The 140,955-nt window shown below is 47.4% G+C and overlaps 12 protein-coding genes across 13 annotated transcripts; 3 read left to right on the top strand and 9 right to left on the bottom strand.

Moving 5' to 3' along the window:
* Positions 1-18,868: 18,868 nt before the first annotated feature.
* LOC136504552 (FAD-linked sulfhydryl oxidase ERV1-like) lies at positions 18,869-21,617 on the bottom strand. 2 transcript variants are annotated; one of them, XM_066499498.1, is made up of 7 exons: positions 21,305-21,617; positions 21,116-21,202; positions 20,808-20,855; positions 20,144-20,208; positions 19,470-19,547; positions 19,305-19,379; positions 19,035-19,172 (listed from the first exon to the last, which is right to left on the bottom strand). In XM_066499498.1, the coding sequence occupies exons 1-6, from the start codon at positions 21,476-21,478 to the stop codon at positions 19,334-19,336; spliced, it is 498 nt and encodes a 165-aa protein (XP_066355595.1). In that variant the 5' UTR covers positions 21,479-21,617; the 3' UTR covers positions 19,035-19,172; positions 19,305-19,333. The 2 variants fall into 2 exon arrangements, with proteins under 2 accessions (XP_066355587.1, XP_066355595.1); XM_066499490.1 differs by lacking the exon at positions 19,305-19,379 and having other exon boundaries at positions 18,869-19,172; positions 21,305-21,611.
* A 297-nt stretch (positions 21,618-21,914) lies between these two features.
* Positions 21,915-22,886, bottom strand: LOC136467944 (uncharacterized). The gene is made up of 2 exons (XM_066466779.1): positions 22,429-22,886; positions 21,915-22,062 (listed from the first exon to the last, which is right to left on the bottom strand). The coding sequence occupies exons 1-2, from the start codon at positions 22,884-22,886 to the stop codon at positions 21,915-21,917; spliced, it is 606 nt and encodes a 201-aa protein (XP_066322876.1).
* Positions 22,887-31,641: 8,755 nt separating this feature from the next.
* LOC136504545 (uncharacterized) lies at positions 31,642-32,377 on the bottom strand. Its single transcript, XM_066499484.1, has 2 exons — positions 32,140-32,377; positions 31,642-32,027 (listed from the first exon to the last, which is right to left on the bottom strand). Exons 1-2 carry the CDS (start codon positions 32,222-32,224, stop codon positions 31,855-31,857), a joined length of 258 nt encoding a protein of 85 aa, XP_066355581.1. The 5' UTR covers positions 32,225-32,377; the 3' UTR covers positions 31,642-31,854.
* Positions 32,378-36,304: 3,927 nt separating this feature from the next.
* LOC136504536 (BTB/POZ domain-containing protein SR1IP1-like) lies at positions 36,305-39,391 on the bottom strand. The gene is made up of 5 exons (XM_066499476.1): positions 39,122-39,391; positions 38,669-38,738; positions 37,930-38,535; positions 37,292-37,837; positions 36,305-37,181 (listed from the first exon to the last, which is right to left on the bottom strand). The coding sequence occupies exons 1-5, from the start codon at positions 39,169-39,171 to the stop codon at positions 36,612-36,614; spliced, it is 1,842 nt and encodes a 613-aa protein (XP_066355573.1). The 5' UTR covers positions 39,172-39,391; the 3' UTR covers positions 36,305-36,611.
* A 27,622-nt stretch (positions 39,392-67,013) lies between these two features.
* LOC136467941 (uncharacterized) lies at positions 67,014-67,987 on the bottom strand. Its single transcript, XM_066466764.1, has 2 exons — positions 67,770-67,987; positions 67,014-67,569 (listed from the first exon to the last, which is right to left on the bottom strand). The coding sequence occupies exons 1-2, from the start codon at positions 67,985-67,987 to the stop codon at positions 67,014-67,016; spliced, it is 774 nt and encodes a 257-aa protein (XP_066322861.1).
* A 7,972-nt stretch (positions 67,988-75,959) lies between these two features.
* On the top strand, positions 75,960-78,172 carry LOC136550470 (probable E3 ubiquitin-protein ligase RHY1A). Its single transcript, XM_066542053.1, has 2 exons — positions 75,960-76,480; positions 77,448-78,172. Exons 1-2 carry the CDS (start codon positions 76,247-76,249, stop codon positions 78,030-78,032), a joined length of 819 nt encoding a protein of 272 aa, XP_066398150.1. The 5' UTR covers positions 75,960-76,246; the 3' UTR covers positions 78,033-78,172.
* A 1,078-nt stretch (positions 78,173-79,250) lies between these two features.
* On the bottom strand, positions 79,251-84,044 carry LOC136550460 (uncharacterized). The gene is made up of 5 exons (XM_066542045.1): positions 82,242-84,044; positions 81,989-82,124; positions 80,828-81,481; positions 80,540-80,723; positions 79,251-80,057 (listed from the first exon to the last, which is right to left on the bottom strand). Exons 1-5 carry the CDS (start codon positions 82,316-82,318, stop codon positions 80,029-80,031), a joined length of 1,080 nt encoding a protein of 359 aa, XP_066398142.1. The 5' UTR covers positions 82,319-84,044; the 3' UTR covers positions 79,251-80,028.
* A 756-nt stretch (positions 84,045-84,800) lies between these two features.
* LOC136504527 (large ribosomal subunit protein mL43-like) lies at positions 84,801-87,511 on the bottom strand. The gene is made up of 4 exons (XM_066499468.1): positions 87,338-87,511; positions 87,031-87,111; positions 86,330-86,436; positions 84,801-85,292 (listed from the first exon to the last, which is right to left on the bottom strand). The coding sequence occupies exons 2-4, from the start codon at positions 87,108-87,110 to the stop codon at positions 85,120-85,122; spliced, it is 360 nt and encodes a 119-aa protein (XP_066355565.1). The 5' UTR covers position 87,111; positions 87,338-87,511; the 3' UTR covers positions 84,801-85,119.
* Positions 87,512-91,001: 3,490 nt separating this feature from the next.
* Positions 91,002-92,612, top strand: LOC136504518 (probable protein phosphatase 2C 29). Its single transcript, XM_066499456.1, has 2 exons — positions 91,002-91,464; positions 91,559-92,612. Exons 1-2 carry the CDS (start codon positions 91,170-91,172, stop codon positions 92,437-92,439), a joined length of 1,176 nt encoding a protein of 391 aa, XP_066355553.1. The 5' UTR covers positions 91,002-91,169; the 3' UTR covers positions 92,440-92,612.
* Positions 92,613-100,793: 8,181 nt separating this feature from the next.
* LOC136467932 (uncharacterized) lies at positions 100,794-102,754 on the bottom strand. Its single transcript, XM_066466751.1, has 4 exons — positions 102,471-102,754; positions 102,218-102,353; positions 101,057-101,710; positions 100,794-100,952 (listed from the first exon to the last, which is right to left on the bottom strand). The coding sequence occupies exons 1-4, from the start codon at positions 102,545-102,547 to the stop codon at positions 100,794-100,796; spliced, it is 1,026 nt and encodes a 341-aa protein (XP_066322848.1). The 5' UTR covers positions 102,548-102,754.
* Positions 102,755-103,677: 923 nt separating this feature from the next.
* LOC136504509 (large ribosomal subunit protein mL43-like) lies at positions 103,678-110,066 on the bottom strand. The gene is made up of 4 exons (XM_066499448.1): positions 109,942-110,066; positions 109,638-109,718; positions 108,937-109,043; positions 103,678-104,146 (listed from the first exon to the last, which is right to left on the bottom strand). The coding sequence occupies exons 2-4, from the start codon at positions 109,715-109,717 to the stop codon at positions 103,974-103,976; spliced, it is 360 nt and encodes a 119-aa protein (XP_066355545.1). The 5' UTR covers position 109,718; positions 109,942-110,066; the 3' UTR covers positions 103,678-103,973.
* Positions 110,067-112,765: 2,699 nt separating this feature from the next.
* LOC136504498 (probable protein phosphatase 2C 29) lies at positions 112,766-114,373 on the top strand. Its single transcript, XM_066499440.1, has 2 exons — positions 112,766-113,225; positions 113,320-114,373. The coding sequence occupies exons 1-2, from the start codon at positions 112,931-112,933 to the stop codon at positions 114,198-114,200; spliced, it is 1,176 nt and encodes a 391-aa protein (XP_066355537.1). The 5' UTR covers positions 112,766-112,930; the 3' UTR covers positions 114,201-114,373.
* The last annotated feature ends 26,582 nt before the right edge of the window (positions 114,374-140,955 follow it).

Genomic DNA, 140,955 nt, shown 5'->3' with positions numbered 1-140,955 from the left:
ATTTTATAAGATAGCAAGACCAACACATGTATTATTAAATGTTATCTTACATTTGCCATTTCCAAAATGGCAATCATATCCATCATTGTCCAAGCATAAAACACTAATTAAGTTTCTCTGTAAAGAGGGAACACAAAGTACATCTCTAAGTAAAAGTGTGAAGCCATCAACAAGCTCTAGAGAAAGATCGCCAACGGCTTCAACATCTGCTCAGACTCCATTTGCAACTTTAACGTGTCTTTCTCTTCTTTGTGTAGTCCTCGTCGAACGGAATCCCTGTAAGGAATTAGCAACATGAACAGTTGGACCTGAGTCAATCCACCAAGTAGATTTCGAATACTGTACATATAGGGATTCATTTATGAACGTAATAATATTCTCACATTTCTTTGCCATGATCATCTTTAAGTAATCGGGACAATCTTTCTTATAATGTCCCGTCTTCTTGCAATAGAGATATTTGTCTTTCTCTACTGTGAACTTGTTCTGCTAAGGCTGATGCAGCATGGGGCCCTTTCCCTTTGACTTTGAGGAGGAGTTAGCATTATTATTCTTTTTCTTATTGTCTTACACATAATTGATAGTGCCACCATTGGCAACTTTCATTCTCTCCTCCTCTTACACACACATAGCCATGAGCCTCTCTAAGTCCCACTTCTCGGGTTGTATGTTGTAGTTGACAACAAAAGTGTCAAATTCCTTTGGCAAGGAAGCAAAAATCAGATGGATAAGGAACTCTTCCTTGAGAGCCAGATCCATTGGTTTTAGCTTGGATGCCAAATTGCTCATCCTTAGTATGTGCTCTCTTATGCCACCATTTCTAGAGTATCTCTCTGTCACCAGCTGCTTTATCAGCTGGGTAGCATATGTCTTTGAAGAGCTAGTTAACTGACTCTTTATTCTATCGAGGTACTCGGTGATCGTGTCACACTCTGGGATTAAGCCCACAATTGCAGGCTTAGTCATGTTCTTTATCACAGCCAAACATTTCTTGTTGGCAGTGACCCACTTCCTATGCTCAAGGTCATAGGACACCTTTTGAGATTCAAAATCCCTCTCTCTAGTTGCCCAAGTGGCATCAGCCTCATTTGTCTCCCTCACCGGTGCCACAGGCTCAGTGGGACACGGTGAGGTGACTACCCAGTCCACCTCAGCCAAGATGAAGGCCAGGTCAATCTTTTTCTTCCACTCCGTGTAGTTGTCACCTTTGAGAGTGGGGATCTCTTTGATACAACCCATCAAGTTGTATCCGCCTAAAAACACAATTCATATAGAGTGAGAACATAAATAATAACAACAATTGCATGCCTTGATTCTAACGTTGGTCAAAATTAAAATATACAACTGTTTATACATTAAATCTACATCACCGTTGGGCAGAAATAGAAATAATGCATAAAATCATTAAAATTACGACATTGTTATTAACAACGTTGGTCAGAAAATAACAACATCATAATCATGTCAAAATCTCTTTTTTCTCCAATTAAATATCACGTTGGTTCAAAATAACTGGAGAATAAACTATGTCTTTAGCAGCGGAAACATGAAAAAAATTCATTATCTATTTTTCAGAAGCATTAAACTTTTCTCAACTATTCTCTAAAAAATTATCCCATTGGTTCAAATCTTAACAAAGATATTAAACTAGACAAATATCATCAAAAAATTGCTTCTGAAAAAATAAAACTTAAACTCGTATGAACATTGTTCATTTGGCCCAAACCAGCTGAAACAGTGAATTCTAGCCCGACCTGTTTCTGTTCTCGCGCGCGCTGTGCTTCCCAGGCCACAACCTGGGCCTGGGCAGCAAAGTCGCCCACCACGCGGGCCCGCCTAGGCCGAAATGCGGTCCAGTCGCTGTCAGCCGTTCATTTTAAATGGACAGTCGCGAGCGCGGTTCGGTCGAACAAAACCCCCCGCGTGGTATCCTCCCCTGAACCCTAACACATTCAGCTGCCTCCCTTCCTCTCTCTTCGACGCACTCCTTCCCTCTCAGCGCAGCAACAGCGAGCGACCGAGAGCGAGACGCGAGACGCAGTGAAGCATGGCACCGTCGGCGGCCCCTTCGCCGGCGCGCTCGCTCCCCATGCGGATGAGCGCTCCACCGTCGAGCGGACTAGCGACGGTGCCCTTTGCTAGAGCTCACACGGCTCAACCGTCTTCCCACGCGCCGGCGAGGCGGCAACGCGGTGAATGGCGAGGTAGGCCCCTTCCCCTTTTCCCCTTTCTCCTTTTCTTCATCTATTTTTGGATCTTCTTCTTTGTTCTTCTCAGATTTCATCCGATTGGGGATTAGGGTTAGGGTTAAGTCAAGTTAGGGTTAGGGTTTGACTCACTGGAGTCACTATTCATCTTCCCCAGCGAGTGCTTCATGGGTTAGGGTTCGGCTTCGCGTGCCAAGACCCCTTTCTCTTCTCTTCTCAGATCCGAATGGATCTAATCTGTTTCTTACCCCTAACATGATCTACATCTAGACAGAGGGTTCCGATAGGCTAGATCTATACCCAGTGAGGCTCTGGTACAATTGTTAGACCTAAAGCAGGATATCTAGGCATAGAACTAGCGAGTCTACTTGCACTTAGATAAACCATGAGTCCTAGAACACCTACTAGTGTAGTAACAGTAGATAGAATGAGAGAAAGAGAAGAATAGAAGAAGAACGTGACGAACCTGACACCGCAAAGGGAGATGGTCCAGAAGCCACCATCACGTTCGTCGATGAAGTCTGCGCACGGGCAGCGACATTCGAGGAAGAGGTCAATGAAGTCGTCGACGTCGGTGGAGCGGGGCGGGGCGGCTGGTGGCTTCCCATCACTAGCTACGCCCCTCTCTGATCAGAATTAGGGTTTAGGTTTAGGTGGGGAGCTCGGCTCAGGCGAACCTCGTACTCAGAGCCATTGGCCCCTACCTCTATATATAGTGCAGTGTGATAGGGGCCCTCCAGCCATAGTGGGCTGGGCGTTCCCGATCAGGGCACGGATCAAAGGCCCAACTGGGCCATTGGGCCCAGTTTGAGATTAGAGATCAGTCTAACAATCTCTCCCTTGATCTCCTACCATCTTTCAATATCCCCAACCGGGCCATTGGGCTAGTACCTGATGTGCCACCGGTGGCCTCCTACGTTGAATGTTGAGGACGAGAGGAACCCCCCCTGCTCCGACGGGTGCGGCGGCGTAGAGGGTACTGGCATCGATCTGGAGCTCATGGCGCCCACACTCCTTGTCCACGATGATGGCGGAGGCGGAACACGACGACTTGCGGTGGTCGGAGGCGGACTTCATGGCGACGATCGGCTTGATCGTGGGCTGCAGGTGCTGCTAGCTAGCCCTTGATGAGGGTTTAGCGAGGAGAGAAGCAGAGTGGAGTGGGGGAACTTGGGGTTTTGGTGGAGGGGAAAGGAACGGGAGAGTGTTCGACTCGAACGCTCGGTTGCTTACAGCTGAGTCCTTTCCATTTTCGGTAAGGTTCATCCGTTCACGCGGACGCGGGTCAGGTCAAGTCATGGGCCCGCAGCCTGGCTTTGATCTGGATGGAACGCGGCGGCATTCACATGTGCCATGCTTGGCCTGGGCCTTTCAGTTTTTGCTGCTCACAATGTCTGGAAATCCTCGAAGGGGGGAGCATTTGGAAGTTGAAACCGAAGGACGCAGCGTAGCCCGAGCAAATAGCGCAGCGTAGCCTATTGCTTGTGAAAATTTTCATTTTTATATATCACCGTCTAATAAATATTTTAGAGTTAAATACATGGTAGGTCCATTAACTTTTGGTCATGTGTTATCTAGGTCCATCAACTTTCAAACTGCATTTTTGGATCCATTAACTTTTGGTGGTGTGTCGTCCAGGTCCATCAACTTTCAAACTGTATTTTTGGGTCATTAACTTTTGGTGGTGTGTCATCCAGATCCATCAACTTTTAAATTGTATTTTTAGGTCCCTAAACTTTTTCACTGGTTCACTGTAGGTGCATACCCCTTTATTTAGCGAATAGATCTGACATGGCACGTCAAAAAAGTAGCCACCGTGGAGTACATGACGAGATAATCTTCAATATGAGGAACCTGATGGGATCACCATCTAGGGTTTCTCGAGCGGTGGCTCGACGGGGAATAAACTCCACAATAAAATCCAGCCTAATCTACTCGGTACAAGGCCGAATGCCATATGTATAGGCACGCAGGCCACCTGACCCAAACAAAACTCGGACTCCACCAGCCCAACTAGGACCAATTGACCCTGAGTCCTTGATTCGGCTAACATGCACGGCACGTCCAAACGCAGCCACTAATTTGACTCACGTATGCACTAAAAGCTAGATGCTAGATAAAAGATCGCGTGTCACAACTGGATAGGAAAGTAATGCATGGAAATAATAAAATACTACGACAAGGATACTAATCATGTTGGAAAAATTTCATTGATGATCTCCACCTCTTTAGAATTAGTATTGATGTATTTTGTTGGCTTCATTTTCTCCTCCTTTCCACGCAATAATAAGGCACCTCTATAAAATATCTTTGATGACAGTCCAATAGTTGTAAATTTCTTCATGTCCACAATATATTTAACCTTAAAAATAATAGTCCTCAATATAAGACCAGAGGATATTAACGAATTACCAGATGCTACATTTGAATTATTGCTAGACAAGTCTCCATGAACATCTTGAGGAGCTATGGACTCATCACCTACCCCACGGTGGCTGCTTATTTGGTGTGCCATGTCCGATCTATTCACTAAACGAAGAGTATGGACCTACGGTGAACCAGTTAAAAAGTTTATGGACAAAAAAATACAATTTGAAAGTTGATGGACCTGGATGACACACCACTAAAAATTAATGGACCCAAAAATATAGTTTGAAAGTTGATGGACCTAGACGACGCATCACCAAAAGTTAATGGATCTATGGTGCATTTAATTCAATATTTTAAATACCATTCTTCTTCTTTTAAAAGATTATATATTCAACAGGAAAAGAAGATAAATTGAAACATGGTGACGAGCTGCAACGTCACTGTTAGGAAGACAAACACATACCAGCAGTCTGCGAGCAATCCAAATTACACTGGATGACGAGACGTAGTCTCTTTAGACCTTGTTCGTCTCATCCCAAATCATAAACCATGGTTTCGGAATGAAACAAATAAGGCCTCAGGAGGGCAGGAACAGGGGTACACGTGGATTCTACCTTACATAAGACAACGACAGAAAGAAAAGAAAAACAGCTCACAAGTTCCGTGAGCTCACATGTACTTAACCAAAACAAACAGACCGACATAAGTAAACCTGACATGAAATAAATGGAAATTCAACAAGAATCTAAGCCGCGTTAATATGCACGAGACATGATACACAAAGGCCCCGTTCGCTAGTCTGAAACTTGGCTGAAACTGACTGAAAAACATTGTTCCGTCTGAATTGTTGTGAGAGAAAAACATCGTTCCGGCTGAAAAAAAGAAGCCGAACAAGCCGAATTTGGGGTAAGCCGAATAGGGCCAAAAAACTAATGTATGTTGTTGAAAAAGAACAACACAACTAATCTGCATCGTAAACAAGCTAAGTATAAAAGTTTGAGGTTAAGCATACCACTTCTGTGAAGTTGATGAATATGAATCTAACTTTGTAGTTTATATCTAGAGGACTAGCAGAAGAAAGAAAAAGACGGACTCAAAATAATGGATTTATTGAGATAAATTCTACCCATATAAGGAACACGGCATCAATATCTCACTATTTATAACCCATAAAGGAAGTAGGAACATAGCAAAGTCACAATCCAGATTTAAAGCACTTCGATCAGGTAGCAAAACCACAACATTGAGTTTCAATTAAACTGCCCATATCACTACAGAATCGCCATCTGGCAGCATCATTACAATATAGAAAGAAACTAAGTTCACAGCGTACACATGTTTAACCACAGCGATCATCATGTTCTAAGCTGCCAAAAGTGTCAGCCCCAACTCCTGCAATAATTAAAATGTAGAGTAAATAACATACCAAAACTTTGATAGTCGATACATAAGAAAGTACACTCAAGGCTTGTTTGGAATGCAGGAATTTACATGAATTGCACAGAAACTTTATGGGAATTAGTTCATTTTCACAGGAAAAAAGCAGAAACATGGAAAAATTCCCATGTTCCAAACAGGAGCTAAATCATGATAATGAGAAACATTAGTACACTACATCGTACCAAGAATTCCCTGAGGAATCCGAAATCACCATGTGGGGCGCCTTTGGACGATGAACGCCGAACTCTAAAAGGAAACCAAGTTGGGGAGGGTACCGGAGCGGCATTTCGTGTAATGCAATGACGGCCTGCCTCAGGCTCTTGGCCTCATCGAGAAGGGTGAGAAGATGCGGGCGAGCGATGAGGGAGGCACGGTTGTCGAAGAGGCAACGCGGACTCGCAGAGACAAGTAACGACAAGTTTTGCCATCCCGAACACAAGTGCAGAAGAGGCTTCATGGCCTCGACACGGAGGCGGCAGCGGGCCGAGAGGCGCGAGCTGGCAACAAGGCTCCTCGCCACGTCTGCTCGTGGCCCCGCGCACTCTCGTCGTGCGGACGCCTGTGCGGTTCTATAAGGCGCAGCTTCGGTGACGTCTGTGTGAAGCCGAGGGCCCGAGGCAGGCCACCTTGTCCAACCAGAATACCACCGGGTTGAACACAACATCAGTCCATGAGATCAGAAAATTTGATATCCCTTCCTATATATAGTCACACAATAACTCAATACCACTTACCATGCATCTAAAACTCAATACCATTAACAGTACATCTAACTCTGCTATAGTTTATGTTTAGAGGAAGAAGAAAATGGACGAAATGGCTTTAACCAGATAATATACATTCCACTTTCAAAGGCACTTCAATTTGGCTAGCAAACACAACATCAATATCTCTCTATTCATATAGCCCAAAAAGGAACACATGAGCATAGAATCAATCAAAATTCACAATATCCTCACCCAAGGGACTTGGCAACCAAACACAGAGCTCGAGTTTCAATTGAACTACTAGTGAGCACTACAAACTGACATACTGCATCATCAATACAATAAAAAGAAGCTAGAGAGATCCACTTGTAGCAGGCTCAACTAAACATCCTCAAATTTTGATGAAAGGACCATTTTTCATTAAGCCCCTTCCTCCTACGAATGGCAGTAACCATCTCCGCCTCAGCAACATTGCAGTAAACTTGGGCGCAAGGTAGAGCAGGGACACCCCCCTAACTCCATCCAACATGAGGAAGGCGAAGAAAGTTAAATATACCTCTAAGGGCATATGCTCCCATCTGGGATGGGTGCACTACAGGAGTGAGAATTTCCAATGCGTGTCCAATGGCATTGGGGATGGGGGCATATGCCCTTGCGGGCAAAAAAATTGCGGCTAAGGAAGGTGAGCAACAGCGGGCTGAGTTTGCCGCTCTTTTTAGCATTGCACGGCTCGAGGGAGCTGCCGGCCACGATTGTAGGCGGGGCTGGGTTGGTGCTGGGGCGCGGAACCACGATTACGATTGTCGTGTTGGAGTTGGAGACGAGCTGCGCCAGCGATGCGGGCAGCGGCGGGTCCGGTGCCTCCCGCAACGCTAGGGCGGTGTCGGGGCATGGCACCATCATCACGTTGCTGACGAGCTCCGTAGCCGCCAGCGCGTCGGGCGGCGGCGGGGCTGCCAGTGCCTCCCCCGACGCTAGGGCTGTCGGAAGCACCAAGAGAAGCATGGTCACCAGGAACTCAAATGCTATGATGGTTTCTGACAGACTCTTTGGGATTGCAGCTCCGAAATCCACTCTAAACCATGGTTGTCTACATTGACGATCTTTTGGGCGCAGCCATTGGTGGCATACTGCTGGCGGATGCCAGCCCACTGTACATGGGTGCGCTCTAGCTTCAAGTGGCAATCGGCCTGAAGGCGACACATCCTCTCCCGGAGCTCGAGATTCTTAATACCGTCGCACCGGTGCTCCGACAAGGCGGCATGCATCTTGGGAGTCCATGGCATCGCCATGAGCTTATTGCGGCCACAACGATGGCAAGTCGCGCTCGCGCCCCAGCGAGGACGTTCGGGCTCCTGGTGACTGTAGGGTCGAGATGGCGGACTAAAGGGGGGTGAACAGTCCTTTCTTAAATTATTCACGCTGGCTAACCGAAACAAATACAGAATTAAAACTATCGGTCTAGCCATGACTACACCCCTCTATCTATGTTCTCAAGCACCTTATAAAAAATTCTAATTAAGCAACTAAGACACCGATCAAGCAAGAGCTCACCTAATCAATTATAGAAGCAAGGTCACACAAACCTATGCAACTAGTACTTCAAGCAACGGGGGAGCTCCTACACAAACTAGTATGCAAAAGCACCAAACCTAAGCTCACTAGCAATGCTCAATAACAAGGCTACTCAAGCCAAATTAAAAAGCTCAAATTACTTAGCTACTCAAATTAAGCAATGTGACTAACAAGGCTACTCAAGCCAATTGGTCACACAAGAGAGCTACTTCTATGCTACACAAGCAAGAAGGTAACTAGCAAGCTACACAAGCTAACTAAATACAAGAGCGACTACACAAGCACAACATATAAATAAGTAAATACAAGCTTATGTATGTAGGGTTATGAGGATGCTACGCTAGCCGGAAAACAAAAATTTCAACCTCATAAAACAAGATCTACTGCTAGTTATAGATCACGGGATTACCACTAGACGCGCAGGTGCAGCGGAAGTGACTCGATGTAGTCGAACGCGTCGTAGCAGTGCCATGCAGTTGCGAGGTCGTCCGTCCGTCCGTCCCCTTCGTGCGGTTCATCCTTGTGCTCCAGATGCAGCACCTCCGAGGTATCCACACGTACAGGGAGGAAGCGTTGCGCCTCCGGACTGCTAGGTCCACGAGGAGCAGCAGGTGCGGGCGTAGGATGGGCGGCGGTGGCTGCCAAAAGGCGTGGATTTATTTGCCCCGTTGCCCACCCCACATATTTATAGGCGTCCCTAATGAGCTCCTGAGTTGGAGGCCCATTAGTAACCCTAAGCCTTGTCTAATTCGGATCCAATCCGAACTAGGCTTCCAGCCCCTTAAGCGTGCGACCCTATGGGTTCACGCACACATAGACATGGCCCGAGTACTCCTACTCGGCTATTAGTTGATAGCGGCCTCTAGCAAGGCATGTCAACTCCTATGCGTACGCAAAGATCATATCAGACGAACCACCACAAAACCACATACTTGTTATTCCCTTGCCTCACGATATTTGGTCCAACTCATAGGTTAACACTTAACCCAAGCACGGCCATGCATTTCTTGATCTAATCATTAGAGTGATCCAGTGATATCTCTCTCATATATAGAGAGGGGCAAATTCCATCTTGATTGTCTATGTCTCATAGCATGTTTCCCGACAAACCCGAAAACCACATTTATAACTACCCTGTTACGGAGTAGCGTTTGATAGTCCCTGAGTAGGTCGTTTCACATCTTGAATACATACAACAATCTCAGGTCTAAGGACATAACGTACATGATGTGAATAGAGATAATAACGACATCCCATGTTGGGTCAGTCCAACTCCATGTCATACATGTGCCCACATTATTAGTTTGACATCTCCATGTCTATGACTTGTAAAACATAGTCATCAACTAATAATGTGCTGATCCATTATTCATGTGTGTCCTCACACGAACTCTGACCAGGGACAACATTAGAATAACCATTCAAGTAAAAGAGTTTCACAAACAATTCACATAATTGCTAATCGATACAGGTTGTCTTTAATGGAAATTCAATGAACTCATAATATATCAAGGATACAAGGCAATATAATCATCTCTATGATTATCTCTAGGGCATACTCCTAACAATGTAAGGGGATTGCAAACCAACGGGATGAATAAGGTTGATACAATGACATTTATCCCGAGGTTCACTTATTTGCCAACAAGCTAGTCCCCGTTGAGACAAGCTCAAAGGTTGCCGCCGGTCCTCTTGCTAGTGGTGACTGTTGACATTTCTTAGCATCACTCTTAACTAAGTTGTCATCCCTAGCATGATGCTAGAAATGTGTTGTTGGTAATTATAAGAACACTTGTAAACTATATATATAAGGTATCCGCAAGCGCACAGATAATATACCATTATAGCATTTAACCCGGGAGTATACCGAGTATCGTTATTTATATTTTATCCACGAGGAGAAGCCATGGGGTTGTGTTAGCATATTACTAGAGCAAACTATGAATATAATAAATAGCAACATAATATTTAAGTAGCACAAAGTCATAAATAAAGAGATACAATGGCTATACCAGTCTCCAGACGGCAGATCCGAAATCCTGAGCGATAGCCTAAACTCTACTTGAACCTTGCTAGCTAGCCTATACTAGAAACTTGAAGAATTGGAGTTCTATTCTCTTCTCTCTAGAAACCCTAATTTCCGGTCTACTCTTGACTTAGACAGTGTGTCCTGGAGGGGGGCAGGGGCTGGTTATATAGGCCGGAGCATCCAACGTGAGGCCTGGGATCAAACCAACTTAAAGGACGGCGTAGATGCATCCTAGGAGGCAGTGGGAAACCGACATATGAAGGAGGCTGATAGGTGGGTCCCCCAGGGGCCGAGCGGCCTCTTAGTGGGGCCGGCCGACCCCACCTGGCAGCGGCTTGGCCCTCGCTTCAGTGTGGAATCCTCTCGAGTCTTCTAGAACCTTCTGGAGTTGATTTCGCTGCGGATAAGCGTGATTTTATTTGACTATTTGATCCTCCTTGATGATTTTCTAAAATAACCCTGCTAAAAACATAGATTACCAAAACTCATGGAAATTGTCAGTTTAAACCCCTAAGTCTATGTTGGTGATCCTATTTATGCATGATTTTAAGTTATATTGACAATTCATGATGGATGGTAACTACCGTCAATAGTGACCCGCAAAGTCACACTCTCCTACATGGAGTGCTTACCACAAGCTCTAGCACTTGACCCGGCTGGACCACTTGTCGCTCTACGTGTCTCGCTCTACGTGTCTCGAGTTGCTCTTTGTGGCACCCATGGGGTGAGCATAATACCCCTCACAATCTCTTATCCGAAGTACCGCACAATCTTCTTTGCATGCTTTGATGGAGACCACCACCAAGCCATCTAGGAGGTGGCAACCTCCAAGAGTAATGAGCACCACTGGCTTGTAACTCGATCACCTTGTGCCAACACTTGCAAAATCTCATGTACCGCACTAGAATCGCTCTCTCACTTAGCGGATATGATTAGCACTAATCACAAGTAAGTTGGAGGGCTCCCAAGCACTCTCACACAAGGACACTAAGTTCCCAAGGTGCCAAGCACCTCCAATGGTCGGCCACCCCCTTTATTTATAGGGGGGCCTCAAACTAGCCGTTAGGACGCGTGCTGGAATTTAAACTACGGACAGTCTGCCCCCAGGGCTTGGATAGTCTGCCCTTATGCTGAAACGAGCCATTAGGTGCTGCACCGGTCACCCTAGATAGTCCGCCCCTTGGGTCCCAGATAGACCGTCGTTCACCTAAAACTAGCCGTTGGAGTTTAAACGGTTACCGCGGTCAGTCCAGGAATTATAGGGGGACAGTCTGCCATTCAAACTCGACAACGTGTCGAGAACCTATCTAGAACCTTTGTTCCTCACAAATTAGCTGGCGAACAGTCTGCCCTTATAGGCCCAGACAGTACGTTGTTCACCTATCAGCCCGTGAACGGTGCAAGCATCGCGTCCGATATCCCCGAATCGACAGCGTTTGAGGACTGCGGACAATACGCCACCAAAGGGCAGACAGTCCGTAGTTGTTCAGAAAGCAACCCAAGCTCCCTGCGAACTCCATAGGTTTTCACAAACATTTTTCCAAAGGATTAGCACTCTTCTTGCCACACCACTCGATTTTAGCCACGATGCAAAGTTAGATCACTCGAGTGGCACTAGATGACCGATATGCAAATAAGTTTGCCCCTCTTGATAGTACGACCATCTATCCTAAGCCCGGTCATAAACTTCTCTATACACCTATGACCGGTGAAATAAAATGCCCTATAAGTTATATCTTTGCCTTGCGCATTCCATTCCATCTCCTCCAATATCGATGCAACGCGTGCACCAACAATATCACAAATAAAGATGGCAACGGGTAAAATCTGCGCGGATACTAGTATCACAATCCTGCACCCACGACAAATTTTTTGTGCCCGTCCCCGCACCCGTTACCCGGCATGGGCAACACTATGCACCCACGCCCGCTATCCGCGAGCAAAACATGCCCGCATACCTGCCAGGAGCCACGACGCCACGAGTGGATGAGTGGAGGAGCGAGCGGGGACGACGACAGGGAGGCGGGGTCATGGGGTCACCGGGGTGCCGGTGTCCTAGCGTCGCCGCTCGTGGTGCTAGGGTAGTGGGGACGCGGGGAGGCCGGCAGCCAACATCGAAGAGCCGCGAGTGGGGGCGTCGGGGAGGCAGCGTCTGGGAGCCACGAGTTGGGGCATCAGGGAGGCACGAGTGGAGCCGTGGAGGATCCACGCCGCGCTTGCCGTGAGTGGAGGAGGCTGGACCATTGAAGGCGGGGCGCCGGCCTCAACCGTGAAGTGGGGAGGCGCCGAGGCGGGGTCACGTGGGTGAGGGTGACCGACGCCGTGAGTTGGGGAGGAGTCAGGGTCACAAGATGGGGAGGAGTCGACGTCTCGTCTTGCACTCGCGTGGGTGATGGCGGCGCTGGTGGGGATTTGGTTGGGAAAGGATTGAAACCCTAGACTCTTCTGCAGTGGCCCCACTTGTCAGTGCGGGTTTGGTGGGTTTGCGGATGCGGGCATGCTATTTTCTTGCCCGTTGGGCACAACTCTACACCCGCGCCCGCGCCAATGGGCATAGATTCGCTCCCGTATCTGCGCCCACCTGGTCGGGTGCCCGCGGGTACGCGGGTTTTTTCTACCCGTTCCCATCTTTAATCACAAATTATATGATCCACTTCATATCATCACGTGACCTTATTGGTTCATCAATCTTGACCTCACTTGCTCTTCATCGTTGCCTTCGTTCATCGGCGCCAAGTCTTGCTCAAGCTTCACCGCCACGCGGTCCTTCGCTTCAAAGCCTCCAACTTGCCCTTCACGCTTACAACCGGTCAATCAAGCCAAGTCTTGTGTCTTGATCTTCTCCACCTTAGTCACATGACTCAATGTTATGTCTCATATGCAGTGAGCTCCTTCATCACATGTGTGAGCCTTGTAACAAATCCAAGCCATCTTCACCGTCATGGCATGAGTTGCTCACACAAGTGTACATGTGGACTAATCACCTATGTATCTCATATTTAAACACATTAGTCCACCTAGGTGTCACTCAATTACCAAAACCAAACAAGGACTTTTCAGTGACCATGCTTCTCCTGGTGCTTACGACAGCCCTAGCGTCGGGAGAGGCACCGATGGCCCCGCCGCCGCTCGAAACGTCGGTGGCTATGGAGCTCGTCGGCAACATGACCATGGTGCCCGCCCTGGCGCTGCCTGAGCGTCGGGGGAGGCACCGGCCCCGCCGCCGCCCGTATCGGCGCTGGCGCAGCTAGTCTCTAAGGCGACCGTCGTGATCGTGGTTCCGCGCCCCGGCACCGACCCAGTCCCGCCTACGATGGTGGCTGGCAGCCCCTTTAGCCATGCAATGCTGAAAAGAGAGGCAAGCTCAGCTTGCTGTTGCTCGCCTTCCTCGGACGTAGTTTTTTTTGTCCTCAAGGGAATATGCTCCCATCCTCAATGCCGTTGGATACACATTGTGATGGATGATGGGGGCATATGCCCTTAGAGTTTAGTCGAGGAATCCATTGTGACCTATCGTCACTATGGAATTGTTTAAGGTGACTTAGAAAAGGTTCCGACATCCTACCTACAAGTAGGACAGTGGATTCTTCCTATATGAGTGCCGCATCGTTCAATAAACTGTATAGCAAGTCAAACACATCTATGGCTAAGTAGAGCTCTGATGTCACCGAGTAAAAAATCTGTGAGCTTCTAGTTGACCCAATTACAAGTGGTAATTTAGACAAGAAGAATCATGAGGTCACTTATATATTTATCATAATGACATGCATAGTTTGGATGTAAATTTATGAGATTATTCTGCATTATATTTTGTAACGGTATAGGTAAGTAATTTAGATACAGATCTAAGGGTTACTTTATGTTTTTTGTTTCCATAAAGATAGAGGTGGGTAATTTCTACCAAGGCATGGATGTGTTAGTGTACCTTAAGCCTTGTCTATATCAACTTAACATGGGTGCTCACATTTTTCTAGATTTATTTCAGGATTTACGATGCTATTCTTTCAACGGTAGCCAATGTGTCCGTCAACGAGGCATCTATGACGACATTGTAAATCTTGAGATCAATCGACCGAGACAGTCTTTTGGAGGTACTTATAGGGCCAGGGTGTGTGCACGTGTATTCATAGGAGCGTGTGTACACCTATTTAAGTGTATGTGTATGTAAGGGCCAAGCTACATAGGAATTAAATGCGCCTATAAAGAAAGTGAAAACGGTGATTAAGACTATTTTCACCATATATGCCAATGCTATGCATCCATGAGCCAAATGCACCCCTTTCCAATTTGCTCTAGTTTCACCACTGTACATTTATACTGTGTTTCGCAAAGAAATAGAAACATCTACTCAAGATTTGAGCGCTCAGCTCATTCACCGTTGAAACAGAATAAAGCATGCAGCACTCAAGCAATATGGTAACACACTTACATTTGAGACATGGTACACTGGTAAACCTTAATAAAAGCATGGCACAACTGATTTTGACCATATAGGGGTGTAGCAGTCCTGGTATCGGATTTGGACAATTTCAGGTGTACCTAAGTGCAAGGGAATTCAGGGATTCAACAGGAGGCAGGCGGAGGCGGTGGGTACCGCGGTACATAAGGAAGAACCGGAGTCCCGTGCTCAATCGGACCTGGCCTGATTGTGGCTTGGGAGCTTGGGCTCGGATCAGCAGGTTGGTAGTCGTCCGTCCTAATATTTTGCAGGCCCCTTGTCTTTCGGATGGTAAAAGTATGTGGTTCCTGAAAAATGATACATGGAAAGTCACTTTTAAGAACTATCGTTGATGGAAATAGCCGTGTCTAGCTAAAAAGATACTATAAAAAAGAATTACTGGTAAGGCAACACTAGCCACTGAGAGAATATATTCCAGCTATGTATTATCTTCTGGCCGTGTATATGCTTGTGCCGATGTGTGCGATATATGTTGTTCGAGAGCACACAGTTTCCTGCCGTTTAGCTCAATGCTTCCATGTCCTGGATCTACAATGAATTCAACTAAATGTCAGCAATAGGCCGATATATATAGTACTCGCTAAATATAATCTCACTAATTGCTCAATAAAAAGGTGCTGATAGAAAAACAGATTAATCAATCAGAAATACCATGCCCACAACTGTCAGAAGTACGTGGATAGTGAAACGGGTGTACCAGGTAGAGTACTCTTTCAATAGGATGTGCACGTATTTCTAGGATTAAAATTCCTTAATCGTTGATCAATAGGTAGCCAAATAATTCATAAATTACACTATACAGATTTAGTGCGATTGGATTTGATTTGACGTCAATTTCGTGGTCATGACAACATAATACATGAGGTATTAATGGTTAAGGTGTACTAGGATTGAAAACTGCACTGGGCCAAATCGCATCCTACTTTTTGAAAAGACGGGCAGTCGGGCACCAAGTCTTTTATTTCGTGCATATATACATGGAAGTTTGATGTTCACAAAAAAAAACATGGAAGTTTGCTACATATTGTTTGCTCAGTTAATAGAAATTGATAAGTGAATTCTTGAGGCAATTAAATTACTACGTAGTACATGTATATGGGCGTGTACTATGATTTGTATAAAAAAAATACTACAGGGTTCATGGAGGTAACTTTTGGTGACCTTTTCCAGTGGTGGTATTCTTGCTTGAAGAGAAAACCACTCAAAAGAGAAGGAAAGAACTAGCCTTCACATTATCTTGCCGAGCTATCAATATCAGCCGATGATTGGTCATCGTCTTCTTCTTTTCTTTTTAGTTCTGAGTACAATATCGGATCTCATTTAAAATTTCAGCATGATATCGTGAACGCAGGGACGAGATAATTGCTCAAGCTACAAGCCTAGCTAGAACTGTCACTCCTTTTTTTTTTTGAACCATAGAACTGCCACTCTTGGCTCCAGAGAACTGATGAGAAGAAGAAAGAGAACAGGAGGCGCACGAACAAACTGATAAGGGGGGGAAACAGGAAAATTGCCTGACCGGAGACAGATGATCTGTTGCATGTACGTGTACCTGTGGAGTTCTTGGCGCTTCTTGCGTTATAGGCGATGCCCATGAGAAGATTTCCTCCAACAAATGAGAATATCAGCAAAATCAGCACAGAGGGACGCTTCATCTCCTACCGCTGCTCAACTGCTCAAGCACAATCCTTGCAGAGCTTGAAATGCTTCCTTTGGCTTCCAGCAGCTCCTCTTCTTAAGATAGGGACATGTCCATGCGTGATGCAACTCCATTCGCATTACTGCTAGATGTCAGCATGCGGGTTTAAAAAATGTCATCGTCAACGACGAGGAGCTGCAGAAAAATGGCCGGGGAAAGCGAAGAAGGTGGCCTCGATGCATTCCACCCTCGCCCGGCACTTGCTCGCATTGATGGCCATGCTTGCAGCTGCAGCCTGCAGGTGTTGTTGGTCCTCACTTTCTGATTTCGGCTGTCGCTTTCCTTTTTTTACCTATTACCAATTACTAATTTCGCCAGTAGCAAAAGTGTCCTCAGCATCCTATTTTCCAGAAATTTCTGTAGAATGGACTACACTTCTGACTCATGGGATAGAGTAAAATGCACTATTAGTTCATTAACTTGTTCGTCGTGTCACTTTGGTCCATTAACTTTGAAAGTATATTTTTGAATCCAAAATCTTATTAAGTGTTACATAAATAGTCCATACCCCTTCGTTTCGCGAATAGATCTGACGTGGCAGGCGATGTCATCACCAGTGTGGCGCCTGTGTCACGTGAGGGCACCATATCCGATCCCCACCCTCGGAGGAAGCGAGGACGATGCCTACGCGGTGGTGAAGACGGCGGACGCCCTGCGCTCACGCATCGAGCCAGCAAGGAGCGCAGCAGATAGGGCGACCGTGTCGTGGGCTTCGGCTGGACTAGGTTGTGGCCGTCTATGGCCTAGCAGTCGCCAGCCTAGGTTATCTCGAGCACGCCGGCGCGCCGCGTGGCCCGCCGGCAATGGCAAGCGGTGGAAGGCCGACGACTTCGAGGCCACGTTCCGGGAGTCTCCGAGGAGGACGTGGAGATGACAAAGGCAGGGGAGGAGGAGGTGGACAGCACACCCGCCTTCGTCTTCCACGCCTCGTCCTCGGCGAAGGAGACGAAGCCCCGGGCGCGCCAGGAGCAGCAACAGGCCGTGTCGAGCCGGCGTCGGATGCCCGCGCAGGCGCAGGGCCGTCCAAAGCCGCCCGTGGGGCAAGGGCAAGTAGGCCGGCCGAGATCCATGACCCAGTCAAGGGCGTCTGCGTCTGCCTCGGCACCTTCACCTCCGCCGAGGCCGCTGCGCTCGCCTACGACACCGCGCGCGACATCCGCATGGCCCAGGGCACGAGGCGGTGGCGTTGAAGCACGAGGCTGCCGAAGAAGCAACTGGCGAGAGCTCGGGCTCTGGTGCTTTCCTGGCGTGTCGGCGTACGACGAGGCCCCCGCTCGTCGCTGCATGCACCACAATCCATTGTAGGCTCTGCTCGGCGCTCACCACCTGCCAGCGACCCGCCTCGCCCCGCGGCTGCGGCCCCCTCGCTGCCGCCACGCCGGCCGACGGATCCCGCGCCAACCGGCGACCGCCTCTTTTACCGGGCGGTGCTCTGCTCCAGACCGAGACGCGCCACCGACGCAAATCCGCCGCTGCTGCGCCGGTTCCCGGCTGTCCCGAGCCAGACTGAGCAGCGCAACAGCTTCCTCTTCCCCCTCCGCCCCTCCTTGCACAGTTTCCTGGCCGGATCCGCCCAGAATCGCCGCCCGGCTGTCTCCTTTGGCTCTGGCGAGCTTCCCGCCGTCCGCTGCTTCCCGCCGTCGCCCAAGAGCTCTGTAAGCACCGCCTTCTCCCGGTGAAGCTTATGCGCACGCTAGCCCGAGACCTCTGTCCGCTGCTTCCCCGATGCAACGCACGCTGCGCTCGCGCTGCCCACATCACGTGCTACCGCCGAGCGCGTCGTCTCCCCGTGTCCTCGTGTCGCCTCCCCGTGTCTTCGCGCACCATCGCCGCGCCTTGCGCGTGCACCCTCGCCGCTAACCTACGCTGCCGTTCCGCTCGCCGCAGCCCCACGCACTGCCGCGGCACCCAGACGTGACCTCCTGTCCACTTCAGCAGCCAGGTGTCCACTTCAGCGGCCAGGTGTATGCAGCCACGTGTCCACTTCAGCGGCCAGGTGTATTGTCCACGTTAGATCTATTCGCGAAACAAAGGGGTATGGACTATTTATGCACCACTTAACAAGCTTTTGGATCCAAAAATGCACTTTTAAAGTTGATGGACCAAAGTGATATAGACGAACAAGTTGATAGACTAATGGTGCATTTTACTCCCTGGGATATTATACAGAAATTCATGTAGAAAGGAGGACACTTCTTGCCCTCAAAAGGGGGACACACTTCTTACTCCTTGTTGTGATATTATATATTATATAAAAACTGCTCAGACATAAGACGGCTGCACAAAAATGAAAATCTGCACGGACTGGTACGGGGTATGGTTTGGTAGATAGAGAAAGCATCAGACATCAGACTAGGGCATAGACAGAGTACAAATATCAAGAGACATGTTCATATCTTTTACTACCAACGGTCCAACGCCAAAGGATACAGAAGCATATGGACGCCCTGCTATGTCAGCACGGAGTCCTGAATTCTCTTTCTTATCTCCCTGGTATTGCTCGTGTGCTCATCAATTAGTGGTATAGAAATCATCTATGGGGTAGAAAGTTCAAGCGATTTCTTGGCCATGTCATAGGTTTGGCATGATGTCGATGTTGCCTTCTAGATCACACGAGCGCTCAGGGCAATCGAGCTTACCCCATCGTGCAGTTACTCTTTGGCAGGGAAATATTGGCTTCCCTAGGCTGCAAGAAAAAACACAGACCAATCAGATAGGAAACACATAAGAACAGATTCATCAGGGGATTCCAGAAGCTCAAGATTCTGCAAATCATGGTATCAAGATGGAAACATCTACACTTAAAACATAGACATACCCCTTATTGCAGCAGTAAAAGGGCGTGCCTCAGTTTTCCTCTTTTTGGCCCTGAGACCTTAATTTTCCTATGATTCTATAGAAACAGGTACAACGCTACAATGCCTTGGATGATTTCAAAGGCAACAATAAGCAACTGCACAAAGCTGAGTATATATGGACTCACCTTCGATTAACCACGTTGTGCACATAACATAACCACTGGGAGAATTCAGCCTGAGATCCTGCCTGCACAGGATTTGCCCTACAAAAATACAACACAGTCAAGTCAGTTTAGTGTTCGGCAATTATTTCTATCACTGAACTGTAATATATTTAGCTTGATGAATGAGATGGCTGTCCTCTACATAAACCTTCAGATAACCAAAAATAAGATAAAATAACACACAACTCAGCCATGTTTTCATATCAGATATTCACAACATGGACCTTCATATCATAAATATAAACACCAATGGTCACTGTGATTCATTGTTATATTCAAGTCATTTATAGATATAAGAGCACGTAAGAATGTAATCATCATGTGCATCATATGGACAAAAACTGTGTAAACACAGAATGAATAGGTGTATTGTGTACAAGCCAAATCCATGACTTTAGAGCACCAGAACTAAGATTGAGGCACAGATTTCATATTCCAGAAAGTAGCAAGAGTTTGCCGCTATTATGTGATATTTTTAGATCATATTATAAAGCAGCAAACTGTCAAGGGTACCATGTGACCACTTCATAGAAAGAATAAACTTGTAAGTTGTAACACAAAGAAATATCAAGGAATCAAGCTATTAAAATGGATATTACTAGCATTTATCCAAGTTGTTGGTGAGCAATGCTTACTTCAAAACTTCTTTGAAGTGATCAGCACATTCTTTGCAAGGATATAGTCTCGAGATTATATGCATCTGAGCATGTGACCAGCAGTAATGTTATTTTTCCTGTGCATATCAAGCAATCAAAGAACAAAAACACTGCGACATAGAGAAGGTACAAACTTTCTGGGGGGGGGGGGGGGGGGGGGGGGGGGCGGGGTACATGTTTCCATTTGTTTTGTGAACATGCTAATGTCTAATTACTCTGGTGATCCTGTCCCTCCTAAAACATGTTTTCAGTTTACTATTCCTGACGGATTTAGTGGTCATCTGCTAATATATAGCTTATGATCTTTTATTTCTAAATGTGCCATCAGAATCATGCTAAACCATGTGTGCCCCACGCTAATCTGCCTAAGTTGGGAATGAAGAAAGAGATCATAAAGGATTAGAGTCTCACCCTTGGAGGATTTTATAAATGTACTCAGATCATGAAACCTATTATCTGTAATTTTCAGGATGTAGCTAGCAGCATTTCCAAATTTACAAATTGTGATATCTAGTACTTGACCATTACAGTAAATTACAGTTGCAGCAAGTCTTTAAACCTCTTCACAACAGCGGCTTTGGTTTCCCAAGTCCCAAGTACTCACATTCTAAACAAAGTTAATAGGGTTGTCTCTCGTGCTTACCAATTCCTTCGCATCCCGTTTTTGCTGCCTAGTGGGTTCGTCAGGGAACTGAAAGCAAGTCACATAGTTGATCATTCTAAGTAATTCAAATACAAAAAATAAAATAAAATAAATCTCATTCCCCACCCACAAGTGTACTAATCAATCTAAGTAAATGTGCTATGATACATGGATAACATTTTTGCTCTCCATCTAGGCTTGCATTTTGATCATTCTATAACGTGAGCTAGTATAATAGCATTGGCAGATTAGGCAAATGCTAAGCTAGTTTTGTGCTTCGGTGTGCTACTCAGCAATAGATCGAGCACCTGCGCTGCGATGGTGTGAAGCAGCATCCACGTGGCCCGGCCGACCTCCTCCTTCGTCAGGGGCGCCTCCTTGGCATCCTTATCCTTCTGCGCATTCACTCGAAACCCTCACGAATCACCTCCCCATCAAACCAAACCAAACCAAACAGAAGGCGACATCGGCGCGAGTACGGAGAAAACACGACTTGCCTTCAGGACCTCCGGCCGCGGTGGTGCCGGCGAAGGCGGGGAGAGGGAGAGCGCTAGGAGGGGGCGGAGGCGGTGGTCGTCGGGGCCGGCGTCGGGGGCGATGAGGATGTGGCGGGAGAAAGCGGCGACGGTCTGAAGGACGGGTGCCAGCGGGTTCCAGCCCAGCAGTGGCATCGAGGTGATAGCCCGCCGGCTCGCGTGCGTGTGGCGACCCGCGGTTGCAAGCGCAATCGTGCGAAAAGGCGGTGGATGGATGGATGGGGTGGGGTGCACGAGGCGACGCCGGCCGAGGCGGGGTGCCAAGCAGGGGAGGGGAGCAAGGAAGCACGGTAAATTCGATGGGAAAAAAATTCGTGAGTACCGTACTAATCTTGGGCCTGATTAGCTTGCGATTAAAATTTGCCGAGCTAAAGCTATGTAAAAAAATTACCATAGATTTGGTAAGTTAGAACGTGAGAGGTTGACAAGTTTTGTTAGCTAACTAAGAGCATCTCCAAGAGTTTTCTACATTTTTCTCCTAAAAACTTATAGTTTGGCGACTCCTAAAAAGATTTGGGGAGAAAAAAAGAAGGTCATCTCCGAGAGTTCCTAATAAATGACATCTAAAACATTAATTTTGGGGCTTGCGGCTTGAGAGGAGGAGCTCGCGCACGTCGTCGGCAGCTTGCGCTTGAGATCCAGCAGACGAAGATGCACCAGCAGCTGCAGCTTGAGATCCAGCAGCCAAAGATGTACCAGGAGTAGACATTTTCCCCTTTCTTGAAAGAAAAACACCAATACTCAGTATTCACATACAGTCACAGTGACACACAGAACGCAAAGCTTCTCAACACAGACGTGTAGGCAGGCGTGTAGCCGGCCAAGAGCATTACTTGAATATACACATATACACAGGAGCAAATGGTACTTGAATACCAGTACGACTCGTCGCTGTGGGTGTACGATCCCGATTCCCGCCAACGCGGCCACCACGCTGGACGCGCGTGAGCTCATCGACTACCTCTACGTCCGGGCGATCATCTCGTCGGACCCATCGGACGGCGACTGCGTCGTCGTGCTCGTGTGCTGGCCAGATTACCAGCTGTGCTTCGCGAGGTCGGGAGACGCGCACTGGACATGGATACGGCCTCCGACGGAGAACACCCAGTACAACTGCGTCCGCGTCCGCGGGGCCGTCGCCGTTGCTGCTGCAGTTCACCCACACGAGGTCGCTGCCGGTGTCGGCGATGGCAAGCAACTGCGTCGGCGGCGTACCGACGTTCACGGACATCAGGTACTCGAACGACCTGGTGATGATCTTGGACTCGACGCAGCCGTCGGCCGTGGACACGGGCGCGGCCGGGGGAGACGAGCCGCTGTAAGAGCGCCCGAGCACCTCGCCCTGGAGCGAGCGGTGCGCGGCCGCGAGCGCGTGGGCATGCGGGGACAACGCGGGGAGGCGGAACGGCGACCTGGCGGAGTCGTGGTGGATGAAGTCCACGCTGAACCCGCCTTCACCGGCAACAACAGAGGCCGTGCAGGTGCAGCCTCGTTGCCCGGTGAGGAGGAGGGTGAACAGAAGAAGCATAGTCCTCGCTTCCATGCGAGGTGGCGCCGCCGGCTGGCTTCAGGTGTGGAGGAGGAAGCCGTATCCGCGCGAGTCGCGTCCGCGTAAAGTTACGCGAAACGGGGAAAGATTTACCAAGTGCGTAAATTTTAGAAAGAAGTATTAGGAGTTGTTGGAGAGGGATTTTTTCTAATCTTTCTAAAAACTTAGGATTAGAAAGGGGTTTAGGGAACTCTCGGAGATGCTCTAAGGAATAGTTAAAACCATGGCTTGCTAAATCTTTGGTTTAGTAAAATTTGGAGTCTAACCCATTAGACTTTTTTTTTTCCAAATCGTTGGACGTGGTCACGTGCATCTCATGCGAAAGGCAGTGGATGGGTTGCGCGGCAAAATCCAGTGGGCTGCACCGCTGCACGGCAAAATCGGTGGATTGCAGGCGAAGTCCAGTGGACTAGATTCTAAGGGGGGTTTGCGGTGGGCCGTGCCGGGGGCTTGGTCTCGTCAGTTCCAGATTTCGGTGATCGGATTATGTGCACGGTCTAGAGTTCACATGACGGCCTACCGCGACGCCCATCAAAAGTCATGAGCAGATCCAAAGTCTCCTCACGCAAATAACATCCAAATTAATTTAGGCAAGACTATATGCAAGGAGGTTCTTAAAACAACTCTACAGTCTGCAATTTTGTATCTCTATCTAAAGTTAAGTATTTCTTACATCTTCAATAAGGCTCTATAAATGACAAATATGTGTGTGGGTTTTGGTTTGCTACCTGTTCGTCGGATGCTACCGTGGTTTTCACCAGTTTTTTTTTCAGTTTTATGCCTCGTTCGGTTATCTAGAATTGATTCCCAGCCAAACATTTTCCTTCACTAATTTATACTAGAGAGGAATAGTTCCAGACCCAGAATGGCCCGTTCCACAACAACCAAACGAGGCCTTAGAAACTATTTGACAAATGTAAAAATAAGTCTCTCCCTGTTCATTTTATTCAATTAGCATAATTATTGATTTACCAAGAACTTCGAAAATGATTCTAAAAAAAACTTCAAAAATACTTTTGAAGAGGCATTGAGTTGAGGTAGAAATACCCAGAGACTTCCTGGAGGATTATTCTAATCTCCTCCAGATCAAACATTATGAGCAGCAGCAACCTTAAACTTTCTGTTCAATGGACTAATGTAGGCATCTTGCTCTCGTAAAGTGGCAAACGTTGTTCCATCCTTCCCTTCCATGGTGTAAACACTAGTACTATCTCTCTATCTTTCTCATCTTCTTTGCGCGCGGTGAGTTCGTGACAACTCGTCGCATGATACGATAATGCAGTCTGACAGCGAGGCGCGGGCCAATGCGGAGCCGGGGCCCGGGGACCATGCGGCCGTGCCCATGTCCAGCGACCCGGGAGCGAGGGCCGCGTGGCATGAGAGATTGATGAGGGCGTGGGCGCTTGTGCGGAAACCGGAAAGCGGCGTGGCCGGCCTCCGTGGCAGAGATACTTGGTGAGAGACCATTACGGGAAGTGGGCTTCGACGGAACGCCATCCCGTAACGGGGCTTCGCCAGGATGCTATTATCAAATGCGACACAACCGCTAGGATACCATCCGAGGGAATTTAGAGCCTTTTATTCCCCTTCTACCCCTCCCTTCTCTCTTTTCCTTTCACGGTCGCGATTGGGACCGGACAGAACGGTAGCCACGAACGGATCGAGCTCTCGGGCTCTTCTCCTCCGTCGCCGAGGTACTCCACGGCCGCCCGCTCGATCCGCCTTCCCACGCCCGGCCAACCCCCCGCAACCGCGCGCTCCCCCACGCCCGCCCGCGCTCCGCGAGCTCCCCCACGCCCGCCCGCTCCGCGCGCTCCCCCACGCCCGCCCGGCCAAGCTTCTCCAAGCTCTGATGCAGTGCCAGTGACCTTCCCCATGGAATGCAGATGGAGTAACCTCGTTCTGTAAGATTTCTCTTTCCTCTTGTATTTCTCTAACTCAGTTTGGGAAGCCAATACAGTCACCTCGTCCAATAGGTTTCTAACACGGTATAATTTTTACAATTTGTCCAGGCTCGATCCGGAGCCTGACGATAGTGTAGATGCAGTAGAAGAAACTCCAGATATTGGTAGCAATGATCCGCCTCAGCTTGTAGATGAAACTCCAGATGTTGGCAATTCACAGGAATCATGTGATTTTCTTGGTAGTTCACGGGCTGCAGGGCATTCTGGAGCTGTTAATTGGGAGGAACTACAGATTGAAAACACATTTGATAGAGAGGGTGAGGGTATGCTAGATATAATTGATGAGGATCAGTTGTTTCGTCTTTTGGGTTTGAGAGACGAGGGTGATGAGCATGATAAGCCTAGTGAGGCTGATGCTGAAGTTGCCGCTGAGAGGGACAGTATAGCTGAAAATAGAACTACTGACATTGATATTGACACAACTGGTGCTGCAATTCCAGTTGATGATCATGTGCCTAGGGAAGGACTCTATGCTTATGATCCTAACAACCCTTCTATGGATATTGGCACCGTGTATTCAAACATGCAGGAGTTTAGACTGGCCATGAAACAATTTGCAATAAATAAGGAGTTTGAATACCGCATAGTTAAAACAGATCCGACGAGGTACATTGCCAATTGCATAGATGATGCTTGCTCATGGCATATTAATGGGCGTAGACAACCTGATGGGTCCACCGTGAAGGTGTATAACTATTTACTATTTCCTAACTATATGTCACCATTTTTTGTTTGTATATATCTTATATTTTTGCTATTTGCTTGTTGCAGGTTACAGCTTTGATTGCATAGAGAATGCTTTAGGCATCTAATGCAGAATTTTATTAAAAGATTTGGGGGAGATACATATTCAAAGATGTATCCTGCAGCAAGAACATATAGACCTAGAGTTTTCAAATATTTTTTCAACCAAGTTGTTTCAGCTAACCCTCAAATATTGGAATGGCTTGAAAACCATCACAAATTGTTATGGATGAGAAGTGCCTTCAACCCTGAGATCAAGTGTGATTATGTTACCAACAACCTTGCAGAGAGCTTCAATAATTGGATCAGAGATTGGAAAGACCTACCTATAGTTGAGCTTGCTGACAAGATTAGAGAGATGATAATGACACTGTTTCATAAGAGACGTGCAATTTCAGAGAGGCTTCATGGTAGGATCCTACCAGCAGTACTTCGACAATTGAGAGCAAGGACTAGGGGTTTAGGACACCTAACAGTTGTGAAGGCAGGTCTTTTTGCTGCAGAGATACATGACACAACCAGCACACATAATAGGCATGTTGTGAAGTCACATTTGCATGAATGTACATGTCTTCGGTGGCAGGTGCCATTGTATGTTGCAAATTGTCACCTTCACTGTCAATTTTTCAGTCTTACATTTTTCCATCTTAAGGTGCCATTGTATGTTGCTTGGACATGGATTGTTTTGCTTGCAACATGCTGTAAAACCTGCATTACTGTAAATTATTTCTCCTTGGTGGACTCCAAGTAAGACAGGAACTATATTTCCATGTCACTACACACTACTCCCTCTGTCCATCAATGTAGGATATATTTTGATGAAGTCTTCAAAAGGAGGTTACCACCTTTAACTGTTTTCAATAGATTATCAGTTGCTACAAAATACACAAGATCCTTGCCTAATACAACCCAAACAACTAGAGACCCAGACTTGGAGTCCAAATACAACTCCATAGCCCTGGCCAACCTCTATACAGAGATCAGGCTGGCTATACATAACATTGCAGCAACAGAGAAAATAATTTGTCACTTGAGAACATAACATTTCATTGATTCATTGGCACCGCTGATACATTTTGGTACCAAGTACACAAGATTCATCCACTCCTCACAATTGCATACAAATTGCTAACTAACACTAGTCCACAGACAAGAATCAAATACTTCAGCAACATTGCTATCTCCCTAAGCTGCTTTACTTGTTCATCATAGTTTGATTCTCCAGAATTTGGCTTGTCTTCGACAATTGGCCGTAACTTAGTAGACTCGAAAATAGGTTGATAATCTGGAGGCACCAATTTTTGGTCAACCAAGTATTGCTCATATCCCTCTTCCCACTCCCAAAATGGACAGCCAGCACCTTCTCTCTGTCGCCACATGAATGGAAATCAATCAAATTGATTCAGTCATCAAATCACACAGCAAGGACTACATAAAGAATTTGCAGCTAACCATTCTCACCGTTCGAGTTGGACAAACATAGAACTGGCGATCGTAGTTCTTCTCTGTCTTCGATGTACAGACCTTCAGAAACCGACACATACAGTCTGGGCAATGAATAAGAGGGATTTCATTGTTTGAAATCCTTCGGCTTCGCGGTATTGTGTACTTGTTCGTCCTTGTGGGCGTCGTTGCCGTGGTGTGGTCCATGGCCGGCGTGGAGGCGCTGCTGCCGCGCCATGGAGAGCTGGAGCCGGCCATGGCGTGCAGGCCGCGCAGGCGAAGCTTGGCCAGGCGGGCGTGGGGGAGCTCGCGGAGCGCGGGCGGGCGTGGGGGAGCGTGCGGTTGCGGGGGATTGGCCGGGCGTGGGAGAGATCTCGGCGTGGGAAGGCGGATCGAGCGGGCGGCCGTGGGGTACCTCGGCGATGGAGGAGAAGAGCCCGAGAGCTCGATCCGTTCGTGGCTCCCGTTCCGTCCGTCCCAATCGCGACCGTGAAAGGAAAAGAGAGAAGGGAGGAGTAGAAGGGGAATAAAAGGCTCTAAATTCCCTCGGATGGCATCCTAGCGGTTGTGTCGCACTTGATAATGGCATCCTGGCAAAGCCCCGTTGCGGGATGGCGTTCCGTCGAAGCCCACTTCCCATAATGGTCTCTCACCAAATATCACTCCGTCGCAAGGCCGAAACAGCAAGGTCCCGGTCGGTGGATTCGGCGCGGCTGCCGGGGCTACGCACCCGTAGCACGATACTCCTCGTGTCGAGCAGGCACACTCGCACACTCACCGATCGATTGGGCGACATGTCTGCGATTGGGCACGCGGCAGGCAGGAACTGAGGATGAAGAGCGAACGTCGGGGGGGGGGGGGGGGGGGGGGGGGGGGGGGGGGGGGGGGGCGGACGCTGAGATGGACGATGCCTAACGCTTAAAAACCGGCCGTCTGCCGGTGCAAACCTGACGCACAGAACGGTGAACACTTCACTCCTGTGAAACGGACTCGATCGTCGGTCGCGACAATCCAGTTTTCTCTCTCTTACAAGTCGCCCATATACAAAGAGCATACATCCGTGGAGCTGCGAGATAGGCTATACGGCCGCCTCATCTTTGTCATTTTATCTATAGGAGCTAGCATAACTAACCTGGATTTTTTACATTAAATAAGCTGCCGACACACAACGAGCAAAAGCATGTAAGGCATATGTGCCACTGGAAATGCAAGATGCCTGAACAGGGCCGCACCCCGCACGCCAAAAAGACGGTAGCCGCGACGTACGTGAAGAACCGTTGTTGCGTCCCCATCAGCCTCGCCCGGCCGCATCCTAGCTTGACGCCACTGGCATTGCACAGCGCCCGTTCGGCCATTGATTGGAATGTTCGAATTGTTTCGCGTATATATATTCATTCACGAGTATACAATCAGCTACATACCTACTCGCATTTAGCTAGAATCTTAGGCAACGATAGACCTAATCTAACGCGAGGAGAACGGCCTTGACGACCGTCCGGCGTCTGCAGGCATTAACAATCTTTCAAAGAATAATCAGACAAAATAAATAAACACCATGTCCATTAAGCATGCATGTATATGTCATGCAGGATAATGTTTCGTCGAGTATCAATTTAGAATACTAGTACTATCAATCTATCATGATATCGTCCTAGCGACCTACTAGCTCCTCCGGGTAAAAGCTTGACAAGTCCAAGGACCACTCAATCATCACAAGCCCGGCGGCTTTATTGCTTTCAATTCATACACGAGGCGAGAGAGTGCGGTGCGGCAGGCATCAAGCATCGATCATCAACGGTACGTAGTGTGCCGAATCAATTGAGCTCGGTCGGTCGGTTCTCCAGTTGCGGAAGCCGGCGGTCGGGCGTTCGAGCGCTGCTCGGCGCTTGATTCTCACCGGGGATTTTTCCCTAATTTCTCCAGCCTCACATTTGAATGTACCACAATGATCAGGGTGACGTGGTGAGTTGGTAGTGAGTTCAGATACTAGTTTGTACTTGAAAAGTTGAGAAAAAAAAAGCAGACCTAATCATAGCGCCCATTTTATTGGAGAAAGGACCCATCAGCCAGAAAGATGTTGCGCCTTGATGACATTCAGTCAGTTCACTTGTTGGTTTTAGCCAGAGCTTATCAATCATGATATAGTTTTTTTTCTCACAACAAACTAACACCAGCCAAACTTATTAGCCCAGAAATCAATCGGCGCTCATTGTGTAATTTCTATCCCAGTTTTATAGGTTATGACTTGCTAATCATGACACCGACAGGCTAGCTACTGGCAAAATTCGCATCAGCTGCGCTCTACCTCTACTCTACTACTAGTGTTTCTGTACCTACAGTTTTCACGATACAGGAGCTCCGCACGGTACACTGACAGGGCGAGAGCAGTCGCTACTCGCTACAGTAGTCGGTGTATAGGTGTCAGTTTCCCTGTGATCTGAATATCCGATCCCTGGCCGGTGAACTGAAACCGCACTGTACATGTGCCCAACTATCACGTAACAGAGCACCAGGAAACTGCTTGCACAAAAGGACTTCACTAGTTCACTTAATCTAAGTTTGTGGGTGCTAAGTGACAGGAACCCGTGCGGCCGAGCGGATTTCCGCGGGAGACAGCAGCATCCGAGCAGAATCGGAAGAACCCGCAGGAAACTGTCGTGGCCGCCCGTCGGATAGGGTGGTTTGGCTTGGTTTGGAGATTGAGCAATTAAAAATCAGGACGGCTTGCCCCCGCTCCTCGTCTTTTGCCAAGAACCAAGAGATGCTAAAGCCGAAAAGTCAGTCCAACGACAACGACCGAAAGCTCTCTGTCTCTGCGCATACATCTTTCTTTAATTTTCTTTTGGAGAATACTGGTGGGAGAAGGGAAGGAACAGGTGTGGTTGTGGTTGCGCTGCTGCTGCAGCTGATAGTGTTCAGTAGCCTGTAGGTATCAGCTATTCAGCTGAGGCTAGATGAAGTGCGCCTGAAGGGACACACCGTTCACGGGTCCTTAAATTCGGCTTGATCCGCTTCTTTTTTTTTATCTGAAACAGTGTTTTCCTCTCACAAATTTCTCCAGATTTTTCCCAGCGAACGGGACCAGCTTGGAGGAATTCTGGAGGAATCTGGATAAATCTGAAAGAATTTATGAGAGAAAAATACTATTTCGGATGAAAAAAGAAGCGGATCGAGCTGGCTTTAAGGGCACGGTAACAGGGCCATTGGTTGGGTAAAGGAACACATCACACGGTGATGGTTTGCGATACTGATCGATCGGCTGCAGTGAGCACCGAAAACTACTGCACACAGCTGCATCAAGGCGGGTCATCAAAGCGAGCGAGACGTCGATTCTTAGCGACTGCTGAACGATGATGATGGAACTAGAACTCGGATTATATATCATCAATCGGCGGTCAATATGGGAATATTCGTTTTTTCGAGCCTACTCTCCCTTCTTCCCAACACCATTATAATTTTCGTGGTCGGGAGAAACGTCATTCCCAACACCATTATAATTTTCGTGGTTGGGAGAAACGTCATTATTATTCGTCTATTTTAAAACATGCCATTATAATTCTTCGTTTCCCACAAAAATGCCAATGAATACGTATGAACACAGCCTGAGCCCAGCTGCAGGCGTATACAAAGACGTATACTTCATCTCCCCTGTCACTGACACGCGGGCCCCACATGTCATCTTCTTCCTCCTCTCATCTCTCTTCGGCTCGGGACACAGTGGCCGCTCGGGACCGAACGGGAACTTGCTGGCGCGGGCATGCTCGGCACCGACGATGAGGGCAAGCCCTACTCGCGCTGTACGCGCACGCAAGGCCTTGGTAGAGGCGAGCATGACCTCTACTTGAGCTCCAGCCATGGGGGAGGGGCGAGCTCGGACCTGGCGGCCACGACGAGCGCAGCACGGCCGCGGGCGAGCTCGGCCCCGGCGGCCATGGCGAGCTCAGCGCCGACGCAGACGGCCCCAGCGAGTTCGGCCCCGACTGCCCCGGTGAGCTCGGCGCCAATGGCCATGGAGAGCTTGCCCCGGCCATGGCGAGATCGTCCCCAACGCAGGTTGCTCGCCCGTGGCGTGCTGCTGGACGTGCAGCTGCTGCTGCTGCTCGTCGGGATGGAGAGAGAGGAGGAGAAGAGAAAGAAGAAGATGACATGTAGGGCCCGTGTGTCAGTGACAGGAGAGATAAAGTATATGTCTTCGTATACGTCTGCAGCTGTTGTCTAGGCTGTGTCCTTGCGTAGCATTTTGTGGAAAATGAATAATTATAATGACATACTTCAAAATAGATGAATAGTAATGACGTTTCTCCGAGCCGTGAAAATTATAATGGTGTTTCTCCAATTAACCTTTTTTTTTTGTAAAACTAAAGATGCCCTGGGCCCTCCTCAGATTGAATTGGTTTGCCTGAAATTAACCTGAATAAACAGGCTGCATAAAGTAAGATCTACTTATTGAGTCTTGAGATCATACCCTAATACTCTACACCTTTTTTTTACAGATAAATTCATCATCAAGAAAGGATCGAAAGGGGGGAAAAGGGCATGATTTTGCAACACAGAGATGGAGAACTAGGTGGTTTAGTAGTAGAAACAAGACACAATAATAACCCGACCGAAATATCTCTGTTCATTCACATACCCCGGTATCATCATCTGCAGGCGGCGGATCGAGACGGATACACGAGGAGGAATGGAAGTACATCTCAGAGCCCGGAGGGATCGACGATACATAGATACAAGAAAAGTCAAAAGAAAGCGGAATCACTACCGTCCCGCAGCAACAGCAGCGGAGCTGACGCGGCGGCGGCCTTGATCTACTAGAAGCCCCGGCAGAGGCGGAACCTGTCGCCCCACGGCCGCGGGTGCGGCCGGAACCGGCTGGGCCGCCTGGGCGCGGGCGGCGGCGCCGTGGTGCGGCTCAGCATCTCCCACATCACGTGCACGTCCTCGTACTCGCACGTGCTCACCTCCTGCCGCAGCCTCCACAGCCCTGCAAGCAACCAGCGACGGGGTCAGTCAGGCCAGCGCAGCGCAGCCGAGGGATCGTACGAGAGCCGCCGCCGACGTCGAGCCGCCTCGCGCCGCCGCTGTGCCGTACATACCGGTTTGGCGAACACCGAAGCGGGACGCGACGCCGAGCCAGGCCCGCCGCACCGGCAGCACGACGCGGTCCCACCAGTAGCCCATGGATTCGCCGACGCAAGGCAGTCAGTCGCCGGTGGGACTTGCGCCGCAGGAGACAGTACGGGACTACCCTAGGCCTCCTTGGCCGCCTCCCTCTCGCTTCCTTCCCCTCGCTAATCAGTAATTAGACCGGGGTCCGGTCGGTCGTCTCCTCTCTCTCCCTTTGCCCCTATTTGTACGCGCGGGAGAGAAGGAGAACCGCGAGGCACCGATGCTCACAGTCAACCGACACTGACGCGCGGGCCCGAGTCACGAGTGGTGCGTGGGGGCATCGGCGTCAGTCGGGCTGGTGGGTAGGGTAGTTGCGGGCAGTTAGTTAACGGGGGGCGGCGGGCACGTGCCAGGAGGCGGTAGGCGGCGTCTCACACGTCGGCGCGAACCCCTGATAAAGCGGGGCCCAGATGGGATTCATGGGCGCGGCGGGTAAAGTGGCGGAAGCGGTTGAGTGGTGGTTGCGGCCTTGCGGGGGTCTGTCAGTGGAAGGAGTTAGGTCATCCGCGCGAGCTGTTGTGTTGGGCTGGGCCCAGAAGCCTGACGCTGCTTAAATTCTCGACTCTGTTTCCAAATTCCTCCATGTTTTTTACGAATATATAATCTAAGTCCGTTGGGTCCACTAAAAAAAATCTACTCCCTCTGTCCCAGATTAAATGGACGTCTGGAGTTCAAATTTTTTCCCAATTTAATCGATCACATAGGCGTGAAGTCCAATGTATGTAGCAGTAGAAGACAAAAGTTTATGGAACGGCGTGGGACCAACGGAGGGAACTGACGGAGTGCGGGTGCTCCCATCCACTCGTTTTTGCACTGCGGCACCAATCGTCTGTCCTTATCCCCTCACACAGTAGCGTTGCAGCTTTTGCATTCATGTCACCTCATACCAGTATAGGGGCAAAAACGTAATTTTCCAGCAGCACTAATTTGCAGCTTCGTATCCCAGACGTGTGATTATTACGGGACGGAGGGAGTAAGTCCGTTGGTTTGGCGACTAGATGCGGATGGACTTGTCATTCCTAGTAGGAGAAAAAAGGGATACCACGAGCCTACGACTACGAGTATGTTTAGCTCTCAAGCAATGCTCACGAGGTCTTTTTCTATGGAGTGAGAGAGTTCTAAGGATACCATGTCTTTGTAAGAGTCTTTGGTTTCACACGGTACCTTATCTAGTATTGCTTTAATTTGAAGCGATGGAAACAAAGCAACAAATATGATAGGTTGTTCTGTCTATCAATAAGCATGCCTTTATTGGAAAGGATACTATGTCCTTGTAAGAGTCTTTGGTTTCAAGTAGTACCTTATCTAGTATTGCTTTAATGTGAAGCGATAGAAACAAAGCAACGAATATGCATGATATGTTGTTCTGTATATCAATAAGCATATCTTTATGCAACTATAAAAGACAGAGTTGGAGTAGCCGTAGGTCGTAGTGCATTCATATTGAAGGATTTGCTATATAAAAAAACTCGACCTATAGGGGTATGACGGCCCCGGGCATTTTATAAGAAGGATAATCTTCTCACACGGATCGAGAAAACCCCCAAACCCCGCCCCCATCCTGACGTAGCGGAATTCGTTGCCCTGTAAGAATCGGGCCGGGCCGTTCTACGCTTTGGCTTATGGGGACAGGCGAGGGGATTTTTTTTACCACGAAATTCGCTCCCACGGGGAGTCAAACTCAGGACCTGAGGAGTGCCGTCGGAATTCCCTAACCACTTGGGCTAGAGTCCTTTGGCAAGGATTTGCAATATTAGTTGTATACGCACACTATTATATATATAATAGAGAATGCTTTGTATATGAACGATGAAATGACATAATTCTATGTATTTGGGTTAAATAAGATTAATCTATACATGTAAGCACGATGCTTTGGACTTCCTTTATTCCCGTATACCTATGACAAAGAGTCTGGTTATCTCTTTCTAAGGAAAGTGGACCCTTAGTCTATTTAGTTTGAATTTTAGTGTTTGATGATCAACACAACTAAATTGGACTAACATATTTGCAAGTGCTTATTTTGTAGTCTAATAGGTTGCAAGACGGACATGGACAGAGATTTGAACACAAAGATATGATAAACACTCAAGGAAGACATTAGAGGAAGTGTTAGACAACCTAAAAGCAAATTAAGAAGTCCAAGGCGGGGCGCGTGAGGCGTTGGGTGGCGTGAGGCCAGCGCCCGAGATCCGCCCCTTCTTCCCCATTGTTGGCGCCTCCTTTTCGCCCATTGTGAGGCCAGCGCCAAGGCCAGGGTCGAGCTCCCCCATGGCTGGGTCGAGCTTCCCAGCATTTCAATTCCATGTTTTTGCATCCAAATAGGAAACATATTTGAGTTACCTGATAGGGTTCCAAAAGCCAATTCAATGGTCATCCAAACAACAATATTCAAATTGTGGCCATTTCAGTACCATGGCTACTTTGGTATTGAACCAAATTCAATTCTTGCTCCCCCAATAGATCGGAACCAGGAGGTGGTCGGCGCCGAACCAGAGTGATTAGAGCCGATTCCGCGAGGGAGAGGCAGTCGACGAGCTTCTGGCCGACTTGATCGATGGATGCGATCAGATCGTCGTTGCCGACCTGCTTCCTCGAGTAGCGGGGCAGTAGGCGGCGAGTTGTTGGTGAAGACGACCTCGGAGGCGGTTCTGAGATCGGATCTGCTGTTGCAGGTGTTGGTGTGGTTGGCGTAGAATCGATCTGCACCGGCTTGATGATCTCTCCGTCTCCGTCAGCATTGATGACCCAGGAGATCGATCCGACCGTAAAGATCTGGCCGGGCTTTGGAGAGGACGAAGAGCCTGAAAAGTGTACCATCTTGTTCGTCATGGAAACAACATTCACACCCCTACCTGGCGCGCCAACTATCGACAGAATATCGTCGACAGTCATTCGAGGGGTATCCCACGAAGGTAGATTGATCGGCAGAGGTGCGCGTAATCAAGATCAAGAAGACAACAGAGACACAAGAGTTAGACAGGTTCGGGTCGTCTGCACGACGTAATACCCTACTCCTGTGATGTGTTAGTTTGTATTGGCTATCGTATGATATTACGTGTATTTTGAGGGGTCCCCTACCCGCCTTATATAGCCGGAGGGTAGGGTTACAAGTCGGTTAGATTTAGGAGATAACCGGTAAGTAATAACAGATTACAAGAATCACGGGATCGAGCATATCCTAACATATTTCGTAGCATCTTCAGGATATCGCCCTAGATATCTTGCGGTACACGCAGTGTAATACCGTGCCCCGTAGGTCTTCGTCTTGTGGGTTGGACCGTCCCTGACAGCGCAGCCCATATAGTCTGTCGTGCATATCTGGGGTCCTACCCCCACGGACAGTACGAGACTATGGCTCATCATTTCTAGTTTAACCTGTGAAAAGGAAATAGGGAACGGCCTGTTTGGCAGATGCATTGCTCTGAAACGTTGCTGTTGTATGCGGTACTACTATTTACGTGCCCTGTAAAATGCTTGGAACTGAGTTTTAACGTGTCCTGACTCCTGAACCATGTATATTGCAAGTGAAGAGGAGGGGTAATGGTGCTGAAGAATGCGTAGCAGTTCATTCTTCATTGGCAGGACTCACTTTCATATTCTGTTGCAGTTGACCTGATCTTTGTGAAGAAGTATCTAAATTCTCGAATGCTTCATCTCGTGATTCAAGGCTACTCGTGATCGCCCTCCACAGCTCCTGTTAGAGACTTAGAGTGACAATGTGAAGCCTTGTTGCTACCTTCTGTTCCTATCAATATTTGTTCTGACCTGTGGATGCCCACATTTTACAGGAGCAAAAGGGCAAAAGGCCATGACACAATCTAGGTGTCATCTGTCACTTGTCAGTTGTCACCTGTCACGAGCCGGGGATGCACTTGTAGCCAGGAATACACCACCATAATCTTCCGATAATAGAGGATATAATGCCGCGCTTGCAAGGCCGCCGTTGCCTGACAGGCGCCATCCACATATGCTGGGGCATCTATGTATACAGTGGAAACTGGAAACCACATTTTTGTGCCCATGCACGAGCTTTTTGTACAGCGAAAATGATACCGCTTACCCTTGTGCAGTTTTACCACAGCGACATCGTACTTACAGAGCTACCAGCTTCGTTTTGCACTGAAGTTAAGTCCAAAATTTACATAAAAAGTTCCCTTGCTTGCACTAGGATTTAGGTACAATGCAGATTTACAGCCCAGTACAGCCATGCTACTAACATAGCATAACGCTTATTTATGTCCAAGTGAGATTGCTACCTATATTTACTCACAACTCAAGCCATTCAATCCGTGACCGCGAGTCATTTTTTTGTTCATCAAGTGAAATAGCCGTCAAGAAGATTTCAAGACGAAAGAAGCCTGCCACATGAGCATGGCCGCATGGGCAACTTCACCAATCACCATTCGATGGAGCGCCTCCGCCTCCGATCCTTGGGCGGCTCCGTGCCCACGGCATCAAGCCGCAGGAACGGGTTCAGCCGCCCGAGTTTCTTGGACACGTTGTTCATGAACCCTCCGCTGCCGCCTGCGGCCTTCTTCGGCGGCGGGCGGCGCCCCGACGGTGGAGCGCCGCTGGGCTGCGGGAGCGCCGCGGGCGGGTCCCTCAGGTGCATCTTCAGCCGCAGCAGCTCCATCTTGAGCTCCTCGTTCTCCCGCTGTAGCCGCGACACCTCGTCCGGTACGCTCCGGGCGTGCTGGCCCAGGAGGCTCGGCGTCGGCGCCGGCCTGTGTGGCGGCGACGGGGCCAGGGAGTCGCCGCCGTAGAACGACGACACGCCGCTCGGCGGCGGCGCGTGCTTAGGGGCCTCGCGCAGGCGCCGCTGCTCGTGGTAGAGAACCTGCACCACCGTCTGCACTGGCAGCCGATCGTTCTGCGCCGCGTGCGCGCACGCCTCGCGCGACAGCTTTTGGCAGTCCATCACCCGGCACACCTTCTTCCGCTCGGCCTCGCTCAGATGCGGATGCGCCTGCATGCAGGAATCCATAGTCCACAGTGAACGATCATCTAGTTGAGGAAAAACCCATAACCAATATGGCAGTAAAAAAACAATTAAGATCTCTGTGTTTAATTTCTCACCTTCAAGTAGATGTCGATGGCACGGTACATGCCGTCCTCGTTAAACCTGGCGCGTTCCGGGATCATCTCGGCGAGGTCGGTGAACTTGTCAATGGGCAAGTTCACGTCCGACGCGATCTCGGCCAGGTACGACTCCATGAGCTTGCCGACCATTCCGACGTCGTTGGGCGGCGACGCCGTCGAGATGAAGTCGTCGTCGGTGTTGTAGTCCAGCCGGGCCGCCTCGGCCTCGTGCTCCAGGTACCCGACCAGGATCCTCTGGACCGCGTCGACGTCGAACGTGGTGCCGGCCTCGGGCGAGGAGGACGGGATCAGGAGGTCGTCCAGCACGGCCTGCCCGAGCTGCGCGGCCATCCGCTTCTCGAGGTCGAGCCGGCACGCCAGGGTCGTGTCCAGGTACAGCGCTGACCGAAGCAGCATCGAGAGGAAGCTCACGGACATGGAGTTCTTCTCCTTGGGCAGCAGAGTCACGATGGTCTCAAGCACCACACGCTTCTCGTGTTCCTGCTTCGGGTCCATCTTTTTCTTCTCCCTTCCGTGTGTGTCCTGCAACACACAAGCTCAGAAATTTGTCAGGTGGTGATCATGTACCAGATCTTCCTGTACTTGTAGATACATTGCGCAGGAGTTGAGCTCACCAGTCTTCGCAGCGACTTCTGAGCATAGAGCATGATGAGCGTGCCCAGAGCAATGCCCTTGAACCCCCTCGCCTTCATGGCAATGAGGACTCTCTGGAACGTGTCAATCCGCAGCGACGTCAGCTCGTCAGCCAACCAGTCATCGACGGCCTTGGACGACGACACGGCCATGCCGTTACCGTTGGTGGTGTTGCCCACGGACATGTTGAACTGGCTGTCGCTGCAGGTGATGTACGCGATGGCGTCGACGCACCTGCCGACGAGGTCCACATCCTCGGACACCGGGAGGAGATCCTCCGACCTCCGGAGCACGGTGACCGCGCCCGCGAGGCTCATCAGCGCCACGCCCTCCAGGTAGGCCTCCGTCCTGGCGGCCAGGTTCCCGCCCATGCTGTTGTCGGTCATCTCCAAGTGCTCGGCGGCGCACCGCAGCATGGCGACGTTGCCCTCCGTGATCTCGAAGTCCTCGCCGTAGCAGAACTTGGTGACGAGCTCGAACGCCGCGGCGCCGCCCGGCATGCCCGTAAGGTCGATGTGGGTGACCCTGGAGCCATTGATCCCCGACACCTGCTTCCTTATGTAGCCGCACCTCGATGCCAACGGGAGCTGCGGCAGCGTTCGAACCGCTAGTCAGAACTCAGAACCCAAGCTTTCTATACGATCGATGATCCCAAGAACACGCATGGAAAGCTATGATATGGAAGCGCTGTGATTCATATGTACTAGGAGTATTATTTACCTTGTGTAAGTTGAAGGTCGCCTCCCCAACCTGGATGGTTATATCGCTTGGGAATTCTTGTGACATTATCCTGCAACAAGCAAAGCGAAACAAAGAGCTTCAAACTCGGCAAAACTTTCCTTTTGATAAATTCCATTTGCAGGGTTTGGCTTCGCGAACGATTCAGTGAGTACGATGTGAGATCTGAAAGCACAGTCACGTGTTGCTAGCTTGATGGCAGTTGCTGTTTGTTTTCGAGTGTGTCTAGCCAACGACCGGTTGTTTTAGCCCCTCCCATTAACCAAATTTTCAGTTCAAAATCGATCCGAACAAGCTGTCAGCGATGGTTAGGGAGTGTTGATACCAACAATCGAACACGAACTCGTCGAATCAAATGCGATACAGCAACAACAACATGCCAATGGAAAGTAAAGCAAGGATAAGCGGCAGGGGAGGAGGAGAAGGAACGTATACCAGTCACTGATTCTCCTCATCGCCGGCGTGTCGAGCCGGCTCTCCTCCATCTGGCGGCCCTCACAAAAGTCACCGAGCAGCCTGTTCACCTCTCCCGCTCCACCCCTTCCCTCTGTGTCATCCCGGGCGACGTCGACGTCAGAGGAGATCGCGGCAGTGCGGGAGAGCGAGTGACGCAGGTGCGCCGGCTTCTGGATCGCGCTCGCGCCGCGGCTGCCTTCCGCCCTTCCACAGTGGCCTCGGTGGCCGGAAGCCACACAGTGGCGCCATCGCACGCGTGCCGTCGATGATGGATAAAATGAAGCGGATAGACCGATAGAGGAGCCCGATCAATCCGGGGGATTGTTCCTTTGGCGTGTAGTAGCTGAAAATCGCATACCTTTTCTGCCGTCGCTTTCCAGCGACTTGTCTTGCGCTGCATGGGGCCACTGAGGCACTGAGCCGTGCGTCACTTCGCTTCGTACTGTACTACGCTGTATGCATGCCTGACAGGCGGTCTGACTAAGGTAAGGTAGTGTTTGGTTGTCGCTCCTAAATTTTAGTCGATGTCCCGAGCAGTGGCGGATGCATGATGCAGGACAAGGGAGGCTAAAACAAAGGAGATGTTGATTTGCATGAAGATTTAATGGTGAAATCAATCTTTTACTACAGTAATTAGGCTTGAAATCAAGAAATTAGGGGGGGCTGGAGCCCCCCAGCCCCCCCTTTGGATCCGCCGCAGGTCCCGAGCGAATGTTTGGACATATATAGAGTATTAAATATAGACTAATTACGAAACTAATTGCATAGTTTACGACTAATTTACGAAACGAATCTTTTAAACCTAATTAGTCCATGATTTGATAATGTGGTGCTACAGTAAATAAGCGCTAATGACAGATTAATTAGGTTTAAAAAATTTATCTCGTGAAGTACTGACGGATTATGTAATTTATTTTTTTATTAGTATTCGAATACCCTATGCAACATCCTCCCAACACACCTCCTAATTTTTAGTCGTTAGATCCAAACACCACCTAAATAGCGAACGTTGGTTCGTCAAATTAAATTTGACGAACCAATTTCCAACATGCATTTGTTTCCTCTTTTAAGAAAAAATAGTTTTATCTTTTTCTGTTTTGGATGGCGAGGCGTGCACTGTCTCTAGGGATGAAAACGGATCCGATACGGACGGATATCACCGATATTACATTTGTTTTCATATTTCTGTCCGGATTCGGATTTGAATACGGATAGTGTCAGCTATGTCGGATATGATACGATTGGATATCGACATCATAAATATACGATTTGAGTATTCGGATACGGATACGGTATCGGATGTTAGATATCCGGACTCGGATACAGACAGATCTCAACCCCTCTAAACGGATTCGGTTTCGAATACGGTCGGAAAATATCCGTACCGTTTTTATCCCTAACTGTCTCCAACAAAGAACCTATATGGGCACCCAAACTCAAAATGGATAGCAAAAGATCTAAAATCAGCTTCTAACAGAGTACCTATACGAGAGACCTATTTTAGATTACTTGAGAGGCACAACCCAAATATGAGCATCCTCTCTCCTAGAAACCCATTTACAGAAAGAATTCTCTTTCGGGTCTTGTTGTTGGAGAAGATGTCGAATAGTTATTGAACCTTTTGCCTGTAGCGCTATCCAAAGGACGAATGTGTCTTATATTTTAGGTGTTATTGTTGGAGATAGCCTTAGTCATTCTCTTTTGACGTATCGGCTGCGCGCTCACCCTAGGCATACTTATGTCAGCGTTGACATAGTAAAAAAAAGAAAACATTTTATTTAAAATTGCTATAATTTATAAACTTTGTATCCGTTTTTAATTCTGTTTGCACTAGTGTGTTCGACTCGATGAGACAAATAAAACTAGACCCCACTTACATATGTGTCGGGTACCATAAAAGAGGGTCCTCTAAGTAAAAACCGAAAAATCGCTTAGACCCTGTAAAAATCGAAGCTAAGAGACAACTACTGGCTAACCCCCACCTTGTCCGAGACCCGGCTGGACCGCCTGGCCCACCTCGAACAGATTCTCCGCCTCGCTCGAGGCCCCGCACGTAAGGCCTCGGGCGAGGTACCGATTCTCCGTCTCGCTCGAGGCCCCGCACGTAAGGCCTCGGATGGGGTACCGATTCTCCGTCTCACTCGAGACCCCTCACGTAAGGCCTCGAACGGGGTACCGATTCTCCGTCTCGCTCGAGACCCTGCACGTAAGGCCTTAGACAGGGTACCGATTCTCCGTCTTGCTCGAGGCCCCGCACGTAAGGCCTCAAATGAGGTACCGATTCTCCACCTCGCTCAAGGCCGGCTTAGCGACAACCCCGTCGCCTCCGCCTCGACCGATTTCCCTGACAGAACGTCACGTCCAACTAATGTGACCAACCACTCCCGCGATGTCAGCCGAACGACAGCTCGACATAGTGGAGTGACCGACGAGATGGGAGTCGCATCAACACCATGCTGTTCGGGACAGGACGGGGCAGGGGTTACCGGCCGCTGTGCTCGGCACTGTGCCCATGACTGACACTAGTATTGCACTGTGCTACCTAACCCCTGCTCCGAGGATAGCGCGGCGTGGGGAGTCAAGTCCGGGTACCTATAGCCTCGGAATCAGTGTATAGGACCAACTGCTCCCTCCGAGCCTCGGCAATCCACTTCGGGGTCTCGATAGCCTCGGGATTCACGCCCGCCGAGCCTCCCACGATGGTTCGACCTCTGCACCGACTGAGCCTCGGCTCTCTACGCTATCAACATACAGCGACCGACATGTCGTCCATAGCATATGACATGCCCTATGTCAAGCTATCACTGGAGCTCCCACGTCGCACAAGATCGGGCGTGACCGGTGCGTCGCTCCAGTGCATCAAGGACAAGACCGCTCCGTCGACCATGCCGCCACAGTGACAAGCCATAGGGATGGGCATACCGCCTCCGCTCATGAACCGCCACGTAGCGAACACATGTATCGCCCCTATCCCCCCTTCAACTATAAAAGAGAGTGATCGGGGCCGTTTCTAGGGGGACGAAGGCAGATAGACGCTCAGATGCACGCACAGACGAAGACATCACACGCTGTTGACACCATTTTTTGCACGTGTCAAAATGATCAGAGTGGGCTAATCGGCAGAGGAAAGTTATTGTGTACGCTGACAGCCGATGAAAATCAGTTTGTAAAGATGGTTGCTGATGAATGGTGGTGATCGATGAAAAGGTTGATTTAGACTCGGGCGTTGCCGATAAGGTTGGAGATGTTATTGTCGATGCCGATGAAGGAAGGCTTGAAGACTACTGCCGATGAAACAGGGAGTATGTCGATGGAAAGGAGGACGGTGAGATTTCCATCGTAATTGAGGCGGACAGGGAAATAGATAGGAGTTGATTTCCTTTTCTATATTTGTTAGAGTATGATTCATGTAAGAGTCACGTGTTTCCTTAGATATGGGCTTGGTGTCCTAGTTGTGTTTGGTTGTGTCTCTTTAGATCAGAGTATAAATATGGAGTGAGGGGCAATGTAATAAAAACATCAATCAATATCAAAACCAATTTTTACTCCTATTTGCATCTACTTACTTTTCGGCGACTTCGTCAATTTGCATATTTTTCCTTTTTACGAGTTCTCATTGATTCGGCGAGTTGCATAGCTTCAGTGCGACCTTTGGCGATCCTCGAGTTCCGTGTGAGTACCTCTTGGCCGTGACTTCTGGGCGTATTGCTGTTGTCAGGACCAAAGTGCTCGTATTTTCATCCTTGTCGATTAACAGGTCAAATCGACTGGCACGCTTTGGATATCGATTCGGGTATTAGCCCTTTGTGTTTGCAGATCCACTTTTGCATCAACACATCTTTTGGCACGCCCGGTGGGACCAATCAGTCCGATCAATATGTTCAATTCCGAGATCAATTTAGAGAACATTATCGCGGTATCAGAAGAAGATCTTAAAGAAGAGCAGAGGCAGGCTATGGAAAAGGCTGTAGAAGAATATAGGCAGATTTGTCTGAAATCATTTAGCCTGAACAAGAGTGGACAAGTCATCTAGAAGCAAGATTTGCCATTGCCCCGGCAGGTTACCTTTGACTCCAATCCTGGTAAACTTCAAGAGATGGTTAATTCTGCAGTAAATCATGCTTTGATTAATCATTCCAATGTGCTGTCCAATACTGTTCATAATGCTGTGGTTCGAACTCTCAAAGAAGGACAAGCGTCACCGCATTACGTTGGGCCTACCTATCACCAACCAGAGCCGGCGTCTGTCAATACTCCATCGGCTCCCTCGGCCGTTGTGGGTACAGAAGTTACTCCCCCTTCAGTATTGGCAGGCTTACCTAATATTCAATCTACACCGATACGATTAGATCAGGTACTACCAGGAGGACGAATTCAGCTTAATACAGATCTATCGGCATCAGCTATGTCAGGCCCTGTGTCTCAGAATAGTTAGATTTCTGCTAATTGGTGGGGATATGGTATGCCTCCGGAGTCATCTACTTTCAATCCTAGGTTACCTCAGGTGTTTGATGCAGTAGGAAAAGTTCCCATACCATCGGCTATTTCGCCGATAGCTCAAGTGCCTCAATATGCCACAGCAACTACTATGCAACCAACTCCAGGAGGATTCCAGATGCCTTTGGTTCAAACACCCAACTCAAGTCCATCGGCAAGCTTAATGCCGATGCAGTAGAAAGCCCCTGCTATGAGTCAAACTGGGGTTCAGTTCATGCCTCAAGCTGGTTATAATTATCCAACAATATCAGCAAATTACCAACCATCGGTAAGTTTTGTACCGATGAGTTCTAATAATGGTTGGTCAGGACAGTTACCTGTTCAACATACAGTTCAACAAAATCAGTAGGTTGCAGGGATTCAACAAGGTAATATGCAAGCTGGTTTCTAGAATCAAGCATCGGCAGCTCAGCCGATGAATCCTTTCCAATAGGTTAATGGACCACAAGTAACGGCAAATATGCCGATTGCTGGAGATCATGGGCCACAAAGATATGTGGAGGGATATCAGCAGCCACCTCCTGTAGAAATTCAGCCAGTTCGTCAGCAGGAGGCTGATGCTTTTTGGGCCGATAAGATAGCAGAAGTTATGAAGGATCAGTTTGGGATAAAACCTAAGGTCAATACTTATTCTTATCGGACTCCATACCCTTCTGCATATGATTTAATTCCTCTCCCCAATCAGTACAAGGTACCAGATTTCACTAAATTTTCTAGGCAAGATGATACATCAACAATGGAACACGTCAATCGCTTCATTATTCAATGTGGAGAGGCAGCTGGCAGAGATGAATTAAGAGTTCGATTATTTTCATCATCTTTGTCTAGATCGGCATTTACATGGTTCATTTCATTACCACCAAATTCTATTATTACTTGGGCTGATCTAGAAAAACAATTTCATAAGTATTTCTTTGCTGGAATCCATGAAAAGAAGCTTACTGATTTAGTAAAATTAAGACAGCGTAATGATGAATCGGTAGAAAGCTTTGTGCAAAGGCTAAGAGATGTAAAGAATAAGTGCTACAGTCTGGTGCTGGATGATCGGTAGCTTGCCGATCTAGCTTTCCAAGGGTTATTGCCACATCTTAAAGACAGATATGCTTCTCAGGAGTTTGAAAGTCTTAGTCATCTCGTGCAAAGGATTTCTGATCAAGACACTAGGGTTTTTGAACCTAAAAAGAATTGGAGTAAAAAAGTATCATTTGTTGAAGAAGTAGGAGATTCTGATTCTGATGAAGAACCAGTTATCGGTTTAGCTGAGTGGGTTAAGAATAAAAAGCTGATATCTTGTCCCTTTGGCCAAAAAGGGCCAGAAAAGTTTACCTTTGATATCACCAAGGCTGACAAAATATTTGATCTTCTGCTTCAAGAGGGCCAAATTAAGCTGTCACCTAATCATGTGATCCCATCGGTAGAAGAGTTGAAGAAGATCTTGTACTGCAAATGGCATAATGCAACTTCACACAGTACAAATGAGTGCAAGGTGTTCAGGCAACAGTTATAATCGGCTATTGAATCTGGGAGAATTAAGTTTGGTATTTCCAAGGCCCAGAAGCCGATGAAAATTGATCAACACCCTTTTCCAGCAAATATATTGAAGGCCAAAGGGAAGACCAAGGTATTAACGTCAGAGGCTGCTGAGAAAAACACATCAGTGGATCCCCAACATCGGATAACTACCGATGATGCAAAAAGTAAGGGTTTGCTGGGAGAAAGCAGTAGTTCCAAAAATCATCCTCGACCTGGCATTGTGATTACTCATCGAAGGCAGCAGGAGAGTTGGCGTCAGTGAAATGACCGATATCGACAACAGCAAGAAGAGAGACGTCAGGAAGAATGGCATCGGCATAAAGATCATTGGAGGTGCCCGTTTTTCATCCATTGCTGGGAAGAAGGTATTAAATTGCCAACTGTTGAAAATTACCCTGAGTGCAATGGTTATTATGGGGTCAATCGGTCAGAAAGGAGGTTTCAACCTGGTAATCAGGGTTTGTTTATCAATGAGCCGATTAGAGGCAGAACATCAGTGCATGATCGGCTGGGGGGCAGACTTAGTGTACATGAAAAGCTTGGTAAACACGCTGGATATTTTCCAAGGAATCAAGAGGAGCTTGAGGAAATGGCAAATGCAAGAGTTCCCGATGAGGAAATATTCTATAGGGACCCTAATATACGCCGTGTAGAGTCAACTAGGACCTGTTATCAGCCGGTTTGTGAAACCAAGTTTCCTCGATGGTGCCCAAAGGGTCTGACAAAGACGCAGAGAAGGAGGATGCAACGTGAGCGTCAGGAGGATTTATACCAAGAGGAAAATTCCTCCAATGAGAGGTCCGGTCATCAGCAGTAGCAGGTAAAATACAAAAATAAGGGTCCATCAGTAGATGTTAATATGGTATTCATGTTGCCAATGGAGTTTTTGGCACTATCTGATAATGAGGAAGAAGTTGTTCTCTCTGATCAAGTAGCTCAGTTGACACTAGATCCAATGATGGCTATTTTTGAGAAACCTACCGATGACGAGAGACAGCATCTTAAGGCTTTGTTTGTGAAAGGCAGAGTTGATGGGCAGCCTGTATCTAAGATACTTATCGATAGAGGGGCTACGATTAATATTATGCCTTATGTGATGTATCGGAAACTTGGTAAGGGAGATCAAGACTTGACCAAAACCGATATGATGCTGAAGGATTTTGAAGGCAATGTGTCACCGGCTAAAGGGGCAGTATGCGTTGAATTGACCATCGGCAGTAAAACCTTGCCGACGACGGTCTTTGTTATTAATGGCAAGGGTGCATATAGTTTGCTTCTAGGGAGGGATTGGATTCATGCTAATTGTTGTGTTCCTTCTACAATGCATCAATGCCTCGTACAGTGGATTGGGGATAAGATTGAGATTGTCCCTGGTGATTCTTCTTATATCATCGCATCGGCAGATTCAGATACTTATGAGCGAACTAAATGCATATCAGGAGAAATTTGGGAAAAAGAGTTTCTTAGAGTTGCTGATTATCAAATTCCACCGATCCAAGCAGTCGGTTCTGAAGAAGAGTTTTAATGGATAGGTTTGCCAATGATGGGAAGTTAGGTCAAGGGTTTACGTCGGCAGATGATTTAGTAGAAGCAGATATTGGTGATGGCGATAGGCCAAGACCTACTTTTATTAGTGCTAAGTTAGATTCCAAGTGTAAGCAGCAAATAATTGATTTGTTAAAAGAGTATAAAGATTGTTTTACTTGGGATTATAATGAGATGCCTAGATTAGACCGATCGGTAGTTGAACATCGGTTACCTATCAAATCTGGATTTCGGCCACATCAGCAGTCAGCGCGCCGATGCAACCCTAATATACTTCCTGATATTAAGGCCGAAATAACTAAATTAATTGAGGCAAAGTTTATTCGGTAGTGTCGATATGCAGAGTGGATCTCTAATGTGGTTCCTGTTTATAAGAAAAATGGAAAACTTCGTGTTTGTATTGATTTCAGGAATCTCAACAAAGCCACACCGATGGATGGCTATCCAATGCCGATTGCTGATTTGTTGATTGATGTTGCAGCCGGACATCAAGTTATCAGCTTCATGGATGGTAATGCAGGTTACAATCAAATATTCATGGCTGAAGAAGATATTCCCAAGACTACTTTCAGATGTCCAGGTCATGTGGGGTTGTTTGAGTGGATAGTCATGACGTTTGGTTTGAAAAATGCCGGTGCTACTTATCAAAGAGCTATGAACTTTATTTTTCATGAATACATCGACACATTAGTGGAGATCTACATTGATGATGTAGTGATTAAGTCTAGAGATGTCACAAAACATTTAGCCGATCTACGAAAGATACTGGAGTGCACAAGGAAGCATGGATTGAAGATGAATCCTAATAAATGTGCATTTGGTGTATCGGTAGGTCAATTCTTGGGTTTTATGGTGCATCAACGGGGCATCGAAATCAGTAGAAAGTCTATTGATGCAATTAACAAGGTGGTTGCTCCTGCCAATAAGACTGAATTGCAATCTTTGATCGGTAAGATTAATTTCATTAGAAGATTCATATCTAATCTATCGGGTAAGATCAAGGCTTTCAGTCCACTACTTAAATTGAAAGCCGATCAGGAATTTGTATGGGGAGCTGAGCAGCAGTTAGCCCTCGATGAAATTAAGAAATATTTAACAAATCCTCCAGTGCTAGTTCCACCTCAACACGGGAAGCCTTTCAGGTTGTATTTGTCAACTGATGATACCGTTATCGGTTCAGCTCTTATTCAAGAATTTGAGGGGAAAGAACGTGTTATTTATTATTTGAGCAGAAGATTAGTGGATGCTGAGACAAGGTATTCGGCCATCGAAAAATTATGTCTGTGTTTATACTTTTCTTGTGTCAAATTGAGACATTATTTGTTATCTGCCGAATGTACGGTCATATGCAAAGACGATGTAGTCAAGTATATGCTGTCAATACCGATATTAAGTGGTAGAATCGGCAAGTGGATTTTAGCATTATCAGAATTTGAACTATGTTACGAATCAACTAAGGCAGTTAAGGGGCAAGTTATGGCTGATTTTGTCACTCAGCATTGTAATACAGTGGACTCTCTGGAGGTTGCTCCCTGGACACTTTTCTTCGATGGATCCACATGTGGTGAAGGAGCAGGTATCGGCATTGTGTTAATTTCACCTCAAGGAAGGAAATATGAGTTTTCATTGCCGATTGTTGCTACGTCGACAAACAATCAGGCTGAATACCAAGCCTTGATAAAAGGGTTAGAATTACTGAAGGAGATACGTGCTGATGCTGTTGAAATCTTTGGTGATTCTATGCTAGTTATAAATCAATTGGCTGGAATTTATGAATGCCGAAGTGAAGTTTTGATTTCGTATTATGAAAGATGTTTGCAATTGTTGAAAGGATTTAGAGATTTTCGTCTTGAACATATTTCTCGACTGCATAATGAGGAGGCTAATCGACTAGCTCAGCATGCTTCAGGGTATCAGCCTATTCAGGAAGTGCTAACATCGGTAGTCGATACTGATGACTGGAGAAAGGAGATTGTCGATTATTTAAAGGATCCATATAAAAAGGTTGAAAGACGTGTAAGGTTCCAAGCTACCAAGTATGTGCTCCTCGATGATGAATTATATTATCGAACTATAGATGGAGTTTTACTCATATGTGTTAGCAGTGATGAATCAAAAAGCTTGATGGGTGAAATTCATGAAGGAGTGTGTGGGGCGCATCAATCGGCTTTCAAAATAAAGTGGATGATCAGAAGGAATGGATACTATTGGCCGACTATTCTTGAAGATTGTTTTAAATATTTTAAAGGATGTCAGAAGTGTCAAAAGTTTGGTAATATTCAAAGAGCGCCTGCATCGGCTATGAACCCTATAATCAAACCTTGGCCGTTCCGGGGATGGGCTATCGATCTCATCGGTCAGATTTATCCGCCATCGAGCAAAGGACATAAATTTATTCTGGTTGCTACCGATTATTTCACAAAATGGGTTGAGGCAATTCCTTTAAAAAAGGTGACATCGGTTAATATGATTGATTTTGTGAAAGAGCATATTGTTTACCGATTTGGTATTCCTCAGACTATTACTACCGATCAGGGCACTATGTTTACATCAGGAGAATTTGATGAGTTTGCTGTAGGTATGGGAATTAAAGTTTTAAATTCTTCTCCATATTATGCTCAAGCTAATGGTCAAGCTGAGGCTTCTAACAAAGGGATCATCAAACTCATTAAGCGCAAAATTGAAGAAAATCCTAGGAGGTGGCATACAGTATTAAATGAAGCCTTGTGGTCATACCGGATGTCATGTCATGGTGCAACCAAAGTAACGCCTTATCAGTTAGTATATGGACACGATGCAGTATTGCCTTGGGAAATTAAAGTTGGCTCTAGGCGAATACGTTCTCAAAATCAGCTGACAGCCGATGATTATGATACTCTTATGAAAGATGAGTTGGAAGATGTGGCGGGTCATCGGTTAAGGGCTTCAGTTAGCATCGAAGAAAATAAGAAAAGAGTAGCCAGATGGTATGACAAGTAGGTGAAGGTAAAGGAGTTTGCCGATGGAGATCTGGTCTGGAAATTGATTTTACCGATTGAGACTAAAAGTTCAAAGTTTGGGAAGTGGTCTCCTAATTGGGAAGGTCCATATCGGGTAAATCAGTCTGTTCCTGGTAACGCATATATTCTAGAAACCCTCGAGGGGGTTGTGTTTCCCAGAGCATTAAATGGAAAATATTTAAAGAAGTATTACCCTAGTATCTGGATGGATGCATAAAAGTATAAGTGCCGATAACAGTCCTATCGGCTAGAATTATACAAGGATGTCAATGTCCCATAAAGTGCCGATGCAATAGACAAGATTTACAAGTTTAACAAGGATTGGATAGCCAATATCGCACGCAGGCGAATCTGGTCGGCTTCCTTCATTTCTTTGATGTCTTCATCGGCAGCACCCTCCACAGGCTTGAGTTTTTTCTTCATGGCCAGGGCTTTGCGAGCCTGGATGTCTCTTTCTTGCTAAAGGGCCTTGATGGCATCGGGTAGCTGGCTTTCTTCTTGTTGGGCATGAGTTAGAGCTGCCTCAACTTCTTTCAATTCAGCCAATAAAGCCATTTTCTTTGCTGATAAATCTAAGATTTTCTGCTTAAGTTCAGCGCCCGAAGTCTACAAGTTGCCGATGCCCTTGTGCTTCTCATCGGCAATCTGTTTCAGTTGTAGCATCTCTTCTTTGAGTTGAGCCTGAGCTGCTCTATCGGCAATGCGTTGAGCAACCCGTTGATATTGCAATTGGCGGCTTTCTAAATGGGCTGCTGGGAAGAGTACTTCTTCGACATCGGTAGGGACCTGGCCACAGATTGTTTTGAAAATTGCCTTTGCGGGGTCCGAGTCCTCTATCAGTTGGGCGGTATCCTGCTGTAATAAGTCTAGGAGAGCTTCCAACTTAGACTTAATTTCTGCCGATATTGTTCCCAGTGCAAGGGAAGAACTTGTTTCCTCTCCATCATCATCGGAAACGTCAATGGCAAAGGAAAATAGACTGTTTGGGGAGTCTTGTTCCTGAGAAAAGGAAAAAGAGGTCAGTTAAGGGCAAGTATGAATATTATAAATCGACTAGGTCAATCGGCTTACCTGTTTCAAGGCGATTTCCTGTACTTGGCTGGAGGAGGCAGCCTGGAGTATGTCGTGTGGAGGATCGGCTGAGCTTGTCGATGGGATATCTTCTGTGGCCTCATCGGTGGTTGGCCCTTGGGGTATGATGACCGATGGTATGTCCTGTACAGGAGGATTAACTGCTTGCTCAGTTGCATTGATTGATTCTGGCCAGCTTGCAGACGTTGGGGCAGATGGGGGGATCGGCATGGACTTCTATCGTTTTGGCTGTGCCTCGGCATCTGTTAAGGCTTTGTGCTTTGCTTGGACCTCAGCAGCGGTTGGCTGGGGGGCATCGGCACTTGTTGATTGCAGAGCTTGAACGTCTGGTACGCTTGCCGATGTACCCATTTGTTGCTGCAAAACAAGTGTAAGGTATGATATTTAACAGATAAAATGTAAAATCGAAGGAATACCTCTGAAGGTTTGTCAGAAGTAGTGGTGCTTGATGTCGGAGGAATTGCCGATGACGATCCAGCAGAGGCTCTTACACCCTGATGATTAATGTTAATACAGTATGTGATCGGCATGAGTAGAAATAAACAGGGTTGTTACCTTGAATGCCTTGATCAGGGTTGTAGCAGCAGCCGATGGAGTGGCCCTAGCTGTAGCCAACTTGGACTTGGAGGTGATGGTCTTGGCGCGGGTCTTCTGGTGAGTCAAAGCATCTAAGGTGGGGGCATTGTAGCCGATCGGTGATATCGGGGAAATAGGCTGAAGATTGAAGGGTTTCCCACTTATGCTCATAGATGGTGCTGGGTTGTTAACCTATCACGAGAAAGTTAGTTACCGATATACGAAAGGAAAAAGCAGAAGAGAGTTAAAAGAAACTTACTGCGTCATCAGGAATGGCATATTCATGGTCGATCATGTGCCGATATGAGTGAGCAGATGTTGCAAACAATTGTTCCTTCCACTCTCGCCACCATTGCTTATATGATTCGGTAATGAAAGATACTGGCGTCTAGTTGGATATATCGACATCTGTAGTATCGGCATCGGGGGAAAGTTGCACTACCCTGCTCCAATCTGTTCCACAGGTGATTGTTTCTCTGGGTTTGATCACATCGGCAAAACAAAGTTTGATTGACAGTTGCCCAAAAGCCAATTGACTGAATACTGCCGATGGATTGTAAAATTGATACGTGATATTGGTGTTTTTCCCGCTACCGAATGTGTTTACTGGAATTGCCCTGGGAGTAATGATGGCCATCATGAGTTCATTATCCTGATTCAGAGTGTCATCGGCAAAGTTGAAAAGAAGGGGGAATCTGTTTTCTTCGTTGATATAAGGAACCCAGGCCCTATGATCACGAGAAAGACCATTGTAGAAGTTTTGGAAGAATCTGCTGATCTGGTCTTCATTGGCCTCTGTTCTAGGGAGGACAATTATGGCTTCACCAAAATTGAGGGGTGAGCGTGTTGCCGATTCCTCATCCCCAAGCACGTGGTCTTCAGCAATTTCTCGTGGGAATTGTTGGGCAAAGAAGTCCCATTGCAAATGCTTGTGCATATGGGCATTCAGCCACATGTTGATAAACCACCACGGGCCTCCTAAGTTGCCAATGGGTTCGCCAAGCAAAAGTTTCTGAGACACTTGATGGAGAAGATGATAAGTGGAGCTCAGAAGGTATCGACCAAGAGGGAACCTTACACCATTGGCCAAGAGTTCAGCCATGGGGAGGAAGGCGTTGGTTGGTCCTATTGATCGACCATAGAAGATAAATTTTTCTAACCACATATTCAAGAATGTGGCATGTTCCCTCTGATTAATTGTCCCGGTCTTCTAGCATTCTTGAATGTATCCCGTCCAACCGCCGATGTTGCGGGTATTCACCCTATATTCAGATTTTCTGCCATAGATGGAGCCTTCATCGACAGTTGAAATATCCAAGCTAGTGAGCATGTGGACATCGGCAAGTGTGGGAGTAGCTGGGCCATGTCCAAACATAAAAGTGTTTGTTGTGTCTGACCAGAAGTAAGCAGCTGCAATCATCATTGACTCATTCTTTTGCATATCAGCAATAGATAGCCTAATGCATTGGTCTAGCTTCCGTTCTGCCCAGTATACTTGCATCGACCTATTGACCCTTAAGTACCAATCTTTCCACCCTTTGGTGGTTTTGGGCCAAGATTGGAATGTATCTTTCCATAAATTCAGAGAGAAATTTTGGGCTCTAAAGGGGATTCTATTGACTTCTGCATTAATCAGATCGGTTGGATCTGGGTTACCCATTGGTCCTAGGCATTGGACATGTGGCTGATCGGTTGGAACAACTAATTTGTTGCGCAATTTCTAAGTTTAGAGAATCCGAAGAACAAAAGAAAAGGAAAAAAGAATTACCGACTGTATGAACTCGCAAAGACCAGAGGAATCGAGGTAAAAGGTAACGAAAGTGGAACGAACCGCAGGGACGTCAAAGTTGATTGCCATTATCTTGAGGTAGATGGGGGCACGAGCCGGAGACTCGAGGTTGACGCTGGAGAAAAGTTCTTGTTGTTTGAGGTCGCGTAGTTGTTCGTCGGAGTCGCCGCCTGAAAGAGAGAATGTCAAAGATTAGGGTCTGAGGGTAGAAGACGAGCGTTTTGGAGAAATCTATTTATAAGTCGCTTGGAGTAGGGGTATTTTGGACTTATCTCTATACCACGCGCATGTAGGTCGAGGTGGTTCAGATGGATATGGTAACTGTTCGCACAATAATCAAGGGATTGTGCAGATGATTTGATGGCAAGTAATCATGACTTGGAAGAGATATTGATACAGGATATTCTAATTCTGAAAGTGGCGACATTATTATGTTAGGGTTTTGCCGATGGATTATTGTTTTGGTATCTTAACCATAATCAAGACAAGAGTGGTTGGCAATTGTGCGATATTTACTGAGGTGCGTGAATCAGGATTATATTTGATTAGATTTGATAACAGATCAAGTTTTGGCTGGAAGGATGAGTTACGGTAATTGGGCGAAGGCAAACGTTATCTGGAGTAAATTTCGGAGCATTAATGATTTTATACTCCAAAATTGGGGGGCATGTGTTGACACCGTTTTTTGCACATGTCAAAATGATCAGAGTGGGCTAATCAGCAGAGGAAAGTTATTGTGTACGCTGACAGTCGATGAAAATCAGTTTGTAAAGATGGTTGCCGATGAATGGTGGTGATCGATGGAAAGGTTGATTTAGACTCGGGCGTTGCCGATAAGGTTGGAGATGTTATTGTCGATGCCGATGAAGGAAGGCTTGAAGACTACTGCCGATGAAACAGGGAGTATGCCGATGGAAAGGAGGACGGTGAGATTTCCATCGTAATTGAGGCGGACAGGGAAATAGATAGGAGTTGATTTCCTTTTCTATATTTGTTAGAGTATAATTCATGTAAGAGTCACGTGTTTCCTTAGATATGGGCTTAGTGTCCTAGTTGTGTTTGGTTGTGTCTCTTTAGATCAGAGTATAAATATGGAGTGAGGGGCAATGTAATAAAAACATCAATCAATATCAAAACCAATTTTTACTCCTATTTGCATCTACTTACTTTTCGGTGACTTCGTCAATTTGCATATTTTTCCTTTTTACGAGTTCTCATTGATTCGGCGAGTTGCATAGCTTCAGTGCGACCTTCGGCGATCCTCGAGTTCCGTGTGAGTACCTCTTGGCCGTGACTTCCGGGCGTATCGCTGTTGTCAGGACCAAAGTGCTCGTATTTTCATCCTTGTCGATTAACAGGTCAAATCGACTGGCATGCTTTGGATATCGATTCGGGTATTAGCCCTTTGTGTTTGCAGATCCACTTTTGCATCAACACACGCACACACGCGCAAGCAACGCGCAACACTCTGTAATACGCGCACTCCTCCACACTGCCTGAGATCAATATCTCAAGCAATTCACACCGCTCCACGTAGAGACCTGGGACTAGCTCTCTCTCTCGCCCTGCTTGTAAACCCCTACTACAAGCACCTCGGTGCAAGGAATACAAGATCGATCTCTCAAACTGGACGTAGATCACCTATTACCTGAACCAGTATAAACCTTAAGTCTCTTTGCATCACCATTCAGGATTAGGGGCACGCAGTACACTTTCACTAGTTGGTTGAGGGCCCGCCGGTCCAAAACACCGACAGTTGGCGCGCCAGGTAGGGGCTCTACTGCGTGTCAGCTTCGTCATCCCAACAAGTTCCAGATGGCAGGCCCCGTACAACCACTATGTCTTGGCATGGTGATCTGGTTTGGGAGCCTAGAGTTCCTGTCTCTAGGATGTGAGTACAATATGGTACTCCTCACACCCAGAGCCCCACCGACCGACGACGACACCACGCACTAGCAGCCTAGGCACAGGCGGCGCCCGGGCCGCCGCTCTTGTCGCGCTCGCTAGGCACGACACGAGCAGGACCACCCCGACATCGCGCAAGCTTAGGGCGACGCACTGCACTCCGCCGGTACCCCATGCCTAGCTGTTGGTATAGAGTCCCTAGTTGGGGACCTATCCAGCTTAAGCCTGGGCAAGAGAAAGATGCCGGTGGCGCGCAGCGACGCCCCGTCATCAAGCTCTACCCCGCCACCTCATGAGGGGTCGACTCTGGCGAAGCGAAGCCCAGCGATAGCACCATCCCCGTACCCCTTCGGGTTGACTAATGCCACCGCCTACGCTTCCGCTCACACAGAGCCCTCAGGACGCCACCAACGCTTCACCCTCGACCTCAATGCCACTACCTCGACCCGCACCCGCGCCGACTCCTTAGAGGAGGATGAGGCGTGGGCCGGAGTGGACTTCTCCGAGCTTCGCGACCCTAAAGCCATGCGTCGCTTCCTGGCTGTGAGGACTACTGCTTCGGCTACTTCGAGTTCGATGACAAAGGCACTTACGACCCCACTCACGAGTGCTTCCACATCGAGCTTGGGATGCCGATAGCGAGCGATGAGGACAAAGGGGCAGGCAACCGCTCCCCACTCCGTGAGGGGGCAGGCGACGCCACACCTCCACGCGATGAGCCCCTGGCAGCGCAGAACGAGAATCCTGCCCATGAGAAACTTGGATACCTTGACTTGGAGCAGCTCCGTGAGCTTCAGGCCAAGGTCGAACAAGATCGATTCCTTCTGCAGCAACTCCGAGACACTCTTGAGCGAGAGCAGCGGGGTCACGGTGATGGCGGAGCAGCCCGGCAGAGGGCTTGCGACGTCAACCACTGCATCAACAACGACGAAGGGGGCGAGCAACCCCCTATCTTCAATTGCACTAGCTAGAACATCGTGGCAGCGGCGATGCTACTCCGGACGATGCCTGAGCCCTCTACCATGGAGGGGCGATGGGCCCATGGCGAGCTTCAAGACCTCCTCGAGACTGCCACGGTGCAACAGGCCGAGAGTTTTGCCTCTCGACGGTGCGGAGGCGCCTCGGAACTTCCCACTGCACCGCCTCAGTAGGATAAGGAGGCCTCGGTTCGTCCCGAGCCCGCTCGGGCACCGACGGCCAACAGGGCCCCCACGGTGCATGATCACCTTGGCGACCGTTGCGAGGCGTAAGGCGACCACAACGTGGTCAGCAGGCGACAACGCCATGACAACGAGGGGCCCGCCTGAGGCTACCACCCACACCGAGGCAGTCGCCACGATAGTGGGGAGGACCGCAGTCCTTCTCTTGGGCCACCTGGTCCTCGAGTGTTTAGCAGGGCCATCCGCGGCGCTCACTTCTTGGCCCGGTTTTGGCAACCGGCCAACCTCACAAAGTATAGCGGCGAGACTAGTCCCGAGCTTTGGCTGGCTGATTACCGCCTGGCTTGTCAGCTAGGCGGTGCAGACAATGACCTGCTCATCATCTGCAACCTCCTGTTGTTCCTGTCAGACTCAGTGTGAGCCTGGCTCGAACACCTCCCTCCCTGGTAGATCCACAACTGGCGCGACTTGGTAAAGGTCTTCGTCGGGAATTTTTAGGGCACATACGTGCGCCCTAGGAACTCCTGGGACCTCAAGAGTTGTCGCTAGGGGCCAAATGAGTCTCTTTGGGACTTCATCCGACGCTTCTCCAAGCAATGCACCGAGTTGCCCAGCGTTGGTGACTCAGAAATTGTCCAGGCTTTCCTCTTCGGCACCACCTGCCAAGACCTAGTCTGAGAGTTAGGCCAGAACGTGCTGACCTCGGCTACCACGCTCCTCGACATCGCCACCAACTTTGCCTCGAGAGAAGAGGCCGTCAGAGCCATCTTCCCCAACAATAACGCCAAGGGGAAGCGGAGGGACGAGGCCTCTCCAAGAAAAAGAAAAAGGGTCGCTAGGGGAAGCAGGAGGTCCTTGAGGCCGATCTAGTCGCAGCCGCAGAGCGCAAGAATCCCCGAGGCCCCAGAAGCCCCGGGCTCTTCGATGATATGCTTAAGAAGCCCTGCCCTTACCACTAGGGCCTGGTGAAGCACACCCTCAAAGAGTGCACCATGCTCTGGCATTACTATGCTAAGCTCGGACTCCCCAACGATGATGCCAAAAAGAGGGACACCGGCGATAGGGACAACAACAAGGACGACGGGTTCCCCGAGGTGCACAACGGCTTCATGATCTTTGGCGGGCCTTCAGCGTGCCTCACGGCACACCAACAAAAGAGGGAGCACCAGGAGGTCTTCTCGGTGAAGGTGGCCGCTCCCCAGTACCTCAACTGGTCTTGGGAGGCGATCACCTTTGATCGGGATGACCACCCCGATTATGTCCTGAACCTAGGGCAGTACCCACTTGTCGTTGACCCGATCATCGACAACACCTGTCTCACCAAGGTGTTGATGGACGAAGGCAATGGCCTCAACATCCTCTACGCCAACACCCTAGAGCTCCTGGAGCTTGACCAGTCGTAGCTCTAGGGTGATGCCACGCCTTTCCATGGCATCGTGCCAGGGAAATGCACGTGACCCCTCGGGCGCATCGACTTGCCCGTTTGCTTCGGCACTCCCTCCAACTACCGCAATGAGGTCCTCACCTTCGAGGTGGTTGGGTTCAAGGGAACCTACCACGCCATCCTAGGGTGGCCGTGCTACACCAAGTTCATGGCGGTCCCCAACTACACCTACCTCAAGCTCAAGATGCCGGGCCCCAACGACGTCATCACTGTCGAGTCCACATACAAACATGCATACGACTGCGATGCCGAGTGCATCGAGTACACCGAGGCTCTTGTGGAGGCCGAGACCCTCATCGTCAACCTCGACTGACTTGGTAGCGAGGCGCCTGACTACAAGCATCGCGTCGAGACTTTTAGGCCCGTGAAGGCCGTCAAGCTCATCCCGGTCGACCCCACTTGCCCCGATGACCAGGCGCTGAGGATCAGCGCCACCCTCAACATCAAATAGGAAGCCATGCTCATCGACTTTCTTCGCGCGAATGCCGATGTATTCACGTGGAGTCCCTTGGACATGCCGAGCATACCGAGAGAGGCCGTCGAGCATGCCTTGGACATCCAGGCCGGCTCCAGACCAGTGAAGCAGTGCCTATGCCGATTTGATGAGGAAAAGCGTAGGGCCATTGGCGAGGAGGTGCAGAAGCTTTTGGCGGCCAAATTCATCAAGGAAGTGTCCCATCCAGAATGGTTAGCTAATCCCGTATTAGTAAAGAAGAAAAATGGGAAGTGGAGAATGTGTGTAGATTACACTAGTTTGAATAAAGCATGCCCAAAAGTCCCTTTCCCATTACCTTGAATTGACCAAATCATTGACTCCACTGTAGGATGTGAAACCCTATCCTTCCTTGATGCGTATTTCGGTTACCATCCAATCGAGATGAAAGAATCCGACTAGCTCGCGACTTCTTTCATCACACCATTCGACATGTATTGCTATGTGACTATGTCGTTCGGCCTCAGAAACACAGGGGCCACATACTAGCGGTGTGTGACCTAGGTCTTTGGTGAGCACATCGGGCGAACCATCGAGGCCTATGTGGACGACATCGTGGCCAAGTCTAGGAAGGCCAGTGATCTCATCGGTGACTTGGAAATGGCCTTCAAATGCCTCAAAGAGAAGGGCATCAAGCTCAACCCCAAGAAGTGTGTCTTCGGGGTCCCCTGAGGCATGCTCTTGGGGTTCATAGTCTCGGAACATGGCATCGAGGCTAACCCAAAGAAGGTCTCGGCCGTGACCAATAAGGGACCGATGCGAGACCTTAAGGGAGTGTAGAGGGTCATGGGATGCCTTGTGGCCCTGAGCCGCTTCATCTCGTGCCTTGGCGAAAAAGGCTTGCCTCTGTACCGCCTCTTGAGAAAATCCAAACGCTTTTCATGGACCCCCGAGGCCGAAGAAGCCCTCGCCAAGCTCAAGGCATTGCTCACCAATCCTCCCGTCCTGGTACCACCAGCCAAGCCTAAGGCCCTCTTACTCTACGTCGCTGCAACAACCTAGGTGGTCAGCGTGCCCATGGTGGTCGAGTGGTAGGAAGAAGGGCATGCTCTACCCATCCAATGACCTATTTACTTTATCAGCAAAGTGCTCTCCGAGACCAAGACACGCTACCCCCATATCCAGAAACTAATCTATGCCATAGTCTTGGCTCGACGCAAGCTGCGTCACTACTTCGAGTCCCACCCGATGACTGTGGTGTCGTCTTTCCCTCTGAGAGAGATAATCCATAACCGGGAGGCCTCAGGTAGGATAGCCAAGTGGGCCGTCAAACTCATGGGGGAAGCCCTGTCTTTTATGCCTCGGAAAGCAATGAAATCCTAGGTCTTGGCTGATTTTGTGGCTGAGTGGACCAACACCCAACTACCGCTTGCTCAAGTCCAGGTAGAATGCTGGACCATGTGCTTCGACGGGTCCTTGATGAAGACCGGGGTAGGCATGGGTCTGCTCTTCATCTTACCCCTCAGAGTGCATATGCGCTACATGATTCGGCTCCACTTCGCCGCCTCCAACAACGTAGCCGAGTACGAAGCCCTCATCAACGGCTTGCAGATCGCCATCGAACTTGGAGTATGGTGTCTTGACGTACGAGGAGATTCACAGCTCGTCGTCGATCAAGTGATGAAGGAGTCGAACTACCATGACCCCAAAATGGAGGCGTACTGCAAGTTGGTACGTCGCCTAGAAGACAAGTTCGACGGTCTCGAACTCAACCACATCGCGCAAAAATTCAACGAGGCCACGGACGAACTGGCAATGATGGCGTCGACACGGGCCCCGGTCCCCCCCCGAACGTCTTTGCCAGAGACCTCCACAAGCCTTCCATTGACTATGCCTCGGCGGCGGAAGAGGGCCCACCGGTCGAGCCCACCGTAGGGCCCGAGGCCCCCTCTATCTTCGAGACCCCTTCGGTCAAGCTTGAGGTCATGGAAGTCAATGCGGAGCCTCCCGAGGCCAACCAGGGCATAGACTAGCGAGTCCCATTCCTTGATTGCCTTATTCGAGGAGAGCTTCCTGCAGACAGGACCAAAGCCCGATGGCTTGCGCGATGAGCCAAAACCTACGTCCTCAGCAACGGCGAGTTGTACAGGCGAAGCTCATCTAGCGTCCTCCAACGATGCATCACCACCAAGGCAGGCTATGGCAGAACCTCCTAAGTTATAGGGCCCACATGCACCTGTCACTGTCCGACGACCTTTGACATTTATGCATATGTTTCCATTAACTTAAAAAGACTATTGGGTGTCCTCAAGGAACCCCGAATCATCCATGATTTCCGAGCAGGATCACGTTATAGAGTCATTGCAGTATTACAACATTTATTCAAATATCTACACCAGAGTAAAAACAGCGGAAGTCTTACGATAACATAGTTTACAAACCAGTTATTTCAAACCTAACAAACTAAGTTCGATAATTATTACAAACCATAGTAGTAGTGGAGTGGCATAATTAACATATACATAACACACAAAATAAACATCCTGCCCAAGGATCACACATTTACTTCTCATCGTTAGAACGAACAATAGTCATGCAGCACGATCCAAAACAGATCTGCTCATGAGGCTCACCTGCAACAAGGGTCAACGAACCCTGAGTACAAAAGTACTCAACAAGCCTTAACCGAAATATTAACTGTTAAACTTAGGAATGCAGGCTCAGGGATTCAAGGTATAGCTTTAACAATAATCAAAGTTCTTTTGCGTAAAAGCTCTTTTAACAAAATTCTTTATATAGAAAACTTCATAAAAATTATATACAAAGTTGACACGATCCGTGTTGGGATCATGAAACTTCATATCCAACACCTTCACAAGCCTTATTCGAGTTCCAGTTATTAATACTACAATGATGAATAGTGAGTTGAGTCTCCATGACCGAGGAGCAACGACGATTCAAACTGATTAAAACCCAGCTAGGAATTCTAGACCACACAACATATGCAGGTCCCCAACCTACATATACCAACCTGCACTCAGATCCTCTAAAACAAGAACAGATCCGTGCCACCCGAGAATATAGTACTCCACCAATCCAGCCCATGGCCACGTGGGTACACGCTATTCCCGCCATCTCTCCACTCCCAGTGCGCGAGTAGCCATTCTTGTACTAGAATTGCCAAGTTCAGGCTTAACGGAGTATGTGGTTAGTACTACAAATTCTCACCTCATGCAATTCAACAACGGACGTGCCATAATCAACACAGGCGGAAAGAACCCACTCACAAGACCTCCATGTCTTGTGGCTCACATACACCGAGTCCGCCCGGTCCAGATTTATTACTCCACATTCCCATATCACATGATAACATAAGTTAACCAAAATTCCGTTTAAAGTTCGCAGGTGGCAGGTAATCACCCGACTTTCATCGTTCTAAGCATAGCTAAGCAAAACTAGGCCCATACGAATTTAAAACTAGTAATATGGTAAATATGGAATAACAAGGTTGGTAATGCACCAATTTGTTTTTCACTTGACTCCTAATCACTTAATGTAGTAAAGAGAAGCAAAAGCGAAATCAATTTGTAAAATACAAGGTAGGGTTGTATGCATCCGGGGCTTGCCTTCGTTGACGGAAAAGTCTAGTTCCTGCGACGTTTCACAAGTATTCGATCCGACCTCAATAGATGGATTAACCTCCTCAACAACTTGATTAACTACAACATGTTCACCTTCGTTCACTACACGTAATAACAATGCCATGTTTAACATGATACGGAATACGAAACATGATGCTCGATGATGGATGCAAAATTTAACAATTTGAATACAACTTTCCTTCACGGTACAGTTGCAAGTCAAACAAACTAAATCTTTTTCATAACACATACATCAATGGCCAAGGATCATTATCAACTAATGACCCAAGGACATCACTCAATCAAAAATTCAAACAAAACCTAATTCATTAAAGGTTACTATTTGCTTTTATGAATTAATTATTTAATTCAAAATTATGAAATAAATCAACTTATTCTAATTGAGCTCAAAATTTTTTGTAAATGTTCATTACATAATAAGTAAGTGGCAAAACAAATTTCATAATTTTTGGACAATTAAATAAGCCTAGAAAAATCATGGAAATCCATTTATTAAAAAAATTGAGTAATTTTTATCACATTCAAAAAGTACTGAAAAACATTATTTCATATTTTTCTTAAATACTATGCATCACAAAGAAGTCACACAAAAATTTTCATAATTTTTGGAGCTCTAAATAAATCTACACAAAAATAACAAAAATAGACACTATTCATTCAAATCTGAAAATAGAAAAATCCATTTGAACGCTGAGTCGCTGACAACCCGACCCCACCTGTCATCCCTAACCTTGCGCGTTTGACCACGACGGCGACGGCGCTGACCGACGTAAACTCATCGACGGTGAGTCCAACGGCGACGGCCAAAGTACCAAAATGATCACCAAGACTAGGCGCATTGATTGACGTCCCTATCAGTACTGATTACGGCCCTATACTAGCTTGACATCGGCAATGGCGGACACGGTGGCACGGCAGCGCTACGCCGGTGGTGTGAAACCAGTAGAGCTCAAACAAAGGATCCAGGAAGCACCAGTGGCTCACCCCAAACGCGTTGAAGCAAGGAGCGAGGTCGGAGAAGCAACAGAGAGGCGTGACGACGATCACGGTGATCACGACGGAGCAAAGATCGTCGGTGTGGAAGAACCAGCGACTGCAGTGGTCAAAATGAGCAACTAACTATGGATTAAGTACCACAGCATCGAGACGAAATGGAATCAACCAAAACCAGGGATGGAGATGCACCGTGGAGCTCTGGCCATGGCGAATCGTGCTCGGCGGAGGAGTTGCTGGCCGCGAGGAAGAAGACAATGCAACTCGAGTTTTCGGTGAAGACAAGCTGAATTGGTGGGTCGGCTGGATGCGCAAGGAGTAAGCAAAGCTGGAACTAGCTTATCAGCAACGGTGGAGCACAACAATGACGGCGCGGGCTCGCCAGAGATGAGCAAGGCGACGGGAAAAACAGAGCAAGGAGAAAGGGCAAAGACGACAACGGCTCAGGCTATTAAGGGGGCCAGGAAGCTCAAGGAAGCTATGTTGTGGCCTTCACCGCGCCAGCGCGATGCCAAAACGGCCACGACCGCGCCTGGAACGTCGAAGAAGGAAACGCCGGCAATGTAGCTTCGGCGGTGGACACTGTTCACCAAAATTACAGATTTGTCATTCGCCAAATTTCACAAATTACTCCCAAATTTTCATAACAACTCAAAAATCTCCAAAAACAAAAGTTGTTCAAAATCAAAAGTTCTACAACTTTGCTTTTATAAACAACCCCTAATTCGGTCTACATTTTGAAATGATCTTTTAAATTCAAATAGGGGATATTTAGCGAATTACGCCTTTTTGAATTACTCCAAATTTTTCTAAACAACTTGAAAAACTCCAAAAATAAACTTTGTATAACTTGTCAAGCTCTACACTTTTGCTTTAAGGCTCAACCCCAAAATATACTTAGATTTTAAAATGGATTTTTAGGGTAGGATTTAAATATTGAAAATCAGGGTTTTTGGAATTTCAAATCAATACACAGGTTTCAAACTTGATTCAAACAATACCAAGCAATACTTAACACATAAATATAAACTTGTTTTAGTGTGTGCATACAAAATTTTTAATATGACCAAATGCCTTGCAATGCATATGATGACATGGCAGTTTTAGTATTTAAACACCCGAGGTGTTACACAGGCCAAGCCCTACTTTGGGACTTGCACGCGGGAGCCTACGGGCACCATGCAACGCCTCGGACGCTTGTCGAAAACGCCTTCCGCCAAGGGTTCTACTGGCCAACGGCAGTTGCTGACGCCACCAAGCTCATATGCTCCTGCGAGGGATGCCAGTACTACGCACGGCAGACGCATCTCCCAGCCCAAGCCCTCCAAACCATCCCCATTACATGGCCAGTCGCCGTGTGGGGGCTCGATATGGTTGGGCCTCTGTAGAAAGCCCCCGAGGGCTATACCCATTTGCTGGTAGCGATCGATAAGTTCTCCAAGTGGATCGAGGCTCGTCCGATCAATCGAATCAAATCCGAGCAAGCGGTGTTGTTCTTTACTGATATCATCCACAGGTTCAGGGTTCCAAACACCATCATCACTAACAACGGGACACAATTCACCGACCACAAGTTCCTGACATTCTGTGACGACCACCACATCTGTGTGGCCTGGTCGGCCATAGGACACCCTAGGACAAATGGCTAAGTAGAGCGTGCCAACGGCATGATCCTACAGGGCCTCAAGCCAAGAATATACAACCGGTTGAAGAAATTTGGCAAGAAATGGCTTGCCGAACTCCTGTCGGTCATCTGGAGCCTGAGGAACACCCCGAGCCAAGCCACAGAGTTCACACCATTCTTCCTGGCTATGGAGCCAAGGCCATCCTCCCCACTGACTTGGAGTATGGTTCCCCAAGGCTATAGGCCTACAACGAGCAAAGCAACCACACTGCCCACGAGGACGCCCTCGACCAACTAGAGGAAGCCTGAGATGTTACGCTGCTACATTCGGCCAAGTACCAGCAAGCCCTATGACGCTATCAAGCCCGCCGCATTCGAAGCCGAGACCTAAAGGTGGGCGACTTGGTGCTGAGACTGAGGCAGAGCAACAAGGGCCGCCACAAGCTGACCCCGCCATGGGAAGGGGCGTACATCATCGCCCAAGTGCTAAAGCCCGGGACCTACAAGCTAGCCAACGAGAAGGGCAAAATGCTCACCAACGCTTGGAACATAGAACAGCTACGTCGCTTCTACCCTTAAATTTCTAAGCATTGTATACATTGTTTCTCGAAATACAATAAAGAAGCATTCTTTAGTTATTCTAATTTTTCGAGAAACCCCCTGAACCTATCGATGGGGGATCAGTGTTACGATAACGCTACAAGGGAGACTCGACTTTGCCTCTGTAGAGGTGCCCACCGTGGGGCTCGAACAAGACTCAGCTCTGCCTCTGTAGAACCGAGCCTCCCTCGGGGGCTAGAAAGGGGGAACCCCCCTAAGTCCTAGGTCCCAGGCACCATTTTTAATCGTTTTTCGAAAAAAATTCTACGCCAAACTCTCTAGCGTGCTCTGACAAATTGATTGTAAAAACCTAAGGACCGAAAGTCTATCTCAGGGCCAAAAGGCCGGCCAAGCCATGAGACGGCCTACACCTCCGGGCTACGGCACTCCCTCACCACCTTTTGCCTAAGGGGTAGTTTAGGTTCTAAGGAAGTTTTTTGCAAGTGATATGTTCAGAGACAAGACAGAGGGTAGAGGCTCGAAAATATAATAAAAACGATTAAAAAGCAAGACGCATAAGTACTTTAAAAAGGGCCTCGACGGCCACAAGCGTCATGGTACGATAATAATCCTAATCTGTTTACATGCCCCCTTTGGCCCAGGTCAAGGCTCAGGGTCGCCAGCGTCGGCGGACGACGTGGGAGGGACCACCTCCTCTTTGAACAGCTTGGCCAGCGCCGTGCCGAGGTCCTCAGCCACCTCCACCAACTTCGTGACCTCCTCATTGGCCTCCTCGTCATCCTCAGCCAAGATGTAGCCATCACTGACGGCCTTGAGGTCGATGCCAGCGTAGTGCGAGGAGACGATGGCCAGGGCGCACTTGGCCGCTCAACGCGATCAAGCGGCTCCTAAGGGAGCTACCCGACTCGACCCCCTCAACCTCTAGGGCCTTGTAGGCGGTACGGGCGGTGCTCTGTAGCGCGTTGTGCTCCCCAATCTCAGCCACAAGCACCGCCTGCACTTCAACAGAGGCCTCAGCTACCCAGGAGACCTCCTTCTCCAACCCTGCGCCAAGACAAGCAGGATGGGGTTAAGCGCAAAAGAAAATAAGCCAAACAGGGGCGAAGGCCTATGGGACTCACCCTTGGCTTTCTCTTTCCAGTGCTAGACCTCGACCCGAGAGGCCTCGGCCACCCTAGAAGCCTTCTTCTCTAGCTCTGCATCACATCGGGGAGTTAGGGGTCGAACGCAAGAAAAACAAATAAAACAAGGGGAATAGGACTCACCCTCGGCCTTTCCCTTCTAGACTAAAGCTTCGGCCCAGGAGGCCTCAGCCACCTTGAGGGCCTCTGCTAGGGCGCCTTTCATCAGTAGGTGCGCGCCCTGCTCCGCCCCCAGCTGCCCAGCGATGGCCTTGGCAGAGGCCGTCGCTTCTTCAGCCTGGGACCTAAAGGTGTCCCGCTCACCGGCCATCCGGGTCAACTCCTCCTCTAGCTCCTTGATCCGCGTCACCAAAGGGGCAGCCTGCTCCTGAGCCGTGGCCGCCTTGGCCTTCATATCAGCACAGCGAAGGTGGAGGTCCTCCACCTCCATGCTCTACGCCGATAGAAGCTCGTTGGCATTGGCGAGCAAGTCCTTCTGCTCCTAGAGCTGGTCCCAGATGTCTCTCTCCTGCCAGAGGAACAACGACTTCCTGAGGGACCGGGCCTCGAGCTCCTAGATAGGTAGAACGGACGTCAAGCACTGTGAGAAAACTCGGGAAAAAGATAACACCGCACGAGAAAAGAAGGTGTGTACCTAGGCAATGCCGGGCAGATCGTCGGCCATGACAGACAGCGCTGTCCACAGCGACCGCTCCGCCAGCTGGTGGAATTGCTCAAAGGAGCCCCAGCGCCCCCCTCGGCCACGTCCTCGAGGGTGAACAGAGGCTCCCCCACAGAGTCGTCCTGGTTTCACCACAATACACGTGGGTGATCCCACCCATGGGGCTCGGGTTGTACCCGCACGAGGGCTGAGCTTCCCTCGCCAGAAGTCAAAGCTGGCTGCTCCACGATGCTGGCCGCCTCAGCATCTACCACCTCATTCCCCCGGGAAGTATTGTCGGAGGAGATCGAATGGACCTCCGCTTCCCGGGCGCTCTCCTACGAGTGGCGGGTCTTGGACCGGGGGCGGTACTGAAGCTTGCCCCGCCTCCGTTTTCGCTTCCTGGGCCGCCGGTTCTATCGCGCCCACTCCGGCCTCCGCCACCTCAGCCTTGGTAGTCCTGGACACCCTGGCCTCCATAGCCTTGGCCTCAGAGGTCCTAAGGGCCTCGGCCTCCACCACCTCAGCCTCGGAAGTCCTAAGGGCCTCGGCCTCGGCCTCGGTGGCCTCAGCGATCGAGGGCGCCTCGACTCCATCTGACTCATGGGCCTTGGCCTCATGGGGCGTCGGCTCCTCCTCCTCCTCCGCTTGCTCTGTGGCCGTCTCGGTAGCCTCTCCCTGGGCGACCGGCTCCTTCAGGTCAGCCCTCACTGACACCGCGCCACGCTGTATGGTGGCTTGCGCCTCCACCACCCATTGGGTGGTGGAGCTGGTGCTCACCTTGAGCGCCTTATGTGGTGCCAGGGCGGACGCTTCTACCTGACGCTTCTGGCTAAAGGCAAAGCACTCACAAGGTCAGCATACGACTAAGGGATGAGCGGGAGGTGCTACAACTCCAATGACAAAACACTTACCTCAAACGGGGGACACAACCGCTTCTACATAGCGTCCCTCATCCTCTTCAATGGCGGTGGCAACGGTGGTGGCATGGCCTCCGTGGCCACCGATACCAGCCAGCCCTCGCTGGACTACGGTGCCCCCTCGACCCTATGTGGAGGTGGTCGCATCGCCCCCACCGCCACTTGCTCCACCTCCGCCGTCGAGCCCACTGGGCTGACGACGTGCTTCCCTAACGCCCGTGCCTTGGGCGCGTCGGCCTCGGCCCTGGGGCAGGCGATCGTCGACCCCGAGGCATCCTCTCCTCCTCCTCCTAGAAACATTGGGCTGCTCACCGATGCCCCGAACGCCATCCCCCTGATGTTAGGGAGATGGTCTAGGATACCTCACCCCGCCTCGCTCTCATCGTCATCGCTCGAGGAATTTGACAAAGACAGTGATGGAGACGGCTCCACTGGGAGACCCTCGTGCCTCTGCTGCTGGTGACGTTTCTCTAGCTCTTCGCGCTCAAGGTTCTTCCTCTTGCACCTGGCCTCCTTGGCATCCTTCCGCTTCTTCTATGCCTCAGCGTGCGCTCGGTTCACCACCCGCCGCTCTGCGTCCTCGGGAACGGGCGGCAGGGAGGCTCGCACATCCCTCATCCCCTGTAGGAATGGTGAACACAAATAAGGGAACAGAAAAATGCGAGGAGCAAGGAGGCCTCGGGGGCCATAGCGGCGCGTGACTTACTAGAGAAAGGTACCCCCACGATGGGCGCATCATGAACGGGGTCAGACCACCGCTCCTCAGCCGCCCCTCCACCGTCTCTCTCACCCAACGTAGAATCTCCTCATTAGAGAGGGCGATGGCGGACATCCAGACGCCCTCGATCGGCTCATCCGGTGTCATGTTGAATAGGCGCTGCCGCCGAGCCATCAGCGGCAGCACCCTCCTGTGGTGGAAGGCCGCCATGACCACTGCCGCTGTAAGGCCGCAGCTGCACAGCCTCTCCAGCCTCTCTAGGAGCGGCCACAGCTTGGGCTGATCAACCACCGGGACACCGTACCTCCACTTCTTCGGCTGGCTCTCCACGACCCGCCCGGTGTAGGGGGGAAGTCCGCCGTCGTTGTTGTGGAGCTACCGGTCTTGGCACACTTGGAGAGTGCAGCCGTCGGCCCTCATCGCCTTCTGCGTGCCCATCGGCTTGGTGGTGAGCCTTGCCCAAAAGAGGTGGAGCCACGGCTCCTAGTGGGGGGCAATGCCTAGGTACCCCTCATAGATGGCGACGAAGATGGCCGCCTGTGCAATAGAGTTGGGGTTGAAGTTATGGAGCTCCATGCCATAGTAGTGCAGGAGCGCCCGCATGAACCGGTCTGCCGGCAGGCCAAGACCGCGCTCATGGAAAGCCACGAAGCTCATGATGTACCCGTCGCGTGGCCTCGGCTCTAGCTCGGCCCCCTGAGCAATCCACTCCGGTCTAGTGGGATCAGTAACCGGGCGGAGGAGGCCGTCGTCGACAAGCGACTACAGCTCCACCGCGGACACGTCGGACGGACCCCAAGGGTCCACCTGAATGACTATAGCACCGCCGGCCATGGATGCGGTGGAGAATGCGGCTACGGTGGTAAGGCGAGCTCTCGCTATCCCTCTCTCTTTCTCGCGCCTTTCCTCTCCCTTCTCCCTTCTTCTCCCCGGCGCTCTCTTCCTCTGTTCTTAGCAACCGCTCAAGGGTAGAAAAGGTGAATGCAGGCAAGGTAAGGAGGGGAGGGGCGAGGCTCATCACATATTTATGAGGGAAGGGGGCGAAATGGACGGGCGATGAAACCGGAGAAGTTTCCCACAAATCTAGCATAGTTAATCTAGATCCGATTAAACCACCCACGTGCCCACCTTTTCCATATTATTCGTGCACACACAGTAACGTCCCATCCACTAACATCACGTTGCATCCGACCACAGCGATGGCAGGCGCCGTTCCGTCTCCCCGAGAAACCGCCTCAAATGGCGCACCTGTTGTTGTCAGCCGATGGGAGGGGAATATCCCCCACCCGATTCCTTTCAGACGAAGGAACTGGGCATCGAGCCCGTTACGGTCTAGGGGTTCAAAGGCTGGGCCCCCGAGGGTCTCGATAGTCGCCCTAGGACAACAGAGTCAGGGATGACTATGGACGAGCCCGTACATGGCCGAGGCCCGAGCAAGCGATCGCTCGGGATGCCCTAAGTCATGTCCGAGACCAGCAGGGAGGTCTTTGAATGGGATCCCACCATAGGGAGACACCGAGCCCCCGGGGCCCATCAAACGGCCCTAGGACCCACTAGAGAAGCCCACTAGTACTTTTGGAGTGTGTCTCTGGACCACCAGCCGACCCTTATCGAATGGGGCACAGGCCTCCACTTGGACTTACTCGATAACAGCTCACCGGAGGTGTCACTGCTCGCGCCCACCGAGGGTAGCCTAGCATACTCCACCCCTCCTTCTGAATGAAAAGGATGCGCGAGGGTTGCACAAAAAAGATAGGGAAACTCTTGATCGCCCTCTCGCTCCGTGCAGAGGCTCGGGGGCTCTTCCTGCAACCAAGCCGAGACCCAGCGACCCAAACTCGCACTCGAGGGCTCGGCAAACAACCCCTTCTTCCGAACGAAAAGGACGCGCGAGGGTCACACAAAAAAGACAGGGAAACTCTTGATTGCCCTCTCACTCCATGCAGAGGCTCGGGGGCTCTTCCTGCAACCAAGTCGAGACCCAGCGACCCAAACTCGCACTCAAAGGCTCGGTAAACAACCCCTCCTTCCGAACGAAAAGGATGCGCGAGTGTCGCACAAAAAAGACAGGGAAACTCCTGATCACCCTCTCACTCCGTGTAGAGGCTCGGGGGCTCTTCCTACAACCAAGCCAAGACCCAGCGACCCAAACCCGCACTCAAGGGCTCGGCAAACAACCCCTCCTTCCAAACGAAAAGGATGCGCGAGGGTCGCACAAAAAAGACAGAGAAACTCCTAATTGCCCTCTCGCTCCGTGTAGAGGCTCAGGGGCTCTTCCTGCAACCAAGCCGAGACCTAGCGACCTAAACTCGCACTCGAGGGCTCGACAAACAACCCCTCCTTTCGAACAAAAAGGATGTGCGGGGGTCGCACAAAAAAGACAGGGAAACACCTGATCACCCTCTTGCTCTGAGCAGAGGCTCGAGGGCTCTTCCTACAACCAGGTCGAAGACCAGCAACCCAAGCTCGCACTTGGGGGCTCGACAAAACGCGATAAAGGGCATCGAGCCTGTTACGGTCCAGGGGTTTGAAGGCTGGGCCCCCGAGGGTCTCGATAGCCGCCCTAGGACAATAGAGTTAGGGATGACTATGGGCGAGCCCGTACATGGCCAAGGCCTGAGCAAGCGATCGCTCGAGATGCCCTAAGTCATGTCCGAGACAAGCAGGGAGGTCTCTGAATGGGATCCCACCAAAAGGAGGCACTGAGCCCCCGGGGCCAATCGAACGGCCCTAGGACCCACTAGAGAAGCTCTCTGGTACTTTTGGAGTGCGTCTCTAGCCCACCAGCCGACCCGTATCGAATGGGGCACGGGCCTCCACTCGGACTTACCCGATAACAGCTCACCGGAGGTGTCACTGCTCGCGCTCACCGAGGGTAGCCTGGCATACTCCACCCCTCCTTCCGAACAAAAAGGATGCATGAGGGCCGTACAAAAAAGATAGGGAAACTCCCGATCGCCCTCTTGCTCCGCGCAGAGGCTCGATGGCTCTTCCTGCAACAAAGCTGAGACCCAGTGACCCGAACTCGCACTTGTGGGCTCAGCAAATGCGATAAAACCCCTCGCTCAACATAAGAAAAGCCCCTGGAGGAATAAATCCACTCCTCTAGGGCCTCGGGGGCTACACCCGGCGGGTGCGCTCACGCGTACCCACCGAGGCCTCGAGTACAAAACACCATCCCGCTAGGAGCTGCCACGAGCCAAGTCTCATCAAAACCTAAGGGAGAGCGCTCACACTCTCCCCAAGGCTCGGGGGCTACTGTCGGGTACCATAAAAAGGGGTCCCCTAAGCAAAAACCAAAAAAATCGCTTAGACCCTGTAAAAATCGAAGCCAAGAGACAACTACTAGCTAACCCTCACTTTGTCCGAGGCTCGGCTAGACTGCCTAGCCCACCTCAAACAGATTCTCCACCTCGCTCAAAGCCCCGCATGTAAGGCCTCGGACGAGGTACCGATTCTCCGTCTCGCTCGAGGCCCCGCATGTAAGGCCTCAGACGAGGTACTGATTCTCTATCTCGCTCGAGACCCCTCACGTAAGGCCTCGGACGGGGTACCGATTCTCCATCTCGCTCGAGGCCCCGCACGTAAGGCCTCGAACGGGGTACCGATTCTCTGTCTCGCTCGAGGCACCGCACGTAAGGCCTCGGACGGGGTACCGATTCTCTGTCTCGCTCGAGGCCCCGCACGTAAGGCCTCGGACGAGGTACCGATTCTCCGCCTCGCTCAAGGCCGGCTCGGCGATAACCCATCGCCTCCGCCTCGACCGATTTCCCTGACAGAATGTCACATCCAACTAACGCGACCAACCACTCCCGCGACGTCAGCCGAACGACGGCTCGACACAGTGGAGTGACCGATGAGATGGGAGTAGCATCAACACCATGCTGTCTGGGATAGGACGGGGTAGGGGTTACCGGCCGCTGTGCTCGACACTGTGCCCACAACTGACACCCGTACTGCACTGTGCTACCTAACATATGCTCTAAGGATAGCGCAGCGTGGGGAGTCAAGTCTGAGTACCTGTAGCCTCGGAATCAGTGTACAGGACCAACTGCTCCCTCCGAGCCTCGACCATCCGCTTTGGGGTCTTGGCAGCCTCGAGATTCACGCCCGTCGAGCCCCCGACGATGGTTCGGCCTCTGCACTGACTGAGCCTCGGCTCTCTACGCTATCAACATACAGCGACCGGCATTTCGTCCACAGCATGTGCCATGCCCTACGTCAAGCTATCACTGGAGCTCCCACGTCGCATAGGATCGGGCGTGACCGGCGCGTCGCTCTAGTGCATCAAGGACAAGACCGCTCCAGCGACCATGCCACCATAGGGATGGGCATACCACCTCCGCTCACAAACTGCCGTGTAGCGAACACATGTATCGCCCCTTTCCCCCCTTCAACTATAAAAGGGAGTGACCGGGGCCATTTCTAGGGGGGATGAAGGTAGATAGACGCTTAGACACACGCACAGACAGAGACATCACACACACGCGCGCGCAAGCAACGCGCAACACTCTGTAATATGCGCACTCCTCCGCACTGCCTGAGATCAACATCTCAAGCAATTCACACCGCTCCACGCAGAGACCTGGGACTAGCTCCCTCTCTCGCCCTACTTGTAAACCCCTACTACAAGCACCTCGGTGCAAGGAATACAAGATCGATCTCTCAGACTAGACGTAGGGCACATATTGCCTGAACCAGTATAAACCTTGTGTCTCTTTGCATCACTATCCGAGATTAGGGGCACGCAGTACACTTTCACTAGTTGATTGAGGGCCTGCCGGTCCAAAACACCGACAATATGTTTTGAAGAATTTCATAACTTAAATGTATAACTTTTATGTGTAACTTATACATATAACTTTATGTGATAAGTTATGCACATAACTTATACATATAACTTACTACGCGACAAAATTAGATGGCCTACATGTAAAAAGTTAGATTTATAAGATATAGATGAACAAACATGTACGTACAAGTCAACATTGATAACTTATATTATAATAACTTATTTGTAAAACTTATAAGTTAGATGAACAAACTTGTATGTACAACTCAACATTGATAACTTATATTATAATAACTTAGATATATAACTTGATAAAGAACTTAGATGTGCAAAATTAACCTCATAATATATTAGCAGAAATATAAAAAGCATGGTTGAGAAATTTATATTAATCATATACTAGCATGTAAAATACATAAGTTAATGTATAAAAATTTAAAAGGCAAAGAAAAAAAGTAGAAATAAAAAAAACTTAGAAACACAACTTATGTACAAAAGTTATAAGTTATATTGTATAAGTTAATATACATAAATTGGTTCTAGAAAATAAAATTCTTCAAAACATATTCAAGTGGGGTCTCGTTTTGTTCGCCTCATCACGTAGAACACACCGGTATAGACAAAATTAAAAATAGATACACCGTTCAGAAGTTATATGTAAGAAAAATGGGTCATAGGCCCATTTAGTTTGGATTTTGGTGTTTTGATGATCAACAAACCAATTTAAACTAATGAATTTGTAAGTAATTGTTTTGTAGTTCAATAGGGTGCAAGATGTGACTTGTACGAAGGCGACATGATGATCCTACAATCAACACCATAAGCAAGACCCTAGAAGCACAAGAGAAAACCCAAGATATCAAGCAAAGTCCAAACACAAAGATGGGAACTAAGCCGGACGCAAGATCGCGAAGAAACGAACTCGACAGTGGTGACCGGACGTGGCCCTAGGAGGACCGGACGCGTCCAATCAGTTGCTCGGCAATAGCAGGCGTCAGTAGCAGTGACCGAACGCTGAGTGAGGCAGTGACCGGACGCACAAACTTTATTGTTCATCGTCGCGGCAACAACTCAGTGAGGATCGGACGCAGCGGCACTGGATGATCGGACGCACAAAATACAATGTCCGATCATGTCTAGAGAGGTTCCAGAGCAGCGCAAATGCGACCGGACGCGTTCGGTCGATGATGACCGACTCGGCAGTGCATCTGATCTCTACGCGTGCGCTCAACGATCGGGACGACCGGACACGTCCGGTTAGAAAGACAGCAGCGTCCGGTCAGTAGCAGAAAGCTGAGTTTCATCCCCTATGGCTACTTTCTCTATGAGGCTTATAAATAGACCCCCAACTGGTCATTTGATATGTGAAGAGCTGAGGAAATATACCAATGGTGTTGATACACCATTTTAGTGATCTTCACTTGTATAGTGCTTAGATTGATTAGACCACCGTTTATACGCTTGCTTTAGGTTTAGGCCTAGTGTTTAGTGTGGTTTGCACACCTTTTATCACTCGTTGCTTGCGCGCACCATTGCTGTACATTGGAAGGGCTTGTAGTCTTACGAGATCACACCAACCATATTTGTGGTGTGGCTATCATCGTGTACCGAAGAGAACAAGGCCCGCGACGGTTTGACCGGAAGCTTGATAGTGAAGACGGCAGGGAGCGGTCCGGGAGAGACTTGTCGAAAGCACACCGGAGACCCACTTGCGTGTGGGAAAGGCCCGGGGCTATCCACGGAGTTACCCGACCTGGAGCTTGGCCCTTGTGAGGGATTCTTTGCGAGGGGCTCCAACGAGGACTAGGGAAAGCTTGCGCGCTTCTCGATACCTCGATAAAAATATCGGAGTCGTCGACGAGAGTTTGCATATCTCTACCTTACTCTTTAGCTTCCGCATTTACATTGCAATATTTGTGTGTGTTTTACTTTCCTAGCTTAGTGATAGGCTAGTTGATAGGTTTGGAACCTAGATTGCATAACTTCTTTTGCGGTAGAGATAGCAACACACCTAGCAAAACCGTAGTTGCACATTTAGATAGTTTATCTTTTATATATGTTTTGCTAAGGGTAGAAAAAGTGACCATAGTTTAGAGTAGAATTTTAAGTTGCCTAATTCACTCCCCTCTTAGGCGTCACGGTTCCTTGCATTATAGCCTTTTAATATAAATGCTTTGCTATTTTTTTCTAGGTCAACAGTGACGTCACAGCTAGGAAATGAGCGGGGTGAGGGGAGCCAACGACACGGACGACTGCGCACGTGGTCTGATCGTTCACGCGATTTGAAACGGGTGATCGACCGTCCAATTGGAATTGGGCCTGACAGGCTGACACGGTCGATCAGCTGGCAAGGCAACCTCGGTTTGGACTTTGGGCCACGTTTAGTTGGCCGAATTTGGCGCCGCAAATGTACTGTAGCACACTGTAGTGTTTTGTTTGTATTTGGTAATAATTATCCCACCATTGACTAATTAGATTTAAAACGTTCGTCTCGTAAAATAGAATCAAACTGTGCAATTAATTTTTGATTTTGTCTATATTTAGTATTTCATGTATTAACCGCACTACAGTGAATTCGGCGGCGCCGCCAACTAAACGTGGCCGGATAGCTTTCCCTGCAGGGCAGGGATGATGTCGGGTCACAGCCCGTTCAGTACGGGCCGAAGGTCCAGCGAAACAGATGGGTCCAGATCATGCGGAATGCCTGTCTTGCCGGTTGCCGTCCCCCTGAAGCGTGAACGGCCGGCCATGACCGGTCGACGACGAAACTCCCAATCAACTGAAATTTCCAATCCAGCGCGGGCACCCGTCGCCATCACCGTCTAGTCCACCGGTCTTGGCCTCCGTCGTCCGTCCCACGCCAGAAGCCACGCCACGCCACGCCACATCACGGTGCCTCCTCGCAGCTTCCTCCTCCCCCTCTCACCCCAAAACCAGCAAGGGAGCAGATGGGGGCAGTGGGCAGGCGGCCGCTGCATTAAAAAAAGGGCACTGAAACTTAATCCAATCCACCGAACCCAAATCTCTGTCTCGCGCTGGCGCTGGGCACACCACCACGCGCGCCTCATCCGGTACCGCCATGACGAGCGCCTCCGAGCTCTTCACCGCGCGCCGCGCCACCCGTGGGGGCCGCCTCTCCGATCCCGACCCGGACCCGGATCCGCACGCCGACGCCCTCCGGGACCAGCACGGACTCGGCGGCCGGCGTCGGCGCCGCGGGTGCCGCCCGCGACGCCAGCTCGACGCCGCCGGGGACGTACGCCAGCACCTGCACACCGGGGCCCCGCCACCGCGTCGCCGCGGGTCGTACACCGTGAGAATCCCTCGCCCCAATCTTCCTCCGGCTTGATTATTGTCTTATCAGTGTTGTGGCTGGATCGGAGTATCTCCGGCGTTGGCTTGTACAATTCGTGGTCCGGTGGTCACTATTAGGTTTTGGCCCGCGCGAAATTCAATGATGACTTTGAAATGCCGATTTTATTATCATGATTACATAGCTCGGGAAATGGATACCAATAGGGATTTACGCAATTGCACTTGTTACTGGGGTTGCACTTTTTTTTTTTTTTTTGGTCATACCGGGGTTAAACTTCAATGTACTAATTGGTGAAATATATCGGATTGTAATCCTATCTGAGATTCTGAACCAAGCTTCATAATCCCACTGGCATTGCCATGTTGCACAAAGAGTTGAAATGAGCCTTGTTCATTGTAGTAGCAGTGGTTGGGCTTGTAGTCTTGATGGCTTTGTGGGATTGTAGCCCTACCATCAGTCAAAGGTTTCCTAGATGGCGCAGGTTCGTTGCTAGCTGTGGTTATATTTTTATGAGATATAGTTATTTGCAATTTTCTTAATTACCTCAGCAATTTTATTTTTGCAAGGCTTGATCTATGAAATAGGCATCTTTTGTTACAACCTTTTTTTCATACAAATGGGAAATGTAACAATTGCCTCGCCTAGTCATGGACTAGCTGGAATCTACACTTGAACCTTTTTTTTCTGCTATGCTGTGTAATTGTGTGCATATCATCGAGCGCAGTAGCTTTGCTCTTATATCCTTTGATGAATTCCACTTGAAATAATTGATTCATCAGCCATGTAATCTGGGGTGTTGGCTAGTAACTTAAAATCATGACCAAGCCGATGCACCTATTTGCCCTTTTGTTATCTATACCAAACCAGCTTCATTTCAGGAATCATGCCATGGGCTACCATTTTCATCCTGATTGTTTGTGATGGGTCATCAAATGATAATATCTCTCTGTTTTGCTGTCTGCAGGATCAGATCTTATCGTACATAGACAATAACAACATTGGGGATTCTGCAGCTCGGAGGAACAGACTTGATAGGCTGATGTTCAGGACAAGTGAGCGGCTTCCTGGTGCTGTACTGCAAGCACAAGCACGTGTCCTAGAGAGACTCAGAGGCATTTCTCTAGGTTCATCTGCCTCTAGGCCATCCATCTCATTGGATGAATTTTCTGCTAGCGATGTGTTTAGAATCATCGACTTCAGAAATAGGGAAACCCGGCACGAGGCAAATCGGCCCCACTCATCATCGTTCCACCCGAGCAGTGAATCAGATGAAGAAAGACCAACCATCAGTTCCAGTAACTCCAACCGGTCAGCTGGACTTAGCAAGGCGGCTTTCCTGCGTCTACAGATTGAGATTTTTGAGGCTAGCAAAGATGATAAGAGAGAGGCATCACCAGAATGTTCTATTTGCCTTGATGGATTTTACGATGGAGATGAGCTGATAAGGTTGCGCTGTGGCCACAGGTTCCACTCAACATGCTTGGAGCCATGGGTGCGGAAATGTGCAGACTGCCCATACTGTCGAACAAATATATGGTCACGATCCTGATGGCAAACCCTTAGTTGGAAATAAAGACTATAACCACCATGGAGTTGAACTGTTGTATAATTCGCTGTTGTGGGCATCCCAGTTAATCCGGTGCTCCTATGGCAACATGTCATTTCTAATATCCTGAATATTTTGTGTTATGTGTTGTGTCGCTCAAAGAGGTTTATGGTGTTGTGCGTGAGTGGTGGCTGATAGTACAGCTTAGAAAACACCCCATGACTTTGCTATTTCAGAACCGTATAAAATGATGAGCCAATAATGCAAAGAAATTGAGTAAATTAAAACGCAAGAAGCACTGCTATGATGCAGATAAAAATGCTCTACAAAATACTGAGCTGAATGGCTCAATGAGTCAATGTCAGTAGCATCAGCTTTGGGCCTGTTCGCTTGAACTTATCAGCCGGCTTATCAGCTAGAATCTATAGTATTTTTCTCTCATAACAAATCAGCTTCTGTCGGCTTATCAGCCAGCTAGAATCTACAACAAATCGAGTATTTTTCTCTCTGAACTGATTTTTAAACCCTTTTTACCGGAATGCTTATATTTCTCTCTCTCGACTGATTTTTAAACCCTTTTTACCGGAATTCTGGAATTCGAAGCATTCGGTCGAACGTCAAAGGCTCAGAGCCGGTCGATCTGTTCACTCCGCCAATGGATAATCCAACGCTAGCAGTTGGTCTCGTCAACACACCGTAGCCTAGCCGGCTCCAGCACAGAGTTAACGCGGCCTGAGCTCGATATTGCTCGAGACCCCACGGGAGCTCACCATTTGCCGAATGCTAGGGGACGATCGTGACTAGTGAGGATGCAGCAACGGGGTTGTATCTCCTGCCGAAGTGCCGATGCTACAGGAACAGGAGAGCATTGGTGTGCTCCGCCAGCTGACAACCGTGCGCTGGATTTCAGCTGCTGCCGGCTCCGGTGGGTGAAAATTGAAAGATGGGGAAAAAGATTGCAAGAGGCTAAAGAACGAGAACTGGGCGGCCAGAACTGTCGACTGTCGTGCCCGGAGCACCTGTGCTGACGACAGCGATGGTCCATGGACGCAGTGGACAGGCGGCGACGGCGAGCTTCCTTTTGTGAGTCCACGCAGAAGCTCCCAGTTATGCTACAGAAGCTGCGGGAAATAAGAGCCTTTGCATGATTTCTCATAAACACTCGACCAAAAATGCTTTCCTTCGGAGTATGGAATATCAAGATTGGTTGGGGCAAATACATTAGCATGCACAGTAAAGTGCTACATTTCTTCACTGAATTTAGCCGTAATGCAGGTTCTACACAATCAACACAAACTGCCACCTTACAACTCCAGCCGATTACTGCCGGGGACTTCAACATTCTCTAATTTCAGTGTACAGGGTACAGAGTACAGACTAGGCTGCCAGGCTCCTCATTGGGTTGTAGGTGTGGCAATACAAGCAGATACAGTAAAGTAATTTTCTAGTGCCTTTTACATTCCGATCAGAACCTACCCCCTATGAAGCTCTACAGTTCAGATGGCAACTCCTACAAAAATTCACCACCCTTCCGTGTCAGGCAGTAAAAGCAATAGCATTGATGCATGATACAAGTCTTGCAATTTCGGTTGCTAGCAGCATGATCACCAGCCCACTGCACCAAGAATTTATGCTGGGACTATTACAGTACATAGGTGCCAACCAGCCACCACGGAGGATTGAGTTCTCGAGGTGCATCAAGTGTTCAGGGCACCATTCAGAATATCCAAGTATGACAGAAGCAATCTTGATGCAAGGATTGCCCTGAAGATGTCCTTCCAAGGACGAAGCAGACTGCCCTGAACATGTGGCAAGATTGTCCCAACCAGATCACTATGCATGCCTTTCAACCTTGATTACCAAAATGTTCTGCCATAGTTGCCACATGTGCATGCCTCAGGATCCAGTCGACCAAAAGTAACTTAACTGCCAGTGAATTTACCATACAAGCTGCTGATTTTGTGAGGCTAGAAATCCAATCCTGAGCCAACAAATATAGTCACCAGATTGTCCACACTATGCATACAACTGCAAAGCAAAAGAAATGATAAATACATATGCAATGGGAAAAACACAAAGTTGTGCAACAGTTAAGGATAACTGACAAGGTAACAGAAAATGGGTCAGGTCACGATATAAGATACAAATTTGATAACAAAGATTCAATATGGATGTAAGTGCTATGAAAAAGGTAACAAATGTGTGTAAAAAGACAGTAAAAAAGCTACACCGCATGTGTCGGTACTCAGTATATATTGAAAGGACACTATTCAGTATATACAATCACACCAGTGATAAATACTTAGCCAAGAAATATGAAACAAAACACTCCGCAAGATTATTCACCAATGGCTCTAGTTAATTAAGTAATAAACATATTCAGAATGAACAAATTGATAGCACGTGAACAAGAATACAAGATGACTATTGGTATAGGTTACTCAAACATCTACAGATATTTTTTTATTGGGACAGGAAAAAAAAAAAACAGACATGGTAAACAGACTTACTGATTACAAGAGCAGCAAGTGCCAAAAGAATCAATTGAATAGGATGCCCATATCGAATCTGATACTGAGATCTTTGAAATTGTCTATGAAGGGCTCCGAGCCAACCATAAAGTTTCTTATTGTATGTATGCTCATCACAGGAACTTAAGCAACTCTTGTTCCTTTCAAAGCATCCCTCTAAACCCTACAATGAGGAACAGGAATACAAAGGTTAGAGCACTAAGATATAACCAAAGAGAGAGCTACAGAACAAATCATCTTTGCATCATTTGAGTAAGATCCAGTTACCTGACTCAACTGAGAAGTACTCAGAGGGATAGCCTCTTCAACATCCTGTTGGTTAACGCCTGCCCACCTAACAGCTCCATTTTTACACTTCGTTCTAGGCTTAGGTTGCAAGGTACTCGTCAAAGCACATGTTTTCACTATCTTGAGCAAAGGCATTTTGTCTGAGCCATCAGATAATTGTTCTGTAGTTCCTTCACATTCGTTAGGAATTGACATGCTCCATGAGCCTATATCAGCACTGGCACTAGCTGCTCTTCTGTGCCCACGATGCAAATCTTCCTTTGCTCTTGCTGAAATCAAATCCATGGAACCAGCTGAATCCTTGGAGCTGTCAGTTGATATATCATTTTTCATCCTTGCTTCATTGCTGCCCACTTCAATATCACCTGCTGAAGGAATTGTGACCACTTTGTCTTTCTGTTGAAAAGGACTGGCAGATAGGAAAGCTGCAAGGTCGTCCCGTTCATCCTCATCCAAATGAACCCAGCTCAACGGCCCCCTCCCCTCTGCAACATTGGATTCTTTCAAGTTTTTCTCGACCTCTAATATTCGATAGCCAATTGCTGTAACAAAGTCATCATGCCTAGCTCTTGTGTCTTTTCCTGCTGAGATAACCAGGTCGTTCGATCTGATTGCCCGCGACAGTTCATCAAGCTGAAAGAAGGACAAACCAAATCACAGAGTGAGCTTTTGAATCGAAGATACTAGTAGCATTAATCTTCAAATTGTGCCCTACAATTACAACTATATTTTTTATAAAGTTTGGCCACTGACATAACTGGATGGGTACATTATCCAACCAAGTCCTGTTATCACCTCAATCACATCCACATTTACATGAATGTGGTTGTTTAAACATCATGCTAATATGGCAACTCTTTCTTTTTTTAAAAAAAGGACGGGGAGCTGCCTACTACATATATTAAAAAAAGGAGGACCCGGAGGGAATATGGCAACTCATAACAAGTAGAAGAAATGAATCAAACACCATGCTAAGCTCGATTGTCAGTGATCGTTTAATCAAGAGAAGTTTTTACACATCTGAGTGTCAGGATATACCAATTACGCTATAAAACGCTAACGAATTTAGCAAGGGGACTACAGCAATCGGACCGTGCAATAATATAACCTCGATATGAACGATGAGGGCGACAGATTTACCTGCCACATGGCGGTGCCAAGCGCCGTGTGCAGCTCGCGGCGAAGCTCCGCAGCTGACGGGCCTCCACTGACGCTTGCCCCCTCCGAATCGCCGCCGCTCCTCTCCTGCACCCATACCCTATACACCAACTCCATCCTGCGTGAACGCAAACAGAAAACCGACAGAGGTGAGCACCAGATCCGCGATCGCAACGGAGCAGAACAAACCTAGGCCAACCCACCAAGAAAATAAGGGAAAAGAAGGGCAACGCACCGATCGGCGGATTCCTGGACCTCCTCGGCGGCGAGGAAGAAGGGGTCCTTCTCCCAGCGGTCGAACGACGTCGCCATAAAGATCTCGCCCGCCTGCCGGATCGAAACCGAAAACCTCGAGAGAGATCGGATTTAGGATTTGTGCTTTGCGGCTGGTGGCGCGGTGGGGGAGCGGCGAGCCTGGCTTTCCTCTTCTTTCCGCCCGCTTTTGCTCGCCGCTAATTTATAGCTGGTGCTGGGCTGGTGGGGATGGTGGTGGCTGCCTATTATTATTGCGTTACGTTTTGCGGGGGCCGGCCGTCGGCGGGCGCGCGCGCGCGTGGGAATGCCGCGCTGGGAACGTGGCTATTCTATTCCTCCACTGCCGTGTGGTGTGGGAATGCCAATGTCAGGGCAAACCAGCGTGATTTCTATCCCTATTAATTAATTTGTCAGGGAGGCATTTTGCTGATATAGCAGTCAATTTAACGAGGAGAGAAGGAAAAAAACTTACGATCTGTTCACTTACTCATATACAATTGTGGATTATAAATTAAAACAATACTTTTCTATCGTACCAAACCAACCTACACTAAATAATTTATGATCGTTTACGAGCAATCAAACATGCTGTTAGAAACGACGTCCACACGCGCGACGAGGCAGTCGAAACCATCGCATACAGCGTTGGGAAGGAGGGCTCCGTTTCCATCGGGCGGATCATGTGCGCACCACCGGTGGGAGCTCGCATCGCTGGTGAAGCAGAAGCACCGCTCGTGCGGCCGCCGCCGCGGAGCTCGCACGGACGCCAATCCCCGCCGCGACGTTGCACGGACGCGACCTCCCCGCCGTCTGCACCGCACGGCCCTTGCTCCTCGTCGCCCCCTGCATCCCTTCCCGCGCACGCGCCCGACCCTGCTGAGCGGATGCCGCCGAGCAAGACGTCGCCGAGCACGAAACGACCAATCCGCGCGGACGCCACCGAGCGAAACCCCTCCCCCACCGCCGCGAGCACGGGAGCTCTGGCCATGGCCCGATGCCGCCTTCCCTGCCATGGCTCGACACCCATCCCGGCGTCGTCGGCTTGCCGGGGCACGGCCCCGCGCTGGCTTGCCGAGCCCGGAGAACTCCGACGCACGCGAAGCTCATCCTCGCTGCCGCCCATGGACGCGAACTGCTGACGGGGAGGTCGCTGGCTTCGGCTTCAGCGCTGGTGGACCTCGCGGCGTCGTCTCCTAAGGCCGCCGCCTGCGTTGATTGTTTGCTTCAGCGTTGCTCGATTGATTAATCTCATCCGCGGTTTCTTGCTTGCTTGCTCAAAGCTTGCGTTGCTTGCTTGCTTGTGAGGACGCAGCTGCCGGTGCTGGCTTGGGGCTCGCGGAGCTTGCGCCGCCGTGGAGGTCACGAGTCTCGCCGCGGAGCTCACGTAGCCTCGCCGTAAGATGGTCCGCCTCGCCACGGAGCTCGCGCAACCTTGCCGCAGAGCTTGCGCAGGCCGTCGCGGAGGTCGCGAGTCTCGCTGCACAGCCTCACCCGCGGAGCTCGCGAGGCTTGCCGCGGAGGTCAGGCTGGCCGCCTCGCCTCGCCGCGGACCAAGCGCACCAGCTTGCCGTTTTCCTTTCGCCGTGGAACACACGCACACCGTCCGCATAGGATCCGAAGGGATGGGGGAGTGATTTTTTTTTCTGATACTGTATAGTTTGGTGTCTTACGATATTGAACCGATAGTTTTTGCATTAGGAGTGCCCTTACCATGAGATTGCATTAGGAGTGCCCTTACCATGAGATTGCACTACTGAAAGCTGTTGCCATCGAAAATGCGCGTATCTGCTGGTGCTGTTCGAGGTGGAAAGTGGAATTGCTGTCTTTCGCTAGGGAATGTTTATTCATTTATCGGCACGGCAGTCAAACACCACACGATGGTGTTGGTAAACGAAGCCGGGTGGACAGTGGACTGGAGGCTGCTGTCGCCTGCTCGGCTGCCGTGTGTGAGATTGGCGTGGCTGGGGTGGCTCCTCGCGTCGGCTTGCCCCCGCGTTCATCGACGGCTTCAACTATGTCTGCTTCAACGTCAGACCGTTGATTCGCGGATATCTTCGAGTAGTTCTTTTATTCGCACAACAGCAATACTCCCTCCATCCCAAATTGTAAGTCATTCTAAGAATCTTGGAGAGTCAAAGCTTCTCAAGTTTGACCAAAATTATAAAAAAAATTACAAAGATTTATGACATCAAATAGGTATACTATAAAAATATAATTAACAAAGAATCTATTGGTACTTAGTTGGCATCATAAATATTATTATCTTATTATATAAATTTGATCAAACTTGAGATGCTTTGACTCTCCAAGATTCTTGGAATGACTTACAATTTGGGACGGAGGGAGTACAATACAACTATGAGAGTTTTTTTTGTTTTGTTTACAATAGCAATACAATTATACAATTATGCGTCCGGGAAGAATAAGACTAACCTAATGATGATTGACTGGGTGACTGTCAGCATATTGTATGGCTGAATCTGGTGACGGTTCCAGGCATCCATTTTTTCCACTTGTACCAGTACCAGCGATAAAAAAAAAAAAAATCATTGGTCATAGACATAGCATAGCAAAGTTCGTGTTCACAAAATCTCGCGAGCTCAAACATCAAGGTACTGGTCTAATATAGGAGACAGATATCACCAGGCTGATATGTCAAATGTGACGGCCTGGCACTAACAAGAAACTCCAAGTGTATCTATGTTATTACCAGATTGTACTCGGAACAAAAGGTGCAAACAGTTTGGCTATTGCAATAGGCTAGCATAACGGCTGCTCTACCAAACTTACTGACACAGCTGACATTTTCTGCAATCACCCCACCAACAACACTGAAACACCTTGTCTGGTAGCTTGGCTCACATCTTCAGTTCCGTCGTCCACGTCCCCTGAACACTGGGTCGTTTCGTTACGTGTCTTGTTCGCAGCTTCACCACTTTCCTGCCCAGGGAGTTCCTTAGCCTCGTGGCTTGCAGGAGTATTTCTTCTGGCGGTAAATTTCTCACACAGACCACTCGCTCGTTATGGTTTTCTGCACAACAACAAGGCTAGTTAGAAAATTGAGAAAATACAAAATCAGCGTAGCTGTGGAAATTACAAAGATAAGACAACAAGAAAACAGCAGCCATAGGACAGCTGCATTCGAGGAATTGTACTATCCAATCCCATAGTAATTTTTTTCACTAGTGGAAAATACCAATCCTATCCTACAGGATCTTGCTTGCGTAGTGCATGCAATATTGTAATGGCCCCATATATAGGATCAAATTGACAATAGAAGAATCTGTATCAATCCACAGAATTGTTGGTTTGACGCCCCTCTTATCCCACAAAAATTGCCACCTGATCCTATTCTGTCCAATCCAAGATGGGCGTAACCATCTATCCTCCCAACATTGATGAGGATCATCAAATGTGCATAATTCTAATGGAGGTTTTATCTTGACCGTGATAAATTTAAACTAAGATACGTTCACCTTCAGGCGTGTTATTCCGAACAGGTATTCAAGCTTGTGCAGATAGAACAGTGAAAAACAGGGCAAATAAGAATTCAAGGAGGGTTGCTATCACAACCTGGACACATAGATGATAGACGGAAACAGCAAGATGGAAGTTCAAGTTCAAATTCATATGGTGAGATTCAAGGCTGATTTCCATTTCTTTTTTATTTCCCTTTACTTCTTTCTTTCTTATCCTGTCATGAGGTTTTCCTTTCTTCTTACTTTCTCCTCTCTCTAACTTTCCTTTATTTTAACATTCTTTTACTCCTCATCCTTCTTTGTGCTTGCCTGTTGCACTTATTTTGCCACTTCGGTTTATACATTTACAGCTCTCTTCTTTCATTAATGAAATTAAGGCAGGGGCCTCCCCTCCTGACTTCCACTCTTCCAGAGAGAGGGAGAGAAGAGGAAGACCCAGAAATGGCCATGCTGTGCAATTTTCAACTGAACATGGTAGGTTAAGCTACATTGTATTCCTATAGCGTCTTCTCAATGCCAATCCATACCATAAGTTGTATCCCTATCAGGAATAAATTGCAATGGAAAAGAAAAGTAACCAAGATCTTACTGTAAATTCCCTTCAAGTTAGGATGTTGACCGCAGACAACCTCTGCCACCACTTCTAAGTGTGGATTCTTTTCCTTAAAGGCTGGAAGATGTGCCTCCATGAAGGACCTGCAATCAGAAAAGGTGCTAGTTGTTAAAGAGCAGATCCAGTAATGAATAGTACTAACCAGCACCATGTTTGATCTGAAGCCCATACAGCTGCCACTAAACTATAGTGTACTGCTGTACAAGGAAAGCACTATAGCTCGAGCTAAAATCTGATGAACGAACACAAGCACAGGCATAGAGTGCCTGATTCTATTGTTGCAACAAATAGCATGTAATTGCGCTAAATTGTGACTAAATGGGCGGCGGTGGCTCTTTTAGCTCATTCACAGACATCAGTACCGCTAGTCGCACAGCATATTTCTGTCTAGAAATGAAATTTCAATGCAGTAATGCCCTAGAAAAGCTAAAGAGGCAACAGGATAGTTGTCTTCAGTTCCAACTAGCAAATTGTAACTACATACACACCACGCTCATCTGCAACGACAAATCCATGGCTGGACACAGTCGACCAACCATCCGATCAATTCCAGCATTGAAGAACATGTACCAGCAGGATCTCGACTAATTTTCGCAACAGAACTAAGTAAATCATACGAAAACACTATGGTATAATGGTACTACTACCGAAGTGAGGAACAAACTATTTCATCATACCTGATGCCCCTGCTGCTCCCTCCCCAATCACAGTAATTTACCACGAGCTTCTGCAGCTGCCAGACCCCCCTCAGCGCCATCCTGCCGCAGGGGCGGCCACAATAAAGCACATAAGCGTACACATGTACAACCGATAAAAAAAATCGAAGTAAGCATGATTTGTATATATTTGTTTCAAAAAAAAAGCATGATTCATATATACACTTGTGATTATATCAGATCCGAATACAGATAGCCAAATAGATTAAGTTAGGGTTCAGGTGCTCAGTTATGCAAAGTAGGAGGGAAGGAGAAGGGGCGGGCATACCTTATGCGGTCGGTGCTCGCCGCCGGCGAAGGGCCCGACGAAGACCTGGGCAGCTGGGTATAGGGCGGCGGCGGTCGCGCACGCGAGGTGAACGCAGGAGAGCAATATTCTTCCGGGCCTGTTTACAGCTATCTTCTTCGCGCGCGCTAATGGGCCGACCTCACCTTTGTTTTTTCTTTTTCTGAGTACACGAGAATGACTACGCTGGTTCGTTAGGGAGAGCGGCCCATGAAACTGGTTCATTCTTTCTCCCTTTCCTTTTTATTTTTTCCTTTCTTTTTCCATGACACTTGGTTCTTCTCTTTTTCTTTTGCTTCTAATTATTTTTATCCTTATAACTCTTGTCATTAATAATCATCTCTTTTCAGATCCATTAGTGAAGCTTTTCCCTGTTTGTCACTAGACTAGGAGTAAAATCTGTTATTAGCCTTTTTAAATTTGTGTTCTAATCCATTTTTATATTCCTTTTGTTTCACATGAATATGTCATCAGAATTTTCTACAAAATCTGCAGAATTTTTTTCTTGTGGTTTTAGATTTTTTTTATGTTGGAACAAGTTTTCTTGTGGTGCCATAATAAATTTTTCCTAAACGTACATGAAACATTTTGGTCATGAAGTAGGAACATTATAAAGCTACAACATTTTCCTAGTGAATCTATAAAATTTTATTCACAAGCTAGAACATGCTTTTGCCTTAAAAGAAGGAATATTTTTCTTCTTAAGTTGGAGCATTTTTCTTGAAGCTAGCACATTTTCATGTGAAAGGTAGCACATTTTTCTAATTTTGTTTTAAGATAGAAACACCAGAAAATATATTAATTAATATCAATACTACTCCCTCCATTGCAAATTATAAAACACTTTAGCTTTCCAGATATATAGGTTTTGCTATGCACTTAGATACACACTATCGAAACAACTTATTATGTGTCGAACGTAATAAAAATGATGTATCTAGAAAAACCAAACCGTCTTATATTTTGAAATGGAGTAAAAGCCTTAGAATTTGCCATTTTTGGAACTATTGAAACAACGAAAAAAAGGACTACACACATGTGAACTATTGAAACCGCATGCTCCGTGTTGAATCCAAATGGTAGCTTCGTTGTTGATCAAGTACAGTGAGCTAAGTGGGCTGTTGGAGTGGCACCCTTGTTAGCGAGCCTAGATTCAGAACATGTATACAACAATAGGATGTTTCGTGGAGAAATGAAAAGGAGAAGATGCTTAGTGAAAAAATAGCTTTTTCCACTATACTATACCAGCACCTGGTGCTTAGAGGTGGATAAGATACTTAAATTTAAACGGGGTGATTTGTGTGTGCTAACAAGATAGTTTTGAGCCTACCTAAATACCAATCTATATTATAGTGATTAACTTTCTATGCCGATGCTTGATGATATGATAATATTCTCTCTTCTTTAAGTACCAGTGTCTAAGTACCTTGCATTGTACATATCCTAATGCATCTTATAAAACAAAACAGAGTGACTGAGTGAGATCGATTGGTTCACCGATGCTAGCATATTTGTCCAATTGTCCTGTGGAATAATTTCAAGAACATGATGGGATAAGAAAAGTCTTTTGATAACACCGTATTGCCATTTCTGTAAAATGGATGAATTCGTCTGTTAGCATGGATAATTTTTTTTTCTGTTCTGTGTACTAGTTCAACCTATACTCTGTGTAGACGAAGAATTTTAATAGAAATAACTGCCAGAGATTCAAGACTAAATTTAGACCCCACGACTAATCATTTGCTTATCTTTTCTCTTTCTATTTTTGTGAAACACAGGCGATAACCCATGCAAAATATAGGGCTTGAATCCTAGCGGATAGGTTTCATCATAAGGATCTAACCAAACGTTTGTTTGGTTCTTTTTTGCTGCAAGAAATTATTCATATAGATACTTTCTTATCTTTGTGCTGCTACGATAGATTTCAGTAACCAATTAGTCTATATATTTTTTATCCGTATTCGAAGTTTTTTTGCTTTACATCATATCTCCGCTTGTGTTCGACATGTGTTTAGGTAAAACCTTAGGTCTTATTTATCTACACTCGTATCTACCCCAGTCCATATGTGTTTCCATATGCGGATTGATGTAAATATGTGTACAGCCAAACAAAGCCCTTAAGGATCTATATGTGTTGACATCAAATAGATACATGTGTATGTGGTGTGAATTATGTTACACGTCATGTGTATATACCATATCCGGGATTAATAATAACAAAAGAGAAAATTTAGAAGTATATATAGAAGCACTTCGTCTAATGATAGACATAGATAATTTAGACACAATTTTTTAATAATAGTGGGTGCGGGTACTTTATTCACAAATTTAGGGGTTACTTTATATTACTTTTATAATGACGCAGATTGGTGTTGCTTTAGGTTATCGGTAATAATGATGGATGTAGCTAATTTATATGCAGATTTAGAGGTTGCTTTAAATTATTTTTTATAATGGCAAATTAGGTGAAGATTAGGAGTTAATCGAAGTTATTTTTCATTAATGCAAAGTGGGTAGTTTAGATATAGATTTAGGAGTTACTTTATAGTATTTTTTTTCGAAAAATAGAATCTATATCCATGATAAGGGCAGTTCCAATGGTGCATTGATGATGATTTCTATCCTCATTAAATGATTTGCCACGTAAGCAAAACGCTGACATGGCAACGTAATTAATGAAGAAAGAGAACAAAAATCATAGAAATGGTTTCTTCGTGAAGAAATCAGGTCTACTCTTGACCCAATGCACCAAAAAACCATGAAATCGCCATTGGGGAGAAATCACCAGTTTCTAGGGAGCTCGTGTCGCACTCCTATTGGAGTAAGAAGATAGAGTTGGGAGAGAGAAAGAGAAAATAATTATTACTCATAGAAACCATGGGTTGAAAAGCAGTACTTTTTTAGTGCGGTATCCTATGTTATAGAAACTATTAGTTTCTTTCACTGGGACTGCCCTAAGAGTCTACCATATTGATGTCCAAATGATAAGACTCTTGTGAGAATTGAGATGGAGGCTTAAAAGAAGATTTAATAATTAGTAACAGTGTGATTCGGTCTAAGAAAATACAAACTTTTAAACTTCGGTCAAAAGGCAGAATCTCATAACACAAGCTTAGCTTCTGCCGGTGTTTTCCTTTCCGGTGCTAAGCAGACCGACGGTAGCTGAAAAAATCTGAACATGGTCTAGCCCGACATGCTTTGGCAGTGTGAATGGCGAGTGTGTCCTCTCGAAAGCAGAGAACAAAAGATATGAGTCCTATATGTCCACAGCATCCATATCCTACACCTGGAGGCCACATCTGTGTCAGGTACTCAGGTGAGATACGCGCCATTGTCCTTGAAAGTCAAAGGGAGGAGATTCAGATACGCGCCTGAAACGCCCAAAGCAGCGTCGGAACCGTGGCCCCTTTTTCCAACGGCACCAGAGATCGGGGCCGGGGTCGCCCCCGTTCAGATGGGCATTTGCATGCATGCCAAAGCGGCGAACAGAAGAAAAGAGTGTAAAGGCAGGCACGACCCAGAAAAACGCGTCTTCCAGCCCACCCGTCCGTCCCGTCGTGCCGTGCTCCCGCGGTCCACCGGTGAGCACGCGCCGAATCGGCCGCTGCCGCCTGCCTATACACGACCGTCACACACCGAGCAGCAAGCACTTCTTCCACTCGCACACCACACCCCGACAAAGCGAGCCAGAGCAGCCTCCGCAAAACCCCCGCGTCCGCGTCTCTCTCTCGATCGATCGCCGGGGTGGGCAGCAGCGACGCGCGCACACAAGTGAAGGGAAGTGAATCAGTGGTTGGGGGTTCTCGTCCTGGCTATGAGAGGTTTAAGGCGGTGGCTGCCGTTCTGCGGCGGCGGCGGCGGCTGCTGCTGCTGCGGTGAAGGCGCCGGCAGGGGAGGGGGCGTGACGGACGGACTGGTGTGGGACGTGGCCCTCAAGGCGCACGCGTCCGGTGACTACTCCATCGCCGTGGCGCAGGCGAACGAGTCGCTCGAGGACCAGGCGCAGGTGCTCGCGGCCCCGGCCGCCACGCTCGTCGGCGTCTTCGATGGGCACGGCGGGCCCGAGGCCGCGCGGTTCGTCAACAGGCGCCTCTTCTCCCATATCCAAGGTGAGCTCGATCGATCGCTGCTGGAGATGATCTCGATATGCATGTTGCACTACTGCACCTGTTTTTCTGACTGACATGTCGACACCCTGCGCAGGCTTTGCGGCTGAGAACGGGGGCCTGTCGGCGGAGGTGCTCCAGAAGGCGTTCGGCGCGACGGAGGAGGAGTTCATAGGCCTGGTGCAGAAGTCGTGGCCGTCGCAGCCGAGGATCGTGTCCGTGGGCTCCTGCTGCCTGGTGGGCGCCATCGAGGGCGGGACGCTGTACGTGGCCAACCTCGGCGACTCGCGCGCCGTGCTGGGCCGCCGCGGCGGCAAAGGGAACAAGCGGGTGGTGGCGGAGCGGCTGTCGCAGGACCACAACGTCGCCGACGAGGACGTGCGGCGCGAGGTGGCCGAGATGCACCCGGACGAGCCGCACATCGTGCTCAACAGCCACGGCGTGTGGCGGATCAAGGGGATCATCCAGGTGTCGCGGTCCATCGGCGACGTGTACCTCAAGAAGCCCGACATCTGCAGGAACAACCCGGCGCTGCAGCAGTCCCTCTGCCCGTTCCCGCTGCGCCGCCCCGTGATGAGCGCCGTGCCGTCCATCACCACGCGGGAGCTGCGCCCCGGCGACCGGTTCCTCATCTTCGCGTCGGACGGGCTGTGGGAGCAGCTCAGCGACGAGGCTGCGGTGGGCGTCGTGGCGGCCAGCCCGAGGAAGGGCGTGGCCATGCGCCTGGTGCGGGCCGCCCAGCTGGAGGCGGCGCGGAAGAAGGAGGTCAAGTACGACAAGATCCGGACCATCGAGAAGGGCCAGCGCCGGCACTTCCACGACGACATCACCGTCGTCGTGCTCTTCCTCGACAAGTGCAGGGGCGCCGCCAGGTCCGGCCCCGAGGACATCGACGGTACCTATGCGCCGCTGGACGTGTTCTCCTACAGCCCCGCCGGCGATCACGAGGACCCGACTAAGCCCGTCCTGCGTCGTTGATACGGATCATCGCTTGGTGTTCCGCGTGCTGTCAGAGACTGAACAAACATACTCTTCTTTCCAGTGTTCTTCCATTGCTTTGCTTCGCTCTCTAAACGAGAGAGGTGTACATATGAACCATGCTTGAGTTGTTTCGTTTGGAATGCACGAATCTTTGCCGATTCTTGGATGAATTGAGTTCTTTCCCGTTCAAGGACAATTCGCTTGTAAAGAAATACTAGTGTCAGGTCATGTGTCATAGATTGTAAATCTTCACCCATCTCTTCTCACTTTTTTTTTTAAAAAAAAAGAAAATCTATTGCCTCCAACGGTTCTAGCTACTATCTACTTTTATGCTGATGCTTATGCTGAAATGTTGTGAAAGAAATGCATAGTTTCATGGCTGAAAAGTAGCTCAAGCGAACAGGGTGAACGTTATGGCGTTATGTTCTTCATAGCTGTCATCAGTGTCAACCAAAGGAGAAGATGAATATACTCATCAGCACTTGCTGGTTAGCAGCCGGCCGCCGGCGACCTCCTTCCAGCAGACTGAACTGCATGTGAGGCAGGGCCGGTCGTCACTCGTCAGCGGTCATGGTCTCGGCGACGGTCTGCTTTGGAATATGGCGATGTGGAAAGACGGCCACAATCGTGGATCGGTTCAACCAGCAATATAATTCTTGACCTCTGAGTCAAAAAGAGTGATGGCATCGATGCCCTGATGTCCAGGATCACGAGAAATGGTGGACGATCTAATCATGGAGTTTTCTTAATATAAAAAATCTGCCGGCAGAATTGTGCCTAGCTTGTATTGATAAAGAGGGGATATTAAAAAAAAGATATTTATAGTCAAAATAGCAATTGGGGAAAACTTAAGAAATGATGTCGCTCAACAACACTGTTGTAATGCTGCTCGGTGGGTGCTCTTGTCTCGCTGGTGACTCTTTTTTTTTTTTTTTTGTAAATACTTCGCTTCATTGATTAAGTAGAAACATTACAATCAAGTTGCAGGCATTGCTGCAGGAAGCTAGGATCACTAAGCCAAACAAAGTTCTGCTTACAATCAAGAGCTTGCTTAGCGCAAAGATGAGCTGCAAAATTCGCTACTCTTTTCGTGAAGACAACTCTAAAACTAGTGAAAGTTGAGGCTAATGTCCGATATAATATGGGCTTGGCCCATATAATATTTAATGAATCAAATAAAACTCTATGGTACGTAACATTAAGGGTTGCATGGTTTAATACCATACAAGATTTTGACTGAACGCTGACTCAGCTTATATGGTTGAAAATTATTCATCTAAATTGAGAAGCTGAGAAAAGGATAAAGGCGTGCCACGCGCGCGCGCGCCGCCGGCCGGGCCGTGGGTGTGGCAGGCGGCGGGTGTGGCCAGTCTTTTGCCACTTGATCCACATAACAACGGGAGTTACTCCCCTTGATGGTGGAGGCGAACTAATTGCGGTCGTTACTGTCTCTTCCGCATCCGGTCGTTACTGTCTCTTCCGCATCCGCACCTCTCTGTCTCCTGGGATTCTCCGTCCGTCCATATATCCGAGTCCTCCGTCAGTTTAGACCCCGTCTTCTTCCGCAACCACTCCCGAGAGAGCCACACTTCCGCAGCCTTCTGGTTTTCCCGTCCCGTACCTCTGCGCGCACGGAGTAGCGGGAGAGCAGGTGCCTCCGGAACCCTCGTCCGCCAGAGAACCTTGCACGGAGTGCGCGGCGATTAGGTTTTTGGAGAGCGATCCGCGACTGCTCGTCCACGTATATCTTCTTCTCGGTGATTGCCTGCGGAACGTCAAGGCGTCTTCTTCCTGGTGATCCGTTCGTAGGACTGCACTGCGAACATTTTCCTACATCAACTGTGGTCCGCGACTTCAAGCAACACACTATGTCGACTAGTGCGAATGGAGCCTCCGATGCCCTCGGCATGGGACCCTCCGCTGGGTATAGTCTAATCTCTGTGATTTTTATACTTTGTGTTTTTACTGTATTCACGAGTATATCATCTTTGCATGCTGTAGTGTTCATAAGAAATATACACATGCACATATATGTCGTCACAAACATGCTGATGTTATTTTTCTAGATTAAACTGATAATGAAATTGCCTAAATTCCTAACAATCCAAAAACCTAATGTTAGGCAATTTTCTGTTACTGGTTTTGCTGCTGCTTTAAAGCCAAATAATTTTGATGGCAAGAATTTCATGATATGATGTGCCAAGATGGTATTATGGTTGACTGCGATAAACTGCTATCACGTCACGCAGGGGAAGCCTGGACAGTTTACTCTGAGGAGGAGCGAAAGTTCTTGGCTGCCAATAACCTGTTTCGAGGCGCCGTGATTAGTGCACTTCATCCCAAGTATGAGAAAAACTACATATCTTGCACATCAGGCAAAGAGTTATGGGATGCTCTTGAGGCAAAGTTTGGGGTTTCTGATGCTGGCAGTGAGCTGTACCTTATGGAGCAGTTGTATGACTACAAAATGGTTGAAAACCGTTTTGTGGTCGAACAGGCTCATGAGATACAGGCGCTAGTGAAGGAACTAGAACATTTCCCGTGTCTGTTGCCCGACAAGTTTGTGGCCGGCGGTATAATCGCTAAGCTGCCACCTTCTTGGGGGGATTTTGCTACTTCTCTAAAACACAAGAGACAAGAGTTTAGCATGGCTGAGCTTATTGGATCTCTTGATGTTGAGGAGAGGGCGAGAGCAAAAGACAACCGTGGAAAAGGAGTTGAGTCTTCCGCTGCCAATATGATGCAGAAGAAAAACTCATTTGCATCTCGTAATAAAAAGAAGAAGAACATGCAAGAGAACAACAATGCAAAGCCTAAGCAGACTGCACAGTTTAAGAAGAAAAATAACAAAAAAAGGTGGAGGATGCTTTGTTTGCGGGAGTGATGAGCATTGGGCAAGTGCGTGCCCAGACCGCAAATATAAGCAAGAAAAGAAATCAGCAAACATGGTAATTAGCGAAACTAGAGGAGGAACATCTGGGTATGGTAATTCTTTACCTTTTGTTCTTTCAGTTTGTCTTTCACCTGAGTGGTGGATGGACAGCGGTGCTAATATTTATGTGTGTGCTGATGTTTCTTTGTTAATTTCCTATCAGGCTGGCAGGAGTGGAGCCTTGCTGATGGAAAACGGTTCGCATGCGCATGTTCTTGGTGCTGGTATGGTCATTCTGAAGTTTACTTTGGGAAAGACGGTGCTGTTAAAGAACGTGCAACATGTCCCCTCCATAAAAAAGAATCTTGTTAGCGCTTCTCAGATATGTCGCGATGGCTTTAAAATTGTGCTTGAGTCCAATAAATGTGTTGTGTCGAGACATGGAACTTTTATTGAAAAAGATTATGATTGCGGAGGCTTGTTCCGCTTATCTTTGCTTGATGATGTGTGTAATAAAGTGGTGAATAATGTTAATGTTTCGGATGAGTCGAATATATGGCATTCACGACTTTGTCACATTAATTTTGGCTGTCTCACGCGGCTTGCAAATCTGAATTTAATTCCAAAATTTAACTTAGTCAAAGATTCTAAGTGCCAGGTGTGTGTGCAATCAAAGCAACCGCGCAAGCATCACAAGGCTACTGAGGCGAGGAACTCGGCATCATTAGAACTCGTTCATTCTGATTTATGCGAAATGAATGACGAATTGACTAAAGGTGGTAGACGATACTTCATGACATTTATAGATGATTGCACTAATTTTTGCTACGTGTATTTATTAAAAACAAAAGATGAAGCGTTGCATTACTTTAAAGTCTATAAAGCTGATGTAGAAAATCAACTTGAGAAGAAAATCAAGCATTTGCGGTCCGATCGTGGAGAAGAATATTTCTCAAATGAATTTTCTAAGTTTTGCGCGGTGCATGAAATTATTCATGAGAGGACGCCACCATACTCACCACAGTCCAATGGGATTACAGAGAGAAAGAACCGCGCTCTAACTGATTTAGTTAGTGCCATGTTGGAGACTGCAGGACTATCTAAGAAATGGTGGGGTGATGCTATATTGATAGCATATCATGTCCTAAATAGAGTGCCCACAAAGAACAAAGAAATCACACCATTCGAGGAATGGGAGAAGAAGAGATTAAATCTCTCTTACCTGTGAACTTGGGGTTGTTTGGCAAAGGTGAATGTGCTAATAAACAAAAAGCGAAAGCTTGGGCCAAAGACTGTTGATGGTGTCTTTCTTGGTTATGCTATTCACAGCGTGGGTTATAGATTTTTAATTATAAACTCTAGTGTTCCTGAGATGGCTGTTGATACAATCATGGAATCTAGAGATGCTACATTTTTTGAGAATGAGTTTCACATGAAAAATGCACCTAGCACAACTGGTCATGAATTTATAATTCCCTATGAGCATGAAAATTTTACTCTGATAGAACAAATTGAGGAACTCTATGTGCAAAATCCTGAGGAGGATGACACTATAGTCACTAGGAAAAGCAAGAGACAGAGGACTGTAAAGTCTTTTGGTGATGACTATATTATGTACCTTGTGGATGACACACCAACGACCATTGAAAAGGCATATTCCTCTCCTGATACTGACTTATGGAAGAAAGCAGTACGGAATGAGATGGATTCTGTTATGTCTAATGGAACTTGGAAAATTATTGATCATCTCTATGGGTGCAAGCCTATAGGGTGCAAATGGGTGTTCAAGAAAAAGCTGAGGCCTGATGGTACTATTGAGAGGTACAAGACAAGTCTTGGCCAAGGGTTATACTCAAAAGGAAAGTGAGAATTTCTTTGATACTTATTCATCGGTTGCCCGATTGACCACAATTCGAGTTTTGCTTTCCCTGGCAGCCTCTTATGGTCTTATCATTCATTAAATGGATGTTAAGACAGCTTTCCTAAATGGAGAGTTGGAGGAGGAGATCTATATGGATCAGCCTGATGGGTTTGTAGCAAATTATCAAGGAGGCAAGATGTGTAAATTATTAAAGTCGTTATACGGCCTAAAACAAGCTCCTAAGCAATGGCATGAGAAGTTCGATAGAACTTTAACATCTGCTGGCTTTGTTGTGAACGAAGCTGACAAATGTGTGTACTATCGGTATGGTGGAGGTGAATGAGTCATTTTGTGCTTATATGTTGATGACATACTGATCTTTGGATCTAGCCTCAAAGTGATCGAGGAGGTGAAGTAATTTCTATCTAAAAGTTTTGAGATGAAAGATTTGGAAGAGGCTGATGTTATTCTTAATATCAAGCTTCTAAGAGAAGGTGATGGTAGGGTAACTTTGTTACAAACCCATTATGTGGAAAATGTGTTGAGTCGCTTTGGGTTCAGTGACTGTGCACCTGCTCCCACACCTTATGATCCTAGCATGCTATTGAGGAAAAATCGAAAAATAGCAAATGATCAGTTGAGATATTCCCAGATCATTGGTTCGCTCATGTATCTTGCTAGTACAACAAGGCCTGACATCTCATTTGTTGTGTGCAAGCTGAGCCAGTTTGTATCAAACCCGGGAGATGATCACTGGCGTGCTCTTGCGAGAGTGTTGCGCTACCTAAAAGGAAACATGAGCTATGGTATTTGTTAACCGGACATCCGAAAGTGCTGGAAGGCTATTGTGATGTCAACTGGATTTCTGATGCTGATGAGCTTTATGCCACAAGGGGATATGTGTTTTCGCTTGGAGGTGGTGCTGTTTTCTGGAAGTCTTGCAAGCAGACTATCTTAACGAAGTCTACAATGGAAGCATAACTCACAGCATTAGAAACTGCTGGATCTGAGGCTGAGTGGCTTCGTGATCTCCTTATGGATTTACCGGTTGTTGAAAACCCCATACCGGCTATTTCTATGAACTGCGATAACCAGACTGTGATTACAAAGGTTAATAGTTCTAAGGATAACATGAAGTCCACAAGGCATATTAAGAGACGACTAAAATCTGTCAGAAAATAAAGAAACTCCGAAGTAATAGCGTTGGACTATGTCCACACGTCTAACAATTTGGCAGATCAGTTCACTAAGGGTCTATCACGCAACGTGATAGAAAGTGCATCGAGAGAGATGGGTTTGAGACCCACTTAAAATTTACTATAGTGGTAACCTGTTCTATGTGATCGGAGATCCCATGAAGTAAGACGGTAAAACAAGCTAGTAGTAAATTATGAGGAAAGATTCTTAGTAAAACTAATTTCTGATGCATATCTTTCCTTTCTGTAAGATAGGCTGGCTTTTGCCTTAATGCGTTCTAAATGGCTTGTCAAAGCAAAGATGTTGTCCTACAGAATATCTTTTGAGGAACACACCTATATGAGTCAGACTGCTGGTCACAGTCTATGAGATTTGAGTGATCTCTAAATACTCATGAAAGACACTGAAGTATGACTTATATGCTTCAAATAGAGGGGATGTCTTTTGCTACCCAGTATCAGTTAAGGACTTTAGTGACATTCACCTCACACAAAACTGTCAATTAAAGGCTTAGTCCATTATTCAGTTGTAACTGAGTGAAACTATTGTTTTAGATGGATGTTCAACTTAACAGTCTCCATCGAAACACTGGTATATAAAAGAAATGTGGTTCTGAGAGTACTTTGTTACAAACCCTAGAATTTGATGGGGATTGTTGGATATAATATGGGCTTGGCCCATATAATATTTAATGAATCAAATAAAACTTTATGGTATGTAACATTAAATGTTGCATGGTTAATACTATATGGGATTTTGACTGAACGCTGACTCAGCTTATATGGTTAGAAATTATTTATCTAAATTGAGAAGCTGAGAAAATAATAAAGACGTGCCACACGTGTGCGCGCGCGCCGCCGCCGTCGGCCGGGCCAGGCCGAGGCGTGGCAGGCGGCGAGCGGGCGGGCGTGGCCAGTCTTTTGCCACTTGATCCACATAACAACGGGAGTTATTCCCCTTGATGGTGGAGGCGAACTGATTGCGGCCGTTATTATCTCTTCCACTTTCGCACCTGTCTGTCTCCGTCTCCTGGGATTCTCTGCCCGTCCATATATCTGAGTCCTCCGTCAGTTCAGACCTCGTCTTCTTCCGCAACCACTCCCGAGAGAGCCACACTTCCGCAGCCTTCTGGTTTTCCCGTCCCATACCTCTACGTGCACGGAGTAGCGGGAGAGCAAGTGCCTCCGGAACCCTCGTCCTCCAGAGAACCTTGCACGGGGTGCGCGGCGATTAGGTTTTTGGGGAGCGATCCACGATTGCTCGTCCACGTACATCTTCTTCTCGGTGATTGCCTGCGGAACGTCAAGACGTTTTCTTTCTGGTGATCCGTTTGTGGGACTGCACTGCGAACATCTTCCTGCATCGATTGTGGTCCGCGACTTCGAGCAACGCACTATGTCGACTAGTGGGAATGGATCCTCCGATGTCCTCGGCATGGGACCCTCCGCTGGGTACAGTCTAATCTCTATGATTTCTGTACTTTGTGTTTTTACTGTATTCATGAGTACGTCATCTCTGCATGATGTAGTGTTCATAAAAAAATATACACATGCACATATATGTCATCATAAACCTACTGATGTTATTTTTCTGGATTAAACTGATAATGAAATTGGCTAAATTCCTAACAGCTAACGCCGCAACTTCATGATCACTCCAACTTCGGATCGATGCTTGTCCCTGTCGCGCCAGAGGGAAACTAGAACCTGTGAGTCAGTCTCCACGATGATGTACTCTCTCGTTCCGACCGGAATCAGCCAGACACCATCACGTAACGCCTCGGCCTCCGCCAGCAAGGCCGAGCCCACCAAGTGCATCCATCGTGCCGAGGCCATGCGTAGATTGCCGTCGCTGTCCCGTAGCACTGCCCCCGTTGCGCCTGATTCAACACCCGGGAGGAAGGCCCCATCTGTATTAACCTTCAAAGTTCCGCGATCCGGTGGTTGCCATTTTACCGCTTGCTCCGCGATGATCTTCCCCGAAGGGCACACTTCTACAAGCTGAAAACAGGCCTCCATTGCCCAGTCTATTGCCGATCGTGGATCAATCGGCGTCTTCTCATGTTTCCGGTCGTTCCTGCTATTCCATAGCGACCACATCCCACAGAGAATTACTCCTCTATCTTCCTCGCAGTGTGAATTCTCCAGCAAGTCTCTCGTCCAAGACCGAGGACATAAACGAGGAAGTTTAATCCCTGTAAGTCGTCTCAGTCTGTCCCAAAAACTGAGGGCAAAAGAACACTTCGTCAAGGCATGAAAGGTGGTCTCATCCTCCGCTCCATAGAAAATGTAGGTCCCTGCTTGTTCAATATGTCGTCGATGGAGGTTCTCACGGCACGGGATAAAATCATGAGAGACCCGCCACCAGAACACCCTGACTTTTGGTGGGACTTTGCATCCCCAGAGTTTTTTCCAGTGTGGATCATCCTTTGATAATAGGATGCCCATATCGAATCTGATACTGAGATCTTTGAAATTGTCTATGAAGGGCTCCGAGCCAACCATAAAGTTTCTTATTGTATGTATGCTCATCACAGGAACTTAAGCAACTCTTGTTCCTTTCAAAGCATCCCTCTAAACCCTACAATGAGGAACAGGAATACAAAGGTTAGAGCACTAAGATATAACCAAAGAGAGAGCTACAGAACAAATCATCTTTGCATCATTTGAGTAAGATCCAGTTACCTGACTCAACTGAGAAGTACTCAGAGGGATAGCCTCTTCAACATCCTGTTGGTTAACGCCTGCCCACCTAACAGCTCCATTTTTACACTTCGTTCTAGGCTTAGGTTGCAAGGTACTCGTCAAAGCACATGTTTTCACTATCTTGAGCAAAGGCATTTTGTCTGAGCCATCAGATAATTGTTCTGTAGTTCCTTCACATTCGTTAGGAATTGACATGCTCCATGAGCCTATATCAGCACTGGCACTAGCTGCTCTTCTGTGCCCACGATGCAAATCTTCCTTTGCTCTTGCTGAAATCAAATCCGTGGAACCAGCTGAATCCTTGGAGCTGTCAGTTGATATATCATTTTTCATCCTTGCTGCATTGCTGCCCACTTCAATATCACCTGCTGAAGGAATTGTGACCACTTTGCCTTTCTGTTGAAAAGGACTGGCAGATAGGAAAGCTGCAAGGTCGTCCCGTTCATCCTCATCCAAATGAACCCAGCTCAACGGCCCCCTCCCCTCTGCAACATTGGATTCTTTCAAGTTTTTCTCGACCTCTAATATTCGATAGCCAATTGCTGTAACAAAGTCATCATGCCTAGCTCTTGTGTCTTTTCCTGCTGAGATAACCAGGTCGTTCGATCTGATTGCCCGCGACAGTTCATCAAGCTGAAAGAAGGACAAACCAAATCACAGAGTGAGCTTTTGAATCGAAGATACTAGTAGCATTAATCTTCAAATTGTGCCCTACAATTACAACTATATTTTTTATAAAGTTTGGCCACTGACATAACTGGATGGGTACATTATCCAACCAAGTCCTGTTATCACCTCAATCACATCCACATTTACATGAATGTGGTTGTTTAAACATCATGCTAATATGGCAACTCTTTCTTTTTTTTAAAAAAGGACGGGGAGCTGCCTACTACGTATATTAAAAAAAGGAGGACCCGGAGGGAATATGGCAACTCATAACAAGTAGAAGAAATGAATCAAACACCATGCTAAGCTCGATTGTCAGTGATCGTTTAATCAAGAGAAGTTTTTACACATCTGAGTGTCAGGATATACCAATTACGCTATAAAACGCTAACGAATTTAGCAAGGGGACTACAGCAATCGGACCGTGCAATAATATAACCTCGATATGAACGATGAGGGCGACAGATTTACCTGCCACATGGCGGTGCCAAGCGCCGTGTGCAGCTCGCGGCGAAGCTCCGCAGCTGACGGGCCTCCACTGACGCTTGCCCCCTCCGAATCGCCGCCGCTCCTCTCCTGCACCCATACCCTATACACCAACTCCATCCTGCGTGAACGCAAACAGAAAACCGACAGAGGTGAGCACCAGATCCGCGATCGCAACGGAGCAGAACAAACCTAGGCCAACCCACCAAGAAAATAGGGGAAAAGAAGGGCAACGCACCGATCGGCGGATTCCTGGACCTCCTCGGCGGCGAGGAAGAAGGGGTCCTTCTCCCAGCGGTCGAACGACGTCGCCATAAAGATCTCGCCCGCCTGCCGGATCGAAACCGAAAACCTCGAGAGAGATCGGATTTAGGATTTGTGCTTTGCGGCTGGTGGCGCGGTGGGGGAGCGGCGAGCCTGGCTTTCCTCTTCTTTCCGCCTGCTTTTGCTCGCCGCTAATTTATACCTGGTGCTGGGCTGGTGGGGATGGTGGTGGCTGCCTATTATTATTGCGTTACGTTTTGCGGGGGCCGGCCGTCGGCGGGCGCGCGCGCGGCGTGGGAATGCCGCGCTGGGAACGTGGCTATTCTATTCCTCCACTGCCGTGTGGTGTGGGAATGCCAACGTCAGGGCAAACCTAGTGCACAAACCAGCATGATTTCTATTCCTATTAATTAACTTGTCAGGTAGGCATTTTTGCTTATATAGCAGTTAATTTAATGAGGAGAGAAGGAAAAAAAAACTTACAGTTCGTTCGCTTGCTCGTATACGATTGTGGATTATAAGCTAGAACGATATTTTTCGTCTATATTTAATACTTTATGCATGTGCCGCGAGATTCGATGTGATAGTTTAGGGTAAAAAAATTTTGAAACTAAACCAGGCGTAAAAGCTGTTGCCATCGAAAATGCGCGTATCTGCTGGTGCTGTTCGAGGTGGAAAGTGGAATTGCTGTCTTTCGCTAGGGAATGTTTATTCATTTATCGGCACGGCAGTCTAACACCACACGATGGTGTTGGCAAACGAAGCCGGGTGGACAGTGGACTGGAGGCTGCTGTCGCCTGCTCGCATAGGAGAGGCTGCCGTGTGTGAGATTGGCGTTGCTGGGGTGGCTCCTCGCGTTGGCTTGTCCCCGCGTTCATCGACGGCTTCAACTATGTCTGCTTCAACGTCAGACCGTTGATTCGCGGATATCTTCGAGTAGTTCTTTTATTCGCACAACAGCAATACAATACAACTATGCGAGTTTTTTGTTTTGTTTTGTTTACAATAGCAATACAATTATACAATTATGCGTCCGGGAAGAATGAGACTAACCTAATGATGATTGACTGGGTGACTGTCAGCATATTGTATGGCTGAATCTGGTGACGGCTCCAGGCATCCATTTTTTCCACTTGTACCAGTACCAGCGATAAAAAAAAAAAAATCATTGGTCATAGACATAGCATAGCAAATTTCGTGTTCACAAAATCTCGCGAGCTCAAACATCAAGGTACTGGTCTAATATAGGAGACAGATATCACCAGGCTGATATGTCAAATGTGACGGCCTGGCACTAACAAGAAACTCCAAGTGTATCTATGTTATTACCAGATTGTACTCGGAACAAAAGGTGCAAACAGTTTGGCTATTGCAATAGGCTAGCATAACGGCTGCTCTACCAAACTTACTGACACAGCTGACATTTTCTGCAATCACCCCACCAAGAACACTGAAACACCTTGTCTGGTAGCTTGGCTCACATCTTCAGTTCCGTCGTCCACGTCCCCTGAACACTGGGTCGTTTCGTTACGTGTCTTGTTCGCAGCTTCACCACTTTCCTGCCCAGGGAGTTCCTTAGCCTCGTGGCTTGCAGGAGTATTTCTTCTGGCGGTAAATTTCTCACACAGACCACTCGCTCGTTATGGTTTTCTGCACAACAACAAGGCTAGTTAGAAAATTGAGAAAATACAAAATCAGCGTAGCTGTGGAAATTACAAAGATAAGACAACAAGAAAACAGCAGCCATAGGACAGCTGCATTCGAGGAATTGTACTATCCAATCCCATAGTAATTTTTTCACTAGTGGAAAATACCAATCCTATCCTACAGGATCTTGCTTGCGTAGTGCATGCAATATTGTAATGGCCCCATATATAGGATCAAATTGACAATAGAAGAATCTGTATCAATCCACAGAATTGTTGGTTTGATGCCCCTCTTATCCCACAAAAATTGCCACCTGATCCTATTCTGTCCAATCCAAGATGGGCGTAACCATCTATCCTCCCAACATTGATGAGGATCATCAAATGTGCATAATTCTAATGGAGGTTTTATCTTGACCGTGATAAATTTAAACTAAGATACGTTCACCTTCAGGCGTGTTATTCCGAACAGGTATTCAAGCTTGTGCAGATAGAACAGAGAAAAACAGGGCAAATAAGAATTCAAGGATGTCACAACCCGTGGCCGCCGGTGAGATCAAGCCGACGACGTGAGTAGAAACAGAGGATTGCAGAAGATCTCAGATACCAGGAGGAGCATTGGCTCCTTACCCGAGTACTCTTTTCTGAATAACTTGTTCGACCCTTCTCCTCTACTGCCTCATCCCTTTTGTAGCTCTTCTCTTTCCCAAAGGTTGGCCCCACATGGCAGTCTAATACAAAGGAATATATGTGATAGGTTGGCCCACATGGTAGTATGATCCCAGGGCATGTGTATGACATTATCCCCCCCTGAAGATTCAGCTTGCCCTCAAGCTGACGCTTTTGTAACTTTAGATGTGTAGATAGCTTGAACTGTGACCGCCTGGGTCCCATGGAAAAGTCAACCTCAGTTTCTCCATCACTGAAGTTATAGAAATCAGAGTTTCCAGAATCTCATGTCCAAGTAGCACAAGACAGAGCTTAGTGCATTTATATATTGGAATTGTTAATACCTCAGTTTTTGCACCAACGAACTGATATAGGAGCATTTGTCCACCAACTTGCTCTAGTCTATCTTGAAATTTTTTGTTTACTTTAGACCCGAGCAATGGGATCAAAGCAAAAAAATTTATTTTGAAGTGTTGTTGCATGCCATCTCCAGGGTCGAATACATTTATATTCCAAGGTGACATTTTCTCAGAACAGTACCAGACCAAATTAGATTTCCATGGGCTGAAATGTTTATGCCACCACTTCATTGTAGCCATGACCATTTGACAAGCTGCACTAATTTCCCACATATTCCCTGGTTGACCTTGTAAGTGATCTGTATGAATTACTGCATGTTCTAGGAACAACAAAGGACCACCAAATAGGGCAAGTATGTTTTCTGTCTCCTGATTAGCAAGCCTGGGCATCGTAACATCTGGGGTCACAATAAGCATTTCTGTAAACTCCAGATCATTAGCATGAACAGCAAGCTCTAGAATTAATGGCAAGTCATTAAGCTCAAGCGTCAATTTGGTCTTCGTGTTATCTGTGCACACCTGAGCGCATGTAGGTTGCTGTAAGCTGAGGTCATGTGGATGCTCCTCATTCCACACAGTAGGTGACTGCACTATCATCAACACAACAACAGATATATGCAGGTTGTTCATTACAATACCAGGATCTCGAGGCCTTTCATCAGTATTCAGTTGCTGAAAATGTCCAGGGCCGAAACCACCCGACAGCTGGTCAAGCACTACACAACTATTTACCATCCTCAAATGTTGGAGATTGCAGACACCGCGCTGCCATGACAAGTGCTCATCCCATACAAAGTCCTGACAGTGCATTTCCTCAGGTACCTTGGGTATAAGTACAGTTGGCCATCCCCTCTGCAACAGTGGCATACCTTTTCTTTCCTCTCCATCTTTGTCAGTTATCAACCCATCTGTATGAGGTATTGTATGTAGCACCCAGTAATCACTCATTTGACATGGCATTCCAGCAAATGTCTGGTGAGTAGGACACATTGCAGATCCTGGCAGTTGCAACATAATGTGCCCATCTCCCAATATCAAATCACTGGGTGATGTTGAATGAAGAGGGCACCCCATCATTGTCTCCCTGCTGCCCATGCACTCTCCACCTTGAACGAGTTCATGCCATAAGCTGTTGTGGTCATCTATGTCAGGCAGGACCTTATTCCATACCCCATCTGAAGAAGCCATCTCATTGAACACTCTGAGAGCATCACACTCAGACAATACATATGTCTTGAAATCGATCGGCTTGCAATGCATCTGGTCATCTATCCCTTGAGCAATCTCCACTGTAGACGTCATCAAAACTCCGTGAACACCAGACCAAGGGTTGAAACCATAATGATGCCGTGGAAACATCATAATAAACACCAAGTGATCCCAGAGCTTCCAAGATTTCCAAGGACTGAAACCTCTTCTTTGCCATATGTCATCAAACATGGGATGTCCAACAGCGATTGGATCATGCTGCAGAACCAGCACGCCAAAGTGTGCCAGGTCACAGTTGTTTCGGTTGACGATGATAACAACCTCGATGATCTCCTCTGCGAGGTTCTGCACCTTGTTAGCAGCATCAATAGCCTTTTCTAGGCAAAGGTAGGAGCCTTCGACATTGGAAAGTACCTGAAAGTCCTTGGTGAGTGGCTCTACCACATGAGCTACATCCAAGTCCATGTCATCCATGGGTTCAGTATCATACTGTGGATCATCAGCCCACATAGGGCTTTCATCAAAAGACTCCTCTAAAACATCCTTTGTTGCCACCGAAGCCTTGCAGGAGATTGGCTCGCAATTGGTTTGCTGTCCATGCAAACTGAACGCTCTCCATGAGCTATTAGCTCGAATAAACTGTCCTCTGACCCAACACCTTGCACCAACTCATCATCCCTAGATAACAGGCATATGTGAATCTCCCTTTGATGTCACTGGATCCATGAACTGATCGTACTCAGGCATTGTTGCATGGTTATCCTCAAGATGTATTTCATCAGACTCATACACTGCTTCAATACCAAGCTCCACGAGACTAGAAAGACCCACTGACATGAGTGAGAACATCATATATGGAGTGGCTCAGTAGTCGGCTTCTTCTCCTCACCAACAAAGTAATTACCACCTTGAGCTAGCTGCTTCAGCAAACCAGGATGGTCGAACATATGTTGCTTTTCCTCATCCCACAAAACCACACTAGGCATTTCATCGAGCACCTTCTGGGCATCACTGGTGGACAGAATTGGTGCCTTAAACATGGTGTGCTTGCACTCCAGCGGGTCATCCATCTCTCCATCTAACTGCTGCGGTTCCTCATCCCAAACCACTTCTGAATGAGACGACAAATCAAACATTGGGTGCTGACTCTCTTGATGTGACATTCCAACAAACACCTGGGGGGCAAAGCACAGAGCAAGGTGCTCACTGCCAGTTGCCTGCTCGGAGAAGAGGCCTCAGATCGAAGGAAATCGTCTCACCCCCAATCACGTCGCCCGCCGAATCAAAGAGAATCGAGGAAGTACGCCGATGTCGCTTGTAGGAACTTGTGGTGGTCACCACCGCCAGCCGTCGGGGCGCCTCGAGTGGAAGCTGGCCGACCGTCGAGAGTCGCCAACACCAGTACGCCACCGCTCCAAGCCCGCCGTCGCACACCGCCGCCCACACGCCGGAATCTCCGCTACTCGCCACTGGATTCCACACAACGAACCCGTGTCACCACACACCACCAGAAGATGCGCCGCAGGGAGTCGCCACTGCAGCACACGCTTGATGAAGGAGTCGCCGCCGCGGAACAAAATGGAGCCCGAGCCGAGTGCTACCGGAGCCGAAGAAGATGGAACGCGCCGGATCGATGGAGTCGCCGCGCCGGACCACTGGATCCGCCGCTGACGCGCCAACAATCGTCGTCGTCACCGATAACTAGCGCGGAGAAGAGGTGCGGTCGCCCGTCGCCCCCCACACCGAGGATACACCGGCTCTGATACCAACTGTCACAACCCGTAACCACCGGTGAGATCAAGCCGACGACGTGAGTAGAAACAGAGGATTGCAGAAGATCTCAGATACCAGGAGGAGCATTGGCTCCTTACCCGAGTACTCTTTTCTGAATAACTTGTTCGACCCTTCTCCTCTACTGCATCATCCCTTTTGTAGCTCTTCTCTTTCCCAAAGGTTGGCCCCACATGGCAGTCTAATACAAAGGAATATATGTGATAGCTTGGCCCACATGGCAGTATGATCCCAGGGCATGTGTATGACAAAGGAGGGTTGCTATCACAACCTGGACACATAGATGATAGACGGAAACAGCAAGATGGAAGTTCAAGTTCAAATTCATATGGTGAGATTCAAGGCTGATTTCCATTTCTTTTTTATTTCCCTTTACTTCTTTCTTTCTTATCCTGTCATGAGGTTTTCCTTTCTTCTTACTTTCTCCTCTCTCTAACTTTCCTTTATTTTAACATTCTTTTACTCCTCATCCTTCTTTGTGCTTGCCTGTTGCACTTATTTTTCCACTTCGGTTTATACATTTACAGCTCTCTTCTTTCATTAATGAAATTAAGGCAGGGGCCTCCCCTCCTGACTTCCACTCTTCCAGAGAGAGGGAGAGAAGAGGAAGACCCAGAAATGGCCATGCTGTGCAATTTTCAACTGAACATGGTAGGTTAAGCTACATTGTATTCCTATAGCGTCTTCTCAATGCCAATCCATACCATAAGTTGTATCCCTATCAGGAATAAATTGCAATGGAAAAGAAAAGTAACCAAGATCTTACTGTAAATTCCCTTCAAGTTAGGATGTTGACCGCGGACAACCTCTGCCACCACTTCTAAGTGTGGATTCTTTTCCTTAAAGGCTGGAAGATGTGCCTCCATGAAGGACCTGCAATCAGAAAAGGTGCTAGTTGTTAAAGAGCAGATCCAGTAATGAATAGTACTAACCAGCACCATGTTTGATCTGAAGCCCATACAGCTGCCACTAAACTATAGTGTACTGCTGTACAAGGAAAGCACTATAGCTCGAGCTAAAATCTGATGAACGAACACAAGCACAGGCATAGAGTGCCTGATTCTATTGTTGCAACAAATCGCATGTAATTGCGCTAAATTGTGACTAAATGGGCGGCGGTGGCTCTTTTAGCTCATTCACAGACATCAGTACCGCTAGTCGCACAGCATATTTCTGTCTAGAAATAAAATTTCAATGCAGTAATGCCCTAGAAAAGCTAAAGAGGCAACAGGATAGTTGTCTTCAGTTCCAACTAGCAAATTGTAACTACATACACACCACGCTCATCTGCAACGACAAATCCATGGCTGGACACAGTCGACCAACCATCCGATCAATTCCAGCATTGAAGAACATGTACCAGCAGGATCTCGACTAATTTTCGCAACAGAACTAAGTAAATCATACGAAAACACTATGGTATAATGGTACTACTACCGAAGTGAGGAACAAACTATTTCATCATACCTGATGCCCCTGCTGCTCCCTCCCCAATCACAGTAATTTACCACGAGCTTCTGCAGCTGCCAGACCCCCCTCAGCGCCATCCTGCCGCAGGGGCGGCCACAATAAAGCACATAAGCGTACACATGTACAACCGATAAAAAAATCGAAGTAAGCATGATTCGTATATATTTGTTTTAAAAAAAACATGATTCATATATACACTTGTGATTATATCAGATCCGAATACAGATAGCCAAATAGATTAAGTTAGGGTTCAGGTGCTCAGTTTTGCAAAGTAGGAAGGAAGGAGAAGGGGCGGGCATACCTTATGCGGTCGGTGCTCGGCGCCGGCGAAGGGCCCGACGAAGACCTGGGCAGCTGGGTTGGTATAGGGCGGCGGCGGTCGCGCACGCGAGGTGAACGCAGGAGAGCAATATTCTTCCGGGCCTGTTTACAGCTATCTTCTTCGCGCGCGCTAATGGGCCGACCTCACCTTTGTTTTTTCTTTTTCTGAGTACACGAGAATGACTACGCTGGTTCGTTAGGGAGAGCGGCCCATGAAACTGGTTCATTCTTTCTCCCTTTCCTTTTTATTTTTTTCCTTTCTTTTTCCATGACACTTGGTTCTTCTCTTTTTCTTTTGCTTCTAATTATTTTTATCCTTATAACTCTTGTCATTAATAATCATCTCTTTTCAGATCCACTAGTGAAGCTTTTCCCTGTTTGTCACTAGACTAGGAGTAAAATCTGTTATTAGCCTTTTTAAATTTGTGTTCTAATCCATTTTTATATTCCTTTTGTTTCACATGAATATGTCATCAGAATTTTCTACAAAATCTGCAGAATTTTTTCTTGTGGTTTTAGATTTTTTTTTATGTTGGAACAAGTTTTCTTGTGGTGCCATAATAAATTTTTTAATAATTGAAACCGCATGCTCCGTGTTGAATCCAAATGGTAGCTTCGTTGTTGATCAAGTACAGTGAGCTAAGTGGGCTGTTGGAGTGGCACCCTTGTTAGCGAGCCTAGATTCAGAACATGTATACAACAATAGGATGTTTCGTGGAGAAATGAAAAGGAGAAGATGCTTAGTGAAAAAATAGCTTTTTCCGCTATACTATACCAGCACCTGGTGCTTAGAGGTGGATAAGATACTTAAATTTAAACGGGGTGATTTGTGTGTGCTAACAAGATAGTTTTGAGCCTACCTAAATACCAATCTATATTATAGTGATTAACTTTCTATGCCGATGCTTGATGATATGATAATATTCTCTCTTCTTTAAGTACCAGTGTCTAAGTACCTTGCATTGTACATATCCTAATGCATCTTATAAAACAAAACAGAGTGACTGAGTGAGATCGATTGGTTCACCGATGCTAGCATATTTGTCCAATTGTCCTGTGGAATAATTTCAAGAACATGATGGGATAAGAAAAGTCTTTTGATAACACCGTATTGCCATTTCTGTAAAATGGATGAATTCGTCTGTTAGCATGGATAATTTTTTTTTTCTGTTCTGTGTACTAGTTCAACCTATACTCTGTGTGGACGAAGAATTTTAATAGAAATAACTGCCAGAGATTCAAGACTAAATTTAGACCCCACGACTAATCATTTGCTTATCTTTGCTCTTTCTATTTTTGTGAAACACAGGCGATAACCCATGCAAAATATAGGGCTTGAATCCTAGCGGATAGGTTTCATCATAAGGATCTAACCAAACGTTTGTTTGGTTCTTTTTTGCTGCAAGAAATTATTCATATAGATACTTTCTTATCTTTGTGCTGCTACGATAGATTTCAGTAACCAATTAGTCTATATATTTTTTTATCCATATTCGAAGTTTTTTGCTTTACATCATATCTCCGCTTGTGTTCGACATGTGTTTAGGTAAAACCTTAGGTCTCATTTATCTGCACTCGTATCTACCCCAGTCCACATGTGTTTCCATATGCGGATTGATGTAAATATGTGTACAGCCAAACAAAGCCCTTAAGGATCTATGTGTTGACATCAAATAGATACATGTGTATGTGGTGTGAATTATGTTACACGTCATGTGTATATACCATATCCGGGATTAATAATAACAAAAGAGAAAATTTAGAAGTATATATAGAAGCACTTCGTCTAACGATAGACATAGATAATTTAGACACAATTTTTTAATAATAGTGGGTGCAGGTACTTTATTCACAAATTTAGGGGTTACTTTATATTACTTTTATAATGACGCACATTGGTGTTGCTTTAGGTTATCTGTAATAATATGGATGTAGCTAATTTATATGCAGATTTAGAGGTTGCTTTAAATTATTTTTTATAATGGCAAATTAGGTGAAGATTAGGAGTTAATTGAAGTTATTTTTCATTAATGCAAAGTGGGTAGTTTAGATATAGATTTAGGAGTTACTTTATAGTATTTTTTTTTCGAAAAATAGAATCTATATCCATGATAAGAGTCTACCATATTGATGTCCAAATGATAAGACTCTTGTGAGAATTGAGATGGAGGCTTAAAAGAAGTTTTAATAATTAGTAACAGTGTGATTCGGTATAAGAAAATACAAACTTTTAAACTTCGGTCAAAAGGCAGAATCTCATAACACAAGCTTAGCTTCTGCCGGTGTTTTCCTTTCCGGTGCTAAGCAGACCGACGGCAGCTGAAAAAATCTGAACATGGTCTAGCCCGACATGCTTTGGCAGTGTGAATGGCGAGTGTGTCCTCTCGAAAGCAGAGAACAAAAGATGTGCACGAGTCCGAATCCTATATGTCCACAGCATCCATATCCTACACCTGGAGGCCACATCTGTGTCAGGTACTCAGGCGAGATACGCGCCATTGTCCTTGAAAGTCAAAGGGAACGCGCCTGAAACGCCCAAAGCAGCGTCGGAACCGTGGCCCCTTTTTCCAACGGCACCAGAGATCGGGGCCGGGGTCGCCCCCGTTCAGATGGGCATTTGCATGCATGCCAAAGCGGCGAACAGAAGAAAAGAGTGTAAAGGCAGGCACGACCCAGAAAAACGCGTCTTCCAGCCCACCCGTCCGTCCCGTCGTGCCGTGCTCCCGCGGTCCACCGGTGAGCACGCGCCGAATCGGCCGCTGCCGCCTGCCTATACACGACCGTCACACACCGAGCAGCAAGCACTTCTTCCACTCGCACACCACACCCCGACAAAGCGAGCCAGAGCAGCCTCCGCAAAACCCCCGCGTCCGCGTCTCTCTCTCTATCGATCGCCGGGGTGGGCAGCAGCGACGCGCGCACACAAGTGAAGGGAAGTGAATCAGTGGCTGGGGGTTCTCGTCCTGGCTATGAGAGGTTTAAGGCGGTGGCTGCCGTTCTGCGGCGGCGGCGGCTGCTGCTGCTGCTGCGGTGAAGGCGCCGGCAGGGGAGGGGGCGTGACGGACGGACTGGTGTGGGACGTGGCCCTCAAGGCGCACGCGTCCGGTGACTACTCCATCGCCGTGGCGCAGGCGAACGAGTCGCTCGAGGACCAGGCGCAGGTGCTCGCGGCCCCGGCCGCCACGCTCGTCGGCGTCTTCGACGGGCACGGCGGGCCCGAGGCCGCGCGGTTCGTCAACAGGCGCCTCTTCTCCCATATCCAAGGTGAGCTCGATCGATCGCTGCTGGAGATGATCTCGATATGCATGTTGCACTACTGCACCTGTTTTTCTGACTGACATGTCGACACCCTGCGCAGGCTTTGCGGCTGAGAACGGGGGCCTGTCGGCGGAGGTGCTCCAGAAGGCGTTCGGCGCGACGGAGGAGGAGTTCATAGGCCTGGTGCAGAAGTCGTGGCCGTCGCAGCCGAGGATCGTGTCCGTGGGCTCCTGCTGCCTGGTGGGCGCCATCGAGGGCGGGACGCTGTACGTGGCCAACCTCGGCGACTCGCGCGCCGTGCTGGGCCGCCGCGGCGGCAAAGGGAACAAGCGGGTGGTGGCGGAGCGGCTGTCGCAGGACCACAACGTCGCCGACGAGGACGTGCGGCGCGAGGTGGCCGAGATGCACCCGGACGAGCCGCACATCGTGCTCAACAGCCACGGCGTGTGGCGGATCAAGGGGATCATCCAGGTGTCGCGGTCCATCGGCGACGTGTACCTCAAGAAGCCCGACATCTGCAGGAACAACCCGGCGCTGCAGCAGTCCCTCTGCCCGTTCCCGCTGCGCCGCCCCGTGATGAGCGCCGTGCCGTCCATCACCACGCGGGAGCTGCGCCCCGGCGACCGGTTCCTCATCTTCGCGTCGGACGGGCTGTGGGAGCAGCTCAGCGACGAGGCTGCGGTGGGCGTCGTGGCGGCCAGCCCGAGGAAGGGCGTGGCCATGCGCCTGGTGCGGGCCGCCCAGCTGGAGGCGGCGCGGAAGAAGGAGGTCAAGTACGACAAGATCCGGACCATCGAGAAGGGCCAGCGCCGGCACTTCCACGACGACATCACCGTCGTCGTGCTCTTCCTCGACAAGTGCAGGGGCGCCGCCAGGTCCGGCCCCGAGGACATCGACGGTACCTATGCGCCGCTGGACGTGTTCTCCTACAGCCCCGCCGGCGATCACGAGGACCCGACTAAGCCCGTCCTGCGTCGTTGATACGGATCATCGCTTGGTGTTCCGCGTGCTGTCAGAGACTGAACAAACATACTCTTCTTTCCAGTGTTCTTCCATTGCTTTGCTTCGCTCTCTAAACGAGAGAGGTGTACATATGAACCATGCTTGAGTTGTTTCGTTTGGAATGCACGAATCTTTGCCGATTCTTGGATGAATTGAGTTCTTTCCCGTTCAAGGACAATTCGCTTGTAAAGAAATACTAGTGTCAGGTCATGTGTCATAGATTGTAAATCTTCACCCATCTCTTCTCACTTTTTTTTTTTAAAAAAAGAAAATCTATTGCCTCCAACGGTTCTAGCTACTATCTACTTTTATGCTGATGCTTATGCTGAAATGTTGTGAAAGAAATGCATAGTTCCATGACTGAAAAGTAGCTCAAGCGAACAGGGTGAACGTTATGGCGTTATGTTCTTCATAGCTGTCATCAGTGTCAACCAAAGGAGAAGATGAATATACTCATCAGCACTTGCTGGTTAGCAGCCGGCCGCCGGCGACCTCCTTCCAGCAGACTGAACTGCATGTGAGGCAGGGCCGGTCGTCACTCGTCAGCGGTCATGGTCTCGGCGACGGTCTGCTTTGGAATATGGCGATGTGGAAAGACGTCCACAATCGTGGATCGGTTCAACCAGCAATATAATTCTTGACCTCTGAGTCAAAAAGAGTGATGGCATCGATGCCCTGACGTCCAGGATCACGAGAAATGGTGGACGATCTAATCATGGAGTTTTCTTAATATAAAAAATCTGCCGGCAGAATTGTGCCTAGCTTGTATTGATAAAGAGGGGATATTAAAAAAAAGATATTTATAGTCAAAATAGCAATTGGGGAAAACTTAAGAAATGATGTCGCTCAACAACACTGTTGTAATGCTGCTCGGTGGGTGCTCTTGTCTCGCTGGTGACTCTTTTTTTTTTTTTTTTGGGAAATACTTCGCTTCATTGATTAAGTAGAAACATTACAATGCATTGCTGCAGGAAGCTAGGATCACTAAGGCCTTGTTTAGTTGGCGAAATTTTTTAGGAAATGGTACTGTAGCACGTTCGTCGTTATTTGGCAATTAGTGTCCAATCATAGTCTAATTAGGCTTAAAAGATTCGTCTCGTGAATTTCGTCTAAACTGTGTAATTAGTTTTATTTTTTATTTATATTTAATGCTTCATGCATGTATCCAAAGATTCGATGTGATGGAGAATCTTGAAAAATTTTGCAAAAATTTTGGAAACTAAACCGGCACTAAGCCAAACAAAGTTCTGCTTACAATCAAGAGCTTGCTTAGCGCAAAGATGAGTTGCAAAATTCGCTACTCTTTTTGTGAAGACAACTCTAAAATTAGTGAAAGTTGAGGCTAATGTTGGATATAACATGGGCTTGGCCCATATAATATTTAAAGAAATCAAATAAAACTCTATAGTATGTAACATTAAGTGTTGTATGGTTTAATACCATATGAGATTTTGACTGAACGCTGACTCAGCTTATATGGTTGGAAATTATTCATCTAAATTGAGAAGATGAGAAAAGGATAAAGGCGTGCCACGCGCGCGCGTCGCCGCCGGCCGGGCCGTAGCAGGCGGGCGACGAGCGAGCGGGCGGGCGTGACCAGTCTTTTGCCACTTAATCCACATAACAACGGGAGTTACTCCCCTTGATGGTGGAGGCGAACTGATTACAACCTTTACTGTCTCTTCCGCTTCTGCACCTCTCCGTCTCCGTCTCCTGGGATTCTCAAAGTCACACTTCCGCAGCCTTCTGGTTTCCCCGTCCCGTACATCTGCGCGCACGGAGTAGTGGGAGAGCAGGTGCCTCCGGAACCCTCGTCCGCCAGAGAACCTTGCACGGGGTACGCGGCGGTTAGGTTTTTGGGGAGCGATCCGCGACTGCTCGTCCACGTACATCTTCTTCTCGGTGATTGCCTGCGGAACATCAAGGCGTCTTCTTCCTAGTGATCCGTTCGTGGGACTGCACTACGAACATCTTTCTACATCGACTGTGGTCCGCGACTTCGAGTAACGCACTCTAATATCGAATGGAGCCTCCAATGCCCTCGGCATGTGACCCTCCGCTGAGTACAGTCTAATACATGTGATTTCTGTACTTTGTGTTTTTACTGTATTCACGCGTATGTCATCTCTGCATGCTGTAGTGTTTATAAAAAATATACACATGCACATATATGTCGTCACAAACCTGCTGATGTTATTTTTTTAGATTAAACTGATAATAAAATTGCCTAAATTCCAAACAGCTAACGCCGCAACTTCATCCATGATCACTCCAACTTCGGATCGATGCTTGTCCCTGTCGCGCCAGAGGGAAACTAGAACCTGTGAGTCAGTCTCCACGATGATGTACTCTCTCGTTCCGACCGGAATCAGCCAGACACCATCACGTAACGCCTCGGCCTCCGCCAGCAAGGCCGAGCCCACCAAGTGCATCCATCGTGCCGAGGCCATGCGTAGATTGCCGTCGCTGTCCCGTAGCACTGCCCCCGTTGCGCCTGATTCAACACCCGGGAGGAAGGCCCCATCTGTATTAACCTTCAAAGTTCCGCGATCCGGTGGTTGCCATTTTACCGCTTGCTCCGCGATGATCTTCCCCGAAGGGCACACTTCTACAAGCTGAAAACAGGCCTCCATTGCCCAGTCTATTGCCGATCGTGGATCAATCGGCGTCTTCTCATGTTTCCGGTCGTTCCTGCTATTCCATAGCGACCACATCCCACAGAGAATTACTCCTCTATCTTCCTCCTTGCAGTGTGAATTCTCCAGCAAGTCTCTCGTCCAAGACCGAGGACATAAACGAGGAAGTTTAATCCCTGTAAGTCGTCTCAGTCTGTCCCAAAAACTGAGGGCAAAAGAACACTTCGTCAAGGCATGAAAGGTGGTCTCATCCTCCGCTCCATAGAAAATGTAGGTCCCTGCTTGTTCAATATGTCGTCGATGGAGGTTCTCACGGCACGGGATAAAATCATGAGAGACCCGCCACCAGAACACCCTAACTTTTGGTGGGACTTTGCATCCCCAGAGTTTTTTCCAGTGTGGATCATCCTTTGATGCCGAGTGTGACGCCCGCTGCTCGCCATGGTCCCTCTCCTGAGCCTCTTGTTCAATTAGCAGACGGTAGGCTGATCGCACCGTGTACAGGCCATGACGTTCAGCCGACCAAGCCCACATGTCTTCCCGGTGTCGCCCCAGCGGTATCCTTTTTACTGCCTGGGCGTCCATGTACAGCAGGTTTTCAGCAAGAGCCCCTTCATCCCAGCTCCGGCCATCCACTGATAACAGCTCGCTAACGTGCATGGCTGAAGCGCCAGATTTTGGGCAAATGGGTCTACCACCAATAGCTCCTGGGATCCACCGGTCCTGCCAAATATTCGTTGTAACCCCATCACCTATGCGGCGAATCAGGCCGCATTGTAGAGCTTTTTTTTCCCGTCAAGAGTGCACGCCAAGTATGGGAGGAATTCCTCTTATTTTTAGCTGAGAGAAAATCCCCATTAGGGTAGTACTTGCCCTTGAGTACACGTGCACAAAGCGAGTCTGGGGATGTCATAAGACGCCAGCCTTGCATGCCAAGCATTGCAACATTAAATTGCTTTACATCCCGAAACCCCATACCACCGTGGCACTTTGGCATAGTGAGTTCCTTCCATCTTCTCCAATGAATAGCTCTGTTTTCAGCTGCTCCTCCCCACCAATAATTCGATATAGTCGATGTAATTTTCTTTCGTGTTTTGGCCGAGAGGATGAAACAACTCATTGGATAAGTGGCAACTGCTTGAGCCACCGATTTAATCTGAACTTCCTTGGCCGCGCTGCTAAGACACTTCTCACTCCAGCCTCCTACCAGACCCCGTATCTTTGTCGAGATAGGTTCAAAGGCCTCCGTGGTACTATGTCCCACCGCAGTGGGGAGCCCAAGGTACTTCTCCCCCAAAGCTTCTGTAGTGAGTTTCATCTCCTCCTTCACAACATCGTCACAATTTGTGCTAAAAAAGATCGCACTCTTAGCAAGGTTCACCATCTGACCAGAGCCTTTCTGGTAGGAGTTGAGAATGCCCGCAAGACGCCGCCCTCCGCGATCACTCGCTTGAGTGAAAACTAGGCAGTCGTCTGCAAATAGCAAGTGGGAGACCCAAGGAGCATGGATCCCCACCTGAACACCTTTCGCCAGAAATTGGGCTCCAAAAATTTCAGCAAACTCGATAACCCTTCAGCACATAGGAGAAATAAATAGGGAGACATCGGGTCACCTTGTCTAATTCCTCGAGTTGGAGAAAAGGTGTTAGACATATGTCCGTTCACCCTTACTGAAAGCTTAACAGTCCACACATTTCATGATCAAATTCACTAGGTTCAAATTGAATCCTAGTTTGAGCATGACGCTGCGGAGGTAACACCGCTCGACTCTATCGTAAGCCTTTGCCATGTCCAGCTTAACTGCACACGCACCAGTTTTGCCTTTCTTTTTCTTCAGGTAATGGATATGGTCATAGGCCACCAACACATTGTCAGTGATTAAACGCCTCGGAACAAAGGTCGATTGCTCCTCAGAGATAATATCATCTAGGACCAGCCTGAGTCGATTAGCGATCACTTTGGAGCAGATTTTATACAAAACATTACACAGAGCAATCGGCCGAAACTGTGTCAACTCCTGTGGATTCTTGATTTTTGGGATGAACACAATCACTGTTTTGTTGACCACCTCCGGCATATCCCCGCCATTCAGGAACTCTAGGACTGCTCTGCAAATATCATCACCCACAAGGCTCCAATGTTTTTGATAAAAACCAGCCGTAAAGCCATCCGGCCCCGGCGCCTTATTTGGTTTCATAAAAAAGAGCGCATCCCTGACTTCTTCCACTGTAAATGGAGAGCTTAAGAACTCATTCTGAGCATCAGTTACTTTCTGGGGCACGTACTCACCACATCATCCGGCCGAGTAAGCTCCTGTGCCGAGAACAAATTTTGGTAAAAGAACGTCGCCATCATTTCTAGCTCATCCTGGTTTGTACACACTGATCCGTTCCGGCTCTTGAGAGCAATGATCTTATTTGTACGCGTGTGACAGAACCGTCTAATCTAATGCCTCCTATAAATACTTGTCTTTCATTAGACACTAAGTACTCAAGAGATGACACTAAACTACGTAGTTCCGTCGAGTACACCCCAAGAAAGAACTTAAAAATCTATATTTTTCTATCAGGATCATAAATGAGAGAATACAGTTTACAACATTCTTAAATCATTTCTTGCGTCACTTTATTACAGTAACAGAATATTACCACAATTGATTATAACAGCGAAATATAATAATGTTATTAGAGTTATAGAGAAAACAAATATTAATTTAATGACATGGTGGAGCATTAACGTAGTGGACATTTATATACAAGAGATGTTATCAGATTTTACATCTTTTTTATTAAAACATTTAGTGAGGGGTATAAATAAACACTACGGTCGTAGCGTGAAGGAATCCTCTCTGAGTCCACCAGGAGGTTTCCACACACAAGAATCAGCTCTAAGTATCCTCCGATCACTTGCAACAGAAAAAATAAAACCCTGAATACTCGATTGTACTCAGCAAGACTTACCTGACAGGAGAAAATAAAAGACTCCAAAGATATGCACGGCTTATTTGGCTTGTGGGTTATTGCATCTGCTGAAGCATTACTAAACATGAGTTCTTATATTAAATTTTATTAGTAGTCATCATTAATCCATTAACTATCCATTCTATCTAAGCACTTATGCTACTTTCAAGCAGGTGGTAAGCAATCAGAACTATTTTATCATCTTTCAAGTTCTAGTTCTTACTACGGTGCTAGATCATAGCCAAGTCGTACTGTCTCACAGAAACGACGATCCGCGTATCAATGTATCCCAGCTGGGTACCCCTGAAACACACGCCGTATTTGTACCCGAAGCACAAACAAGACCAACCCATTCCACTCCTGTCAAGGGGCCTAGATCCCCGTCCAAACTTGGACTCCAAGCCCCACACTTGAGACCCGATCTCATCATGGTGCTTAGACCTCCACATTTTTCCGTCTCCAATCAGTAGGTCCAGAAAGAGCTGAAACCCACTGACAAGAGCATAACAAGCCTTCCCGCTTCCATAAGCAAGTATGTGCTCAGGATAATAAATCTGTGACCTAACTACCATCCTACAGCAATGGACGGTCCTCAATCGACATAGGCGAACGTGCAATCCGAGCCTCGCTCGAATGCTTAACCAAGTCCAGATCCAAAGTACCATTCCGCCGGTCTTCAATTATCATTCATATATATTCTATGTGATAGTAATATAATAACAACAATAATATTTTTTCTATCTCTCGCGAGTGACAGGTAATCACTCGACTTCTACCGGGTCCTATAGCAGAGCAATCTACATGATCCTGACATACTAGTAGGACTTATAGGATAAGGATATATATATATGAAGTGGTTTCATTCAACTCCTTAAAACTTAATGCACAAGCATAAAATAAAGTGTAGAATAGTAGGGGTTATACATCAGGGCTTGCCTAGGTAAGATATAACCAAAAGTTAATATTCCATCTTGGTGACATGATCATCAAGGCACCATCCTTTCCGCTACCCCGATCACCTGCATGATCCATCATTGTTCCTATTATGATATACGTGGATGCAACGCAGAGACGTAAATAATCAACGGCAACCAAAACTCTTAGAAATACGATTACGCCTCGCAAGCTAACGAGATAGCTTTAATAACTAACATGCTAGGCTACATATTCATGTTGTCGAATAAGGCGGTGTTTCCCGAAAAATGTTCTAGTTTTAAAATCCCAAGGTATTTCGGCATTTTATTGATTAAATATATATTTTTAAACTAGGGCTCATTTAGGCTACCTTAGAAAACTAATTATTATGAAGCTACAAAAATTACAGTGAGCACCTAATAATGTTAGAAATTTACTATGAAAGTTTCAGAGCCAACACTATCACTAATTTATCACAAAAATTTAGATAACTACTAAAAATATTATAAAACGATGTGAACAAATTATACTAGCAGATAGATCATGATTTTATGAACCTAAAAAATTGGTTTCATAATTTTCGGTTAACTACATAATTTTATATTGAATTTACAAGTTTAACTTAGAAACAAAATTAGAAAATGCTTTAGAAAACAAAAAGAGCCGGTGGCAAGCATTCAACCCAGTAGCCCGGCTTGGTCCAACATGGTATGCGGGCGCGCGCAGCAAGCCAGCCCAGCAAACAGCTCAACGCGGGACACGGGCGCGCGCGGCAAGCCGGCCCAGCAAGCGTCCCAACACGGGATCCCTCGCGCACTGGCTATTTTGTAGAAAAGACCTTGATATATCAATTTATTATGTGGCACTATATGCACTATTTCTATCGTCAGTAATCTTGCAACCAAACCCTCGGATGTTTTCACTTTTACCACGGGAAGGTCCCTAGAAACCCCCCGCGCACCGGCGCGGCGGCCGACGGCATAAGGCGATTACGCCGAGCAAACTTGGCTCGCTACTGATAGGAGTAAGGAGCTGACCACCATCTACAGCTGAATGCACAAGGATGGGTGGCGGTTGGTGACTTGGAGGTGCACTGTTGCGAGCTGCAACGACGAGCGGCTATCCGTAGTAGTGGCGCGTCCTATTCCGACAAACCTACGTACGCTCAGTAGAGTAGAGGTGGCAGATAAGCATCAGTGGCTCACCGTTGTGCAAGCCCTACTGACGGTTGAAGCAGGGGATCGCTGCGACAGTCTAGCCATGTGCGAGCCGCCGGGGCGGCGGTGCTCCGGGATGGACACCCATGCATCACCGTGTCTCCAGTAAGCGCCCTGGCCAAATGGCGTGAGCACCAGATAGAGGAGGTCAAGGTGAGCTCATGGATACAAATAATTGAACCAATTCGGACCTTGCCCAAATTTCACTGGCACGGACAGCGAGAAAAATGCTAAATTGGCGGCCAGTAGTGCACGATTGCGCCAAGGCAAGGGTGGGGCTACTAGCTAGCTTTCCTGTCTAACTTCTGGAACGCCGAATTGAGGCGGGGTGCCTCGAACCGCACGTATTTGTCGTGCGAAGCGGGGCTATTCTATCGGCGACAAGGGTAGGCGGAGAGCAGTAGCTCTTCGAGGCTGTGCCTGCTTCGGTCGAGGCTACGGTAATGAAGCGAGGTGTCCGCAAGGGGAGGACTCAGAGAGAGCATCGTGGAGCGCTATGATGGGACTGCTTGGCCATGGCGGGATGCGGGCGGTGACAGTGAAACAGCGATCACGCACGGGGCCGTCTCGCATGGCCAGTGCAACAAAATGACATGAGGGAGGGCAGTGATACTGCGACATGGCATTAGTGCGATGCGACCATGGAGGTAGGCAGCGGCTCGGTGAGTAGGTGATTCGAGTGGCGGAACGAGCACCACGTTGGCTAGACAAAGGCCACCGTGACATCGGCTTGGCCGACAGCGAGGTGGGGCAACAGCGCGCCGGCCAGTAGCTGCAGGGTGATGACAGCAGCCCACTGGGGTCAGCCACGACCAGCCTACATCTAGACAGCCTGACCGAGCTCAGTTCCGCGGTGCGCGGAATGCGGCCAGCCGCACGACGCCGAGCGGCCGTGCGAGGTGACCGTGCACACGGGCTAGGCACATGACGTGCACGAATTTTAAAGCGAAGCAAAAACTACTAGTGATCACAAGTGAGGCACAGCTAATTCCCCTATCCTATAGTCAACATTACCAGTGACCTAGTAAAGCCATCGCCATGGCCAGAGAGCAACCAGAGAGGGGGATAGGAGGATGCCAACCTGAGCTCGTCGCACTGAACGCTAGTTCACGAACAGAGCGCCAACAACGTGGTTTACAACGCGTTCCAATGAAGTTTGGGGAATTTTTACGAGAGCCATGTGGCACCCAACATAACAACCACCTATGCCATGCTTAAGTACTCACTTTGATGCAATCAACAATACCAAAACATGCAGCTAGTGTTTAAATATTTTTGCTAGAATTTAAATGTCAAGATAGCATTCTCTTACTACTTTTCCCATACTTAGAAAAGTTAAGGTTCAATTTGAACTAACAGCTATTAACACTTTTGTTACAATTTTTAAAAGGCCTAAACCCTATTAACTTCTACCAACAAGTATTTCATGCAATAGTCCATACCTTATACTAACCCAATGGAGCAAAATATTTAAGCACCATTTAACTATTTTGCTCAATATAATTCACAAAAAATGGTATTTTACACTAAAAGGACCTAGGATGCCGCCTAGAGGGGGGTGAATAGGCATTTCTAAAAATTAACACCTTTAAATGCGGAAATGATTAGTAAAGGGGGTTTTCAAAATGGAAACTCCAAATAAAGAGTAATACCACCCCTCACAAGTTAGACACAGAGTATACAAGGTATAAACAATATATATACAGAAGCTACAACCCTACAACACAAAGTTAGAATAGAGAACAAATATATTCTGCACAGGCAGGAAATACCGGACGTGTCCGGTATGCACGGTTTCTGCAGAGCAGCCCCAAACTTGCTCCTTTCGATTTCTATCTTCAAACCAAACTGCAGGTATCTACTGGAGATGAGAATATACATAGAGAACCTGCACAAGAGCTAGAACAACACAAATATTAAATGAAATATGAATTGAGACATAATATTTGTCTTACTGAAGGTCAGACTCATTTGAGTCCTACTCTCCGTTGAGGGGGCTGTGGGCAACCAACAAAGGTCAGCCCTAGAGGGTACCACGAAGGTCACTCTAGCCGGAGTCTTTTCTAACTCCTTTTCCTCCTTCCACTAGTTGATTTTGAGGCGACGGAATCGATCATTACAAACTTTCTGAGGCACACCACAATCTCTCGGGTGCTCTTTGGTGACGCCTAACTAGTCTAGGACCGAAGAGTCCAAGAGTAACAAATGTAAATCACGAGATTGACAATATACACAAGTGCTCAAATGGTGCCTTGCTCTCTTTTTCGAAATTCTCTCTTAACCCACAAATGGATTTTGTGATTTGGATCACACACTCACTAAGAGATGGTTTTGGAGAGTTGGCAAGGCTCAAAAATGTGTATTGCAACCAGCAGAATCAGTAGCCTCCAAAGGTGGAGGCTTGGGGGTATTTATAGCCCCCATGGAAAAAATAGCCATTTTATAGCCGTTGCCATACCGGACACGTCCAGTATGACTTATACTGCGCCAACGGTAACTGAGTTACAGTGTCATTGTGAGGCGTCGAAACTCCTAGATGAATGCTGGAACTTCCGACCATCGGAAACTCTCGACCCTCAGCTTATTTGAAAACTATGGTAACTGAAGTTAAAGTATGTGAGAATGTCAGAACTCTCGACGCATGCCTGGAACTCCCTGACCCTCAAAGTATTTGAAAACTAGCCGTTGGCATCTGGCCGTCCATACCGAACTGTTCGATATAACCACCATAGTGAACTCTCCAAGTCAGTTAAGTGTGAGACGTCGGAACTCCTAACTCACGTAGGAACTCCCGACGAACCTACCCTGAAAACAACAACTTTACCATTGCTAGGCAAATACCGGACACGTCCAGTATAGTATTGCTAGACCAACAAAAATAGGTTAGCTCTTTTGTCTCTCAAACACTCAAAACTCACATGGGTTGGCTTGAGCACTTATGAAACATTATCTATCAACATGATGCATCCCTCTTAATAGTACGACATTCCTATTAACTCAAATTTAAAAGTATAACTGAATTTAAACCTTTTGAGTTGATCTCTTTCAACCTGAAGCCGTGTATTCCAATCTTCATCAAGTGAGGGTGCCAACATGTCAACTTTGATCTTTTTCATTTGAGCATAGCCATCTTGAGCACGTGACTTGATTCCATTCATTAAATATATATAACTCCAAATGCATCAAGTCACTTTCAACACTTTATCCAATATAGATATGATCTTCCACATCAATATGACCATCATAGCTTGATTAGTACCTCAACGAAATGCAAGTACTTTTTTCTTTACCCTAGCTAGGTTCTTCGCCCACCAAGCCGTTGCTTGCTCTTCACCCTTGCTTAGTACCTCGAAGCCTTTCCATGCTATCTTCACCATCTTAAGCCATCAAGTCACATCTTGTGTTGAATCATCCATTCATTTGTATTTGTTATCTTTTTCATTTCAATTTAGCAAGCTTTCAATTATGAGACCATTCCATATGCAATCCATCATGTCTCATCAACTAATTTTTACCAGGGCTTGCTTTCATATAGTACATGAAAATCCCACAATAAATAAACCTTTGACATGAATTCTATTTGCATTGTTGTCTTGTGCTTGAACTAGATTCTTTATACAACAACACACCATTTTGGCTTTTCATTAAGTACCTAGTGAGATAACCTATTACCTATCTACACTTAGCAAACGGGTTAGACCTTTAATCATATTGTCATTCACTCATCCAAAACCCACTAAAGGGCTAGATGCACTTTCAATCTCCCCCTTTTTGGTGATTGATGACAACTTGATTAAAGCTTATAAAAGAATATAAATGTTTAAGCTTTTGAGTTCAATGATTTATGAGAGGCTCCCCCTTAATATGTGCTTATGATTAGAATTCACAAAATGACATCAAATATCATTTGCACATACTAAAACATATAGGAGACTCCTCCTAAATCATTGCATCCAGTGGGATGCATGTGTGTGTGATAAAGTAAAACCGTGATGCATATAACAAGATATATCACACAAGAATAAATATAAAGGCATCACATCAAATATTTTCATTCTAGCATGCATAGTCCTTATAAAAATAAATACAACACATGTATGTCACACATAGCACTCATTACACATTTTCTCAAGTCTACAAGCCACTGATATATAAATAAAGATCATGTCTCAAGAGATACATAGATAAAGCATAAGTAAGTCTTGTCTCTCACATGATACAATCTATCTTAAACTCAAGATACATCAATGAAGCTCAAAAACTAAAATGAAGCTCAAGAAACTACAACCCATAGTACATATCTTCAGGTACAAAGATAAGCAAATGAAACAAATATCCTGAAGCTTTAATCAGTCTCTCTCCCCCTTTGTCATCTATCACCACAAAGGTCCAACAATGATATACTAAGGACAAAGGGGCTGCAAGCTATCTCTGAAAGCTATGATCACTGATCATCATCTTCATCTCCACCAACATCCTCATCATTTGAGCGTGGAGCACCGGCTGGACGAGAATGACCCGCACCAGATAGGTCATAGCCACCAGGCCTGTAGTAGCCGAAAATACCTGTGAGGTCACTCCACTAGTCTAAAGCATACTCGTCTGCTGCACTGGGACAGTGACTGAGAGTGAGTAGGCACACGAGCCTATAGTGGTAAAGTGTCAGGGTGCTCTGGTGCCTGCTACTACTGCTGCTGCTATCACTGAAGGAACTCAGCAAACTCTGTGTCGTACCTACCCTGCTACTGCTCCTTAGTCTTAGGCTCACTAGCTGCCTCATCTGATAGTAGAGACCTAGGAGGATCAAGCTCAAGTCTAGCAGCAATCTGCTTCAAAGTTCAAGTGTCCTTCCTCCTAGCCTCCCTCTCCTTCTGCTAACAGGTCCATATGTCCTTACATATCCCAAAGATAGCACTGAACATCTTGTGAATAGGAGAAGGAGGTCTGCGGTGACATGAAGAAGAACGTGAAGGAGCATGTGGTAGAGGGGAAGCTCCTCCTCCTACTGCACCACCTACTGGTGCATCTACCTCTTGTGCTACTGCTGCTCCTCCTAGTCCGTTCTAGAGGTACCCCAACCTCAGGCAAGTTTGCAACAATCTTTAGGGCCTTATGTACCTTGTCATACTCAAAGATATGCCCTGTGACCTGCTCAATCATGTGCATGATGTAGGGAGCAAAACCATAGCCCTTGAGGGGCCTCTCTTCGACACTCCTGATCTTGCACCAAATGAAGTCAAAGACACTAAAAGGTCATGCATCAGGTGCCATCCTATGGAGCAGATTCCTAGAATAATCTACAATGTTTCCCTTGTCTCCACCCTTGCAATTCAATGGTCTTCCTGAACATCTTGTCCAGGTATCTATAGGTAGGGTGAAGACCTAGAACCTTCCCCACTGCTCCTCTCTCACACCCTGGTGGGTACATGTAGGCTAGCTGCTCTAGATGGAGTACCTACTCTATATGGATCCTATCTCTCTTAAGATCCTCTAAAAAACCAAGCAGGGCGGCGAAAGCGTCATAATCCACATTGTACCACTGGCCCTCAACATCCAGTGCATACTGCCTCTCATCCTCCTCAACATACAGGGTTTTGTAGAACTAAGCTACCACCTCTATGTTCCAGTCATGCTGGAACTCCATTATCTCATAAACCCCTATATGCTGGCAAATGGCAATAGCGTGATCAATGGAGGACTTCTATAAATCTCTGATGTACTGCTAGTCAATCCACTAAGACCTGTCAATCATTGAGTTCCTGGTGAGGATCACATTGGTGTAGAAGTCCATATGAAAGGTTGTCTGAAATCGATGATCAAACTAAACCCTAGGCAAGCCCCTTGGATCAATTCTCCTCTCATCTCTGGCCCTTCTGGTCATGCCTTTTCCTCGATAGTCAACTCTAGAAACTTAAGAGGGTACACTAGGTGGATGTGTCTCAAGTAATCCATAGTGCATACCCTAGCCTAGGCTGGTGCTGAGCTGGAGGTACTAGGCTGCTCCTCCACAATCTCCTAATCATCATCTGAGGTGTCATCATCTGAACCTTTGTTAGTGCTCTTCCTCTTTCTAATACTGGGCTCCACTCTATACTCCTCTATATCTGTGTCAGAGGAAGAACTGCTATCTCCCTCTCTATACTATGGAGCACCCCTGGTAGCCCTAGAGAGTTCCCTACTGTTGCCCTACTCTTGCTGACTATATCTAGGATGCATGTCCTACTTTGCCTTCTTGTATTTCTCTAGAGCTAGATCATGCCTATGCTTGGACCTAGGCTCCTAGTCTTCCACTCATGGCTAATGTCCTGTATCCAAAGATTTGCAAGGAATTTTAGATATATGCCCAAATGATGGCTTATTTAGTTGAAACAAAGAAATAAGAATAATTATCCTATGCTTTGTGATCACCTCAACCAAACTAGGTCACAAGGTTCACAAAACACAATAGACAATTAAACTTAGTCCTAAGAATCAACTACTGAGAAGATTGAAACAAGGGAGCAAAACCTGATCTGTTGTCCCATATCAGGTATGCATAAGCGGACAGCAACCCTAACCTGGGGTCCTTCGCTCAATCTTCAACCAATCCAATCCAAACTTTGGTCATTGCTTCTAGATAGGTAATGTAGCATCTCTACCGAAGGGATTTTAAAAACATGCCCTAACCACTTAGATCGGAAGAGGTTTGGGATTAGGGTACCTTGAGAGAGTAAATGAAAATGCGATTGGAAAACCAAGTCCTAGAGCCTTCGATCTTGATGCAAATCTCCTTCGATCCAATCTCCCTTACTCCCTTTGTCATGGTGGAAACTCAAAATCGTCAATGAAGGTCGAGGAGAGGCGGCTAGGGTTGGCTGGAAGGAGGAAAAACTAACTTGGCCGAAGGGGTACCGGCCGTTTTATAACCCCGCTCCATATCAGACACATTCAGTATTTGCAGGCTGGTTGTTCTTGTTCCAAATTTCATTCACTTTATTCCAATCTCCTTCTCTATCATTTCTTGATCCAGAAACATGTATGTCCTTGATCCAAATAAGGTGTAAATACTTTTATTATCCAAATGCCATGAGTATCACTTCTCTTTTCCAAATATTTGACATATATAGATTTTGATTACTTGAGAGAGATATAGTCAGACATAGTAGAATGTGGACTTTAAGAAAGCCATGTCATGTGTGATTAGCCAATCAAATAATCAAGGAGACCTATAATCATCACATGACAAGGCTAGGTCACAAGGACCAAAATTCAAATATTTTTTCAAATTCACACCACCTACACATGCTAGTAATGGGTTTTGAAACACATCTCTCCTATGTCACACAAATGCACATTCTAACATATCAAGGGCCTTAGATGCACTTACAATGTGTGTATGTAAATACATACCTTTGCCTTGAGCCCACAAGAATCCCACTAAGAAGATACATAGCATGATAATCTTTATGTTGACCTTAATTGCCAAATAATCATGCTAGATATAAATCAATTTTCATCCAAAGGACTACAAAGAATGCTAGGTAAATTTGTTAGTCCATAAGGTGCAAAATAGAAACTAAGCTCCCCCTAAATAAGTGCTTTAAGTAATTTGAATGTCGGTGCAGAAAGTGACGAACTACGTAAATATTTGTAGTTTTATCGTACGTTATGATCGGAGGTGGATTAGCACTCAATGACACAGGGTTTATACTAGGTTTAGTCAACGTGCCCTATGTCCAGTTTGAGTCGATCGGTGGCTTTATTCCTAAGCTCAGGTGCTCAAAGTTTGCAGTGGGGTTACAAATGAGAAGGAGAAAGATGGGGAGGGGGTACAAGAGGTCCGGTCGGACTCTGGTCGGAAGAGCCGAGAGTGACGGGAAGCCCCGCTATGAGCTAAGTGTTTGAGCGTGTGCTCGTGGTTTGAACCTGGTGGTTCTGTTGTTGTGTACTAGTGAACTTGATCAATCTGAATCAACCTATCTGTTGGGAGAGAGGCACATCTCCTTCTATAGATGAAGGGGATGGCCTTACAAGTGAGAGGGAGGGAGTACGTTCGCTGCTAAGTCTTGCCACCCATGCCAGTGGGTACAAGATGATGGTAGGTGCCCACAATACTGTTGAATGTTAGATGCACGTGGGAGATTGCGTCGTCTTCTTCATGTATGATAGATGTCAGTACCTGCTATACTATTGATCCCAGAGGCATATGAAGGGTTTTATCGTGTTTGCTTGCTATGGTAAATGCCGACGCCCACAACATTGTCGATGCCTCAGAGGCACATGAGGTACCATATTTGTCTAGAATGGGAGTTGATGGCTCCCACAACACTGTAGGAGAAAATGTCGATGCCTACAACACTGCTTGGGCTCTGTCATGCCAGGGAGGTCGTAGGGTACTGTCCTATAGGTGTACATGGCATGTTCCTCGGTATTGCGGTTGACTCGAGTGCCCTGCCTTACTTTCTCTGTTCGTTCCCTAGTCCTCACCGAGCGGGCGTCCCTAGTTGGTTGGTCCCAATTGGCTCTGATTGCGCCAGTCGGAGAGGAGCCATAGGTAGGGGTCCGACGCATCCCTAGTCGGAGGAGCAGGCCAAAGTCGGAAGTGGCATTTTGGCCAGGCCTTCCAGTTAGAGAGACCGTCCAGAGGCGGGCTGGAGACCAAAGAGAGTGCTCCAGTCGGAGAGGTGGGCCGGAGTTAGAAGTGGGCACCGTTCCTCCTCGGTCAGGCCTTCTGGTCGGAGATTGGATCATTCTTCTGGCCTATCGTCTAGGTTTTTGGGCCAACCCATGAGTTGTGTGTTGCTCGCAACGTTGTCTGTTGGGCCGAGCTTTTGTTGGGAAGCCAGTCCATGAGGGACCCCAGGTTTATAACCTGACATTGAATGACTTTCAACTAGCACTTTATTCTATTAAGAATTTGGGAGTCAATTTTCTATTTTGATCCACAACCAAATGATTTGTCATATTTAAATTTGAGTTCAAGAGATGCTCATAATCCATTAAGATTTGATAAATCACAAGCTTCTAAGTAAATTGAGGATATATGAAAATATATAAATCAAAGACTCGGTTGCAATCCTATTAGTGTTCTGGTTCCTGCAATACCGGACACGTCCAGTAGGTATACTGGACACATCCAGAATACGCAGAACAGAAACACTTTCTTTCTATCTCCGGCCATACCGGACACGTCCGATAGGTGCAGGACAGAAACAAATAACCTGCTTCTTGTGATTCTTTGTTTTAGCTGTAGTATTTATTTTATGCCCTGCATCTCAACAAATAAATTGCTCTACTAGAGAGCCATTTAAAAGCATCATATGGCAAAATAAAATACTTTTCAATTGAATTGAATTAGCCACTTTCCATATTTCACAAATATGCCTATTTGTGAACTATTGAACACAAAATGAACAAAGTAGGTTAGCCTATAAGGTTTAGGTACTTGTTACCAATGGTGAGGATGAAATAGATGATATATTCATTGAATTATCTTTGGATCAACCATATAAGAGATTATGATAAGAATTAGTTGATAGATTGACTGAATATTTTCAATTTACTTGCTCAACCACCCCGAAGCCTTCATCTCATCACCAAGTACCTACATCATTAACCTAAGCACACTTTGGTACCCAACTCTTGTTGGGTCCTTTTGAGTTAGTCAACAAGTGCTTAGGCACCCAAATGGCTTTAGCACTAGTTTGTGGTGAACACATCACCTTGCTAGTGCTAACTCCATTTGTGATCTTCCTAAGCATATCATTATAAATAAATGTGTTCGGCTTAGGTGTGTTACCATTTGGGCATTCATAGCTTAAATGTCCCCTTTCTTCTACAAGCATAGCATATGCGACCTTTGTTTGCTCTATGCTTGCTTTGCTTATATGGACATCTATCAACCTTGTGGCCCATCTCATTGCACCCATAGCATCTTATTGTTGCAACTTGGGCTTCCTTTCTTGCCTCTTTATACATTGGGCATTTCTTGGTAGGATGCCCTAATTTCTTACTCATGAGACAAGCAGCTTTGTCCATCACTTTTCTTTTGGCTGGCCAACTTGTTTGAGGCCTTTTGTTTGGCAACTTCACACTTGTCGGCCCAACTCTTATGTGGACACATGGCCCACTCATGTCCATATAATCCACAACCATAGCATAACCTTTTTCCATGTTTCTTGCTCTTGGTTGTGTTGACCTTGCTTGAAATGTGATTCTTTTGTTGGGTTTTGGAGGAAGCAAGGTTTGAACCCTTCTCAAGCTTCTTCACCATGTTATCATGGTTATCTTGAGAAGGTTGTGCTTTCTCCTTACCCTTCAACCAAATCACATCTTTCTTTAATCTTTTCACCTCTTCTTTGAGCTCTATGTTTTCTATGAGATTTAGCTCAATCGAAGATTGGCTTGCTTGAGGAGCACACTCATTAGTACAAGAAATATTTAATTGAGATGGTGTACTAGTGAGTGAATGTGTAAGAGGTTGAGAATATTTTACTGATGTGATCACAACCTCATGAGCTACCTCAAGCATGATGCTTGATTCTACTACTTCCTCATGAGAGCACTTTAGATGAACATAGTTTGCTTGTAGCACATTATACTTGCTTGATAGTTCATCTAGCCTTGCCTTGAGCTCAAAGTTTTCCTTCTCTAGTTGTGAAACTACTAGAAGAGAAGTTAGTAACTAAAGCATGCTCAAATGACAATTTTTCATACCTTTCACTTAGAGCCTTTAGTTCTTCCATCTTGGAGATGAGAAACAATTCTTGCTTTTGAAGTGATTGCTCTTGCTTCTCAATCTCTTTTTTAAGCTCATCATTCTTTTCAACTATCTTCATGATGATGAACTTGTCCTTACGGTTGAGATGATTAAGGTTGTAGTTGTCTTCAACTTCAACATCACTCTTATCTTCATCATCCACTTGTGCTTTCTCCTTTTCTTGATCTTTCTTGTTACTCTTCTTCTTGCTTTTCTTGGCCATGACACACAAGTGATGAGTATCATGAGATACCAAGGTTGACTCATCACTTGGTCGCCACTAGGCTTGAGCCTCATCATCACAGACAGCCTACTGTCCTACTGCCACGGCCATACCAGACACTGTCCGATAGGCATACCGGACACGTTCGGTATGTGCAGGCAGACAATAGGTCATGCATTGCTTGCACTTCTTGCTCTGGCTCGGCACTCTTGAGGTCTTGTGAGGCTTCTTCACTGCATGAAAACACAATGGACAAATTTTCCATTGACTCAATCTCAAGTGCATCATCACATTTGGATTTTCCATATAACTCAGCAAGCCTAGTCCAAATGAGATGAGCACTCTCCGGAGGTGGTTGTCCATTGAAGATTGCCTTATCTTGAACCTCTACATGTAATGTACTCAAAATGACATTAATAGCTTGAGCATTGAGTTGCACGCATATCTCTTCCTCTTTTGACAAATTTTTGTAGTTGCTCCAATCAACTATAGGAAGAGGTATGCTTGCATCTACAATATGCTCAACAAGAGGACTGATATCTCTAAAAGCACTGAGTACGTGAATTGACCATGGTAGAAAGTTTGAACAATCATTTTGGAGAAGCACCGTCTCCAACTCGATAGGCGTCGACATCCTTTTCTCACGGCGGTGAAGCTTTAGGTGAGAACCTTGCTCTGATACCAAATGCGGAAATGATTAGTAAAGGGAGTTTTCAAAATGGAAACTCCAAATAAAGAGTAATACCACCCCTCATAAGTTAGACACAGAGTATACAAGGTATAAAAAATATATATATAGAAACGACAACCCTGCAACACAAAGTTAGAATGGAGAACAAATATATTCTGCATAGGCAGGAAATACCAGACGTGTCCGGTGTGCATGGTTTCTACAGAGCAGCCCCAAACTTGCTCCTTTCGATTTCTATCTTCAAACCAAACTACAGGTGTCTACTAGAGATGAAAATATACACAGAGAACCTGCACAAGAGCTAGAGCAACACAAATATCGAATAAAATGCGAATTGAGGACACGATATTTGTTTTATTGAAGTTCAGACTCATTTGAGTCCTACTCTCCGTTGAGGGGGCTATGGGCGACCAGCGAAGGTCAGCCCTAGAGGGTACCATGAAGGTCACTCTAGCCTAGAGTCTTTTTCAACTCCTTTTCCTCCTTCCACTAGTTAATTCCGAGACGGCGGAATCGACCGTTACAAACTTTTTGAGGCACACCATAATCTCTCAGGTGCTCTCCGGCTAGGACCGAAGAGTCCAAGAGTGACAAATGCAAATTATGAGATTGACAATATGTACAAGTGCTCAAATAGTGGCTTGCTCTCTTTTTAAAATTCTCTCTTAACCCACAAATGGATTTTGCGATTTGGATCACACACTCACTAAGAGAGGGTTTTGGAGAGTTGGCAAGGCTAAAAAACGTGTATTGCAACTAGCAGAATCAGCAGCATCCAAAGGTGGAGGCTTGGGGGTATTTATAGTCCCCTTAAAAAACTAGCCGTTTTATAGCCGTTGCCATACCGGACACATCCAGTATGACTTACACTGTGTCAACGGTAACTGAGTTACAGTGTCGTTGTGAGACGTCGAAACTCTCGATGAATGCCAGAACTTTCGACCGTCGGAACTCCCGACTTACGTCAGAACTCCCGACCCACAGCTTATTTGAAAACTATGGTAACTGAGTTAAAGTATGTGAGGTGTCGGAACTCCCGATGCATGCCAGAACTCCTGACCGTCGAAACTCCCGACCCTCAAAGTATTTAAAAACTAGTCATTGGCCTCTAGCCGTCCATACCGGACACATCCGGTATGACCACCACAGTGAACTCTCCAACTTAGTTATGCGTGAGACGGTCGAAACTCTAGACCATTACTGGAACTCCCGACCGTCGGAACTCCCGACAAACCAACCCGAGAACAACAACTTTACCATTGCTAGATAAATACCAAACACGTCTGATATTGCTAGACTAGCAAAAATAGGTTAGCTCTTTTGTCTCTCAAACACTCAAAACTCACATGGGTTGGCTTGAGCACTTATGAAACATTATCTATCAACATGATGCATCCCTCTTAATAGTATGACATTCCTATTAACTCAAATTTAAAAGTATAATGAATTTAAACCTTTTGAGTTGATCTCTTTTAACCGAAGCCGTGTATTCCAATCTTCATCAAGTGAGGGTGCCAACATGTCAACTTTGATCTTTTTCATTTGAGCATAGCCATCTTAAGCACGTGACTTGATTCCATTCATTAAATATGAATAACTCCAAATACATCAAGTCACTTTCAACACTTTGTCCAATATAGATTTGATCTTCCACATCAATATGACCATCATAGCTTGATTAGTACCTCAACTAAATGCAAGTACTTTTTTCTTTACCCTAGCTAGGTTCTTCAGCCGCCAAGCCATCGCTTGCCCTTCACCCTTGCTTAGTACCTCGAAGCCTTTTCTTGCTATCTTCACCATCTACATCGGGTCTCCTCTAGCTGGTGGCGCAGGTGCCGCAGCTCGCCCCGCACAGAGCCAAATTTCTCGTTCCCATGTCTTCAAAGTCACTTGCATCTCATCTAGATTTGAGAAAACAACCATGAGAGAAGTGCAACCCTAGAACCCATGCCGATGAGACCGTGTTTTCATATAACTCATGTCACCTCCACATATTCTCATATCGGAAGGGTCGTTCGTGCCATGGACCCTGCAACATTCCGCTATGTTGTAACTTAATGAGAATCCCATAATGGTCACTCTCTGTGGTTTGTACACGAGTCACCCCGAGTCACCATATAGGTCCATCATTCCTTCATTCATGAGTGCGTGATCAAGGCGTACCTTGACTTTGCGCCTCCCTTCCTGTCAGTTATCCCAAGTATACGGGAGGCCACTGTAGCCTAGGTCCATGAACCCACAATAGGCTACTGCATCCCAAAAACCCTCCATCATCCACTCCTCACGATCATTCCCCTCAATCTATTCATGCTCATGCAAAATCTCATTGAAATCGCCATCACACGGCCAAGGGAGATCGTTCTCATTCCAAAGAAAATGAAGCATTCTCCATGATTCCTTTCGATTTGCTCGAGCCGGGTCACCATAGAAGCATGTAAACCACCATGAACTGGTAGGCACATACATTCCTGAGACCCAACTGTCAATATGATATTTTGAGCAGGACTTGATGTCCACCAAAACATCATTTTTCCACATTACCACCAAGCCTCCACTAAGCATTCGGGTAACCCAAGCGCCATCTAAGCTCCTAGGAGCGATGGACACTCATCTTCATTTCCGATAAGAAGAGCACCATGAGTTTTGTGGGGGGTGCGACCCCAAATATCCACGATAGACCACATGGGCTGTGCCCCTAGGGGTGGCCCAGCCCACAAGACGAAGCCTTGTGGGGCATGACAATGCTTGGTGTCTCCCGCAAGACACCGGGAAGATATCCTGAAGATACTACGAGATCTGTTAGGATACGTATGATCCATGATTCCTGTAATCTGTTATTACTTTTTAGTTATCTCTTAGATCTAACCGACTTGTAACCCTGCTCTCTGGACTATATAAGGCAGGACAGGACCCCCTCCAAACACACGTGATATCATACGACAGCCAATACAATCCAATAGATCATAGGAGTAGGGCATTACGTCATACTGACAGCCTAAACTTGTCTAACTCATGTGTCTCTGATGCCTTCTTGTTCTCGATTACACACATCTCTGCTGATAAATCTACTTATGTGGGATACCCCTTGGAGGACTACCGATGATATTCTATCGGTAGTTGGTGCGCCATGTAGGGGCTCATGCGCGTTGATGCATGGCAGGCCAGATGGGATCTCAAGATCAACCGTGGCAGTAGCAATTTGCCGTCTCGCGATAGCTAGCCAAGATATTCAGGATATTACGGCTTCACGTACGTGTGCAACTTCTCATGACAAACAAGCAAAGTCGAATTGTTATGCCTGCATCTACCTGTGCCGTATGTCAGGCATGCAAGTCAATCATGATCCATTATGAACAAAAGCAATCTACAGTACCATGAAGATGACATCATGCAAGCCAAACTAGGATATGGCTGAGATCAACTTGCATGTACATGCATCATGTGCAGGCTTCATGTACTTGCATCTACATGACCACGCAAGCAAGTAACAGGCAACCTAATTGGATGCTTTCCTGTGCAAGCTACTCGGTTCAACGTAGAACTACTCGGGAACAAATTCGATGCGATCAAGACCTAGTCAGGGACGAGTCCTAACTGGTTTACTTCATCAACATCCATCTCCTCAGATACTATGACTCGTCGACTCCTCCACCCGGCCACAATGAATCAATCTAAGTCGTGCTTTAATATTCTTCTAAATATTCTTCGATCTTTGTATATCGCCGTAATATTTCTTCAAGTTGTTTTCTCCATGTTTGCTCTCCAAACGATTTTCTAAATCCCCAAACAGTCATGTTGATGCTCGGATGTCCCTAGAGATGGCCCTGTCTCTGGCTCCTCCCTACACGTGCACGAGCGTCTACCCTCTGCGTTATGGGTGGTCAGCAATGGCTCCTTAGCGACGCTTTGTTCTTCCTACACACACACGGGCTCCGCGCTCCGTGTTATGGTGAACGAGCTAGCTAGGGTTGAAGACTCAGCTACACACTAACTGGTCGGGCGGTTTATATTAAATATAAATACTTATTCACACCAACTGATCGTCGAGCTACATACGCTTGTTTTTTCACTATTACTGATTTTTCTCTAGAGTTCATATACTTTTACATCATGTACTACCTGTTCTACATATTTGTATCACAGGATCATCATCCAGGTGATCAGACCACCTGGTGCTCGGACTTCTCCACCGATCAACTAGTCGAACCGCTAGGTTCAGGGACTTCATCACTGACCAGTTGATCAGACTGTTCGCCGATCGCTTCTACTCAATGCTCACTTCATCGCCGACCAGTTGAACATACTATTCGTCACTCGTGCTTTATCGGCAGCTATGCCGAGGGCTCCTCAGTGCTCGGACATCGCCAAATACATCGGGGACTCCTCGGTGCTCAAACATCGCTAGCTACACCAAGGACTCCTTGATGCTCGGATTCTTCATGCTTGAGGACAAAGGGGGCACACTTCACCTTGCGAACATCACCAGCTACGCCGAGGCTCCTCGGTGCTTAGACATCGCTAGCTACGCCAGGGACTCCTCGATGCTCGAACGTCACTAGCTACACCAGGAACTCCTCGGTGCTCGGACATCGCTAGCTACGTCGGGGACTCCTTGGTGTTCAGACATCGCTAGCTACACTAGGGCTCCTCGGTGCTTGGACATTGCCAGCTACACCGAGGACTCCTCTATGCTTGGACATCACCAGCTATGCTAGGAACTCCTCGGTGCTCAAACATCGCCAGCTACGCTGGGGGCTCCTCGGTGCTTGGACATCGCCAGCTATGCTGGGAACTCCTCGATGCTCGGATATCACCAGCTATATCGGGGACTCCTCGATGCATGAACATCACCAGCTACACCGAGAACTCCTTGGTGCTTGGACATTGCCAGCTACGCTAGGGACTCATCGCTATTCGGACATCGCAAGCTACGCTAGGGACTCCTCGGTGCTAGGACATCACCAGCTACGCTGCGGACTCCTCGGTGTTCAGACATCACCAGCTACACCAGGGGCTCCTCGATGCTCGGACATCGCTAGCTATGTCGGGGACTCCTCGGTGTTCAGACATCGCCAGCTATGCCGGGGACTCCTCAGTGCTCGGACATCGCCAGCTATGCTAGGGACTCCTTAGTGTTCATATTCTTCGTGCAAGCATTGCCAGCTAAGCTGAGGACTCCCTTGGTGGTCGGATCTTGCTATGTCTCATCAGTGTGCTATCAAGCTGCTCCATGCTGTTCGAATCAGGGTGCTGATCTTGGGCAGCACGTTTGGGGTCTTGATACGCTCATGTTAGATGACGTCGGCAAGCTTTCATACTTCTTTTCTTTGACCCTGCTACAAGATTCATTCTTCATCTTCCAGCAGGCTCAGGGACTAAGTGGCTACACTTCACCTGGCGATGACTGTAGTGCTTATTTCTTGATTTACCCTCCTTATTGACGAAGTCTAAGTGGCTACACTTCTCCTAAGTTGAAGAATTTTCAAATTTTATCTTGAGCCTCTTACATCCTTCTAGCAAGCATTACTTGGCTAAGTCTGAGGTCTCCTAACCAGTTAAACTGGTCGACGTTGACTTTCATCGCCCAGATCACCAGTTAAACTGGTCGGCTTCGACCTTCACTGCCCAGGTCACTAGTTAAACTGGTCGGTTTTGACTTCCACTGCTTGGATCACCAGTTAAACTGATCGGCTTCATGTCAAAGTGCTCGGACTTGTTCAAGACAACATTGCTCAAAGAATACAAGGCGCTCAGGGACTAGCTATGGGGGATATGACCCCCGGTATTCATGAGACAAGACATGGGCTGCACCATCAGAGGTGGCCTAGCCCACAAGATCAAGGCATGCACGGCACTGGTTGACTTGCACCACAAGATATTGTATAGTACCAAATATGATACTTTCCTTATAACCCTACCCCTCCAGAGTATATAAGGAGAGGCAGGGGTCCCCTAGTCGACGTCTCAATATATCTCATATCCAATATAATACACCAAAGACACAGGACATAGGGTATTACGTCGATCAAATGGCCTAAACCTATCTAAATCGCTGTTTCTGTGCCTTGTGTCACCATCCGGTTCCTGATTACACGCACCTCCACCGACAAATCTACCATCACGGGATACCCCTTGGTGGACTGTCGAGCATCTTTTGTCGACAGGCTTGAAAAAAATCTGTAAGCTTGTAGATCTCTCAAACTGCCTCGGACCGCCCACAGCCCCGACAATTTAGGCATAAAAGACTCATTGTGCCCAGTGGGGGCCGCTGCCCATGACCGCTGCCGATCTTGCACATTGGGTTGAGTGTACCTTCTACTCAAAAGGCTTCAGGATCACTGCATATCTGTCCACCATCCATGGAATGCCAGCAAGAGCCCGTTCCATGTCTACCTTGCTTCCACCTCCAAACGCCGCCATGCGATCTGATATGGAGGGGAAGAAATAAAAGGTCTGCACTGATGAGTGATGCAACCACAAAGTGATCCCAACCCTAGCACCTAGGTAGCGTTGAAGCACTAGATGGAAAATTTTTTACCGAAGTTTGTGACCGGGGCCGAAGTGGCTAATCGGTGATCTACGAGGCCATCGTTGATTGGTCCTTGAGGGTGGCGAGGACACCATAGCCAAAGTGGTCTACAGCGATGTGGACTAGATCCACCATCGTGGTCACCGGCGGCAGGTCTAGGAAATTCTGGTGCGAGGACTAGGCCGGTGGGATGGCGATCGCCCGTGGGATCGCCCTTTCCATGATCTGAGAGTCATGGAGCGTTTGCATGGCTACGTGACTCTATTTGTCTCGCTGGTGACTCACTATTGAACAATACAACCTAAACATTAAGTTGGGCCCGTATTTCATTAAGAAGGCAGGAATGTTCAGAAATGTTTAATACAACCTAAACATTTCTGCCTTCTTAATGAAATATAGGCCCAACTTACTCATGAAGAAGACTACACCACAACCTAACTATCTCTTTTAGTTTTAGGTAGTCCATAAAGTGCTCCTAGAGTGACATCAAGAAAGGGGAGAGAAGGTTGGGAAAAAATCCTATGCAACACTATCGCACAGTGCATCCATGTGACATGGTGTAATCGCGTGACACCGTCGATCTATTTCTCCATATCACACGGATTGGCTAACCACGCGAGGAAACTACTAGGTGGGACCTATAGCTGTAGTCCACTGGGAATCGCCTTGGCTGGTGGGACCTATAGACACTGCAAGCGGAGGGTGTCGCATGCGATACGCTGTGCGATGGTGTCGCATAGAATTTTTTTGAGAAGGTTTCGACACCACTTTTCACTGCAGCTGCTGATGCCATAGAGAAGGTTATGGCACCACTCTTCTCAC

Source organism: Miscanthus floridulus, chromosome 1 (genome assembly GCF_019320115.1).
Source record: "Miscanthus floridulus cultivar M001 chromosome 1, ASM1932011v1, whole genome shotgun sequence".
Taxonomy (NCBI): Eukaryota; Viridiplantae; Streptophyta; class Magnoliopsida; order Poales; family Poaceae; genus Miscanthus; species Miscanthus floridulus.
This window is presented reverse-complemented; position numbering and strand designations above follow the sequence as displayed.

What these genes read in the sequence shown, in the direction of transcription:
- LOC136504552 (XM_066499490.1), bottom strand. Translation starts at nt 21,478, where the DNA reads ATGCCACTGCTGGGCTGGAACCCGCTGGCACCCGTCCTTCAGACCGTC. An exon ending in CGCGGCCGGAGGTCCTGAAG is followed by an intron (nt 21,203 to 21,304) that starts GCAAGTCGTGTT and finishes GTGAATGCGCAG; the next exon opens with AAGGATAAGGATGCCAAGGA. An exon ending in CACTTCAAAGAAGTTTTGAA is followed by an intron (nt 19,548 to 20,143) that starts GTAAGCATTGCT and finishes GTATTTTTGTAG; the next exon opens with GGCAAATCCTGTGCAGGCAG.
- LOC136504545 (XM_066499484.1), bottom strand. Translation starts at nt 32,224, where the DNA reads ATGGGCTACTGGTGGGACCGCGTCGTGCTGCCGGTGCGGCGGGCCTGG. An exon ending in CTTCGGTGTTCGCCAAACCG is followed by an intron (nt 32,028 to 32,139) that starts GTATGTACGGCA and finishes GGTTGCTTGCAG; the next exon opens with GGCTGTGGAGGCTGCGGCAG.
- LOC136550460 (XM_066542045.1), bottom strand. Translation starts at nt 82,318, where the DNA reads ATGGCGACGTCGTTCGACCGCTGGGAGAAGGACCCCTTCTTCCTCGCC. An exon ending in TTGGCACCGCCATGTGGCAG is followed by an intron (nt 81,482 to 81,988) that starts GTAAATCTGTCG and finishes TCCTTCTTTCAG; the next exon opens with CTTGATGAACTGTCGCGGGC. An exon ending in GTACTTCTCAGTTGAGTCAG is followed by an intron (nt 80,724 to 80,827) that starts GTAACTGGATCT and finishes TCCTCATTGTAG; the next exon opens with GGTTTAGAGGGATGCTTTGA.
- LOC136504536 (XM_066499476.1), bottom strand. Translation starts at nt 39,171, where the DNA reads ATGGAGGAGAGCCGGCTCGACACGCCGGCGATGAGGAGAATCAGTGAC. An exon ending in CGACCTTCAACTTACACAAG is followed by an intron (nt 38,536 to 38,668) that starts GTAAATAATACT and finishes ACGCTGCCGCAG; the next exon opens with CTCCCGTTGGCATCGAGGTG. An exon ending in CCATCGACATCTACTTGAAG is followed by an intron (nt 37,182 to 37,291) that starts GTGAGAAATTAA and finishes TCCTGCATGCAG; the next exon opens with GCGCATCCGCATCTGAGCGA.
- LOC136550470 (XM_066542053.1), top strand. Translation starts at nt 76,247, where the DNA reads ATGACGAGCGCCTCCGAGCTCTTCACCGCGCGCCGCGCCACCCGTGGG. An exon ending in GTCGCCGCGGGTCGTACACC is followed by an intron (nt 76,481 to 77,447) that starts GTGAGAATCCCT and finishes TGCTGTCTGCAG; the next exon opens with GATCAGATCTTATCGTACAT.
- LOC136504498 (XM_066499440.1), top strand. Translation starts at nt 112,931, where the DNA reads ATGAGAGGTTTAAGGCGGTGGCTGCCGTTCTGCGGCGGCGGCGGCTGC. An exon ending in CCTCTTCTCCCATATCCAAG is followed by an intron (nt 113,226 to 113,319) that starts GTGAGCTCGATC and finishes CACCCTGCGCAG; the next exon opens with GCTTTGCGGCTGAGAACGGG.
- LOC136504518 (XM_066499456.1), top strand. Translation starts at nt 91,170, where the DNA reads ATGAGAGGTTTAAGGCGGTGGCTGCCGTTCTGCGGCGGCGGCGGCGGC. An exon ending in CCTCTTCTCCCATATCCAAG is followed by an intron (nt 91,465 to 91,558) that starts GTGAGCTCGATC and finishes CACCCTGCGCAG; the next exon opens with GCTTTGCGGCTGAGAACGGG.
- LOC136504509 (XM_066499448.1), bottom strand. Translation starts at nt 109,717, where the DNA reads ATGGCGCTGAGGGGGGTCTGGCAGCTGCAGAAGCTCGTGGTAAATTAC. An exon ending in GGGAGCAGCAGGGGCATCAG is followed by an intron (nt 109,044 to 109,637) that starts GTATGATGAAAT and finishes TTCTGATTGCAG; the next exon opens with GTCCTTCATGGAGGCACATC. An exon ending in TAACTTGAAGGGAATTTACA is followed by an intron (nt 104,147 to 108,936) that starts GTAAGATCTTGG and finishes GTTGTTGTGCAG; the next exon opens with AAAACCATAACGAGCGAGTG.
- LOC136467941 (XM_066466764.1), bottom strand. Translation starts at nt 67,987, where the DNA reads ATGGCGTTCGGGGCATCGGTGAGCAGCCCAATGTTTCTAGGAGGAGGA. An exon ending in CATAGGGTCGAGGGGGCACC is followed by an intron (nt 67,570 to 67,769) that starts GTAGTCCAGCGA and finishes CTTTGCCTTTAG; the next exon opens with CCAGAAGCGTCAGGTAGAAG.
- LOC136467932 (XM_066466751.1), bottom strand. Translation starts at nt 102,547, where the DNA reads ATGGCGACGTCGTTCGACCGCTGGGAGAAGGACCCCTTCTTCCTCGCC. An exon ending in GTCCAGGAATCCGCCGATCG is followed by an intron (nt 102,354 to 102,470) that starts GTGCGTTGCCCT and finishes GCGTTCACGCAG; the next exon opens with GATGGAGTTGGTGTATAGGG. An exon ending in GTACTTCTCAGTTGAGTCAG is followed by an intron (nt 100,953 to 101,056) that starts GTAACTGGATCT and finishes TCCTCATTGTAG; the next exon opens with GGTTTAGAGGGATGCTTTGA.
- LOC136467944 (XM_066466779.1), bottom strand. Translation starts at nt 22,886, where the DNA reads ATGGAAGCGAGGACTATGCTTCTTCTGTTCACCCTCCTCCTCACCGGG. An exon ending in GGTGTTCTCCGTCGGAGGCC is followed by an intron (nt 22,063 to 22,428) that starts GTATCCATGTCC and finishes TTTTCTTTCAAG; the next exon opens with AAAGGGGAAAATGTCTACTC.
- LOC136504527 (XM_066499468.1), bottom strand. Translation starts at nt 87,110, where the DNA reads ATGGCGCTGAGGGGGGTCTGGCAGCTGCAGAAGCTCGTGGTAAATTAC. An exon ending in GGGAGCAGCAGGGGCATCAG is followed by an intron (nt 86,437 to 87,030) that starts GTATGATGAAAT and finishes TTCTGATTGCAG; the next exon opens with GTCCTTCATGGAGGCACATC. An exon ending in TAACTTGAAGGGAATTTACA is followed by an intron (nt 85,293 to 86,329) that starts GTAAGATCTTGG and finishes GTTGTTGTGCAG; the next exon opens with AAAACCATAACGAGCGAGTG.